Source organism: Calonectris borealis, chromosome 4 (assembly GCF_964195595.1).
Source record: "Calonectris borealis chromosome 4, bCalBor7.hap1.2, whole genome shotgun sequence".
Classification (NCBI taxonomy): domain Eukaryota; kingdom Metazoa; phylum Chordata; class Aves; order Procellariiformes; family Procellariidae; genus Calonectris; species Calonectris borealis.
Window position 1 is genome coordinate 34,594,800 of NC_134315.1, and position 143,648 is coordinate 34,738,447.

The 143,648-nt window shown below is 39.1% G+C and overlaps 4 protein-coding genes across 27 annotated transcripts; 1 reads left to right on the forward strand and 3 right to left on the reverse strand.

Annotated features, from left to right (window-relative positions):
- The first annotated feature begins 8,433 nt into the window (after positions 1–8,433).
- PCM1 (pericentriolar material 1) lies at positions 8,434–54,537 on the forward strand. 21 transcript variants are annotated; one of them, XM_075149203.1, is made up of 41 exons: positions 8,631–8,844; positions 13,021–13,139; positions 13,734–13,979; positions 15,118–15,390; positions 15,950–16,120; positions 16,295–16,411; positions 17,652–17,840; positions 19,674–19,851; positions 22,199–22,308; positions 22,735–22,951; positions 24,180–24,378; positions 24,676–24,852; positions 25,598–25,755; positions 25,968–26,182; positions 27,848–28,002; positions 28,084–28,213; positions 29,790–29,924; positions 31,498–31,688; positions 32,273–32,470; positions 33,406–33,628; positions 33,753–33,898; positions 34,855–35,048; positions 36,140–36,320; positions 37,001–37,356; positions 37,889–38,047; positions 38,837–38,893; positions 40,117–40,289; positions 40,375–40,503; positions 41,094–41,214; positions 41,535–41,672; positions 41,915–42,048; positions 43,145–43,279; positions 43,785–43,982; positions 46,297–46,356; positions 49,111–49,249; positions 49,992–50,140; positions 51,091–51,166; positions 52,187–52,437; positions 52,653–52,745; positions 52,864–52,987; positions 54,212–54,537. In XM_075149203.1, the coding sequence occupies exons 2-41, from the start codon at positions 13,044–13,046 to the stop codon at positions 54,235–54,237; spliced, it is 6,417 nt and encodes a 2,138-aa protein (XP_075005304.1). In that variant the 5' UTR covers positions 8,631–8,844; positions 13,021–13,043; the 3' UTR covers positions 54,238–54,537. The 21 variants fall into 21 exon arrangements, with proteins under 21 accessions (XP_075005286.1, XP_075005285.1, XP_075005298.1 ...); XM_075149185.1 differs by lacking the exons at positions 8,631–8,844; positions 16,295–16,411; positions 17,652–17,840; positions 54,212–54,537 and adding exons at positions 8,434–8,584; positions 53,905–54,087; XM_075149184.1 differs by lacking the exons at positions 8,631–8,844; positions 16,295–16,411; positions 17,652–17,840; positions 54,212–54,537 and adding exons at positions 8,454–8,590; positions 53,905–54,087.
- A 2,206-nt stretch (positions 54,538–56,743) lies between these two features.
- Positions 56,744–61,871, reverse strand: LOC142081882 (general transcription factor IIE subunit 1-like). Its single transcript, XM_075149205.1, has 5 exons — positions 61,795–61,871; positions 60,140–60,619; positions 58,575–58,776; positions 57,823–58,049; positions 56,744–57,418 (listed from the first exon to the last, which is right to left on the reverse strand). The coding sequence occupies exons 2-5, from the start codon at positions 60,585–60,587 to the stop codon at positions 57,024–57,026; spliced, it is 1,272 nt and encodes a 423-aa protein (XP_075005306.1). The 5' UTR covers positions 60,588–60,619; positions 61,795–61,871; the 3' UTR covers positions 56,744–57,023.
- A 14,615-nt stretch (positions 61,872–76,486) lies between these two features.
- On the reverse strand, positions 76,487–94,078 carry ASAH1 (N-acylsphingosine amidohydrolase 1). Of its 3 annotated transcripts, none has more exons than XM_075149209.1 (14): positions 94,006–94,078; positions 87,301–87,347; positions 87,020–87,110; positions 85,693–85,779; positions 84,658–84,736; positions 83,673–83,747; positions 82,813–82,858; positions 81,236–81,380; positions 79,993–80,047; positions 79,705–79,786; positions 78,953–79,084; positions 78,597–78,720; positions 77,993–78,049; positions 76,487–77,329 (listed from the first exon to the last, which is right to left on the reverse strand). In XM_075149209.1, exons 3-14 carry the CDS (start codon positions 87,038–87,040, stop codon positions 77,240–77,242), a joined length of 993 nt encoding a protein of 330 aa, XP_075005310.1. In that variant the 5' UTR covers positions 87,041–87,110; positions 87,301–87,347; positions 94,006–94,078; the 3' UTR covers positions 76,487–77,239. The 3 variants fall into 3 exon arrangements, with proteins under 3 accessions (XP_075005310.1, XP_075005308.1, XP_075005307.1); XM_075149207.1 differs by lacking the exon at positions 94,006–94,078 and adding an exon at positions 92,328–92,482; XM_075149206.1 differs by lacking the exon at positions 94,006–94,078 and adding an exon at positions 88,196–88,291.
- Positions 94,079–98,022: 3,944 nt separating this feature from the next.
- FRG1 (FSHD region gene 1) lies at positions 98,023–105,721 on the reverse strand. Of its 2 annotated transcripts, XM_075149211.1 has the most exons (10): positions 105,539–105,708; positions 105,113–105,180; positions 103,222–103,344; positions 102,210–102,267; positions 101,907–102,021; positions 101,461–101,565; positions 100,591–100,682; positions 99,447–99,557; positions 98,471–98,548; positions 98,023–98,241 (listed from the first exon to the last, which is right to left on the reverse strand). In XM_075149211.1, the coding sequence occupies exons 1-9, from the start codon at positions 105,598–105,600 to the stop codon at positions 98,512–98,514; spliced, it is 771 nt and encodes a 256-aa protein (XP_075005312.1). In that variant the 5' UTR covers positions 105,601–105,708; the 3' UTR covers positions 98,023–98,241; positions 98,471–98,511. The 2 variants fall into 2 exon arrangements, with proteins under 2 accessions (XP_075005312.1, XP_075005311.1); XM_075149210.1 differs by lacking the exon at positions 98,023–98,241 and having other exon boundaries at positions 98,425–98,548; positions 105,539–105,721.
- Between the last annotated feature and the right edge of the window lie 37,927 nt (positions 105,722–143,648).

Here is a 143,648-nt window from a genome sequence, read left to right on the forward strand (position 1 = left end):
AGGGTTTGTTCAGCCTGGAGAACAGAAGGCCCCGGGGAGACCTTATAGCAGCCTTCCAGTACTTAAAGGGGGCCTACAGGAAAGATGAGGAGGATCTCTTTGTCAGGGATTGTAGTGATAAGATGAGAAGTAATGGCTTTAAACTGAAAGAGGGTAGATTTAGATTAGTTTTTAGGAAGAAATTCTTTACTGTGAGGGTGGTGAGACACTGGAACAGGTTGCCCAGAGAAGCTGAAGATGCCCCATCCCCGGAAGTGTTCAAGGCCAGGTTGGATAGGGCTTTGAGCAACCTGGTCTAGCAGAAGGTGTCCCTGCCCACAGCAGAGGGGGGGTGGAACTAGATGATCTTTAAGGTTCCTTCCAACCCAAACCATTCTACGATTCTATGATTCTAAAATCAGCAAACACAAGATAACGTGTTCATAATATCATCCTTTTATCATTCAGACTCAAAAGAACTTGCAAACACACAAGAAGCTTTCATAGTACAAGGAACCACCGTTTTTTCCCTGATAAGCTGTAACGCAGGTGTTAAGCACCATTCATAAAAGATAAAGCTTTACTCTCTCTCATGTGTATGATTTTTATCCAGGAAAGTTTTACATCACTTCCAGCTGTCAGGTAGAAATACAGAAGGGTCAAAGATTGTACAACCACAACATGGTAACTCTGCGTTTGTCAACAAGTACTTTCATTCCATCTGTTACAAACTAATTTGTTTATGCTCTTCTCTGCATTGTTTTAGTTTGTGTAATGCTAAAGATAAAACAGAAAATATGTAATGGACTCCATTCTAGGATTGGCTGAAATCACATATTTGAAAATGTGCATTCAGCACTGTATATCCAACAAGATGGATAATTAAATGGTCTTTCAAATATGCTAAACAGTAACAATAATAAATTGAAAATACTTTTAAATGGAATATGCTGCTTGGTTTCATAACTTACACACTCGGCTTTTTTTCGGGGCAGGAACAACCAAAAAAGTTCCCCCAAACCCAACCTGACTAACTCCAGCAAAATTATGATGTCTCAGTAAATTTAACTTCGGGGTTTTTTATTTTTTAACATATAAAGTAATAGCAATGTGTTACTTCCGTAATAATATTTTGTTGCTGAAACAGAACAGAGCTGAAATTAAAGATAAGCCAAACTCAGCTTTAAGGCTAAAAATCTCTGTATGTCCATGTTTTTAAAGCTAGCCTCCTTTCCAAGTGTAAGTGTATATTTTTTTACAGACTGACTTAAGAATTGCATGGTATGTTTACAAGAAAATCAGGTTAAGTAGTTATCATAACTGACAATGTGCCAGTTACCAGAATACTATTATATCTTCCCATTGTAAGTGTATTCCACGAATAAAAGCATTGCGTAAGAGCTTCGCACGCGTAACGCTGTGGGTGTTTGCATAGCTGATTGACATGTTAAATGGCTTCCAACGTTCCAGGGCAGACTACTGACGAAAGCGAGTACAACTCTATCTGCTTGAGTGGAGTTACTTTAGATTGTTTAACAGTTCACTTTAACTATATTTACGTAAGAGGTGGCCCACATATTCAAGAGAATAAAATGATCAAAAAGCTACGCTGGATTTAGTCAACAGTTTGGACTGCTGTAAAAAATTATATCCACTAAGCTTTTGAAAGTTAAATATAGTTATTAGCTGTTAATATTTTACTTGGAGACACATATCAAAAAACAGAGTATGCCGTACTTATTTCTGCATTAATAGATTCTCAAGATTCCTTCTTACTAAAGCAATTTGGCATTTCAGGATTCCTTTGGAATAATCTATACCAGTTTAACATGAGTCCTACTTAGTCAAATGACAGCAACTCTCTTTTGCGGACTGTCTCATTTATACACAAGAAGCTTGCACCAAAGTATTAACCAAGATCAAATTAAAGTGACATGGTTTTGGCAGTACAAATCCCTAAAGTTCATAAGATGTTGATGATGGACCTCCTTGATGCAATTCTGGTTATTCACAGGGAAGCATACGAAGAAGTCCTGTTGTACCGAACACAACAGAAATCAAGACAAGGAAGCAGCATCCTTGTTCACTATTCCAATTCTCCACTTATTCAGTACTACCTTTTTCTGACGGTTACTGATTGTTTTGTCTCTCTCTAGGACATCTTGCCTTCTTCCTATATTTCAGTTTTCTGCTTCTTTCATTCCACTGATATGCATAGTTCCATGAAGTAATATCCAGTGTCACTGCAGTAGTCTTCAGGCTTCAGGCAAGCTACCTTAGTGTACATGATCCACCACAGGCTTCAGTCTTTGAAGCAGACAGTGGCCATTAATGTTTCACTTGCCTATTCCTTTAAGGAATATTGTGCACTTGCTTATGCGTGACAGTTAGCCATCTCTCTCATACAATTTATTAGTAATATTTTACTTTTTCAATGTCGGATGAGTTAAAGTACTAGAAGCCAACACTTTTCTTACTTTTGGACAAATAAGAAGCTTCAGAATATTTTAAAGCTCTTGATTCTTTTAACATGCTATCTTCAAAATGCTTGCCACAATGCCAACGAAAGCAGTGGTAGAAACAAATTATGCCAAAAATACAGAAGTCCATCTATAAACTTATGAAGATTTCACCTGCTATATAAATAGATTGCACAGAGCGACCAGGGCCTATGACTGCAACCTGAAGCATATGAATAACAGATCTCTAAAACTTGGATAATCGCATGATGAATTTGAAATGTTAGGGCAATAAATGTAATTTCCTGATAAGGCCAAGAGATAAGCAGAAAAGAACTTCCTATTTATCCTGAAATGACAGAATGAATGCACTTCATTTTTTGGTGTATGGACATAATATGCAACAATAAAATCCAGTTTTTAAATAATTCACCTCATTTTTGTGTAGTATTCTAAGAAACAGGTGCATAATTTAGTCATTTCAGTCATTTTATAATCTGCCATTTCAGATATGCGATACAGAAATCAGCAACACACCTTCATTATCATGGATGATAAGATCAGCAAATTCAACATATTTAGACATTATTTTATCACACTCCAAATATGACAACCCCCCCAATTCTTATTAGAAATATAAAAGGAGCAGTCCCTCCCATCTTTTTCAATAGACAGTAGCAAAGACAGTATTACTAGCATAGATGGAACACATCACAGAAGTTAAAGATCTAACAAATACCTAGATCTGTACACATCTCCTTTGCAGAATATAGAAAAATGGTGGATTTGGTGAAGGCCCAGAGTAATTTTTAAAAAAATTACCACAATAAGTTCCATTGCTGGTGTTTGTTTTCTATTCATTAACCCCAAGATCATAACAAATTAAGTTATGTTGTGAGGAAATGTATATGGCAGACAAGTGACTTGCTCAAGATTTTTGTGCGAGGGCCAAGAAGAGAACATGGTCCATAATCTTCTGCCTTACTCACAGGAAGAGCTTACATACCCTGCCTTCTCCTGACTGCCTCCTTTACCCATGAAGCTCCCTCCTGGCCCCAGTTTTCCTTTTGTTCTTTCCAAAGACATCCTTCTCCTATATTCAACTTTGCAAAAAGTATGTAATTTCTTTGTAAAGGTGCACCAACTAATCTCTCTTCCTCAGTATTTATCAATTTAGTGTCATTATCCATCTGTACCAACCCTAATCAATAGCATAACTGAAACCACTTAGCACCAAATCTCTACTACATCTTATCATCAGGAAAAAAAAAGGAATGCGACAGAAAGATTTAGATTACAAAGTTATTTAAAACACTTCAAAGTTACTCTAATTTAAATCCTTGCATAAATATAAATATATATATATAGTCATTGGACACGCCAGATCATCAGACTTTACTTAGTACCCCTATATTTGCAAAACCTCCTGTATCAGGAAAGCAAATATCTATTTCAAAAACATTATTGCCAGAGAATGAAATGCAGTATATCATAAAATTAATCAACGCTGTGTAGCTACAGCAGAACTCCTTATGATAACTTTTTTATAAAAAGTCAACACATACTAGATTATGAATGTAAAGCCATGTAATTATTAGGAATTTTTTATTTTTCTGGATCGGATTTTCACTATCAAACTGCATAGTGGCTATAAAATGACCTACAGCTTTGGCAGATTTTTTTCCATTTAAAGAAACATGAACACATATGAAAATAAAAATAAGGTGGCTTTGAAGAATTCACTGTAGTATTTATATGCTATTTTAATGCTGATATGTTTTCAACATAACTGAAGCCATACAGTGTAGAAAAAGCACTTAGTTGTGAATATGCAAGAATGACTGCTATCAGATACATTTTAGTTTCCAACTGCAAAAGAAAAATGTAGAAGGTATCTACAACCTTGTCCTCTTAGAATGAACTCTCCAATAGTTGTACAGTATCTGTCATTCTGTAAACTCAGAGCCAAGGAAAATAAAAAATAAAAAACTATTTATTTAATTGCAAAATGGAAAAAAAATTTGGGACTAGGCAGAGAGGCATGAGTTGGTTCCAAACTTTTCTTTATAACATGTGGTGGGATTGCTTATTTCTTTCATATTCTTGTCCTTTGATTCAATTCAGAGGGAGAAATTTATGTATTTCTAAGCTATATAATAATTTTATCTTTTTCCTGCTCACTTTCCAATTTTTTTTTGATGTACCACATATTTAGATTGTGCCTCCAGAAATCTAAATAATGTGGAAATGGCTAGACAATATAATGATATAGAACGATCATCCAAGATATTATGAATTAAAGGTTGTTTCTACTCACTTTTCTGAGGAATCTACAGATATGCCTGTTTAACTCAAACCTGTCATTTCAGAACAACCGAAGTATTTTGTTTCTTCTTGGATTGCTTTTCTTAGCCAAGGAATAAACTAAAGATGTTGTTACTGGACCAAAATAGAAAAAAATGAAATAGATGAGACTACAAAAGTAAGAGTACAGTGTATCAAATATAATGTTGAACTAAACAACAAACAAAGAGGGACATCCAGATTAAGCACTGTATTTGTAGGTTGGTTGTGAAACTGGATCTTAATTTCTTAAGAGTGAAATAGTACTTATGACCTTGCTAACTTCTATACTATACAGACCTATTTTTAAATGGTTTTCGAAATAGGCTTTAATGGAGCCTGACTTCAAAGGGGACAATGAGAAAAATGTGGTCCTAGGGCTTCTAAGCAGGGCAACAGTGGTGCTCCTGATGTGTTTTGGTTGTGTGAAATAAGCATGCTTAATAAAACAAAACTGGTTATGCCTCGTGGCTCCATCCCATCACTTTTTAGCACTAGGTTTGATACTAGTCACTCACATTTTACTAGAATGTAATACCTCAAGTGCGTATAACGGCAAATATTACAGACTGCTGAGAAGTGGTTGAGTCACCATCCCTGGAAGTATTTAAAAGACGTGTAGATGAGGCGCTTAGGGACATGGTGTAGTGGGCATGGTGGTGTTGGGTTGACTGTTGGACTCGATGATCTTAGAGGTCTCTTCCAACCTTACTGATTCTATGATTCTATGATAATAGCAGTATCAATAGGGTTACTTTCCCCACCCCTACAGACGTGGGGAAGGTTTACAACAGGGATTCTGCCCATTCTTCAGCTGAGATTCGGGCGCTCTTCTGGGGTCTAACCAGGTTAACTAATACCTATCTCCCAATTACTCTTCTTTCCTTTATTGCCTCTGATGGCTATTATGCTTGAGTGGATCATCAAAAATTTCTTTCATCTTCACTGGTAGTGAATTGGCTAATCCTTGACCAGCCTAACACCTGGCTTTGGGGTCTTAAATGCCTGTGCCTCTGCTCTACACCAGCTTAATTTATTATCAGACCCTATAGGGATAAGTGGACACTTTATCTTCCTGTATAAATCAACTCAAAACTCTTTGTTATTGCCTTAAAAGATCTTTCCAATCTAATGTTATGCAAAGAAAGAAAAACTACCTTTGATATAGTAGCCTGATAGTCACTGTGTAGCCATATTATAGTAGACTAATCATTTTTGGCCAGTTTCATTTTTGCAGCAAAACCCTCTTTGCCTCAGTAAAACTTTAAAGCTTCACTTCTTGTGAAGTCCTTACAAGTCCTTACAGTCCTTACACGCCTGTATTTTGTTTGCTTTCTCTCCTTTCACTCTGGAATAATAAAGTAAAAAAGATGCGCAAGGAAAAAATCATCACGTCCCTGACATAGCTTTCAATCCTAGTTAAATTGGGCTATCTCAAAAATAATCCATTTAGTTTTTGTGAGGGTGCATTCATTAGCATGTCTGCTGATGGAAGCACTTATAACAGAGATCTTTGTAGGAGGAATTAGTTACTGTCAATCTAGAGGCTCATTAGCGTTGGTATAGGACTTCCCCGTAAGGATTTTTTTTTTTTTAATTAACAAGACATTCTTTAAGCCATATTAGTTTTGGCTCACAGTCATTCCCAAATCCTGAGATGTTATTTTGTAACAGTAGTGGAGAACCACCTACTGAAAATAATGCTTCTTGCAGTGCAATCCATGCTTAATGCTTACTGTACCTTTTTTCAGGCCCTGTCCCCAGTGAAAAATGGCTCTAAGGAGCCGGTACTGTTTTATTTCTCTGGAGCACTTCTTTTTTTTTAAAAAAAGAAAAAGTTTGCAGCCAATTCCAGAAGAGGGAATGAAAAGAAAGATAAAATGAAAAGAAAGATAAAAATCATCCTGCAAATGTCAGAGTAATGATGCTGTAAGCTCCTATGAGAGACATACTACTAATATATGACATCCTGTGGTAAAGAAAATATGCAGCTGTGACATATGGGGGACTATAGTAAAGACATTGTTACTAAAACATACTAAAATCTCTTTAATTTTTTTTTTCCTTAACACTGTATTATATTTTTATGTAAGATTTTTTTTTTCCCTGCAGGAAATGATAGGAATGAGGGAGCTGTAGTTTAAGAGCAACAAAAATAATGATAGTCATTGTATTAAGACACTATTTTCTCTTAAATTCTGCCTCCACCTGCCGGGCAGTGGGAGATACGCCACTGTGACAATATAAAGTGTCTTGCCAACAGCAACACTACCAATATTGTGCTGAATAGCCAGACATGAGGCCAGGATAAAAGGACATTAGTTAAAAGGATAATAAAAAAAAGCTGATAACTTCTTTATTAGCTGCAGAATTGCAATACAGATGAATAATATATATTCATTACATAGAGGGCTTCCATCAAGTTGCTGTAGATTCTTTTTAAAGCAGTTCCAGTTATGGATACACAGTGATGTAGCCCATGGTAGAAATGGGAGAAAAATGCTGCTGTAGCAGGCAGTCTTATGCTAACCTCTTTCACACACTATGTATTGTCCAGAACTGTTCCTTTGGCACTGAGGCATCTGCTGGAGAAAACAACAATATTTTTACTGAAACATTCTTATTTCACAGGTTTTCCAATCATTTAGTTCCTTTTCTAAATTACAGGTAGATTAATGTGTCATTGAAAAGGATTATTTTTTGGTGGAGCAAAATACATTGGTGTAAGTATTAATATGGAAGAGATGGGGGGTTAACTACATTTCCATGTAGTACCAATAGAATGTTTCTCGCCACGATGAATTGTGAGGCCTATGTAAATATTGAATGCTTCTGCTTTAGAAAGTCAGTGTAATGGAAATGCTGAAAATGGTACTCATTTTTCCCATTCTGATGACGGACAATCCCCTCAAACGAGCGAAATATAAATGACAGCAGCTTTACTGAAACAGAATTCAAAAATCCTGAGTATATTATGTATGTCCAACCCCCTGAGAACTAACAAGAACTTCTGCTAAATACAAGTTTATCTGCCTGGAACAACCGGGTGATCGGAGTGTAACAGTAAAGCACAGCACAACTATCACCCACAACTATTTTTTTAAACACCAAATCCTTCTATTTTTTCTATAATTTTTTTTCCAAAGAAAAGTTTAAAGAACCCAGATCTGTGAACTCCAAGCCCTAAAGCAAGCAGCAGAACACGAAAAATGACATTACAGAAAAAGCAGGGAAAAAGGTAGAGCAGACTACAATGATTTCCACCTTTTCACCACTGCATTTTCAGCTGCGACTTCTTACAGGAGAGCGGACACAAGACAGAAACAGACTCTGCAAGTTGATACTGCTCCCAATGAGGACAGGATCTGATCCTCGTCCACGCTCAGGGTTTTGACGTGATTTTACTAGTCTTCCAGTCAGGTAAAGTCATTTAGAGAGTTCATCATCGTTTTCGTATTTTATTTTACGAGCAAAACGAGCCCGACGCTTCGCAGCCCGCCTCAGGCCAGCGGCGGGCATGCGCTAATCCTGTCACGGGGCTGGGCGGTGCCCTGACTGGACAACTACCGGTTCCAGGAGGCACTGCCCCGCGGCAGGAGAGGCGCGAACCCGCTCCTCGCGCAGTGCACGCTGGGATTTGGAGTTTCGGTCGCCTCCGACTGCCGCGGCGGCGCGCAAGGATCCTCTCCCCGCGGGCGCCTAGGAGCGCGGGAAGGGCCGCCCTCGCCGCCCTGCCATCACGTGGCCCGGGGCGGGCGGCGCTTGCGCAGCGCGGAAGGGCATCGCTGGGCGGAGGTTACTAGGTAACGGTGTGTATCCGTCCGCTGGGGTCCGCCTCCCGCACCCCTCGCGGATCGGCGGCCAAGATGGCGGCGGTGGTGGCCGTTGAGGCAGAGCAGTGAGGCCCTCCGCCAGCGCTGTTCCGCGGCGTTGAGCGAAGCGAGGCCGCTGCTCTTCTCCGCTGCCGGAAGGCGAAACGCTCGGCCGGGCAGCTCGCGCCCCGCGGGTAGTGAACGGCGGTGGAGGAGAAACCAGGCCTGGCTGACCTCCCCTCCGCCGCGGGGTGAGCCGCCCTCTCCTCCCCCTCGCGCGGCGGGCTGCCCCCTTCTCTCGCTGGCAGCGGGGCGTAGGGAGAAGAGAGAAGCGGGGGCCGCCGCTGGTGCGGCCTTTGCGCCCCTGCGGGCCCGCGTGGGTGGGCACCCGGCTGGCGAGGAGAGGGGATTAGGCTCGCTGCCCGGCGCGGCGGGGAGGAGGGGGCCGGGACCGGCAGGCCCGGCGGAGTTTTGTGGCGCCAGCAGGTTGGGTGGGTAGCTCCCCGCCGCCCCGGGGAAGGGTGCGTTACCCGCTCTCCAAGGAGACGCTGTTGGGGCAGTGGCAACGGCCGCGCTTTTGCCTGGGGCGCTTCGAGCAGAGCCCGCCTACCACCCCCTACACCACCCCTGCCGCGGGTGTTGGCGCCGTGAAGGAGCGGGCTTTCCGCGCGGCTCCTGACCGCCCCCGGCCCGGGGGGCGCTTCGGCTGCCTCAGGCAGCGGCTCGGCGGGCAGAGCCGCCGGGGGATCACTCGATCTGTCGACCCCGTTGGCGGCGACGAGACCCGCCGGGTCTGGGCTCGGCGCCTCGCTGTGGAAGTGGACCAAGTTGGGACGGCAGCCCGCGGGGCGCCGGGGAGAGCTGAGGTGCGCGGCTCGGCCCCGACTCTGCAGGCTGGTAGTGCTGGGCATCCCTCCTGGGCATCCCTGCCTTGGTCCGGGTGTTGGAGTTTGCAGTTCTCGTGTGAGGGCTGTCCGGTGCAACAAGAGAGGACTTGCTCCCTGGTCTGCTCCTATTTGATCATGTTGTATGGTTGGCAATACTCTGTAGGCATTTAATGAGTTAATGCTAAATTAATGCTCAGTGAGGAACGCATGTCTTAAAAAGCTAAACTTAAAGAAATGTGTGATCATTTTCAGTCTTTATGGCTCTATGATGGCTTTTTACAACTTTTTGTCTTCCATTTAATTTTTAATTTTCAAAAGTTTCTATGTGCAGGATTAAGTGGTCTTCAGAGCTCTTGCAGTTCCCATGAATGCTATAGGAAAAAAACGTCAAAACCAACTCTGCTTGTAGAAAAAAAGCCTTTTAAAATATGTATCTCTGCTTTGTTAGCATGTTTTGTAGTGATACTTCTGAGAAATTTGCATGTTGCTGTTACATGTACAAAATATGTTTTGACTATAATCCTACATGTTATCTTAAGTTATTATTTCTGCAGAAAATACACTTGAAAGTCTTTTTTTTTTTTTCAAGTACCTGATAAATGTTGGAAGGCAGCATGCACATGCTCAGATAGAGCTTTTATACAGATTTTGTAATGTGCAAGAAGCTGAGATTGGTAATGGGTTGCTGGATGCAGATATAGCATAATGGGAGGATACTAAACCTTTTATAAGAGGATTTCTTCTGGAAACAGCTGGTAAAATGAAAAGTAAGAAAAAATACAAATTAGTGAAGTGTGTGTGGGGAGGTGAAAAACACAGCTTCATACGGGAGAGTTTCATCTCTAAGGAAAAAGCTGGCTGAACCTTTTAGTGTTTTTTAACTGAGTTGGAGGGATGAAATATCAGCATAGCTCTGTGAACTCAAGCTCACTTGCATATAATTCATTTGGAAGTATCAAAGACTATAATATGAATGTTTAGAAACTTGCTTTCTGGGAAGGGAAGTGTTCTGTTAGAACACTTTAAAATCTGCTTGCTGGAAGTAATCAGGATATTGTTATTTTTCAGCTGTATTTATTAGGGTGCATTGGCATATGCCTAATGTCCTTGTTTGAGAATATTATTCAGAATATTCCATCTGTGGCAGCAAATTTACTTCAGAGGTAATCAGAGACTCCTACAGCAAAGATAGCTGAAGATAGTTTTTGTGAAAGTTTTAAATGAAATATATGTGAGTAGTTATTTGTATTATGTAAAGATGAATACTGCCACTTGTTTTTATCGTGGTAGGCAGGGAAAAACTTCTTTTGCTACGGTTTTAGTAGAATTATATAACATGATGATGAGGAAATGGCTTATTGAATTAGACTGTAAACCCAGATGGCCTCCAATCTTGTCAAGATGAACTCATTATGCTTAGTGGCATAGGTCAGGATAGAGTGCCAGTTGAAAAGTTGGGTCTTGCACATGTACAAAGCTGAACAGTTTATCTGTAACTGAAGAAAGTTTTTACAAAACATAGCTGTTTTCTAAAATAAGCTAAACTGAACTATGCATTTGTTTTGAATGCTTTTCCAGTTTACCTTGAATTGGCAGGAGAGCCTCCCTGTGAACTTTTCATAGGATGCTTGTGCTTCTACATGAAAACAAAGAAAATGTGAAAGGGCATTGTGTTCCTATTTTCTGAATAAATCTGACAGTTCACCTGGGTGAAAGTTGCACAGAAGGTGTGTTTTTACAGTTGATCTGTCTGGGTTTCGCTTCTCCTGATGACATGGCTTTTATTTGCCTTCCTTGAGCCTACAGATAGTTCTTATATAATCATAAGGTTAGCCAGATCAGGGAGCTTATCCAGTTGAGAACTCATCTGTGTTTTTTAATTTCGGTTTTGTTTGTTGGCTAGCTAGTTTATAGATGGTACCCTCTGACTGCACGGCCTAGTGGACACTTCTGTTGACACTTCTGGAAGAAGGGAGTATGAATGAATGTTTGAGGACAGTAGGACACAGATCTGCCAGTTTCCAAAGTAGCAGGCGCTTAATTATACCTGTGTTATGATTCTGATTGTGAGATGCAGAAGCTGAATTCCTCCTAACTGTGTTAGCATGACTTAGGTTGGTACACTGCCGAGTGGAGACGTGCTTATGGTTTAATGAGCATACACAGTAGATCTCATTTCTTTAATGGTATAGCAGTAGGCTGTGTTTGCATAAAAATACTGCTTTGTGCGAGGGCTACTGAGGGGGCTGTACTGTGTGATTTTGATTGAATACTACACTGAAGCAAGTTAGATGTACTAGTACAGCTTTTAAACTTAGTTCAGGATTAATCATTTTTTTTTGCTGCAAGTGATTATAAAAAAAAAAAAACCTCCTTAGATACTTCTTAATCTTGAGTTTTAGGTGATTTCTTCACTTGCACTGTGTGAAATCTTGGTATGAAAATTAATAGTAGATAGGTTGCCGTAAAATGTTTAGAAATAAATGGTCCTTTTTGATTTTTTTCAGTTAAAGTTAGGATCGTGTCCTACCATAGCAGTTATAACTAGCTGGAAAAAATAATTCTCTGCTAGGCTGGTTTTTTTCTACATCTGTAACGGAACTTCATAGCTGTTATGAGGAAGAAGTTTGTAGCTTTGTGCAGTGGAACTGTGCCAGCAGCACTTAGGCTACACAGTTTTTATTGCAGCCTGAGAGTATATACAGTTACGTATTTTTCACCTTTTTGAACAGGCTAGTCTAATTTTACTGCTATAAAGGAATACTTTGTTTCTGATCTTTCAGCTTTAACAACTCTTTTATTACTAATGTCAAAACTAGAAGTGAAATTGAAAACTTTTAACATATAGATTGCTTTATACTGCACAGAATGACACTATTAGAGAGCAGCAAAGCTCTAGGAGACCCAAATTATTTTGTCTGTTTTTGCTAGAAACTATAATGTAAGTGGCACAGCATTCACTGCTTACATAAATTAACCAGTAGTAAAGAAAGTAAAAATCCTTTTATTAATGTCTATTTTCCATGTACTGTAACAAGTAGCCTTTTCAGTGCTCTGTTGTCAACATCTTAGTATTGAAATAAATGTGAAATTTTGACATATTAGGTCTCCAAAGTCACTTATTGTATTGAATAGACATCACCCTGGACCTGAAAGTGCAGGCTTTATGAATCTCAAAGCAGTCTTTCCAAGCACTGTATAGTGTGTTTTAAAGTGAGGAAAATTGAGAGCCTCAAAAAAAAAAAAAAAAAGAATTCTTTACTTTCTCAGAGCAAGGATTGAAAAAAAAGAGGTAAAAAACAAAACCAAACCAAACCCACAACTACTTCTTGTTTAATTTTTAATGCCAGTATCTGTGTTCTTCTCACTGTTACATTTCTAGTAACACAGTTTAGTAATGAGGGGTTTTAGCTTCCTAAAACAGCCTTGTGTTTGCATTTTATAATGAATATGTAGTTGTCATCTCAGATTATGAATCTTTAAAATATTCTACATAAACTGATTTTAATACAGAACATTTCTTTCAACTATTTCTTTTAGATTCTTTTTATTGATTGCTTGTCATGGCAACAGGAGGTGGTCCCTCTGAAGAAGGCATGAATGATCAGGACTTGCCCAGCTGGAGCAACGAGAGCCTTGATGACCGGCTGAACAACACGGTATAATTAATCTTACCTTTCGGTTGTCATTTTGTGCTGTACATTAAAATTACCAGGTAGATTCTGTTAGCGGCAGGTAACAATGAAAACCCTATAGCTTTACAGGTAAATATCCACAAAACCAATAAAAATATTTCAGGTAATGTAAGCAAGCAATGAGTGTAATTCAGAGGTTGTGAAGTCTGTAGATGTATTTATGGGAAGTGTTTTGGGTAAATAAAGTAGCTAGACACAAAAGCGTTGTAGGTGTCATGAAAGTGAAAACTCTAATTTTAAAAGTTCTAAACTGCTGATGAAGAGTCTTCAGCAAAGAAGAAAAATACAATTTTAGCTTCATTTGAAATTAATTTAATGCGTTGTAGGATGAAATGGGTTTAAAATTTCCTGACAAGCTATTTTTAATTTATGCAGTGGAGAAAATTATATTTTGTAATATGCTGTTTGCTCTAGAAAACTTGGTGCATATTTTGATACCGCTTTTTATTTTTACTTCTAAAATGGAAGCAAACTGCGTTTCACTGAATTAAAACATTTACTTTTTATCTATGTGCATAACAAATACGACTTTTTTTCTTCCCTCTCCTTCCCCTTAAGGACTGGGGAAGTCAACAGAAGAAAGCAAACAGATCTTCAGAAAAAAACAAGAAAAAGCTTGGTGGGGAAGCTGAAACGAGGCTTACTAATGATATATCTCCAGAATCCTCACCTGGAATGGGACGACGGAAGACCAGAACTCCTCATAGTTTTCCTCATGCTCGATACATGACCCAGATGTCTGTTCCAGAGCAGGCTGAACTGGAAAGGCTTAAACAAAGAATAAACTTCAGTGATCTGGATCAGGTTTGTGTGAATACTAGCTCCCACTATAAACGTGACTATTTATTCAGCTATCTCTTAATAATTTGACAGATGAATAAAGAAAGCCTTCATAAGTGATTAAGGTAAAAAAAAAAAAAAGAAGCTTATAGGCACCATGGGAGCCAAATCAAAATTCTGGTTTTGAACTTGAGAAAATCATGCAAAGTTAGGACTATGGCTTTCCTATGCTTGAGAGTATGCTAGCTGTCTTCACTTTCTTCGTCTCAATCATTAACAAATTTCTATGCGCTTAAAACAGTATTTCTTACTCATTATACTTGTCTGCCGCTCAAAAATACCTGTTACCTTATTTTGAAAGTCTGTTCTTGAAGTACCAGTTTGTGATTCTGAACATTGGTATCCTTGTGGATTAAGCAGAAGAATAGCATTAAAAACTGCTCTTCAGTAGAATGTAGAGAAATGTATGGCATGAATTCTTGAGCCGTAACTGCTGCTTTGGGAATATGGCACATTCATCCTTCTGGCGTCCAAAACAATGAAAAGTATGAGGCATTAATTCTTTGGTAACAAGGCATAAATTTGTGCTAACGGTTTCAGAATAGAGGCTTGTTTATCTTTGCCAAAGTTTGTTGTTAACTTGTTCGGGTTGTGAAGATTCTTCAAATGTGATTCATTGCTTTGACTTAGAATATAAAGACTGGGCATAACTTCCTCCCCAAACGTATGTTACGGCAACAAGTTGCTATTCAGAAGCTTCTAAAGAAAAGCTGAAGTTATGAGGTGTCATATTCTGCAAGTGAATATGTTGCTCTTTTATTATTGTTATTCTCTCAAATGTACCTGGAGAAGTAGGGTGCCTTTCACTATAGTAAAAGTGGAGGTCACAGCGAGGATGACGAACTAAGCTCTGAGAAACTGCAGAACCCTTTTGCTTCTTGGCTGCTGTGCGAGGGTGGTCTTGCTTTTTGAAAACTATATGGCAAAAATCACCAGCACTGTCTTCAGCTAGTTTTTGGCTAGTCAGTGACTAATAAGGTAACTTTAAAATCAGTCTAATAATACTGCAGAATTGGTAATCCAAGCAGTGAAACTAATCAGTGTTGAGAATATATTGGATGAAAAAAATAAAGCAGTTGTTCTTTTTTTCATTTGTTTATAGAGAAGCATTGGAAGTGATTCTCAAGGCAGGGCAACGGCTGCTAACAACAAACGTCAACTTAATGAAAACAGAAAACCATTCAACTTCCTGTCACTGCAGATAAACACTAACAAAAGCAAAGATCCTGCCTCAGGTTCCCAAAAAAAGGAAAGTGGGGTATCAGTGAAATGTAAAGAGTTGTTTGGAGCTGCTCTAAGCAAGGATTTATTGCAAAATTGTCAAGTCTCTGCTCAAGAAGATGGAAGGGGAGAACCGGCTATGGATAGTAGCCAGGTATTTACATAGCCTATAAAGTCTACAGAATATTGACTCTTAGAAAGGTTTTCATTACCTTATTACTTTTCAGTGCATCTTTCTAAATTTCCGAAAAGTGTAAATGTTAAATCTTTATTGGAAATGCTTCTCTTCCCACTGTTCTAAAAGGCAACTTGAGGAAGATGTGAAACAAAACTTAATCATGTATTGTTCTTTAGAAATCTTCTTATTGGTAACAGAAGCAGTATTAATTTCCATCTTAGAGGTTGGTTCTCTTTTATACAATTCCAGAAAACATTTTCAGTTTGATATTTTCATATGTTAATGAGCTCAATTCTGTTTTAGCCTGTGTTGACAAGAAGCCCTGTACTTCAGCCTTGCAACTTCATGCATGCATAAATCTATCCTTATAAAAGCTGTTGACTTTTAACCACTTGCAGAAGTGTGCTTATAGGATTGAAAATACTAGTATGTCACCCCTTTAATTACTACTTTGCTGTTGCTATCACTGTGTCTTGTGCATTACATACATTAAAGCTGTAGCTGAATGCATTCAGTAATTTCAGTGTCTTTACAGATTGTGAGCAGACTAGTTCAAATTCGCGACTATATTGCTAAGGCCAGCTCCATGCGGGATGATCTTGTAGAGAAAAATGAGAGATCGGCCAATGTTGAGCGTTTATCACACCTTATAGATCACCTTAAAGAGCAGGAGAAATCCTATCTGAAATTTTTGCAAAAGATGCTTGTAAGTTTGAGAACATAATATATTTGTTTCTGCACTGTAAGCTTTTTTAGGAGTTGACCATTGATGTTTTGATGGTGCTACTGGGGGTGTTGGTTTTGATATGTAGTGCCTTCCATAATTCATTTTTACTGCCCCCTTATATAGCTTTTGATTTATGCCAATGAAATATTTCAGGCTAGAGAAAATGAGGAGGATGATGTTCGGACTGTAGATTCAGCTGTGGGATCTGGTTCTGTAGGTGAGAGCACATCGCTAAACATAGATGTGCAGTCTGAGGCTTCAGATACCACGGTAAGCTGCCTTTTAGTAATTAAGGGGCTAGAAATGAAAGGTTTGTTTGTTTTGTTTTTGTCATGATTGTTGTGATAGTATCATAATCTGCAGTTCAATTAAAAATAGTAAATCCCTAAACACTCTGTTCAGGAAGTGTTCATGCATGTGTGGATATTTTTTTAATTTTGGGGAGAAAAATGAATGATTCTGTCACAACAACAATGTATCTTGATTGGTTTTTTAAAATATTTAGTCTTTCTTCAAAGTAGAATGAAGGGTTAAATGTTTACTTTGGCAGAACATTGACTAGATTGATGTAGAAAGGAATAGTTTTCTATATATTTTTCATCTATAAGTTTGTTTCTGTTAGTGAGGAAAACTTCCTGGTGTTGGGTGAGGAGAGGGTTAGAAATGAGTCATTAGTGGGCCATTGTCCAAGCATCTTTCTAGTAATATGATAGAAGTATTGATCTAACACAGAAGTTTCTCTCCTTTTTTGGAGAGGTGTGCACCTTTTAAAAAATGTGTTCTGAATTTAGTTCTGAGATACACAGACAATCTTCCTTTCTATTTATAAAAGCTTTTATATTAACATGGCAAACAATTCTTGTAGTAGATACAAAAGCATTTTAATAACGACTTACGTTTTACATCTTCCAATACTACTATACTGAGGAAAAGTATTAGAGAGCTGGTACTCTTTCAGTCAGTTAGTACTCTGCATGTTCTACAGATAAGGAAAATTTATGTGCTTGGAAGTAAAACAGCACTGAAAACATAAAGAAGTTTTTGTAATGATTTTTAGCTTTGTAAGACCTCTTTCTATTCCTGTAAAGAAATAAAATGATAGACATGGAAGACGTACTTTTAACTTTAAAAAAAAAAAATTGAAAAATGCAGAAAAAGACCAGTATAGTTTTTAAGAAGTATGCATATAAACTTGCATTTTTCTTCGTCTTTGCAAAATGGGTTTTAGTTTTACGTTTGGCTGTTCATTTTGCATCTAATTTCTCTTTACATGCAGCTTGAATATATTACATGCAGAATGAATAATTCTAGTCTTACAAGGTTGATTGTTATATGGAGCTTTATTGTTACGAAAATTCTAAGAATGACTAAAAAATGTCTTTCAGTAGATTTCATTTGATATTAGTTTTCATTATTTGACAAGGTACAAGTGGGTAGTTTTGTAACTTAAAAATGCATGCTAAGTTGGAGCACATGTTCAAAATCTAACATACTAAACTATTTAATAAAGGAGGTATCTTTTAGTTTGAGCATTCGGCCCCGCATTGAGGACAAACTAGGGAATTCAGCTTCACAAGAACAGGTTACAGACATTGATGTTACAGCAAGCCCTAAAGGGAAAAGTGACAGAGCTGCTCTGAATGACAGGGAAATCTGGCCTTGTAGGATTAATAGACAAGAACATGGATTGCCCTCAAAGGTACACTTCAAAATATTATTTTAGCTTCAAATAGGGTTTATACATGCTGATCTCCTCCCCTCCCCTCCCTCCCCTGCCATTAACTGCCTTACATGTATTTGTTACTTACAGTGAATGTTCCCATTTGGCCTGCTTATCTGTATCCAGATGTCTTTTCATTGAATGAATCTTCTTTGCCTAGGTTTTTTTTTTTCTTTAAATAAAAGTTTGACAACTTTCTCTTCTGAAGTCTGAACATTGACAGAGAAAGTACTACATGTAACTCTGTACAGCAGGTGTTCTGATTTTATGTAGATGATCCTTCCAGTTTTGCTGTTCTCTTTCTGGGAAAACATATTGTAAATGTGACTTTCAGACACTTGTCATGTTTACACCAGTAGTCTGCCAATGCAAATTTAAGCTAGTATCATATAGAGAAAATAAATTAGAGAATGGTAGGCTTTACTTGTTCCACAAATGTTTTTGTATAGCTGTTTATATAAATATTTGGTTGGAAGGGAGAAGACTAAGGGACTTGGCGTCTAAAACTTCTTTTGTTGTCTGTTACCAGCTTTTCTATGGCTTTGTTTCTTACTCTGATTTTAAAAAAAAAAAAAGTCTAAGTTCGATTCCCCCTCCCCCCCCCCCATAAAATAAAAGGCTTAAATGTTTTGTCAAGCTTATTAGTCTAAATGTAGAACTAAGCTTGACAAATTTGTTATGTGATTTTAATTAACTCGAGCAAACATATAGGATGAAAACTTAACAGGAATGATCAATGCCTGTTGCAGTGCATGTTTTAGTGACGCTTCTTTGAGAAGTTTAGAATTCTGGATGTGTTCTCCTTTCTCTGCTGCAAAGTTGAGCATTCTCTGGTACCCAGAACTAGTTAATAAGATGCCTGCTTCTATTCTGACATTTGGTGCAGAATTTTTGGACTGAGAGAATTTTGTACTTCAGGAACTCAGCACTATGTGGAGAGAAGATGATGCTTTGAAGTTAATAATGTTCTTTTTAAATACTTGTCAATTCCTGACAAAAAGGAGGCAATTTTTTCTGTGGTTTCATCTGCATAGTGTGATAATTCAACTTTAAACAGGATCAGGATCTTAACTGTGCATGTCTCATTAAAATACTTAATTTGCTGGAAATCCTTGAATAAAAGTTTTGAGGCAAATATCCAGCTTTTAATTAGGATAGGATGAGGAAAATAACTTAGGTTTAATCTATTTTAACTGCCCAACATGCTTTTGTTCCTTCAGATCTATTTCCATGTATTTGAAAATATGCTATAGAGAGGGTTCTGTGCATGTTTTTGTTTTGAAATTGGTTTACCTAAATCTAGTATCTATAGCGTATATATAGCATACAAAACTAAACACATTATAGGTTAGAGAAGAATAACTGCCCAAAATATTCTGCTGAAAATTTAGAGACTTTAGACCAGTAAATCAATCTAGATCTTGTATTATGTGTAGCTCCATGATACGATGCCTTATCTTGCTTAGCTTTACCAATCTTATAGCTTAATGCCCTCTTTTATGATTTAAAAGACAGAGGGACACTTGGATTTGTCTTTGGCACACGTTAGGGTGGCTGACTGGATTTATAAAGAAAACTTAACCCCCAGGAGTGGTAAGCATGTCTTGGTGGTACAGGCTTCTCCCCATTGGATGCCTAAAATTTTTAGGCTTAAAGGGACTACTGGAAAGGTGAAGCCGTTTCATTTTCATCTTTTTACACTAACCAGGCTGCTTGATTCTATTAAAGTCCTGCTTGTTTTGACACTTCTTGTCACTAGTAGTCAACAAATAAATTGTCATGATTATGGTAATGTTCTTCCATATCTTGCAGGCCAGAGATCCCCAACAGGAAGCTAAAGAGGAGTTGGAGAACTTGAAGAAGCAGCATGATTTATTGAAAAGGATGCTACAACAGCAGGAACAATTGAAGGCTCTTCAAGGAAGACAGGCAGCTCTTCTTGCTTTGCAGCATAAAGCAGAGCAAGCAATTGCTGTCATGGATGATTCTGGTATGTGGAATGACGGTATCTTTGATAGCATGTTAACATGCTGATTGAATGATTAAAGCTGGAATTATGGAATACACATTTAAAAGTCTTTTTATAATGCACTTTTTAAAAATTTTACTGCAAGGCTTCTATTTCTGAAAAGAGTTGACAATGTAATGTTGTAAAATGATGTGTCAGTTAAAAACCACACAGCTGATTTCTATGGTTTACTTGTAAAATCCTAAAAGTGTGGGGTTTTCTCCTAAGAATTGGTCTACCACATCAAATCAGGACTCTGCCTCTCGTCTCTGTCATTGTACCAGGCCTTTGAAGGAAAGAATCGGAGTGGGGGATACAGTGTTCTCTTCCTTTCTGCATCCTTCTGGCTATAGGCAGTTGGTAGTTTGAGTTTTTGGTTGCTTTTTCATGGGATTTTTTTTTGGTGGCTGGTTGCTTGACAGTTTAATAGCCATTGGTAGGCTAATGGTTTATCCAGTAATAGAAAGGAGGAAGTTGCTAAAGCAGTTACATAAGTAAATATGAAACTAGAACTCTGAAATTCTATGGCATGTAAATTGCGGGCCTGGTTCTGACAACAGAGCACCACCATTATGTTATAAGCTTCAGTTTAAAAGCATTCTTCTAATTCGTTTTCATACATTACTAACTTTTCAAAAATTGTCTTTGGGACAGAGACTTTTTTTTGGTATCTACTTAAAGGTTGTCAGCAGTGTTGTTTTCTCAAAAGTTCAATCTTAAAAGGGTGACAGTTGTTCTTGATTTGTGCACTGTTGACATGTGAATTCTTTTGTTTGTTGGAAGCTTGTCCTGCCCCCCACCCCTCCCTAAATCCTGTTCAGTTTTCTTTGGAAATGGGGTACTGTTATGTGTGCAGTCATAGGGAATGACATTTTTGCGTAGAGCAAGTTGAGATTCAGTCTGTTACTGTTCCATGACTCTTCCCCATAAGAGTTGCCATTGCGCTTGAGGGTATATGGGATAGCATTTCTTGTTACAGTTAGGTTTTGTATTTAAAATAGCTTAATTTGTAGAAATACAAGCATTGGTTTCTACATTTTACAAAAAGTCTCTCTTTGTTCCTTGCTGTGATGAGCTCCTCTTTCTGCTTTTTCTCCTGTCCTTGATTTGATAGACTATAAGAAAGAAGGTGGAACTAGTTAAGAAAACTCTAGATTTTAGTGTAGGAATAGAAGCAGAAAAGTTGGTAGGTAGAGAGCTTTTAGAAAGTTATCACAGGAGCAAGAGAAGCAAGTCCTTCGAAAGGACTTTCCTTGTTTCTTAAATGGTTTTCAGTAATTGCTTTTCTCCTGTCTGCTCCACAGCAGAGTAGACCTGTGATGGAATCTGCTTTCTCTTCTTTCCTCAAATATACAAAACTCTGTTTTGGTGAGGAGTGGGTAGATGAAGTGGATAGAAATTGGGATTACTTACGATAAATTAGAACTTCATTTTTTTTAATTCTTTGGTGGTGTTTTTATTTGTTTCACATTTCCACTTACGTCACTCTTAGTAACAGTTTCTTACTACTGTTTGTGTTGACTTACTTAAAGATGTGGTATGTGCCAGAACTGTAAGATAGGAAATGTAAAGATTCAAATTCAACATAGGGCAAAATAAATGTTTTTAAATTTGAAAATAGTAAAACTTTATTGTGCAGGTAACAAAGTCATGATCTATGGGGAAACCAAATAATATTTGTGTGTGATATTTCTTATGAAGTGTTGTTTCATATTTGAGGAAAAAGAAAGTTATTTGGAACTCTGAACTGCCAGTTCCATATCCTGGTACTGTTTGAATCTGAGCTTTCATGGAGGGGAAGAAAGTTTTCTTTTTAATGTATTCCTCTCATAAAACTTTTTGAAGGACAGATCCCCAAGACTCTGTTTGCAGCTGTAAAGATTACAACTTATACCAAGATGAAAGCTTGGTGTCCTGTTAATTTATTATTTTAAGGAAGTAGAATAACATGTACTGTTCTTAGTTTGGCTATACTAAGTAATAAGAATTTTGTTTCTAACAAGCAAAATGTTTCGATCAACCCTAGACAACTTGGTTGTTTTCATTTTGCTCTGACCTTTTTAGCAAAACACATATAAAGACTTATAAAGTCCTTTTGTATGGTTCTTCACAAAGGAACTGTGAGTTGGCTTGTTAATATTTCTGTAATGGAAGTAATCTTTCAAGAGTAAAGTTGGTGGGAAGGACACAACATTAAAAATAATTGCAGTGTTTTAAGAGGTGCAGTATATTGATGTTCTGGTTAAACCAGACATTTTCATCAAATAGCCTTTATTTCATCGCTGTGGAAAAGTATTTACATTTTTTCCTTCTCCTTCTGCATGCCCAGTTGTAACAGAGACGACAGGTAGTGTTTCAGGAGTAAGCCTTACATCAGAACTGAATGAAGAATTGAATGACTTAATTCAGCGCTTTCACAACCAACTTCATGATTCTCAGGTCAGTCCTTGGATTGCACTGTATAAGTTTTGCCATTGTGCATTTTTTGTACTCTTTTGAACAGTGCAGTTAAATGTCTGTCTTGCTTATTTGTGTGCATTTGCTAGTGGAGTAATTAGGGTTCCCCCAAACCTTAAAGCTCAGCATCTTTGTGTTCTTAAGAGTTATTAGCTGACTGATCTATGCTTTCTGTCTCACAGTTTTCCATGAAAGTCCAGAGAAGTAGTTTCTATATTGCGGTATAATTATATATTAATTCAATATATAGTTGGGATACCATGAGTGTGTTTTCGGTATCAGTTTCCCTTTATAATGTTCTTTGTTCTGATGTTGAGGCTAGCCAGCCTATAAGAGGGCTCTTTGTTTCTTACAATTTATTTGGCTTTTTTCATTATACTCTGAATAAAATGAAATTACTCTTTTTAGACACAGTCTGTGCCAGACAATAGAAGGCAAGCAGAAAGTCTTTCACTTACCAGAGAAATTTCACAAAGCAGAAACTCTTCAATGTCTGAACACCTGTCAGATGAGAAGGCTCAGCTTTTTAACAAGATGCGAATGTTGCAGGGTAAAAAGCAAAAAATGGACAAACTGTTAGGAGAACTTCATACGCTTCGTGACCAACATCTAAATAACTCCTCCTGTAAGTAAATAGAGGCAGAATTGTATAGAATACAACTTTTTTAATGTGCATGTTTGTAACATGGTCTTTCAACTTGCAATGGGTTAATGAAATGCAGCTGATAAAGCTGTGCTGGGGCAATATTATGTAAATGTTTTTAATGCTGTATAAGTTTCTGGCTTAATGGAGAGCTCTGCAAGTGATGATGAGTGTTTTTGCTAGGAGCACTTTGGTTTATAACATCAAAGTTGGCTAATGTGAGGATGTGATAGTGGGATTTTTTTCTTCAGGGCTTGTCTGTGACACATCTGACTTGTGGAGTGTACCATATGAACTTGAACTTTCTGTACTTTTATCACAGTACATCTGTATTTATGTACTTGACACTTCAGATGTTAGTAGCGTTATGGGGTTTGCTTGTCCACTGTCAAAAGACTTTCTCATGCACTAATCGCAGCGACTTTGATCATAGGCCATATCAGAGGAACTTAACTGTCTGAATGGACTAGAGTTTTGGTCTGTTCCTTAGAGGGCTTTTTCTTCTTCTTAAAGTCTTGATGTGGGCCTACTTGCTGCTCTCACTTTTTGTTTCTAGAAATACTTTTGTACTGATGAAGTTTGTCCTATAGCTGGAAACTTCTGAGGGGTGATCACAGTGTATTCTGGTTAACATTAAAAAATGAGGCACTTGAAGCATGCTCCTGGAGAAGGGTGGACTGATTTAGGAGTTACATTACTATAACTCCATCTTTCTACATGTACTTAATGCATATAATATGAACATATTTGGATATGATTTCATGTAGCTGGAAAAAGCAAACATCAAATCTCAAATCTACATTCTACCGCATATGGACAAAAGAGCTTAGCAGAGGAAAAAAATTTATAGGATTTTTCTTTCTATCATGTTGAAATGTTAAGTTTCAAAAAAGGCAATTCATCTGTAAGTAAACCCTTAGAAAGAACTCTTTGGGCAGACTCACAGCATGAAAGCTTCCACTTCTGAAGTTCGATAAAGCTAAAAGGAACTGACTGAAGTCTTGTTTACAAAAGCTACTTACTACCCTTTGCCTATTGGCATTGCATACCACGAAACTTAAGACGAAAGCTTTTGTTCTTCTAAGAAAAGAAGGTATGAACTGCTGTTTTGTATGTTGGTAATATTTTCTGTAGTTACATTTTAATATAATTCAGTTAAGCGGATTCCTTTTTGCAAGTTGTTCTTACAAGCTGTATTTCTTTTCTGTAGTTTTTCCGGCTTCAGGTTCTCCTCAAAGGAGTATTGATCAAAGAAGTACAACTTCAGCTGCTTCTGGTCCTGTAGGCATAGTAACTGTTGTCAATGGCGAATCAAATAGCCTGACATCTGCTCCCTATCCTCCTGATTCCCAAGTTTCTCAGAATGAGAGTGAAGAGGATGACAATCTAAATCCAACAGAAAAGCTTCAGTAAAAGTTCTTTAATTTTTTTTCATAATGTGCTTTAGTGATTTTGAGTGTTACTTTTTTAATAAGTTCTGTGTTAAGAAACCATTTCATATTTTCATCTACTTAATTTAGTATTCTAGACCATTTAGTAAATAGTCCAAGACAGTTAAATGAGTTCAGAGCTTCAAGCAGAAGGTTCTTACAGCTAGGAAAATGGCAGTAAATTTTAAGAACTATAAATGATATATATACTCTTCAACTCTACATAGATTTGATTAATATGACAAAACACCTATCATATTCTTTTTTTCTCCTCAGGAAGCTAAATGAAGTTCGCAAGAGGCTAAATGAGTTACGTGAGTTAGTTCACTACTATGAGCAAACATCTGATATGATGACAGATGCTGTGAACGAAAACACTAAGGAAGAGGAAGAAACCGAAGAATCAGAAAGTGATTCTGAACATGAGGATCCACAGCCTGTTACAAATATTAGGTTTTCATATTTTTTGTCATCCTAAATCTTTGTAGTTAAGTTGTTACAGGATTCCTGAAGCAATACATTATTTCAGTCAACCAGAAGTAACTTAATTCTGTGATTACATTAACTTTCCAAAATTTTTAATTTGAAGTAGCTTTCTTATACAGATGATTAATAATAATCTTGTGCTTGGTAACTTAGTTATATAGCAAATGTAGATTAGATTGGAAATTTAGAAAATCACTATAAGAGACTTCAAAATCTGTAGTTCCTTTGGGTTTAAGCACTGAATTATGTGTATGGAATTCCACTAGAAGGATAACAGGCCTAGATTAGAGAATTGGAATAAAAACAAACTTCAGCTTAGAGAGGCATTTAGAGCTATAGTGTAACAGAGCAACTGTGTGCATCAAGGATCTTCACTGTGGAGAAATGAATACTAATTTAGCTATGAATCATAGAAAGCTTTTATAATATAGACATATACCTTGAAAGCCTCTTGTATTGTTGTAGATCTAGCAGGTGATAATTCATAGCTGCTTCTGATTGCTTAAAAAAAAAATCACTTGGAGGGATGGATATTGAGAAATTCCAAATGTCGGGACTGATTTTTATATGGGGTTGATTTTTTTTTTTTTTTTTTTTTTAAAAAAGGGGTCAGGACACATTCCCATAAAAGCCAGTTAATAAAATGGCTGAAGTAAAATTCCATCAATATCAGTTCTTAAAAAGTTAACATGAGTAATGCATTTTACCCTAGAAACCCTCAAGGAATCAGCACTTGGAGTGAAATAAATAGCAACTCAAATGTACAATGTGGAACTAATAACAGAGATGGAAGACATCTTAATACAGACTGTGAAATAAATAACCGATCTGCTGCTAATATAAGGACTCTAAAAATGTCTTCTACTCTAGGTATGTTCTAAAATCTTCTATAATTTTAAGTCTTAGTGCAAATAATTCTGATAGCCGCACAGAATTTGGGAGAACCTTGTTTAATGAGCAAAATGTTCAAGAGTCTAATCATTAAGTTGATCTTTTTCTAACGTCCAGTAATTACAGTGGTCTTAAGAAGTTCAATAATGTGTCATTGGTATTGTTTTGTTTCTTCCTCTCCCCACCTCCAGACTGTCATAATAGGGAGGATGACAAAGATACTGACCTACCCCAAGGTGAAGATGATGACGTGGAAGAAGATAGAGTTAGTGAAGATTCTATATCTAGTCACAGAAGCAGCCTGGGTGATGCTGCTGGAGATGCTGAGTTTGAGCAGAAGATCAACAGGCTTATAGCTGCAAAACAGAAACTTAGGCAGTTACAAAACCTTGCTGCTATGGTGCAGGTATTTTATGAATATAAATCTGTGCACAAAAATGTAGCACTCGTTATTTCATGTAATGTATAACTTTTAATAGGGAAAAATACTCTGCTTAGTGTAACATTTAAAATGCTCATTTTTAGGCTGGGAAAAAGAGATACTGTTTGATTTTTCTGAAGTCGAGGGTGATACTTATGAAGTTCAAATCTGGAATTTTCTTGGGGGATGCTAACCTAATGGAGGAATGGCCTTAATACTTAACCTTAGCGCTGGATTACAAAATATGAACCAAGTCGTCTGATACTTTTTATATAATAATATAAATTTATGAATTGATATATAATATAATATTGATCTATGTTTTTAAGCTTATGATGAATATTCATCAGTTTTAGTTTTTGAATCCTAGGTTTTGCAACGTCATTTAATTAGTGGGGAAAAATTACTAGTTTTCAATTAAAATCTTCGGATGTTGCAACATGTTCGAGTTGGGGTATTTTGCTTTGGGTTTGGGGGGGTGTTTTTGTGGTTTTGGTTTTTTATAATCTTGAGGGCCAGCTATGAATTGACAGTGTTTTTAATTTAGAAATCTCATGCTAATTTAGTGATGTTTATTAAAAACAAATTTTCATTAATCTAATGTCCCTACAGAATGCTCACATTTGAGCATCATCTAATGTAATGTCTGCATACAGAATACATATAAGTGTATCAGAAATGTAAAGGCTTTATGTGAGAACTCTAAAAGCAATCTCAATTAGAACATACGTTTTACAATAGTAACAGTATAAATACTATTGTGTATTGCAAGATTATACTGCTATCAGAAATTTCTCAGCAACTGGATCAGGCTTGGTTTTTATCATCACTATAGAGATATTAACTGTACAGTGGTATAAATCAGAATTAGAGATGATATAGCAGCTTCCTTAATAAATAACCTAATTAATGGCATGTCTGAAATCTTTCCTTCATATTTACAAGGCTTGTATCTGTATGTACTCAGTAATGGTACTGTAGGTCTGCGTAGCTGTGTCATATTTGGTCACTGATGATGATGTCTCTTGTTCAGCAGGTTCTGTATTAAGAACGATCATGTTATAGAACAAAAGAAGCAATGGCTACAGCTTTAATATTTTCAATTTAAGTTAAGAACTGAAAATACAAAAATTATGAAAACAACAGAAGTGGAAGAGAGAACCATGTAGAAGACTGTTTCTAAAATATTTTAGATTTAACTTTCAAGAGTAGTTTTTTTTTTATTTTAAGCTGTTAATAGTAATATTTAACTTCATGACTACAGTAATTAAGCAGTCTTGTTCACCTCAGTCTCCTTCTATTCCTCTTTTCGCCTCCCCCTTTGTTTCTTGACATTCCTGTGTGTTTCTCTCCACTCAGTCGTAGGCATAAAATATAATTCAAGTGGTTCATGCTTCCAGAATGAGACAAGTTACCTTGCATTTATAGTGGAAGTTTCAGTAGTGTGAGCTTTATAACCTTGAATTCTTTCATTAATTTATCCTAAAGTCATGATGCCATGAAGATGATGACTTCTCAATTTATGATCTGAACTAAAGATAAAGCTATTCAGACTGTTTAGTTTTGAAAAATTAGTTTGACAAACTAAACTTGCTACATTTTGTGTATCAACTTGAAAATAGTCTAACTGCCTTTCTAACATCCTTTTAGGATGATGATCCAGAACCTCAAGTAACAATTGCAAATGCATCTAATATTGGTGACTTGTTTTTGGGTGAGATGGAAGAGACAAAGCAACAACCAAACAATGTCCGAGCTAGTACTAACAAATTACAAAAAGATGTAGGACTGAATGAAAAAGCAAGGTATGCCTTTCTCAAAGGATAGTAGAATCATGCTTTAGGGAACTTCTTGCTAAGTAATATGCGGATAACTTATTTACACAGAGAGAAGTTTTATGAAGCTAAACTTCAGCAGCAGCAACGGGAGCTTAAGCAGTTACAAGAAGAAAGAAGAAAACTGATTGAAATTCAAGAAAAAATTCAAGTGTTACAGAAAGCTTGTCCTGACCTTCAAGTAGGTAGAATGTATTTCTTTGCTTTCTTAAGCAAACGAAACGTAAAATATCTTTCACACCATTTTTTCACTATAAAAATTGGAAAAAACTTAAAATTGGTAATACTTGTATACTGTAAGCAGCTGGCCTTCTAAGCCTGGAAAAGAGCTACGGTTATCTCATTCCACTGTAGGTTCTTGCTCAGTGATTGCTGTATCGAGTTCTAATTTCACTGTAGTTTGTCCTCAAAAGCCTTGATTTAAAGTCTTCAGAGATAGAGAACCTTCTGTCTTATTTCTGGCCCGAAATTTGTCTGTCCATATCTGCTAGTCACTGCATCTTCACTCCTCTTAGTAGTCATTTACAGGGTCTGGTATTTTGAAACAATATTGTGTCTTATAAGCATGAGCAACACTTTGTTGTATTTAAACTTAACTGCACAGTGCTGCACTGTTTCTCATACTCTTTGAAGATGAACTTTTTTCCTATGAAGTGAGCAGTAAATTATCAATACTGTGCATCTACAGCATTATATATGTGGTGGATTCACCTTGGCTGGACGCCAGGTGCCCACCAAAGCCGCTCTATCACTCCCCCTCCTCAGGTGGACAGGGGAGAGAAACTATAACGAAAGGCTCGTGGTTTGAGATAAGGACAGAGAGAGAAAGATCACTCACCAATCACTGTCACGGGCAAACCAGACTCGACTTGGGGAAAATTAGTTTAATTTATTACCAATCAAAATCAGAGTAGGATAACGAGAAAAAAAAACCTACATGATAAAAAACCTTCCCCCACCCCTCTCTTCTTCCCGGGCTTAACTTTACTCCTGATTTGTTTCTACGTCCTCCTCCCCAGCAGTGCAGGGGGATGGGGAATGGGAGTTGCGGTCAGTTCATCACACGTTGTCTCTGCTGCTCCTTCCTCCTTAGGGGGAGGACTCCTCACACTCTTCCCCTGTTCCAGCGTGGGGTCCCTCCCATGGGAGACAGTTCTCCACTAACTTCTCCAAAGTGAGTCCTTCCCATGGGCTGCAGTTCTCCACGAACTGCTCCAGCGTAGGTCCTTTCCATGGGGTGCAGTCCTTCATGAACTGCTCCAGCGTGGGTCCTTTCCACGGGCTGCAGTCCTTCAGGAACAAACTGCTCCAGCGTGGGTTCCCCACGGGGTCGCAAGTCCTGCCAGCAAACCTGCTCCAGGGTGGGCTCCTGTCCACAGGTCCTTCCAGGAGCCTGCTCCAGCACGGGCTTCCCAAGGTGTCACAGCCTCCTTCAGGCATCCACCTGCTCCAGCGTTGGGTCCTCCATGGGCTGCAGGTGGATATCTGCTCCACTGTGGACCTCTGCGGGCTGCAGGGGGATGGCCTGCTGCCTCACCATGGGCTGCAGGGGAATCTCTGCTCTGGTGCCTGGAGCACCTCCTCCCCCTCCTTCTTCACTGACCTTGCTGTCTGCAGAGTTGTTTCTCTCACATACTCTCACTCCTCTCTTCTGCTACAGTTGCGCAGGTTTTTTTCCCCCCTTAAATATGTTTTAACAGCAGGTAAGTTTTAGAAGGCTACTCTACTCTATTTTGCCATTTTGCTTTCTCTTTCAGTTGTCAGCTGGCCTGGGTAACTGCCCAGCAAATAGGCAGACTTCACCAGCAACCTCAACTCCGGCTATAAATGAATGTAACACAGCTGGCAAGCCTTTACTTGAATTTGATGAATCTGTACCAGTAGGCAATGAGGTATTTCATGCTTGATATTCTGTGACTTAAAAAAGGTCTAAAATGAAAAAAGTTGTAGGTAACTTGGACATATTTTTAAGTACTTGGGATGGGCAGTGGAGTAGTAGCCATTTTAACAAAGTATGTATAATTTCTTTGTTTCATTTCTGGAAAAACGTAGATGTTGACCTGAACTGGCAAGAGATCTCTCCCCAAATATAGCAGATATTGCTATATTGTTGCCAAATATTCATGTGGAAGTTGAATGAATTTTGAATTTGTACTGTGTACATTTGATAGTGTATACCACAGGCAAGTCATCCATGAAGAAAATGATGGCAGGATTTGAAACATATTTTATCTTCTATGCATCTTCCTTCCCTTTTTCCCCCAAAATTCATGTCTTAAATAATGATCTGGATATTACTTAGTCTTTCTGAAAATCATGCTAGCATTTGTAGGGATGGAGGGATATGTGATGAAAAGTGTTTCCTGGCTAGACTAGACATCAGAAACAAATATCTGAAAAATACCTTTTTTGATAGACTTTCTCTGTGAGTTGCATCAGCATTCTTGTAAATTTTCCTTTAACAGTTTACGTGAGGCTAATTGGGCAATGCCTGTACTGTTGTCATTAAAAGCCAAATTTTCCTTCTCCAAGAAGAGAATTTCAAAACTTTGGCATCTTCCAAATAAGCATTATAGGACAACTTGTCTCTTTTCACTGGTCTTATTCAAAAGGTCTGAATTCTTCCTGTGAGAAAGAAACTGTCTCTAAAATGAATGTGCTGACGCAGTTGCTAACACTGTACAAACAGGTTGGGTTAACCATCAAAATATGTATGGATTTTTTTTGTTGGAAAACTTAGCTCTAGCACCAACTAGTTCGGTCGCTTTCAGGCTTGAGTACGTTGTCAGTTGCCTGTCTTTCTTAAGTCTGCTTTTTCCAGTCTAGTTCACTTACACAATTGGTTTTTTATGTTATGCTATTATGTTACTATTATGCTGTTTACATGTTTGTAAAAGTATCCTGCCATTTATGCTTTCACTTTAATTTAAGGTAATTTAAGGTAGATAAAGGTCTCTTTCTACCTGTACCTTTCTCTTTATATGCTCTTCTTTGTAAATCATGGCTTCATTAAGTCTTGTTCATACATACACTGCAACTTGAAGTTTCTGCAGGTTGCAGAAAATCTTTTTATTGTATCCTCTACTTTATTACCAAAAAAGTACTTGGCACAATTTTCAGGTTTCTCCAGAGGGTAGTATTCTGTCATTCTACTTAAAGAGCTAACTAATAATGCATAAATTATGTGATAAAAACAGTGTTGAGTGAAACATGCGCTGTTTTTCTTAAAAAATTCTATCCTGTAGTGTTTAATTACCTTCTTAGATTTTGCAGTATTTAGGATAAATAGTAAATACGGAATGTATTTTGCAGCTTTCTGTCGTGTGGCTTCAGTTACATTATAATACCAATGCCTGAAAAAAAAGGCATCAGTGTTAGTATCAAATATTGAAATTTTGATGTGCTTTAGTTTAGATTGTATTTATTTTGTTTATATTCTAATGTCTTCTATTTTATTGCAAACAGTTATGGTCTGAGATGAGAAGACATGAGATTTTAAGAGAAGAATTGCGACAGAGAAGAAAGCAACTTGAAGCTTTAATGGCTGAACATCAGAGGAGGAGAGAGCTCGCAGAAACAATATCTACTGTTGCTGCATCTGTTAAAAGTGAAGGATCAGAAGCTCAGCGTACTCCACAGCAGAGTAGGACTGAAAAGTAAGGACACGAGTCACTCTGTGCTTAGTCAGTGGGTGCTTCTGTTGTTTAGCGAGATGTCAGTGTTGGGACAGTTTCCTGTTTTCATCTGAGCACTGAATGTGATGATATAACAGAGCAGTAAATTAATTTCTTGACTTCTAAAGTGACTGTTAGTTGGTAACTTGCCATTTAGTCTCCACTGCTCTATAAATGGTGAAAAATCACCTAAGGAGAGGAGAATGTGTGGAAAATGCCAAATGCAATGAGTAATTTTTCTTCATCTCTACACCATTTATAACAATAAAATAATAATTTTCCAAAACAGTAAGTAATTTTATTTAATTGTCCCAGTATCAGAAGAATACTAGTTTCATTTTGCATTGGTAAGATGTTTAAATTAATTTTGGTGCGGCTTGATTAATTGAAGATAGACAGACTTGTAATTGTCAACAGGTTGTTTTAATAATTTGTCACAGACTAAAAAAAGGACTCCTCCCTTCCCAAACGCCCCCCCCCGCCCTCCCTTCTGCCCCCCTCCCTTCTGCCCTCCCCCCTTCTGCCCCCCCCCCCCCCCTTCTGCCCCCTCCCCTCATGTTCACTAGGACAATGGCTACTTGGGGAGGTTCTACCCAGTGCGCACTAGATGAAGAGGATGGAGACGAAGATGGTTATCTCTCTGATGGAGTTGGTCAGGCAGAAGAAGAGGAAGAAGATGTGTCAAGTTTGAATGACAGTTTCTCTGTGTATCCCAATAACAACATACCAGAAAATGCTTATTTTGTTAAAGAAAACAAGGATAGGTTAGTGGCATTACTTGTTGATCTGATGCTTGTCAGAGTATTTTTGGAGGGGGTGGATTAAGCATTGCATTAACTAAAAGGCATCCTTTTATAGCAAAGTGAAATTTCTTTCTGCCTGCTAGGGAGCTGTGTGCAGTGGTGCTTTCTTGTCTGAGTCTCTGTAGCTGCAGTGTGTATAACTAATTTGATTATTTCTTCTGTTTTCAGTCATATTAACTGTTTGCCATTGAGCTCTCCACTTGTGTTGCAGTAGCTCCTTATGTTCCCATATCAGCTTAAAAGATAACCTATATGAAATTTTTGCTGTAATATTGATCAGTCTCTTCAAAAAAAGTAATTCAGAGAATTAAACTAACTCTGAAATTTTGGTTTCAAATTGTTGGCTTTTGCAGCTGTGAAAACTATTTCTTATTAGGTTTTTTCATTAAAATGAATATTTTTAACTCTTGCTTATCTGATTGCTTTCCTTTACAAGCTTTGTATGACTAAATGAAAATGCTATGTTAAAAGTAATGTATATCTCTTCAATTGATTTCCTCTGTTTTTGATACCAAAATAATTTTAGTAGGTAGTGGCCTTCTAGTCAGGAGCTGGGCCTGTTAATTCTTAGTGTATTATGTTGGTGGCTTCTATTTTCATCTGAGTACATATTATATATCAGAAATGGACAATACTAAAAACAAGATCCAGAAACATCGTTAGCAATTCTTTTTGGACAGTGATTGTTAGTTGGGTGGCTGGTATTTTCCATTTGTTTAGGATAATGTTCGATTGAGAAAATTGTATGGGTGATTAGCTGGCATGCTGAAATGGCCTGTGCCAGGTGAGTTGTTGAAGTACAACTGAAACATAATTTGAATAATGGGAGTATCATTTGAAGAAGTTGTTTGAAATATCAGCTTTTGTCCTCATTCTTCCTTTTTTTCCCCACCCAGGTGGAAAAATTGCCGTCCTCTTTCAGCAGATGGGAATTATCGTCCATTGTCTAAGGCCAGGCAACAGCAAAACATAAGTATGCGACGTCAGGAAAACCTTCGGTGGATGTCCGAACTTTCATATGTAGAAGAAAAGGAACAATGGCAAGAGCAAATCAATCAGTTGAAGAAACAGCATGAATTTAGTGTCAGCATTTGTCAAACTTTGATGCAGGATCAGCAGGTAGATATGAAGAGCAGTTATTTTGTTGCTCTTACTTTTTCTTTTTTTTTTTTCTCTAAATCTTTCTAGCAATAACTTCTGGTTTTGGTAATTTGGTCACTGTCGTGTATTTTTTTTTCCACAGACCCTCTCTTGTCTTCTACAGACTTTGCTTACAGGTCCTTACAGTATGATGCCCAATAATGTTGCCTCTTCGCAAGTACATCTTATTATGCATCAGCTGAACCAGTGTTACACTCAACTGACTTGGCAGCAGAATAACGTTCAAAGGTTTGTTGGCTGTATTAGTGTTTGACTGTGGAATTTGAAATGCCTCAGTAACAGAGAACATGGTTATGTGAATAAAAGATTACAAATAATGGCTAAATATGAAACTATTGAACTTCTGAGTTGATTACAAGCTTTTGAAATTATATACAGCATTTTTGGTTGGTTTTTTCACCACTGCCACCTTTGAGATGGCTCTTTTTGAGTGATCTTTAGTGAAGAGAACCAAAAGTTGGCATCTCTTCCAAAAATCTGTTGTGATAGCTTTATTTGGCTTTTTTACTTTAGACTTGCTTTCCTTGAGTATGCTTTTATGTCTGTAGTCTTTGCTAGACTACCTGGCAAGATTCTGGATTCTAATGGTTATGGAAAGATGGTGGAAAAGCTTTTTGTCCTTTCTTAGTATTGTCAGTCAGAATTTATGCTTATGCTCCATTTGGATGTACTACTTTCACCTTCTGAACAATGACCTTTTTTAGAAAAAAGATGTAGTAGTCATTTTAATTAATTGCATGAAAGTTCAAGATCTTCATCTCTGTTTTGTATTTGGTAAGTGATATATAGTTACTGGCCTCTTATATAATATTTTAAAGTAGTTTTAATGCCACTTCTGCAAATATTTTGTATCTTCGGTTGTTTCTATTTAAGTTTCCTTTTCAGCCTGCTTAGTTTTTACTATCTAGTCTTTTTTTTGTTGTTCTTGCAAGGTTGTCTAACTTCTGTAAACATGACCACTAGTACAGAGCGGTTGATTTTAAAACTGTTCCTGTCTGTCACTCAGGATTAAATACAAGTTGTGTTTTTTTTCTTGAGGTTTTTTTACTAGCTAAATGGAGCGATTCTTTACATACATTACATGAGGCAGGTGAAATAATATGGATCTCAAATTACCTGAGTATAAATTTAGCTTTCCCTTCGCATTTTTTTTCTCCAAGTGCTTATTTTTCCTTGTTTTCAAGGTTGAAACAAATGTTAAATGATCTTATGCGCCAGCAAGAAGAACAACAGTGTCAAGAGAAGCCATCAAGAAAGGAGAGTGGCAGTAGTGCACCACCACCTCCATCTCCTGTTTTCTGTCCATTCAGCTTTCCTCCACAACCTGTAAGCCTGTTTAATGTACCAGGATTTACTAATTTTTCTTCCTTTGCTCCAGGTGAGTATTACTACAGGTGTGAAAAGTAATATGAATTTCAAAGATTTCTGTTCCCTCATTTAATGGAAATCTTAATGTGAACTTGCTGAAACTCTGACTTTTCCTTTATATTGAAATGGTCTTAAACAGTACTTGAATGAGTCCATATTACCCTAGCAGAAGTTTTTTAATGTTTATTGCTGAATAATTGTATATTTTGACTTGAGTATGAAAAGCAAGACTTTCTCAATAAGTTGGTTGTAGTCGAAAATACCTAGTCTCATACCTCTAATTTTAAGGTGGCACTTGGTAATTATTTCTCGTTTTCTTAGAACTTCCAACACTCATTTTTGTTTGAAATGCTTGTAAATGGAGTGTGTTACTACTCTCTGTTCCCATCAGAGCTATAGAGTGACTGTTGACTTGGATACAGTGTTCCTAATCTCATTACCAAAGCTACTTTTACTGTTGAATTTGAAATGGAAAAAAAAATGTAGGTATTTACTGTATCATTAGAAGTTGTTAAAGCTGTCTTAAGAATGTATGTCAGCCTTTTCAGGAAACCAGGTCATAGGCATAGATCTAGATTGTAGCTTTCAGATTCTAAAGTCTGTTTTCTTTTAACGATATATTTTAAATTATACGGAACCTGCACAGAAGAATAGTTATGTTCAATTTGCCACTACTATAAATATTCTAAAGTTAAAATAAGTATTATGAATTTAAACTCCTTTGGCTCTATGAATACTTGTACTGTTGGAATTTTCTTCTCAGTTTGATGGTAGTTGTTCATGTGACAGAACTCTGCCTTTTTTGGAACCGATGTCATTTTTACCTTCACTTGTAAGGAGCTCTTTATTGGGGTTTCTTGAATTACCTTCATCTCTCCGCTGATGGGATTGTAGTGGCATGTGTAGTATCCAGTAATATTTGAAACCTGCACTTAAGATAAATTCCGATTATTACAGTGCTTGCAGGACAAAAACAGTTTTTGCTTACTTCTCCACTGTATTTTTGCTTCATAATTTTATGTTGCCATACAATATGTCTCAAATTTGACTTTTATCACATAAATGAGGTAGTATCTTCTGACTCTCTTGTTTACTTTGTAGGTATTAACTATAATCCAGTGTTCCCTTCTGGTTTTGGAGATTTTGCACACAATATTTCCCCACACAGCAGTGAGCAGCAGCAGCAACATCCTCTAGATCATAATGCTTCTGGGAAAACTGAGTATATGGCATTCCCCAAACCTTTTGAAAGCAGTTCCTCTAATGGAACAGAAAAACAAAGGTATTTAATGTCACGGTGCAACTCTCCTTTAATCATTTTTCCTCCCTCTCTTCTCCCTTTTCTGGGGCTTGTGGGAATTCATCATTCTTTTAGGGAATTTATCTTCCAGGTAAATAATAGAATTACAAGATGAGCTTTACTTTTGCAGTTTCCAATTTAATTTTTTTAAAATTTTTTTCACTAAAGTTTTCTATCTTTCTGTATATTAACTAATGTATCATTTCATGAATATTTTAGGATCAAATACAATGTTGGAGTGGTTTTGTGATACATTTTGTAAGTGGAAGAAGGTTTCATTTCCATGTTTTTTGAAACTGAGCTGTTTGAATAACTAGAGGATATAATTTCAGTGAATACTTATTTGTTGTGCTACAGTAGATTGTTGTTCTAAGAAATGTTTTGTCCTATAGTACTATTTGAGCTCAGCAATAGCTGCATAAGTATATTGATGTTGAAATCAGTGATAAATGTGAATTTTCTTCAGACATCTTCCGTTTTCTATTTGGAAGGTTCTCACTAGAATTTTTTTTTTTTCTTCCCCAATGTTCAGTTGATAACTAAGTAACTAGGGCAGATAACTTGCATTATGGATAAAGCTATTTGCCTGGTAATACATGCTGTTTCTGACTGAGAGACTAGGTTATGATATATTGTGGTGTGTGTTTGTTTCTTTCTGACAGAAGGAGTCATAGACAACCTGAAGAAGAAATGGAAAAAAAATCAACTTGGCTTAATGATAGCCAGGAAGTGAAAAAAGATGATCAGTCTCAGCTGAAAGCAGGTTTTGCAGTTTCAGTACAAAACATTGCTTCTGGTCTTAAAAATCAGTCTGATATGAGCAGGAGAAGGGAGTTTGATGAAGAGTCTTTGGAGAGTTTTAGTAGCATGCCTGATCCAGTAGACCCAACCACTGTGACAAAGACATTTAAATCTAGAAAAGCGTCAGCGCAAGCAAGCTTGGCATCAAAAGATAAAACACCCAAATCGAAGAATAAGAGAAAGAGTTCTCAGCTAAAAGGCAGAATTAAAAATATCGGTAGGTTGTAAAGCAATCTTAGATACCATCTCAAACTCAACTTGGATTATAATTATTACATTCCAGAGAATTTACTCTCCGTAAATGGCACCTATAATAATGAAAATAAGTTATTGAAATATGAATTCATTTTACGTAAGGTTTTTTAGTATTTCAGTAAATAAAAAGCATAACTGACTCGGACATCATGATTTGAATGGATAGTGGATGCAGATACCCTAAGATTTGGAATACGCCACCAGGAGAATCTTCTTCATCATCATATCTTCATGTTCAAACGGGATGACTTGCTGAAAGATGTGCTTCAGTAAAATACTGAATGAGAAGAGAGGGACAGTACTAGCATGTATAGTACTGTTGCAGTCACTGAGGATTTAGTGCTACTGTATGGCTTCAGTGTACAGAGGAAAATTTTTGGCTAGGAAACATCATTGGTGTTTTGCATCTTTGAGATTGCCCTCGAACAAATTTTTGAAAGTTATAAAACGTTTGTAAGCTATTTTTTTTCTTCTTTTTCATTCCCTCCCATAAGGTTATGAAAGTGCAAGCGCTTCTAGTGTGTGTGAACCCTGCAAGAGCAATAAAAGCAGACACTCTGAAGAAGTTGTTCATCCAAAGGTGTTCAGCAAAAGGAATCGGGAGCAATTGGAAAAAATAATTAAATACAGTAGATCTACAGAAATGTCTTCAGGTATTCTTTTCTGAATGTCAGTAATTATTTTGTGAACTCTGAGTGAAGGACCTCCATTCAACTTAGTTGCTAGTTGAAAGCAGTGTATTATGACAAGATGACAATACTGTATTTTTAGCATGTGGATTTTGCTTTTTAATTTCTAAGGATGCTGTAAACATAAAAGTGTGTAAAAAGTTGGGTATTGATTGCTTTTGGGTGTTTCCTGTAGATTATGTACTTGATTAAAGTAATTTAGAAACAAACCTGGTACTGTAAAACAAACAAACCTAGCCAACCAAAAACCTCACCCATTTGTTGGTGTTTTTATGGAAAATAACTGCACAACAGATGAAACTTTGTTTAACGTTTAAACTACATCCTGTACTGCATACATGTTTTCTTTCTAGTCATGCTTAAAGGAACGCTATCAAATACCATTCAAATTCAATCTTATCACATAAAACCTTACATTTTTGCCATCTGCACTGCTTTTCTTGCATCTAGATCATAAAAATACTCTCTTCTGTGTCTTTTTAGGTTCTGCCAGTACCTTTTGTTTTGTTTGAAAGATGCAGAAATTTTAGTCATTGTAGCACAATGTACAGCTTTGCCAATGTAGCTGTGTCCACACTAAGAGCTGTTTATTGGTATATGTAATAAACTTTTACCAGTGAAATTCTCACAATAAGCAGCTTTGATGTGGTTTCGATGACTAAGCAGTCTTCCTCCTGCTGTTTTGTATAGACCCTGTCTTTATTTCTGGTGCACATTTTTGTGTTTATCACTGTCTATCCCCACTTTCTACAGCGCATGCTAGGAGAATTCTGCAGCAGTCTAACAGAAATGCATGCATTGAAGTGCCAGGTAATGCATTCACTGCTTAGCTTCAACAATGTCCTTTCCCTACCCCCCACCCCCCACCCCCCTTAGCTTTGGTCCTGTAACTTGGACTGTTTAGCAGATGTTCAAAATTAGTACTATTGCAGCACCTTCTCTATAAACAAGGCAAGAGAAGTTACTTGTAATTTGCATGAAATGCAGTGATACAAACTACTTTGAATTATAATTGTGGAGAATGTGTTTATCATGTTCTTGGTTAATCACAATTACAAGTTGAAAATACGCAGGTAGATAGTAACAAAAAACTAATTTCAGTAAGCATTTTTAATATGTTTAAAAGCTACTGTCACGTTTTATTAATGGGGAGGGAAGCAATTTCTGGTGGCTTATTAAAGGTTGAAAAAGCTTGCCTCTATGCTTAAAAATACTGGTAAACTATTTGCAGATAATCAAATTGCACAGTAACATTTGCTGTATTGCTAATAACTTCATTAACTTGGATACTAACAAATACGCATCTGTTAAACTAAGCTGAGTTTTCCAAATCTAACTTTTTTCCCATTCAACACGTGCCAAAATACGTATGTAATAATTTAACTGTTATGATGCAAGGATAATCCTTAATTTTCAAAGGAATGGGAGACTTAGTAGGGAACACATTGTCTTCTCATATGTATGTAATAGGGCTTAAGGGTAAGAGGTTTTATGTGAGCCTCAGAAGTTATATTAGATGTGTATGAGAATGTAGGATTTATGCTTGTGTGGGAGGTGTGGGAAGGAGTGGCTTTCTTGAATTCAGTCTAGAGCTTTCTTAATGTTGTTCCTTGTGTTGCAAAAGTGTGGACTACTTGTATTATATAAACTTGAGACCTTTGGCTATCTCGTTTGAAAGATCTTAAAACTCCATTTTCAGTGTTGAATACCTATTCTGAAAGCAACATTGGTGTGTGCAATATTGTCTTTATTAAAGAATACTTTTTAAAGGTATTGTTCAGAATTGTAAAGAAAATTATTCTTATGAATGCTTTATATTTTATTTCGTATGTAAAGGATTGCATAAAGTTTTATTTCAGAAGGTTTAAATCTTTGTTGCCCTTCAGGAAATGAGTAAGCTTTAAGAAAGCAGGTATATAATGGAATCTACAATGATTGAGATATAATTTGTGTACCTATACTTTGCATACCTAATAGGCAGTTGTCTTTCTGGATGCATGTCAAGGACTTAAAGGGTTCCTTTTTTTCTACAGAAACTGGTAGTGATCTTTCTATGTTTGAAGCTTTGCGAGACACAATTTATTCTGAAGTGGCAACTCTTATTTCGCAAAATGAGTCTCGTCCCCACTTTCTTATTGAACTTTTCCATGAGCTTCAGCTGCTAAATACAGATTACCTGAGGCAAAGGGCTCTATATGCGTTACAGGTATGCACAAAATGTTTTGATCTTGTGTATGAATCAAACAAATCTTAGATCCTTTTTTACAGTATAGATTTATTATCTTTTCCAGGATATAGTGACCAGACATTTATCTGAGAACAATGAAAAAAGGAAGTGCTCAAAATCACTGAATTCTGCAACATGGATGGCATCGAATTCTGAACTCACTCCCAGTGAAAGCCTTGCTTCTACAGATGATGTGAGTTTTCAAGTTCAGAAGCTAGTTTACTGTCGCCTTTTCCTATCTTTTCAATTTACATGCATGCTTGTGTACTGAAATATTCATACTAGCAATTTAATTTTTCTAAAATTAATATCAACTTATACAGACTTTTCTAAACAAAGAAATGCAAGAGAATCTTAATGCAAAAGCGATTAAATATGGTAGGATTCTTGGTGCTGGAAATGAGTGATGTGTCAGGGAGGAATAGAACATGGAGAGGGGCATAAATCGAAAACTGATCTGCAAAAAGAGCCAAAATCCTCTTGTGAGTAAGGTCAGGGCAAGTACTGATCACAAGATTCTCAAAAAATTTTTGCTTTTTTTGTATTTAAGGAATCACTGATTCAGCCTCTGTACAGCTTCTTACGTGTTTTATAGTTGAAACAAACATGGTGGAATCACCTGATGGATTTATATCCTGAAAGTAAGGTTGTTCCCCAGTCAAGCAGCCTGGTGACAAGTCTTGATACCACAGCATGTGGCTGAAAAGAATTGCTGGCTTGTTGACACATCTGTAAGAGGATGGTGCATTCCTGCTTTGTATTCAGTTGTTTGGTGTTTTTTAGGAAACTTTTGGCAAGAACTTTTCTACAGAAGCATGTCAAGATTGTGAACAAAATGATGCGGACAATGGGAGTACTATGTCTACATCTTCAAATTTTGAACCCTTTGCCACTGATGACCTTGGTAAGAATGATGTGATTTACAATGTTGTAAGTGTTACTTCCTCCCTCCTAAAATGCCTGCAATTGTCTGTGGTTAAATAGTATACTATGCGTTGATTTTTAGTGTGTAATCACATGTTTTGTAAAACAACCCTTAGAGAAATTAGCCACTTGTGAAACACTTTGAGTTGATCAAAGTGTGTAATAAAATATTATAACTCAACTATAGTTATATGTAGATTTCAAAACTTGTGGCTTTTAATTCATTTTTATCATTGTTTATTTGTCTATCAATTGAAAACTTTTTATTTAGATTAAAAGGTGTTTTTATTCTAAATATAGGCAACACAGTGATTCACTTAGATCAAGCTTTGGCTAGGATGAGGGAATATGAGCGTATGAAAATTGAAGCTGAAAGTACCCTTGACTCTGAGGGCTGCTCTAGTAATTTTCAGGGTGCTTCTGCTGCTAAATTAGAAGGTATGCACATATATACATTTTGCTTAGTTTTAGAAAGTAATTATTCTAAATATCAAGAATCATTTAATTGGCTGACTTGTTTTCTTCTTCATTTATACTGAAAACTTAGCAAAGTTTCAAAGAATCTTTACATACTTTAGTAAATATGACTTATTTTAAAAAAAGGAAAATACATCGTTTTGAAACTGGTTTTTCTTTAACAGTAATGTTGAATGACTTAAATGTTTATTTTTTTTAACGAGGTCCAAGTACTAGTGAATGTCTTCCTGTGCCACAGTCAAGTGAAGTTTCTGCTGTTCCATGTCCTCGTATAGATACTCAGCAGCTTGACCGGCAGATTAAAGCAATTATGAAAGAGGTCATTCCTTTTCTGAAGGTAAGAACTTTTCAATAATGTGTGAAGTAGGAGAATAGGAAAAGGACCAGCATAATTGCATAGAAGAACATTATTTAAAATGGATAACTTGCATTTTAGCAACAGCTACCAATAAATATGTGTTAAGTTGCAGACCTTGCTGAGGATGAAGTAAGGATTAAATACTCTAACAGAAAGATTCTGTGGAGTTTTTAATAGGAGAAAGAAATGGTAAGGTTTTTAGATTGCATAGGGCTGGTGGTCTTGACATCAAGAACAACAGAGATTTCTTTCTTTGGAGCTGACCAAATCTAATAAAAATGTTTGAGAATGTACTTCTGAAATATTTGCTGCCTTTCAGCAAAGAGAACTGAGATAATTTTGATTAAAACTGTTACATACGATTAACTTGAGATATTTTTGAAGAATAGCTGTGAGTTGTTGATTTTTAGCATTATTTTCTCCTGTTTACAAGTATCTTTAAAGTTGTTGAGAGCTTGTAAACTTCTGTGAATACAGAAGAGAAATGTGCTACTTGAAAGAAGGAGAAATAGTCACAGTTCATTCTTTGCAAAGTTAAAGAGCAGAGATTGAGTTGTAAGATGCTTAAAGTCATCTCCCTGTTCCCTTTTATAGTATGCCCAGTATATAAGCTTAGGTTTGTTTAATAAGGTACTTAACCGTTGATATTAGTTTTAAAAACTGTGTATATCGTTGACATGCCACAGTCTCAGTGCCTGAAGACCTCTGTTTTGTTTGCAATTTTAAGGAAGCTTACAACAGTAGATATCTTAACATACACTTTAATACACTTGAGTACACAATCACTATATATGAAGATTCTTAGTTTGTCCAAATGCTAAAAGATGACATGTACTAATGTATTGGAAAAGTGAGATAATGCTTTGTCAATCAGTCATTAATGAAGCATGGTATCTGCCAAAACTGTGTTCCAGTTAGTTTGTTTTGTGAGATGGGTTAGGACCTGTTCATGGAGTGCTGTTCCTTCAGTGGACAGGTGATTTTTTTAGAAATGAATTTCAGTATTTGAGTTGATGGCTAATTTTTTTTTTTTTTTTAATGTGGTAACTAAACTTATTCTGTGATACTTGTTTAGGAGCACATGGATGAAGTATGCTCTTCTCAATTACTGACATCAGTAAGACGTATGGTCTTGACTCTTACACAACAAAATGATGAAAGTAAAGAATTTGTGAAGTTCTTTCATAAGCAGCTTGGCAGTATACTTCAGGTTAGTAGTTTTTCAGTGTTGTTTTGAGTTATATTTTACTTCAATAGCATAGCTGCAGTTCTCTTTCAGCTTTGATACAGCAATGAGATATTACCTTGTTCCCTAAAATAAAAGCTTTACCATGCACAGAACTTAGTTTCCATCACTGCCAGATAGTGCAATGTGTATCTCCTGCCTGTGACTGTCTTGAAGGAGAGCTCTGGTGGTGCTCTTTCTGGACATTTTGTGTAAATTCCTGAAAATCAATAGGCTGCTCTTTTCTTTCTTTTTTTTTTTTTTTTTTTTTCCCTACAAGCATAGAGTTTAAATCAGTAACTTGACAAGTTCTCTGTTACACAACTGGAGATTCTATTTAAAATCTGTTTAAGATACTAACCCATATTTAAAAAAAAGTACAAGCTATTATAAACCTAACTAATTTTGAGTTATTAGGAATATGACAAATACTTAGTCTTTGAAGTTTGAAAGCCTGTTTCAAAAACTGAAGAATTATTTCTCTTCACAGGATTCACTGGCGAAATTTGCTGGTAGAAAATTAAAAGATTGTGGGGAGGATCTTCTTGTGGAGATCTCTGAAGTGTTATTTAATGAATTAGCCTTTTTTAAACTCATGCAAGACTTGGACAACAACAGTATGTCTGTAAAGCAGAGATGTAAAAGAAAAATAGAAACTACTGAAGTGATACAGTCTTATGCTAAAGAGGTTTGTTTTATTATATTTTTGAAAAATTTAGCTTTTCTGAGTTTCCTAAATATCTGCATTTCCTAAACTACTTTGATTACCTTAGCTCATGTATTGTATATATTGTTTTTTTAGAAGTTAGTGCTGTGTTGTCACAGTACTGTTTGTGTAGAAGCATGAACTAGCTTTCCTCAGTAAGGGAGATGTCCTGTATTACAGAGGAGTGTCTGTCGCAGATATCTAATGTGTAGACTTTGTTGTTGGTAATTCAGAGGAAATGTGTTTTAATGATTATATGTGCACATAGGAAGGAATAGTCAAGTGTTGAAATAGTATTAACATCTGGGGCCATTGAGTAGTTGTTGTGGTTTAACCCCAGCCAGCAGCTAAGCACCACACAGCCACTTGTTCACTCCCCTCGGTGGGATGGGGGAGAGAGTTAGAAGGTTAAAAGTGAGAAAACTTGTGGATTGAGATAAAGAAGTTTAACAGGTAAAGCAAAAGCCGTGTGTACAAGCAAAGCAAAACAAGGAATTCACTCACTACTTCCCATCGGCAGGCAGGTGTTCAGCCGTCTCCAGGAAAGCAGGGCTCCATCACGCGTAACCGTTACTTGGGAAGACAAACACCATCACTCTGAACGTCCCCCGTTCCTCCTTCTTTCCCCAGCTTTATATGCTGAGCATGACATCATATGGTATGGCGTATCCCTTTGGTCAGTTGGGGTCAGCTGTCCCAACTGTGTCCCCTCCCAACTTCTTGTGCACCCCCAGCCGACTCACTGGTGGGGTGGGGTGAGGAGCAGAAAAGGCCTTGACTCTGTGTAAGCACTGCTCAGCAATAGCGAAAACATCTCTGTGTATCAACACTGTTTCCAGCACAAATCCAAAACATAGCCCCATACTAGCTACTGTGAAAAAATTTAACTCTATCCCATCTAAATATTTTGGCATATGGGGGTCCCAGTTCATCTCTCCAGTTATGCCTACAGCTTTGCTTGCAGTAGCTTAGTTAGGCACCATCTTTGCCTAACTTGAGTAAGTCCTATGAAGTCATCAGAAAGTTGGCTTGTTGGCATATGTACAAAGTATCATCTAGGTTAGGAGTGTGAAATATATATATACATTTCAGAAATATTTGAGACTGTAGTACATATTCTGCTCTAACAAAGCAAGTTTTGTTTGGTTTTCACACCATTTACATTAAAGACGTTGCATCACCATTTTTAATTTTACTATTGCACTTTTTAGGAACATAGTTTTTTTTTTTTTTAGTTATATGAACTGTTTACAAAACAAACACTAAAACAGATCATTTTCATATACTTAAATCGGTCAAGTATCTACCTCAGTGTTTCTTCTTGTATAGTATAGTTACGACTTCAGTGTCCTTTCAGCTTTCTTTTAGAAACACAAATACCAAAGCAAACCCTTAACTCATTCTTACTTTAAAATGTCAATGGAAGATATTTTTGTGAATCTGTCACAGACTATAAAGTCCTATAAGTAGTTTTAAGCATATCATCAGCTATGTTTCAAGGTAGTTCAACTTATATATACCAGTAATATGACTAGTGTGAGAGGGACTGTGGGAGTGCCTTAAAAAGAGGCCAAAGAAACACTCTGAATCTGGAAGGATTTGGACATGACTTCCTATTTTATCTGAAGTTGCTCATTGGGTCTTTGTTACGTAAAGGATTTGGTTTATGAGAATGCATAGAGCCAACTTAAATCTGGCACTTCTTTTCCTCTCCTGGAAGACAGAATTAGGGTTAAGGTTAATGTTTGCCTTGTTACTATGGCAGCAGTTCAGATTCAACAGAGCCAGAGATAAGCCAGAACTGGTAGGTCCTGGTTACTTTGTACAGATCCGCACAATTATCTCTATATAGTTCTCTCACAGCTTTCAGATCTGGGATCCTGATGCAGGCACATGTGATCTTGCTCGATTTTGTGGCTGCCTTGTGTCCAGTAAGCTAAATGGTTTTAGATTCCACGCTGAAAAACACAGCACTCTGTCTTGACCGGAGCTTGTTTATCTAATTCTATATGTCAAATATGATTCAACCACAGACTGGAGAATTAGCCCATGTAAACATAATTTACCCCTTAAATAAAAAGGGCTAGCACTGTTTTTTGTAATGTTTTGCAACTCTAAAATTTTGAAGACATCTGTGTAAACATCTCTTGTAGTATAGAAGTCCCTGTGGCTTACTGCCGTTTTGAGATAGCAATTCTTGGTAAGATTGGCATTTCAGTCAGGCTTTCGTGAAGCCCTAGTTTGGTTCAGTCTTTCATTTCAGTTTAGAATTGAAGACAGTTTGTGTTTCTTCTAGGCAAAAAAAGGTCTCCAGCTGGATGTTTGTTCATCTGCTGAAGATGTCGATGAGGACAAAGTATGTTTATGCTTCTCAACTATCTTTATTCCTCAGATAATTTCACAGATCACTTAGTCTTACTGTTTTCTGTCATATAAATCCAGTATCTGTAAGCAGCCCATTTCCTAATGTTTATAAATTTATTAAACATCATGGGTTTTATTTCCTTTCTGTTATTTTCAGTGATTTACTTTATCAAAGTAACGAAGTAAATTATAATTTCCCTTTTTTATTTTGAGTTGATGGTCTGGGAAATGACTACCAAAAAATCTGCTTTCATCAATAAGTCTTTTTTATTATATGCTTTCAGTAAACGTGACTTGGATATCAGTTCCTTGGTTGCTCTTGTTTTTATTCCTGTTTCTACTGCAGAGCGATTACGAGCATAAAGACTGTTTGATGCATTTCTTATAAAACATTTTCTTGTTACCTTTCAAGAAGTGCATTCAGACCAACAAAGATAGTATTAAAGATGCTTTTCTACTTATTCTTGGTGACCTTTATGTAAAATGAGCTTTGCTTTAGGACTGACAATCTGGAAGTCTAAAAAGAGCAAAATTTATGTTGAACGCTACACAACTGAAATGGAATAATTTGTGATACTTGCTGAGCAGCTTTAGGGTAGGCTCTTGCTTTTCCTTTTAGTATTCATATTCTGTATTTTAAAGAAAAAAGAAAAGGCCTGTTCTGAAGGTGTTTATTGTGGGATTTGGTCTGGGGCTGTTGCCTGTATTCTCAGCTCAGAGCATTGAGAATGTAGTCATTCGTTGAAGAATTAAATAACAAGGACAGTAAATAGGGATGGTGCTTAACTATTTTTAGCAATTAACATTTTCTTTTTTAATGGTATGGAATAAGTTGTTTTACTTTTCATCTTAAGGAGAAGGCAGATGTTCTGAGTTGGGGCACATGATATTTGAGGTCCTCAGTCAAAGTCTGAGTATTAAACATTAGTGCCCAAAATTTCTCCCTTTTCCCTTTAAGTTTGTTTTGAAAACCACTAAAATCATTGTGTTTGGGGAGAGGGGTTGTATATGAAGTTTTGTATTTTCTCTTGGAATGTTCAGCTTTTTCCAAGCAAGGGAAAGATATAGGTAATGTACTAAGTAGAATGTTGAATGCTTTCCTAAATGGGCATAAGCACCTGTGTAGGCGTATATGGGCATAGAGTCAGTGCTTTCTTCTAGGGCTTAGAGCTTCTGTCACACTGCTTTGGAAGTAAAAGTGGGAAGCTGTATGTCACTTATGGTTGCTGTAGTGTAGGAGAGTCCTTTCAAGATTTGGAGCCAAACTCAGGGCTTTACTTAGGGTTCATACAGACTGAGCAGAATTTTCTCACTCAAGGTATTTAGCAAATCATTCAGCAGAGAAACTGCTGAGTAACTATTGCTGAAGAAATTAGAAGCTGCAGTTAGGAATATTCCTAATTTTTACTAGAGATCATTTAGGAGAAGCAGGGAAGTTGCTAGAAGGTAATAATGCAGGTGTGTCTTTCTTCCTCTTGAGAATGAGAAATCTAATTTAAAGAAATTTTTTTAAAGCTAGCATGCTTTTCAATATCTTTATCAACGATCTGGACGAGGGGATCGAGTGCTCCCTCAGTAAGTTTGCAGATGACACCAAGTTGGGCGGGAGTGTTGATCTGCTCGAGGGTAGGAAGGCTCTGCAGAGGGACCTGGACAGGCTGGATCGACGGGCCGAGGCCAACTGTATGAGGTTCAACAAGGCCAAGTGCTGGGTCCTGCACTTCGGCCACAACAACCCCAGGCAACGCTACAGGCTTGGGGAAGAGTGGCTGGAAAGCTGCCCAGAGGAGAAGGACCTGGGGGTGCTGATTGACAGGCGGCTGAACATGAGCCGATAGTGTGCCCAGGTGGCCAAGAAGGCCAACGGCATCCTGGCCTGTATCAGAAATAGTGTGGCCAGCAGGAGTAGGGAGGTGATCGTGCCCCTGTACTCGGCACTGGTGAGGCCGCACCTCGAATACTGTGTTCAGTTTTGGGCCCCTCACTACAAGAAGGACATGGAGGTGCTGGAGCGTGTTCAGAGGAGGGCAACGAAGCTGGTGAAGGGCCTGGAGCACAAGGCTTATGAGGAGCGGCTGAGGGAATTGGGGTTGTTTAGCCTGGAGAAGAGGAGGCTGAGGGGAGACCTCATCGCGCTCTACAACTACCTGAAAGGAGGTTGTAGCGAGGTGGGTGTTGGTCTCTTCTGCCAAGTAACTAGTGATAGGACAAGAGGAAATGGCCTCAAGTTGCACCAAGGGAGGTTTAGATTGGACATTAGGAGAAATTTCTTTACTGAAAGAGTGGTCAGGCCTTGGAACAGGCTGCCCAGGGAAGGGGTGGAGTCACCATCCCTGGAGGTATTTAAAAGACGTGTAGACGAGGCCCTTAGGGACATGGTGTAGTGGGCATGGTGTGTTGGGTTGAGGTTGGACACGATGATCTCAGAGGTCTTTTCCAACCTGTATGATTCTATGATTCTATGCTGATCAGTGTGAACCTTTTCAGGTAATGAAATGCTCAGTTACGATGTCCTTGATAGCTGTGTCTGAACAGTGCATGATCTCTTCTAGTCGGTTCTGATGCTCTGTTTCAGGAGTATCTTTGCAGTATTCATTTCAAGGCCTTAAGGACTACTTAAACATTAATTTTTAGTCTGTAGAATTTTTATTTTTTGAGAAACAAAGGTGACTCCTTGATGCAGAAACCATAACTTAATCTTTAGATAAACAAACATGAAATTGCACAGTATTCCTTGTTTTCCTAGGACAAGGATGAGACTGAAACTGTTAAACAAGTACAGGACTCAGAAATGTATGATGGTAATGGAGTTCCTGAAAGTATTAGGTCTGATGCATCTGATCAAGAGGAAGATGAGGAAAGTGAAAGCGGTCCAGTGGCAATAAGTAAGTGATTTTTATATAGCTCATTATTCAATGCTTTCACTGTAGTTTTGACCAACTAATTTTACAACAGGATTTGCATGAAGTATTGCTGTCCAACACCTTCTCTCACAGATTTTCTAGTCAGGTCTCTTCCAGTGAAAGTTTTCCAGTACTGTATTTGCTAGTATTGTGTCAAAGGTTAAACATTCAATTAGAGGAGCTTTTTCTCTTTGTAATCAGTAGATCTGTAAAAACACATGTTACAGTCAGATTCATTGTTTTAAGTTGCCTATGCTGTCTCAGCTAAATGTGAAGTTTCTCAACCTGTAACCTGAATGATGTGAAAGCTGCTGAAATTTTATGCAGTTTTTCATTTAAATGATGATTTTTTTTTAATATGCTTCTACTTAAGCTTGCTTATTTTTTAATAATTTTTTTTTGTCCTGTTTGTCATCTTACACCAACTACTCATGGCTTGGTTTCCCTTATATTTACGTTCTTCATACCAGCTTGTTTAATAACTTAGATATTTCACACAGTGGTGTTTGTTCGTAATATAGCTTATATAGAGCATATGGGTTTTTGAAAGTTAGGTCATCACTGTATCTTAATTTCAAAGAATGTTTTGAAGTAAGAGTTAAAACTGATCATTGCAGTAAATTCCCAAAAGGGATTTGGATTTTGCAGCCTTACTTATACTCTGTCAGGCTCTGTCAATATCTAAATCCAGTATGAAGGTGGTTTTATATTGATTTGCCTTCAGGTTTATCAAAAGCAGAAACCCAAGCTCTGACTAACTATGGCAGTGGAGAAGATGAGAATGAAGATGAAGAAATAGAATTTGAGGAAGGACCTGTTGATGTGCAGACATCACTACAAGCCAGCAGTGAAACAACAACTGAAAATGAACAGGTATCACCAAAGTTGTAAATGCAGAACAAACCTAAAACAGTGCACAGGTTTTCAGTACATATTTTTATGTACCTCAGTTTTTCTTGTTGCACTGTTTTCATACTGATGGAAGTAGAAGAATGATACAAGAAATTAAATGAAAGCAATAGCTCCTACATACAAAATGTAGCATTCCCCACCTGAACTTATTATTGGTATAGCTGATGCCAAAATGGATGGACAGACACAGACAAAACTAATGTTTAAATCTGCTATCAGAGAGAGAAAATGTTAAGCTGCAGTAGAAAAGATAAACTTTCAAAAAAGCATCATGTTTTAAACTGTTAACTGGTTCTTCCTCTGTGTTAGCTGACATCAAGTTCTAATTGGACTTTCCTTTGCAGAAGCCATTGACTCTTGTATTCTAGCATGTCTTTGATTTGTTTTTCCTCTTTATCATGTAATAATTTTTTTCTAGAACAACGGTGAAATGTTATTGGCTGGTATTGTCATTTCACTGTTCGTTTCCTTAAAAACATTTGGATGTGTGTGACCTGGTTCTGGAGACTTGTCAATTACTTACATTTCAGTAAATAAGATTGACTTCTGAATCTTTTGAAACTTTGGTTTACTCAATAGCTATTAACATTAGGCAAGGATGTAAATGGAACATTTAACTTTAAAGGCTAAAACAATAGATCTTTTCAGTGGAACCAAAAATGTTTACCTGGGAACTACTATAGTGAAAAGAAAATGAAATGTTCAGATAGAACACACATTCTTGAAGTGTTGTTGACTAGCTGATGAATAGAGAGTAAAACTTGCTGTCTTTATTTCAAACTAGTGAAAAGACAAAAACATGGAGCAAGTGTACAGTGTGTTTCTAATTAGCAAGGAAGAGTAAATTAGCCAATAAGCTATGAAGCTGATTAGTAGAATTTGTTCTAACTCGTTTTCACCTTCCCTAATAGACTTCAAACCAAGAATTGAGTAAGACAAAAAGCAGTGAGATTTTGTCATCAGAACAAGAATCTGTTAATGTTAAAGGTAAGCCCCATTATGCAGTAACTGAGAGATTAATGCTTCTATGTGAATTTGCATATTGTGAGAATTACTCGGACACTGCCTGTGATATATGGAATTAAGAGGAAGATGATCGAATTTGCAACAGTTTACTGGGCTGTTTTTTTCATGGAACCACATCAGTTGACTAGATATATCTGTGTTGATATAGACACAACAAACCCTTTAAAGAGGAAACCTGGAACAATCTTACCTAGGTAGATGTGGTTTTGATGCTTGACAATAGTATGAATTTCAGTTGATTTTTGCAGCCTTTGGCACACAGCTGTAGCAGAGTTAGTTTGTCTGTTAAAGTACTTTGATGTTTAGATTTGTCTAGTACTTGCTTTTTCTGCTACTACCATTTGCTAGCAATTGAAATCTCTTTATATTTTAAAAATTTATTTCTGTGAGTAATGCTGTGTTGTAACTGATTAAGAACTGAGAAATCATTTTCTGTCAAAAGACAGAAACACTACCGGGTGGTATGAATGTAACTTCTAATCTAACTGTTGTTACCACCTTCTTTCCCTGTGTTTTTCTGTTGCAAATACTGGTTTTGTCCTTGGTCTTTTTTTGTAGACTGAAACCAGTATTTGAGTAGATCCTGTGTTGTCACAAGAATGTGGCAAAATGTTAAGGAATTTATTGTTCTGTATTATATTGCCTTACACCTAGAATGAATATTTTACAGTAGGTCATATAGTTCTGGAAGTTTTGGTTTGTTTTTTTTAAGAAAAAAGCTGTATAACGTCAGAAATTTTCAAGTCATGTACTGTCTTGTGATAATTGCTGATACTTAAGTGTATGAGATGCTGATACACATGACAAATAATGATGTTTCATTTCAGTCAGCTTTGTGTTGATCTCAGAGACTATAATTCACTTTCATTGCTCATTTGTAGCTTTGGATCATAATTTGTAAATAATAATAATCTGGGATTTTTGTAATCTCAGAATCTTTTACTATCTCTACCTAGTTAAAATGTAGTTTTGTGGTTTTAGGTGAACAAGATGTGGCTACAATTTTGCCTCATTATCTGAATGTCATGGAGGATACACCACCTCTAACAGTCAATACCACGGAATCCTTTATAACAGCCAGTATGAAAACAGAAGAATCAAGCTCATCTTTACCAGTAAATGAAGCTCAAACACTAGATACAACATGTGTAGGAAACAAATCTGCTGCAAGTTCTGAAAGCTCCATGGCTGGCAGCCCTGATACGGAGTCACCTGTGTTAGTGAATGAATATGTGCGTATATTTCAGCTAAGATAAATCCAAGAGAAATGAGAAGCTTTTTTTCTATTTCAGTGTTATTTCTAGTTTCCAGTCTTGTTCAGTTTTCATCTGCAAATTTGATATGGGTATTGTTTTTTGATGTACTTTATTATAATAGTCAAAAATCTAGTTTTGGAGTGAAAATAAAGTAGGACTATTCTCTTAAATGTCACTATTTTTATTAACAGGAAGCTGGTTCTGGAAATGTAAGTCAAAAATCTGATGAAGATGACTTTGTGAAAGTTGAAGACTTGCCCCTTAAACTTGCAGTATATTCAGAGGTATTTTGCTATTGTTTGTGGGGTTATTGCTTAAAAGTGCACACCCTAAATGTCTTAATTATCCAGACAGCAATAAGAATTATCCAGAATTTTGAGTTTTACTTTTTCTGTTATAAAGGCAGATTTAATGAAGAAAATGGCAACGGAGGCCCAAACCAACAGTTTGTCTGATGAATTACTGGATGGAGGTGGAGCTCAAGATCAAGAATTAGTAGGAGATGCCCAAACTTTGAAAGAACCTGGTAAAGATTATTTTCTAAATTCTCTACACCTATTGGGAAAACACTCTGATATGGCCTAGAATTTAAATATCCTATTATCACTGATTGAAGTAAGCAGTTATCGTGGTGCTGAAAGAATATCCTCTTTTGTTATCATGCATTTGAAAATGATGTACTGATATGAAGGCATTTTGCCTTCCATGTCCCTTCTATATATTTCTGTTAGATTCTGTGGCTAATAAAGTCATAAAAATTAACATATGTAAAATGCATGATATAACTTAATGGTTTGAAACTTATTGAAATTGAATAGTATTTTTGTTTCTTGTTACACAAGCATGGGTTAGTAATACTGTAAATTCCAGTAGCTATTATCTGATTCAATAATGCTCAATATAATTTGCTGACAAACTGCTCTGTTTTTGTAATAGAAAAGTTCAAGAGACTTTTCAGAATAGTAAAATATCTCTTCAGGGAAAAGAAAATTATTTTTCATATGAAGCATACCATGAGGTAGAAAAACTTTCAGTGTGTATGACAGCAATAAAGATTTGTCACTTTCATGAAACAGTATTTATGCAGCTACAAAAACTTAATGGTAATGCAGGTCAAAGAAACTTTTATTTTTTTAACATAATGTCGATATTGTGACACAAGTTATAGTATTAGAGGCTTCTGTTCTGTTGTTAGGCTTGAGGTCCTCCAGTGGAGAGTATAGTAATAGCGAATATAAATGCATGAACTCTGGGTATTCTGATGGTAGTCGTTTTCTGCTAGTGTAGCTAGTTCCAATTCCTCAAACAGTATAAGCTGATGAAAATGCTTTTTTTTTAATGCAGCTGTAGTGACAGCATAGGATTTTCCAGAATAGAGTGTGAAGGAAGGTGCATCTTTCCTTCCATTTCATTCACTGCCCATCACCATTCTGCTTGTCACAGCTATGCTAGCAGAAGCCTGTCGTGTCAGTCTGGTGAATGCTGATGCATATGCCTGGTATGGGAACAGTGGCTAAGAATGCCATGCCACACAAAACTAGCAACTAAGCCATTCTTCGTCTGCATATGGGGGATGGCTGTAGCTGTTGAAGTAAGCCATGGCTCAAAATACTTGTGGAAAAAAAGGTGAGGATGAAATATTTCATCAAGGTGCTTTAACAGATGCTTACAAGGAGTTGAAATGTGGTCAAGAGCTGTGTTCGATGCCTTGTAGCTGCTAGACAATAATGAGTATACTCTTATTTTACAGAAACTTTTGGAGCTCAAAGTGCATGAGAATAACCTGAAGATACCTGCATTTATAAAATCCATGTATACAAATGCATATGAAAGATCAGCACTAATTTACCAGAACTCTGGAAATGTATAAAAATGTAAAATTTTTGACACACTGCCTCTTAGGATAGGTATGCTAACTTCTGCCTGTGGCAGTTTGAACAGCTGGAACTGAATCCTCTTCTATTCAGTTTTGCTGCACTGTTCTTCTTCTGTCTTAATCTTTTGTTATTTTTTATTGTGACTTGTTTAGTAATTTCAAAATTGTAGTTTTAAATAAAGTTTGGAATTGTCTGTAAAGTTGTCTTCTGAAAAATTTTCCTCTGGCTTACAAAATGGTATGCAGAGTGTTGTTGGAAGTTAACGGACTTTAAGTGTAGGAATGCTTGTAGCAGTTTGTTCCTCCTCTTCGGAGAAACACTGCTAACTTTCCTGGGACAAGAGACTCTTGTCCCACTAAGTTTCTCCATCTTTTACAAATATGAGGTGTAGGCACAGTACATACCTACATGTTGCCTTTATAGCTATGTATAGCTGGTCTGTGGAAAAAAAAGTGTGTGTTCATGGCCTGTTTAACTAGTTTCTATCAGCACATTTATCTGAAGTGAAGTAGTTAACTGCAGAAACCATCTGTATCTTTGTGCATTTTCTGTTTTGCACTTTTAATGTGCAAAGGGATAAACCTGTCTGAAAATGTTAGTATTCTTTTATGTGTAACACTTAAAATTGCTGCAGTTGAAAGCCTGTAGAATCTGTTCCTAAAGTATTTGACTTTGTGAAGAGTTTTCATGAAGAAAGGAAGAAATTTAGGAAATTGAAGTTAATGTTTAAAAAAAACCAGTTAAAGTCAGCACCTAATGAAGTCTTATGGCAAAGGCAGAATTAGGATTGTAGAGAAGTAGATTAGAAAACTTGAACCAGAACAAAAATTTTCTTCACTTTTTCAGATCAGAGTTACTAATAACAGTAAGTCATAAAATTGAGCTAGAAAAGCTTATTCGGCGTATCTGCTGTATTATAGAGGTCCTGCTTACCTTAAAGACAAGGCAATGGTCATCTTAAATTCAGGATTGCCTTCTGTTTGGGGTTAGTTTAATAATATGGCTATATGCTGTGGGAGACAGTCTAGTGACAGTGAAGCCTTAAATATGCCTGAAGTTTGAATAAAATGTGTGATCCTACTGTGATTTCTTTTTTTTCAGTTTGTTTTGAGTCTCCAGGTTTTATGAATGAATTTTGAAATGGCAGATTAGAGATGAGAGATATGATTGTAAAGGCGAAAGTATATTAAAAGTTACTGTGCAGGCTTTAAACTCATGGTGATAACTGCATGCAGAAAAAACTTTACAATTTTGAGAACAGAGGAAATAGATTGTCACAGAGGCAAACCTGTGAAAATGAAACAAAATGAAAGCTTTTAATCACTAACTTGACACAAGAATCATTCAATAGACCTAAAAGAGGACACTTTCATAAACTGGAACGAGAAGATTTGTGCATATTTGAGACAAATCTAGTTTATATAGTAAATCATTGAACTCTAAGCTCAAGAAATAGCATGAGCCACACCATTCCTGAATTCTTGCCCTGGAATGGTATGAACAATGCATTGAAAGGGTATTTCTTTGGTCATATTTTCTCTCTACCCTTTCTTCAGAGAATCACAGAATAGTTGAGGTTGGAAGGGACTGCTGGAGGTTGTCTTGTCCAAACCCTCTGCTCAAGCAGGAGCATGCAGAGCTGGTTGCCTAGGAGGCTTTTGATAATTTCCAACATGGGGGACTCTGCAACCTGTCTGGATAACCCGTGCCAGTGCTCAGTCACCCTCACAGTAAAAAGGTGTTTCCTAACATTGAGAGGGAACCTCCTGTGTTTCAGTTTGTGCCCTTGCAGTCTACTTTCATTATCCATTGCTCAACTAGTAGAATTGCTGAAGATGTTATGCTATATCTTGTATTCTCATGCTAGTCCTTCTACTGATATATAGTTCAGTTCAAGTACACTGTGTTTTTCAATAGTAGTAAAGATCTTGCTTAAAATTATTACAGGAGAGCATGTGAATGAGAAGCAAGAAGCAGAGTCTTCTGCTTGACACATTGCTTGCTTTCTTATCAATTTGGACCAAAATGAATGTTACATTTTATGTCCGTTATCCATTGCACAGTTCATCACTTCAGAGACAGTTCTGTAGAGCACTGAGTACAAAGTTAAGAGGTCATAGCTGGTTCTCCTCTGTCACTAACAATTTAGTAACAGCTCTTCCCTTAGAGGGAGGTTGCTGTACAAGACCTGTCTGTTATTGTTGTGTAGTGAATGACCTAAGAAAACAGCAGAACAGAGTGGTATGGAGTGAAACCAAATCACATTGGAGTTTGACTTAATTTCACTACTGGAAATATCTGCTGCTTCTGGGAGGAAGGTGGAATAGTTGATTTCTTACAAGAGATTGCAACATTGCTTTTGAAACTTTATTTTACTCAGATCATTATATCCCACTGTAACTTGAAGTCATTCGTGCTACAAAACTAATCACAGCATTCACAAAGTCCAACCATTAATACAATAGAAAACCCAGAGTAATTTTGGGTTGCTTGTGCTGCAATGCTAGTATTTTGAACTGTAGTTACCTACTACAGGATTGCTATCTTGCATAACAGCAAGGAGTTCAAAGAAAACTTAGCCCTTCAGTGGTAAACTTTGAATAACAAGTTAAACTAATAAACTCTCTTATTTCAGAAGAAGCCTTCACTCATTCTATACAAGTTTGCATATTCATACAGTAGTATTTATTCAAAGACAGACTGGAACATTTCTTGTCCTACTTTTATATAAGCTTCTCTCTCTTCATTTGTCATGAGAGACACAAGCTCTGGATTTTCACCAACTTCTCCATATGAATGAGGCTGACCAGCTACCATTAAAATAGGACCTTGTGTTTCCTGTTCCTCCTCTTGTTCAAAGTTGCTGCCCGCTACTTTAATTCCTGCTCTTCTTGAGTGCGTGGCATCTTCTTCAGACTCGCTAGTATCGCTGCCTGATTCAGGTAGTTTGCTTTTGACACCAGGAGCCTGGTCTGTGCTAGACAATGACTTGGATTCATGGATCAGAAGGGTCTTGATGATTTCATTATCAGTGACAGTTCCTTTAACACTTTCTTCAGTTTCTTCAGAAGCATTTACTCCTAATACACAATACTAAGTGTTAGAGTTACCAATAGTTTACAGTTACTACAGGCATCCTACATAAATGATTGTTTCTACTCTGGATCTTTTTTGCCCAAACTTCAGAATTCTCTCGAAAGTGCAGGCATTTCCAAGAACTTTCCACTTTAAAGATGACCACTACTGTTACTGCATGGTTAGAGACAAAAATTTCAGGACCTGGTACCTGACCGCTGGCTTTAGGAACACTACCTAAGGCAGTCTAAAGACTAGTTTTTAGAAACTAAGATCTGATAGCCACTGGTGCAGAATTGAAGCATTACTCTATATTCTGAGCCAAGCTCACTACATTTTCAATAGGAAAGCTATCTTTAAGTGCAGTAAGGCTGCTGAATTTAAGTATTTGCCAAGGTTTAAAACTTACCAACGCTATTGTTGGTGGCTGTTGTTGCTCCTTCCACGGTGCTCTGTGACATCCAGATAGGTTGCTCTTTAGTTGCTTTTTCTCTTGTTTTCTTCTTGGGCTCAGAGTCTTGGACATCAATAACTAAGTTTTGGGTGTACATATTGCCAAAAGAGGAACTTCTGTTGGCCCATTTTTCAGGTCGGCTGCAGGATTCCAGCACACTTGAACCCACCTTCTGATCAAAGCTGAATGAAATGTCACCCATTTTGGACAGGTTAAATTCCAGCAAGAACACCCCAGTTCCCATTCAAAAAAAGACAAGAAAAGCATGTTTTTTCAGCAGACTAGCTTTAACAAGTGCTCTACATTAAAACAATTTGCACTCCCCCTTACCTCACCTCAGAGGCAAGTGATTTTGAACCATTGATTTTTGCATGGTCTCTTCAGTAGTGCATCTCTGGATGGAGCACACTGACAGAGAAACATTACTTTCTCACAGAAAGGGCTATGAACATTAGCTGAAGGAGAAGTCTAGCAAATTAATTACTTCTTAAAAGAAAAAAGGTAGCAAAAATAAAACTATAAATGCATAACAATAACGTGGAATGCCTTAGATATTACAGGCTTCTTCATTAAGCTGCTGACAGTACCGAACAAAGCAGAATGGAGTAGAAAGTAGGCTGCAAGTTCAGCAATTTAAAAATTTTTTACAACTGGGAAGTTGTCAGGGGGGGTTGTGTTGATCAGAAGTTCTAGGGTTATGTTTATACCTTTCTGATAATTCTGGTATTTCTGTTGGCTGAGGCTCCAGCAAGTCATATGGCAGAATAATATCTTCAGTCTCACGCAGTAGCACAAAGATAGGTTCAATCTGCTCATTGAATTTTGCTAGCAAGGTTCGAGCGTCGCGCTTAGGAAGTGCTGAGGCATCTTCCTCTACTTCAGTGTTGCAATAAGTGCAGCGGAAAGTCTCTGCAACATTATCCAAATTGGAAATTCTCATGTTCATAGGATGCAAAAGATCAGCAGTACCTTGTTAAGAAATCCACAGCCTGTACAATTACCAAAGTGCTCTGACTTCATTAGACTTTATCCATTTGTTCACATTAACTAGGGGAACTCAAGTTACAAAGGCAAGCCAATTTTTTTTTTTTTTGGAGAAGGACTGATATTCACACACTTGCTCTGCAAGAGAGAAATGTCAGTATTGAGGGAAAAAGTTAAGATGGGTAGACATGGAATATCAGATAGTAGGGTTTGTCTTTTTCTTTTCTCATCTCATCTTTTTCTTAGTTCATAATATAAGGAAAAAAGACATTGGCAAGCCTAAATAGCATCTGGGTTTAGTTGTTCAGAGTTCTAAATTTCAAAAAGACTCATTTGGAGTCAAAGCATATGCTAAAGACCTATATTTATGTCTTAAGCAAAAAAAAAAAAAAAAAAATTAAAGCACATTCTATCAAAATAAATCACCAGCCTCAATGTTTGCATTTCAGTAACTTGACAGAGTCCCTCCATTTAGAACAAAGAGGTGATTTTTGCTAACTGATAGTGCACTTACTTCACCTTTGGCATTTCGAGTTAGTCCCATAGAGTTAAGTTCATATTTGCATCAAGGTGCAGATACCACGACCCAGATGTAAACACGGTAGCTGCACTTAGAGTAATGTATTGCAATATGATGCCATTTTAACTCATTTTGAAAGAGTACTCTCTATTTAGTTATTTTGATTTTAGAGAACGGAAACCCACAAGCTCTGATGCCACTTCTGCTACGGATGTGTCGCGTTGCCCTGGGAGGAGCCTGAACTTCCCTGTTTCCAGCACAGGAGCGACAGAACACCTCTCCTCTGCTGCCGAGCTGCAATACGCTGATTACAGCAGGTGGCTGCAGACAGCTTTATCCATCTTGTCCAACTCTTCCATCAGAAGAATTGAACACACAAATGGTAATCCACTAACAAATTCAAAACAGAGTAAAAGGAGTGCTGTATTCTGATTTCCACATGAGGAAGTGGGACTCACAAGACTTGGATGAGTATCTTAAACCAGGTTAAGCGTCTTGTTCCTAGCAAAACTGAGGCCTGAATCTGATTCCCAACCCCAGCTCTTATATTGAAGATTATTCTTCCTCTTGCTTGGCCTGTTCTACAGAGACAGCTTTTTCTCTTACCTTCACCTCCCAGCTTCTCCTGTCCCACGCCCTTGTCCACCAGCAGACAAGAAGTATATCCTAACAAACATGCTTTTATTGCAAAGTTCACACAGGAGCCATTTTTGTGCTATCAGAGTTATTCTTTAAGATAAGAGCAAATAAGTAATATAAGCAACATACCTGTAAATACATCAAAGAGCTGATTGACTTCCAGGTCCGTGTAAGTGCTGGAGCAAGATGGACATTTAAAAGAGGACCTGGTAGTTGAATCCCGCTCATCCGCTTCTATTTTCCGGCGTATGTGATCCAGTTTGTATTTTATCACATCCACCAGCACCTTGTAATTGATGTAATAGTAATTGTGCCTTGTGCTCTTCCCATTAGGCCCTGTTTCAACTCGCATACGCAGCTTCACAAACTTGTCTGCCTTGAGCGTGTTGAGGATGGTACGCAGTTGTTTGCGTTCATACTTGAGCAACTGTAACAAGTCATCCTCTTTCACGCAGGGGTAGCGGATCAGCGTATCGAGGGCCAGGGAGTACTCTACTCCATAGAAACCACGCACTATATATTTGGCCAGGCGCTTCAGGGGTGCCGGGACCTCTGTGATCGCATTTTGCTCTTCCATCAGGAGCTGAACCACTGTCAGAAATAAAAGTGCTGTACAACAAACAGAAGGGAGGTGAGTTGCAGTGAACCTTTCTTAGAGCTCACAGGCAGGTGTAAAGTAGGTCATTTGCTATGCTGCACTTCTGCAAGAGTCTTCACTGAATAGATTAATGTAAAATCCTTAACCTGCACCTGGGGACGAGGAAGGTATCGATAGATATCAAAGATTACCTAATCTTCAGGCACAATGATTACACCTGAAATATTCATGTCCTCTTGTGTACAAATCCACAGAAGTTATCTAGGAAAATGGGTTATAGAAAGTTCATCATAATTCTCTTTACAGAAGACAGCACAGTTAACTTGCGTGCCTACATCTGCCTGAAGTATCTGTTTTCATTCACAGCCAGCCAAGTGAGATCTGGAATAAACACTATATGCCTTCAAAAGTAAAGCTCAGGACACAAGCTGGGCAGGAAATCTTTAGTTTAATTCATAACGGTGCGTGAAATAGATGAGACTGTATCTCCCTTCGTGGCAAAGCCACAAGAGGTGTTTGAACACCTTTTAGTTTGCTCTTTGTGATTTTTCTGCTGGCTGTTGTAATCAAACAAAGGCTCAGCAAAGCCGGGTCACAGGATGCTCCATCTGGTCTGGTACTGTCCTCACTCAGCACAGGGTGTTTGGGGCTGTGCCTGCTTGTTCCACCACACTAAATCACCAGCGAACGTTCATAGCAGAACATTTTCCTCCTTAGTACTGTTCTCCCCTGTAGAAATAGGGCTTCTGGCAACAGCCAATTCCTAATTACTACAATGTAACTAATTTTAATCAGTCCAACTGTCCTAACTGTTTCTTATTTGTAAGAAGTGGAGGGAGAAGAAAAAGATCGAGGTACGTTTCAATAAACATCCTGGTTCCTTTCTTTGAGGCATAGAATCATAGAATCATACAGGTTGGAAAAGACCTCTAAGATCGTGTCCAACCGTCAACCCAACACACCATGTCCACTACACCATGTCCCTAAGGGCCTCATCTACACGTCTTTTAAATACTTCCAGGGATGGTGACTCCACCACTTCCCCGGGCAGCCTGTTCCAAGGCCTGACCACTCTTTCAGTAAAGAAATTTCTCCTAATGTCCAATCTAAACCTCCCTTGGTGCAACTTGAGGCCATTTCCTCTTGTCCTATCGCTAGTTACTTGGCAGAAGAGACCAACACCCACCTCGCTACAACCTCCTTTCAGGTAGTTGTAGAGCGCGATGAGGTCTCCCCTCAGCCTCCTCTTCTCCAGGCTAAACAACCCCAGTTCCCTCAGCCGCTCCTCATAAGACTTGTGCTCCAGGCCCTTCACCAGCTTCGTTGCCCTCCTCTGGACACGCTCCAGCACCTCCATGTCCTTCTTGTAGTGAGGGGCCCAAAACTGAACACAGGATTCGAGGTGCGGCCTCACCAGTGCCGAGTACAGGGGCACGATCACCTCCCTACTCCTGCTGGCCACACTATTCCTAATACAGATCAGGATGCCATTGGCCTTCTTGGCCACCTGGGCACACTGCAGGCTCATGTTCAGCCGGCTGTCAATCAGCACCCCCAGGTCCTTCTCCTCTGGGCAGCTTTCCAGCCACTCTTGCCCAAGCCTGTAACGTTGCCTGGGGTTGATGTGGCCGAAGTGCTGGACCCAGCACTTGGCCTTGTTGAACCTCATACAGTTGGCCTCGGCCCATCGATCCAGCCTGTCCAGGTCCCTCTGCAGAGCCTCTCTACCCTCCAGTAGATCAACACTCCCGCCCAACTTGGTGTCGTCTGCAAACTTACTGAGGGAGCACTCAACCCCCTCGTCCAGATCATTGATGAAGATATTGAACAGGACCGGCCCCAGTACTGAGCCCTGGGGAACAACGCTCGTGACCGGCCGCCAACTGGATTTAACTCCATTCACCACAACTCTCTGGGCTCGGCCATCCAGCCAGTTTTTCACCCAGCGAAGAGTGTACCTGTCTAGGCTGTGAGCCGCCAGCTTCTCTAGGAGAATGCTGTGGGAAACAGTGTCAAAGGCTTTACTGAAGTCCAGGTAGACCACATCCACAGCCTTTCCCTCACCCACTAGGCGGGTCACCTGGTCATAGGAGGAGATCAGGTTAGTCAAGCAGGACCTGCCTTCCATGAACCCCTGCTGGCTGGGCCTGATCCCCTGGTTGTCCCGGACATGGCTCGTGAGCACCCTCAAAACCAACCGCTCCATGATCTTCCCCGGCACCGAGGTCAGGCTGACCGGCCCGTAGTTCCCCGGATCCTCCTTCCGGCCCTTCTTATAGATCGGTGTCACATTGGCAAGCCTCCAGTCATCCGGGACCTCCCCAGTTAACCAGGACTGCTGGTAAATGATGGAGAGTGGCTCGGCAAGCTCCTCCGCCAGCTCCCTCAGTACCCTCGGGTGGATCCCATCTGGCCCCATAGACTTGTGAGCGTCCAGGTGGCATAGCAGGTCATTAACTTCTTCCTCTTGGATTATGGGGGGTTTATCCTGCTCGTCGTCCTTGTCTTCCAGCTCAGGGGGCTGAGTACCCTGAGGATAACCACTCTGACTACTAAAGACTGAGGCAAAGAAGGCGTTGAGTACCTCAGCCTTCTCCTCATCCTTGGTGGCAATGTACCCCCCCGCATCCAATAGAGGGTGGAGATTCTCCTTGGCTCTCCTTTTGTCATTAACATACTTAAAAAAGCATTTTTTGTTGTCTCTCACGACAGTGGCCAGGTTGAGTTCTAGCCGGGGTTTTGCCTTTCTAATTTCCTCTCTGCACGACCTAACGAGATCCCTGTACTCTTCTTGAGTTGCCTGCCCCTTCTTCCAAAGGTGATAAACTCTCCTTTTTTCCCTGAGTCCCAGCCAGAGCTCCCCGTTCAGCCAGGCCGGTCGCCTTCCCCGCCCGTTCTTCTTTCGACACATGGGGACAGCCCACTCCTGCGCCTTTAAGACTTCCTTCTTGAAGAACGTCCAGCCTTTTTGGATCCCTTTGCCCTTCAGGACTGTCTCCCAAGGCACCCCCTCGACCAGTGTCCTGAGCAGGCCAAAGTCTGCCCACCGGAAGTCCATGGTAGCGGTTTTGCTGGCCCCCCTCCTTACTTCACCAAGTATCGAGAATTCTACCATTTCATGGTCGGTAAGTCCAAGCCGGCCTCCGACCACCACATCTCCCACCAGTCCTTCTCTGTTCGTGAACAGCAGGTCAAGCGAGGCACCTCCCCTGGTGGGCTCGCTTACCAGCTGCGTCAGGAAGTTCTCTTCCACACACTCCAGGAATCTCCTCGACTGTTTCCTCTCTGCCGTGTGGTATTTCCAGCAGACGTCCGGAAAGTTGAAGTCCCCCACGAGAACAAGGGCTAGCGACTGGGAGACTTCTGCCAGCCTCTGGTAGAATATTTCATCTGCCTCCTCGTCCTGGTTAGGTGGTCTATAACAGACTCCCAGCAGGATATCTGCCTTGTTGGCCTTCCCCCTCATCCTTACTCACAAGCACTCGACCTCGTCATCACTACCATCGAGCTCTAGACAGATAAAGCACTCCCTAACATACAGGGCTACCCCACCGCCTCTCCTTCCTCGCCTGTCCCTTCTGAAGAGCTTATAGCCATCCATTGCAGCACTCCAATCGTGAGACTCATCCCACCATGTTTCCGTGATGGCGACTAAGTCATAGCTACCCCGCTGCACAATGGCTTCCAGCTCCTCCTGTTTGCCGCCCATGCTGCGTGCATTGGTATAGATGCACTTGAGCTGGGCTGCCGATTTCTCCCCCGACATTGGCGTGCCACCCCTAGGCTCTTCTCTAGAGAGCCTGGTTTTATCCCCTTCCCCCTTCGAATCTAGTTTAAAGCCCTCTCGATGAGCCCTGCCAACTCATACGCGAGAATCCTTTTCCCCCTGTGAGACAGCTGAACTCCGTCCGTCGCCAGCAGGCCTGGTGCCGTGTAAACCTCCCCGTGGTCAAAGAAGCCAAAATTCTGCCGATGGCACCAGCCCCTGAGCCACGTGTTGATCCGATGAGTTTTCCTGTTCCTTTCAGTGTTCCACCCTGCCACTAAAAGGATCGAGGAAAACACTACCTGTGCTCCCGATCCTCCCACCAGTCGCCCCAGCGCCCTGAAGTCCCTTTTGATCCCTTCGGGACTTCTCTCTGCAACCTCCCCACTGCCAGCCTGTATAACCAGTAGCGGGTAGTAATCGGAGGCCTGTGCCAGACTGGGGAGCTTCCTAGTAATGTCCTTCACCCGGGCCCCAGGGAGGCAGCAGACTTCCCTGTGGGATGGGTCTGGCCGGCAAATTGGGCCCTCGGTCCCCCTCAGAAGGGAATCACCTATGACAATTACCCTCCTTTTTGTCTTAGCGGAGGCAGTCGTAATGCGTGGGGCTGACTGCCTCGCCTCGGGCAACCCCCTGGATGGGCCTTCATCTGCGTCCTCGTTCGTCTGGCCCTCAAGTTCCAGAGCCCTGTATCTGTTCTGTAGGGGCAACTGGGAAGGTTGAGGTGAGGGAGGCCGGGCGGGGGTTCGCCTGGCGCCCCGAGCAGGGACCTGCGTCCATTCCCCTCCATCACCTGGGTCCCCTCCTTCTGCCTGGTGGCAAGAGGGCAGGGGTTCCTCCGCTTCTTGCGGAGCCTCCGTGTGCTGCCCTTGCCTCAGGGATGGCAGGGTGCGGCTCCACCAATCTATCTCCCTCTCGCACTCCCTGATGCTCCTTAGCCTCTCCACTTCCTCCTTCAGCTCTGCCACCAGGCTGAGCAGATCCACCTGGTCACAGCGCACACAGGCATCGTCTCTGCTGCCCTCCTGTGCAAGGGGCAGCCTCAGGCACTCCCTGCAGCCGGAGGCCTGGACAGATTTATGTTAAAATCCTACAGTAATATTTGATACTATAGTTTTATTCTTCTCCTTTGCCCTCATCCTCAAAAGAGGCTTAACTAAACAGTGCTCCTGACTGTCACGTGTTAGCAGGGCAGCGTAGCTCATCGCATAACTAGACAGACAATATTCACTTCCCCAGGCAGGAAAGCACAGGACCTTGAGCTTGTGTTCAACCACGTCTCCCAGAAGCTAAACCCTGTTCTTGCTGCTAGCCAAGCCCTAGGAGGGTATGACAGCCTGTGTACACGCGTGCGGATGTGTCTGTGGTGGGACAGGCACATACTCTAGTCAAGAGTCAGGAACTCCATCTGCTGAAAAGAGAATAGAAGTTTAATAAAATCTTTTTGACTGCAATCCCATCTCCACCGCTTTCCTTCATGGATGAGCTACCTCAAGTTACCAGTGCATTTTCTGCCAGATAAAACCATACGCAAGCCTGTTGGATAACACGTTAGTGAGCACGGTGGCTATCCTTTATCCACTTGACCATGTTCGTGCCCCAGCTGCGCTCAGCAAGCAATTTTCCTTTCCCCATCTGCAGCAAGGGCTCTTTGCTCTCAGAGCCAAGTAGGCTTTCCTTCGAAGTCAGGACAAGGGTATGCAGAGGAGATGATTTATATATTGCGAATAGCCAAGAAGCTTCAGACAGCAGAGAAGCTACCAGTGTGCAGGACAGCTTAGATTTACTGCTCTTGACCCAGGGCTACAGGCTGGATTCCCACATCTACTCTCCAGTGTTTTAACCCCAGGGGCACTTGAGCATAAAACATGATTTCTGGAGCACAACCATCAGATTTCTTCCACAGAAAAATACACGAACTTATGCTAAAAACTCATCTTTCTTCCTCTTTTCTGGCCTCACAGATTTGGAATTTGTTTCTGTGCCGTGGCTTATACTCAGGAAGGATGGACAGTGTCCTCAGCCAGCCCCAGCTCCAGAGATCAAGAGCGTGGCTTTGAGTCTCCTCAGGCTCTGGAGAGCACTAAGCCTTGTCCTTCTGCACTGTGGGGAAGTAGCCCACAGAACAGAGGCACTGTAGCCTCCAGTACAGGCCGAAAGGAAAGCAGCCACCTCGTATTTCCATAATGGGGTCCAGCCCCACTGAGGAGTGCTAAGTGCAGCCCCGGAATCCATATGGGATACGGTACCAGTCACGTGCATTAGTCTGGGCTAGCATCTCAGAAAGGGCTGAGGTGCCCTCTGTGTGGATTAGTTTTATATGAACGCCAGTTGGATTGTGGCACTATTAAAAAAAAAGAACAAAAACACCTCTGCATCTAGTCCTTGGCTAACGGGGGCAGAACCCTGACACTTAAAGGACTTGTATTAGGAGCAGGTCTCATGACTGTTTTTTCTTACCGTAAGTCAAATAGAGAATGAAATTATTTCAAAGAGAGTGTGATAAGTAGATAACATCATTAATGAAGAAGTAGGACCTGAACTGTAAGCTTGAGATTTGCTGACCTATCAGTTCTGTGGATGACTCCTTATCTCAGACTTGCGTTGCGAACTTGCATCTCTAAAGCAAGCAGTACTCTGAAGGGCTAGGAAGTCTGGACTGTGCTGAAGTGCTTCTGAGCGCCTTGATGTTAAAAGCTCTTCAGGTCCAGAGTCTTACCACCGTGTAAACTATTCAGTGAAAGAAAAAACACACCCAAACCAAAAACCCACAACCAAAAACCACCCACAAAAACTCTACCACACCCACACAACAGAACCCCCCATACATACACACATAGTGTAAATATCATTAATATATACTGGGAGAAGAGTGAAAAGCCTTTTTTGACAACAAATCCATAGAACCCACCGTCCGCTTGCAGTGGAAATTTACATATGCAAACCTTTGATTCAATGTAAAGGAAAATGGCTTTCTTTTACAAAAATGGCTGAATTTGCCTTGAATAAAGAACATTCATGGAAAATACAAACCCCTCGAGAAGTGTTCCTTTAAGCTACAAAAGAACTAAAACTGTATGTATTTTATAGTAAAAACTACATAAGATCAAAATTGCGGGGAAGCTTTCTCTACAGAGCTTTGGCATATTTAAGGTTGTATTTCTCCAGTCCATTTTGAAAAACCTCTCCGTCTTATAATCGCCAAATCTGAAGTTCTTGCAATTCAGGAAAACTGCTGATTTTTAAAACCCGTTACATAGTTTTCAGTTCACAGACAGCAGTTCTCCTTTAAGAGGAGCTTGAGACCACCCTTATCAAGGAAATAAGGAGGAAGAGGAGCAGCTCCCTGCAGAGAGAGAAGGGCTTTAAACAGGAATCTGCTCTGCAGCTGAGCTACAGTCTTTGTTAAGGAGACAAGTATTTTGCTACTCATGTAGATTTTTTTTTTTCTCTTTTTTTTTTAGCTGATAACATCTATGGACAAGATACCTTACAAGTCACAGTCTAGCTTCTTACCTTTAGCTGCTTTTAAAGTACTTACTTTTATAAGGGTGGGAGCTACCTTCTTATTACATTGATTATTTTTAAGATTATTTAAAAGCTTAGATGCCTGAGAGGCCCTTCTGCTAACAGTTAATATGGAGCCATTGTAACTTTCATCAAGGAGAGAGGAATGCAACGCTTTGTTTTCCCCATAAGCAGGAACTGCCTTTAGAACCTCTTTTTGCTTTAGGAAACCTACACAGAGTTGCTTGTTGTGTTGGCAGGCAACTATCAAAAGCAGAATTTCAAGTTAACAGGCATCACAGAGAGCAAGTTCTGCAAGGTTTCTCTGAAGCCAGTTGCTTAATTAACATTTTACTTGAGCTGCCTGAGAAGGCCAACTACCCATCTCACACTTTAAAAGACACTAAACCAGAAAGATTTATTAAAGTAGTCTTTTGTCAGACTTCATATAACTGTATCATTTGCAAATAAGTTAAAAACCTTATCATTACCTCTCTTGGATAGGCAGAAAACTGCAGTCTGATACTGTAGAAGAATCACTCCTTTCCCGAGAGCTCAAAGTAACTGCAAAACAAGCTTAAGTATTTCCCAGCCTTTTCCTAGACCTATCTGTGCTAAGCCCTAATTATCACCCAGCTGGAGCAAGAGAGTCCCCAAATCTCATTTCATTAGCAACTGAATGAATTCAGCCTCATATACATTGCATCATGATAAAGTTATAAATCTTATTGCTCAATGAAATCCACCTACAACAAGCAAGGACTGAAAACGTAAGTGACTGCAATCTTTGATTAGTGTTTCCATTAGCATAACTTTAGAAGGCTAAAAGTAACAGAATAATTAAGTCTTTTTTTGTTGTTGCAAACCAAATATTTAGTATAGGTAATTTACATAATTTGTGTTTAGAAGCTTTCATAACCAAACCAACCTGGAAACTTGAGTATCTTGCAAAGAAAAAAGCTGGAATTAATATGTTTAGTAGTTTTTGCATTTTTACTTATTTATCTTTTTAGGTGGTTTATGTCTTCAAAAGGAAAAAAAAGCAATTTTTCACTGTATTTCTCTGGAAGATAAAGTTATGAATGCTATTATTTCCTTTTATGGGTTACACATCTGTGTTTAAAAACAATGTTGAAATCAGTTTGTCAGACACTGTACAGTCCAGGGTTAAAATGCTGAATTCTATTAGGATTGCGATCATCGTATTCCATGTCAAATCCACTGTCTTTCATGTGTTTTTTTATATATGTACAGTGGAGGCTGGTGTTTTGTAGTGATGTGACTTAGGTCTTCTTGGTACGTGTTGCAGCATGCATTGTGCTTTCGTTACTGCTGTTTGTTGCTGGAACTCTGACTCTCCAACTTACCAGGCATGTGGGTCCATGGAGAGCCCCAGGGGCGCGGGAGCTTCTCTGCATAGGGCAGGCTGTGGGATTCGCATCTGTAAATGCCACTACAGAAGATAGTGCCTCTGACAAATACTCAACACCAGAAAAGAAACCTCATATTTTAGTAGCTGTAGCAAGAATTTAGATTTCAAAATACTTCAAAGGTTTGAGACTGCAGTTTAGAAACTGCAAGAACAGGTGACTATAAAAAAATCCCTGAGATTAGCTCTGCTCTTGCTTGTGATTTATAGTAGCAGGCATCGGTTTCATGCCGTATGCTGGGAAAAAGCCTGCTACTGCTCTTTTTTTTTTTTTCATTAAACAAGAAACTATTTGGCGGATACCCACAGCTGAGAAGTATAATTGGCATAAACCTTCCACTGCAAATTTAAAATGTTCACACAGATAAAATTAAGCAGATATACCTCATTCCATATAGTGGTTCTTGAGTATGCTCCTTTGTTGTCATGTTACACTAGAAAATGCAAAGGAGCAAGGCTACTTGCTGGTACCTGTTGGGTTTAGTCTGTGGGAAATGTTTACAATGGATAATACCTGTGGGTTTCCTTGCCGAGTGTTTTGAACAGGGAAAGTGTCGTGTAACCTGAGCGCTGTTATTCATGTGACAGTCCTCAGCCTGCGTGTGGAGGTGTGGAACCAGATCACAAGAAAACACAAACCAGCTTTCTAAATTAAGGAGAGTGATGGTCTGGTTGGTGTCACCGCTTTCAGAAACAGGAAATCACAAGCACCTGTGCAAGCTGCAGCTGACAACGCCAGGGTGGTTTGGTAAGGACAGTTAACCTCCGCGTAGCAGAGGTAAATCTCCATGTAGCAAAGGTACTGCTCAGCCAGGTGTCTGCCTGTTTGGTGACTGGGAGGCAATTCTGTACGGGCTCATGCTGTGCTGCCTTTGTCCTGCACGCTCAGAGCAGGAGTGAAAATCAAAAGTCCAAAAAAAAAAAAAAAAAGTGTGGTTTGAGCAGGTATTTCTGACTGCGGGCAGCCCTGGCACCGAGGGCCGTGGGAAGCAGGATTCGTGCCGGTATGTTGTTGCGACGTTGTGTAACAAGACGTTATTGAAAGCGGGAGCTTGAGATGGGGATAGGCAAAGTCACCTGGCTTCGTTTCAAACCCATTTGGGTGGCTGGGACGTTTATCTCTAATGGTATGGGCATGCACTGCACTCGCAGGCTACTTGATGAAAAGGAGGCAGATCACCAACTGAGCAGTCTCAGGTGGGAGAAATAAGTATTAGAGTCTGATCAGAGGTTGAAGGAGAAAATTAGTGAGTTGCTGCTTTGGGGGGCAAAGGTATAATCAAGATCCTCACAGAGCAAATGCAGTATGTTTTACCTGTTGGCAGAGCAGAGGTTGGTGTAGGTGGCCTGGTGGGAGGTTGCGATGTGCACCTTGGGCAAATGGGAGCTCTTCTAAGTTGCTTTATTGTCCTCTCCAGGCCCAACAGCTGCTGTTTGCCTTTCCCTGGACAGGCACATGGAAGCTATGTTCTGCTGCATCTTATATTCTCCACACCAACTGATACCCAGCCCTCAGTTTGAAAAATAAAATCTCTAGCTGTCTAGCTCGTACAGTCAAGCACTGCAAAACAAGAAAACTCCAGGATCACAGTAAGTGCCGGTACGTAACCAGCTCCCCTGTACGCACAGGGCTCTTATCGCACAATCACATCTCTCTTCTTTTTCCCCAGGCTGACCCTTTCACAAAGTCTCTACCTTAGGCAACACACGGGGTGTCAATGTTCAGCACTCAGTGGTGGCCCTCAGCCCTGCTTATTTTGTGAACCATCTAAACCTTGCATTGAGATGATTTGTTTTCTTATCAGTTTTCCTATGGTGCTCTCCCTGTATTACCTAATTCCACGATTCTTGAAGGCATGGTGGTATCGAACTAAATCAGCTTTGTTTGAGGCCTTTAGACCTCTTTTTGGATTAGTTTATGTTGTAATCTTCCCAATATCTAGAAAGATAGAGGATATGGTGCCTGTGTTGCATATGGAGCTTTGAGGTACAGAATTTGAAATGAAGATTGCCAGGTAATTTTGAGAACCTGAACGGAGGTGTAAAAAAATAGGATATGTTTTACGGTACTTTATGTGATTGCAGCACAGCTCTCTCTGTCTTGATTGCAGTTGTGATTAGGACTTCCAAAATACAACCATTGGTATCACAGATAGGGTACTTGCCAAACACCACAACCTGCTGGGTTGCCTGTGCAGCATCTAGCAAAAGTGGGGAGAGAATTCAGTTGCCCCTGTAGGTACTTAGAGCTGCCTGGTCTGTGACACCATCCTTTCTCTTGCAAGGCATTATCTTATTTACTGTCTTGAAAGCTGGAACAAAGCAGAAGCCTTTCTCCTTTATTATGCCATCCTCATTCATCACAAGAACACAGCCTGTCCTGTGCAGTGAGTGAAGCAAGGGATCTCTGTAAAATAAGTTTTGGAATCATACAAAGAGACTGTATTCCATCCAAAAAGGAAGGGGAACGAGTGGCTGCTACGCTTGTTGGCTTCTGGACGCTTCACAGCCTTAGTATACTTTTAATGTAACTTATCTTGCTTTTAAATCTAAAGAATGGTTGCTTGGGATAGTATGTATTTTTAATTTCAATGTTTTTTTCTTGGAGGATCAGTTTAGATCTACTGTCTCTCTGCCTAATTTGAAAAAATGTGGTAACAGCAGTTACTAACCACATAGACTGCTGCGGGTGGGGAGGCACATTTTGGTTGGGGTTTCAGATGACAGCAAAGGAATGCTTAATTTAGGGAGTAAGGGGTCAATAGAGGACTGTACTGCAGCTGCTAGGTGTTCATAGCCTGCCGTTCTTGGCTGTCTTCCTATTCTGTTTTACTTCTCTCTCCTCTGACATCTGCTGACACTCTGGCTCCTGCTTCTCTCTTTCTTTTTTTTTCCCATTTCCTCCTCTCCATCCCAGTCACTTCTACTTCTTTCTCCCACCTGGTTCACGCAGAAGGCATACCTTCTGCAGCTGGACGTGGCTATCTTAACAGAACTGTTACCAGCTCTCAGGGGATGGCGCATGTACACCTCTTGCAGGAATGCAGATGTAGCATTTTGGGAACTAAGTTGATGCAAATTACATGTAACTGCTCAAAGGTTTAAATACTGGTGTAATTCAGATGGTGGGTGTAGCCTGAGAAAAAGCTATGTCTAATCCAAACACCTCCAGGTACCTGAATTAAAGTTCTGCTTTAAAAACAAGATGGTACTTCAGCACTTTGCTACAACTCAATGCTTGTGATCTTTTTTTTTTACTATAGACAAAAAATATTTTTGGTGTTTCTCGTTTTCAAAGAGATGAATCATTGTCATTGAAATATAAAGAGGGAGCAGTCTAGGGATGTATTTTTTTCTACATTGGGTATATCTGCCTAATAGAGAAAGCTTAGCAAGATTAAAAGAAAGACAAGACTAATAAGTGGAAAACCTTAAGCAAGCCTTACGATGAGTGGAGCTACCTCAACTACAGAGTACCTAAAAGAGGCAGCCTCACTACTGGGATTCTTCTATTGCTCATGCATAACCCTTCAGCTAGGAGAACAAACTTTGCAAAACAAATTAGACTGAGAGAGGTAGTCCCATATACAATTAATATAATTCAGAGCTGATTCACTGTAGATCAGAAAGTGTCCCGAGCACAGTGCTTCTCAGTATGTAAACAGACTAACTCCTTTGTAATTATTGTCCTCTCTTCTAAGTAACTGAGTGTGGGAGCAGACTGAGCTACAAAAGACCATTAAAATCTTTGATACCACAAGTTATGATGCTCTGAAAAATTGGTAGGGAACAACTGCATGGTCTGCTTGCTTCTTGATTTGGCCAATTAGTCTGTTGTGTTTCCAGACTCTTTTAACAGTCAAAAGCAACTTCCTATAAAATGCATAAATATCTGGAGATTTCTTCCCAAGGCAAATTGTGGTTTCTGTCACCGCTTTGATTGAGCATTATTCTTTCTGGCTCATCTTGTTCTTCTGGTGCAAAGGATGAGAGGTTTTGCTGCTCGGAGAGCTTGGGTGTGCCTTTATCGCCAACACTTCTGGTCCTCCAAAAGCAGAAGAGAGTGCATCTGACGATCCGTGGCATAACCAGGTCATTTGCCTGCTGCTGCCACTAAGGTGAAATCCAAGCTTTCGAGCTTTTTGTTTGCATTTCTTTCTTTCTCCTTCCACCTGTAGCCCAAAGAGCTGGCTGTGTGAGGGTGGGACAGGTGCTTGTGCTGGGAGGGAGGAGTATTTTGTCGTGAGTTGTGGTGCCTGCCCAAAGCTCTCAGCTGCTCCCTGTCAGTCCACAGTCCGTCGTGCCTGCTCGCACCACCTCAAGTCTTCTATTTACTCTTGCTGCTTTCCTTGCAGATACTTTCCAGGACATCTGTGGGCGCTGCCCTGGAGTTTTGCTTCTAAGCAAAGCCTTAACTTGTAACTGACTCTAATGCAAACTGACTTGCATGTGTGTCCCAGAACTTGATTTTGATAGAATCAAATTCCTTTCCTGGATTCTCCTGTCCTCACTAGCTGCCAACATTTTGCTTTTTGACATGGGAGATGCCATTCTTCCTTCCTCTGAAATGGTACGGGGCTTCACTGCATGGGTTTCTTAAGTTGTAGAGGTGTAAACTTTTCTTGGCAAGCTGGCACTTTCTGCATTTAAATGCCAGTGCCCAAACAAATGCTTTGTCTTTCCTGTAATGCCTCATTTCATCAAGTTCAGAATAAACTGGATTAACTCTTTGTATTTACATTAACAGTAAAAATCTGCTGGAAGCTAAAATACTGAGGCTGTTCTTCATAGAACTAGACTATGCAGTAATAATGAAAAAGTATGTTTGTCTTGTTGCTTACTTTTTTTTGCAACCATTTGATGATTTTTCACAACAGAACTAGGAAAGCTGTGTAAAGCTCTTTTACTTAAACTTAAGGTTGCTTACTCGACCTGGGGAAAAAACAAACCTAAAAAAAAGAAATCGGACCACCCTCTCAGTGTTTGTGAGGTACCTCAACTATGTGTACAGCAAATGAATGTGGAGAAACATACCCATTTTCGGTCTTTGTGTCTTTCTGTTTTTTTTTAAAAAAAAGTGCCGAAATACCACAGTTGTAAGCAGTTGTATGCATTTCTTCAGTGAAATGGTCTTAGCTTCCATTACAATGCCTAGGGCAGCAGAAGCAGGGGGGAGGCAGTAAACTGATGTTAAAAATAGATGTCTCTGTAACAAGAGCAAATTAAACTTTTTGTCTGGCTTGAGAAAACCTTCAGAACAAGAGCTTTCAGAGTTGACAGATGAAGGTTAAATCAAAAAGCAATTAATTACATTCATCGCTTTTTCTATATTAAGGCAGACACAGTAAGACATAGTTGTTGGGGTTTTTGTTTTTAAATAACTTTGTTTATTTTAGTCAATAGCAGGCACAGGCATTCAGGCTCTGGAGAGACATCCATGGGATTTAGCTGTGCTTTTGCAATTGTAAAGCAATTTCCAGTGTGGAAATGTGGATTGTCTTGCACAAGGGACATACCGAAAGCTCATTAGTTAATGACTGTAAATAGTCTACACTGCCTTGCTCCACACATGCTGAAGTGGGACAGGACTAATTAAGCAAGTAAACTTACTACCTATTTTTAAATGACAAAGTAATTTGATTATGGCTGTTATGCAACTAATTCCAAATAAATCTGAACAACCCCCTACCAGATTAAGGTGCAAACTCAGCAGTATATGATGTGCCCTTCACGGTACAGACTGTAACATTTGACTTGGTTATTTCACACTATACATGCATTTTTCCCTAATCTAAATCACGCTGCTATGTTGATATTGATACAGGTTCTAGTCATAATTGAGATTAAAAATGGACTCTAGTAGTGCTATCATGCTAACATGCTTCTGCTTGCATACTTCAATTAAAAAATAAATTAGATGTAGAACTAGACTAGCCCTTTTTTTTAACATCAGTTTAAATAGTGGGATGCTGATTTCTGTGTGCTCTCAGTGCGTCAGTGCTTTACACCTCTTTGAACTGCTTCTTGCTGTGCTACTACAGGCATTGTTCTAAGGCCTAGAATATAATTTTATTCAACCAGAAGCCATGTTTCTTTATCAGCTGCTAAAGTTGTTTGGCAAATAGCATTCCTTTTGTCCCTGCTTCTTCCAGTGTTGATGGAGGGAGAGCTGTTACAGTTTGCTGTAAGCTGGTAACCTAGTTACTGAAGCAAGGGATGATTAAAGGTTATCTTTTAATATTTCTTTTAGAAAAGGAAGCAATACTAAATAAAACTTAGCCAGTCATACTTGGATGAAAGTTAGCTTTGCGTCTCAGATTTATGGGCAATAACTTGTTTCCCCTTCTGTAGGCTTCTTAGTGTTAAATTTGCCATTACTAAAAAAAAAAAAAAAAATCTTATAGTAGCCTTTACTGTTTGGAACAGAAAAGTGTCATATCCTCCGTTCTGAACTTCTGCACTACACTAATACTGCTCTGCATGTCCTGGCTACCAGGCATCCCATTGTGACTGGATGTCACGAACTTGCAGGTTTTAGTTAGAACGCCTTATGCAATACTGTCTCTGCAGACACCGAAGAAGCAGCAAACGCTTTCCTTACACCAGTGGCAACTTTAAATTCATGGCTCAATGGGAATATGAGTAGCACCTCTTTCCTAGGGTGGAAAAGATTCTTAAGAAAAGATTACAAGGGAACCACCATATATATCAGCCCCTAAGCTTACTCTCCAGTGTCTTCTCTGTGCGTGTTATAAAACACAAGAGTTGGCACTAGAAGCTAGTCCCAGCAATGCAGCCAGTGACACAGATAAAACTACTGCCTTCTACATTATCTGCTTCCTAGGATATTAGGGTGCCTGTACTTCCCTCTCTTTCTAAAGGACCTTTACTTTCTTAATTTGAATTCTGGCCAATGGTGTAGTCTGACGTGGCTTCCCTCCCCCACTTTCCAAAAACCAAAATCCCCCCAAACAACCCAACCACTATTAGTAGTTGGCTACTTCCCATTACGGTAAGAGCTTTAACTGTCAGTTTAAGAAAGCAAGCTGTTTTTCAGACACTGTTAAAATCAGTCTATTTGGAAGTGAATGCCTTTTCTGCCATGTGATATGTCACATGCATGGGGACTTCCACTGAGTTATGAAATCAGTGCATGTGTACTTTGGTCAAAGAAAGTAGTTCTTAAGAATATTTATTGTATTAGTGTTTATTTTTTTTGAGACAACAGAAAAATCTGTATTAAAAAAAAATTGTTAATAGGCCAAGAAAGAGCTCCAGCAAAAGGTCTATAAATCAGTGAAAAGACATTTTTTGGCTCAGATCTCATTTTTGGTATTTCCCCAAGACCTTGTTTCTGTGACTAGATATGACATTTGGTAGGTTATTTTACAACAGGGCATCTTAGATATATCCTCATATTGGACCAGAACACTAGCAATTCATCTTAAGTGCTTAGGAAAGAATAACAGAACTGTACTGTCCCAAGTGGCCTTCTAATACCCAATTCTTTTTCATGCTTGGTAGGTGCCATTTTAACTCATGTGTGCTTTAGAAGTATTTTAATCTAAAAAAAACCCCAACCAAACAACAAAAAATAACAAACCCAGAAACCAACAACCAACCAAACCAAGAATACTGTCAAGACTGAAGAGATCTAGAGCTAACTGCTGAATTCATTTGGTAGAAAGGGCTGAAATCAAACCAGACATACGTTAGTATAAATTTCTCGTCAGCAGAACTGCTGATCAGAAAGCAAGAAAGTCCAATGTGCAATAGGGTCCTCCATTGTTAGAAGCTCATTGACATTTCTATATAGCCATTAGATTTCTGAAGAAAGGAGTTAGGCTGAGGAATCTTCTTCCAGCAGTATTTTTTCTTGGAGGACCTCCAATTCAGACAAGCAGCTTCCAACATAGGAAAAGTACAGGACTACCAAGGACTACAGGGATCTGGGCATTCCCGCAGGTAAGTCTCTGTATGACCATTATACACCTCCATCAGCGTTGTGCACACAGTCAGCTAACAGGCAGGTGGGAGGAAGAAGAAGAAAAAAAAAAAAAGCAAGCCTCGTTACAGTGAAAAACTGTCTCTGATACTAGCTGAACAGTTCAACTAAAATGAGCATTTATCTTATTTAGTCAACAACATGCAAGTATGAATAGCTTGTGTCCTCAGCAAAGAATGCTGCCTCTACTGAATATAGTACCTAAACTTCTCATCCGAAAACTCTTCTCACCCCTTTAGATTTCCTGGATTTTTTTAAACACCAAAACCTCAAGTTCAGAGTAAAGCATCTTCTGCTGCAAGAAGAATGTCACTGTAGTATGTGTAAACCATGAGGTATATTAACTTGTTTCATGCTACTTATAAGGGCGTGTATCACAGGTTAACTCAGGTTAGAAGGGTCCTTAAGATGTCTGTAGTGCGAATGCTGCCTCAAACCAGAGCCAGCTTTGAGGAAAGTGCTCAGGCTACTCGGAGCTTTAAAGCTGCAGGGCCTTTGGAAAACAGCTATTCCAGCAATTACATTTTGCTTTTACAAAGTAATGTGGAATTTGTTTTTAGGTGCATGTTTTCACCTAAAAAACCCCTGAATGTACCACTGTGACCTCCTCCTTAGACGTACAGTAGTTAGTGGTCCACCCCCCCACTCTAAACTTTCTGCAAAAATAGAAGCATTACCTTATTGAGGACAGGCTTTGTGGAGAGAACGTCATAAATTGCTGGTAAGGAGATGTTCTGAAAGAAAATAATACATTGATGTTAATGGACATTAACCTGTTAGTGTAAATGCTGAGAACTGTAACTTTTTACTGCTCAATTAGATAATAAGATAACGCTTTAAGAGTACATCTTGAGATCAGAAGAACACGGGTTGCAAAAACTTGAGCAGACCAGATCTCAGTACAGCATGGGACACTTGAGTGTCAGTGTTTGCTGCCTGAAGTGTGTGTTTGAATTTCACTGATGATAAAACAGCTCAGGAAACAATGAAACTTTCTCTCAAAGTATCTCCAGGTTTATCCCCCTGCATACGCAGCTGCAGAAAACGCTTGCAGGAAACCCACCTAGATGAAGAGAAAGCCTAAAACTAAGAAACATTCGTGTAAAGAACCACCTGGTACTTTCTTACCCAAAAGCACAGACAAATCGTCACAAAACCGCTAGCCACTTCTGTCGTTACAGCTGTGCTTGCAAACACCCTTAATGCTCCTGGCTGTGTCAGACCAGCACTGTAACTTGGGAGTTTCAAACCAGCAAGATGAGGTATTCAGAGGATGTTTACCTCTTGCATTGTCTGGTTCAGGCATTTCATTGCAGGTGTTCTACGATTATCCAAGATTAGTGGAGGCTTCCAGCGATCGTAGTTTGTTTCTAACACGTACCACGTGCCTTTCTTGATATCAAGGCTGGAAAAGAGGTATATGTTTGTGTTTTGCTTCTCTAAGTATATAGCAAGTACATAAATAGTACATACTATACACCGCCAGATTTTTTTTAGGCTTGCTGTGGTATTTTTCGATGATGCTAAAGAAGTGAGTTCTTGCACAACAGAAGTCACAAGAAACATAGGACACAATTGTTGGTGGAACCTGTCCTCTTCTGGAAGGCTGAGTCAAGTGTCAGGTCAAGCATACTCACTCCCAGATATCCAGAGCAGCTGTCCTGGAACGAGTTATCACACACCCTTCTCCAGAATTTTTTCCACCCAGTATAAAGTAAGCTGGAGCCAGCAGTCTTGTTTTTGCCAGTTTGTCTTTTGCATCCTGGTAACTGCAGATAACAAAGTAGTGTTGGACTATTAAACGCTATAAATGGTTCAAGTACTGAAGAAAGAGTTTCGCAGACCCAGGAAAAGTTTCGGTAGTTACACCTTTCTTCCCCTTTCATGCACATATGAGGAGATTGTATCACAATGAAGGAACACATTTAAGCAAAGCTCCTTCACTCACTTTGTACTTAAAGTATGGTTGTTGAGAGATGCTCTTTGCCCTTTTTCTACATTTAGAAGAGGAACAAAATGATGACATGCTGTGTCATATTCCATCTACTTCATTTACCGCATGAGCGCTTTGTTTCTGTTTACTTCCTATAATACACCACTACCTGTTGGATGTGTTTTGATTCAGAATGCTGTTACGCATTCAGATACCACTACGTTCATTAGAAAAAAAAAATATCTGAGAAAACAATTTGAGGAGTTTTAAGGGATCATGTGTGATGCCTCCCCCGCCACCAGAGTACCAGCAAACCCAGAACTATTTAATGTTAAGGCTTCTAGGAAGATATCTGTATCATTAGATATAGCATACATCTACAGTATTCATGCCAGTTGAAAGCAAAGCAGATTAAAGCAGTAGAATATTTGGGGGAGAGGGGGTGGGGCGGAGTACCTTGTAGCATTCTCTAATACTGTTCTTGTAAGAAAGCCCATCCACATACCATCTCTTCTACCAAGAAACCATTCGAAGATTCCTGCAAAATACCACTGGTTACAATAATTTGTTTTCAGAAGGTCTACTCATGCTGTTCTAACTTTCACAGCCTTTAAAATGAACTGTGTTTTATCTTACTCATCTGGAATCTTTTCACCATTTGTATGCCTGTTTATTAAGGTAGCTGGTATGCCCAAGGTCTGGAAAACTTGTACAGAAATAATGAAAGAAATCAACATTACTCACCAACATAACCACCATCAAGACTGAAACGCTCATTCATTGTCAGAGTGAACAAGTCCTGAAAAGCATTAAACAAGTCAACCTTCATCCACTGCTAGCCCATTAATACCAGTAATAAACAAGAGGCAGCATTACAATTTACATGCCAATTGAGCTTCTTGTTTGTTAGACTCTTCCCCTTTGAGTAATGGGCTCTCCATGCAGAGAAAAAACTGATTTATCACTGCTTGAGTGGATAGATAATTCATAGTTTTCTGACGTGGCATAGCAATCCAGCAAACCATGCTTTTATGCTAAGCAAGTCAAGCCTGTGGCCATTTTTCTCTTGGTCCTTGTTGCATCACTGAATTACCAGTTTTCCTTTCCCTGCTGTACGTGACCTTCTTCTCAGACCTCTGAATACTATTCTAGTTTGAAGGCAGATTTTTAAGTACACCCTGATATGTTATTGCTGTTCACATGGGCATGCAGCTGTACACAATTCAATCCGTGCTACTTGCAACATGCAATTCAAACTCAAATCCCAGTCTTCTCCAACTAGCGTTTCTTTCAGAGGAAAGTGAAGTTCAGCCACCCCGGATCATTTTTAGAATGGACTCTTCCCAATTTATTTGACCAGAAGACAAAAATAAATGCATACAATGCAGGGATTTATGCCAGAAACACTCTGCTATGAAAAGGGCCACCTATAATAGAGCATAAAGGCAGAGCATGTAGAAAAGGAAGAGTTGTGGTAAGCTGGAGACTCTGGTATAGTTCTGTGCTGCTGGTTTTTAAGATGTAGATAAAACACAGATTTCGGGTGCCTGTTAAAAAAAAAAAAAAAAAACACTTGCAATGTAGGACTCCTTTTCCAAGAAGGATTGGAGAAAGAATTAAAATAGCACAAGTATGCCGTTTCACCTCTGGGATCACAGCAATATTTATTTGTTAGCAAAAAACTCCAACCATTTGAGCACTTTATATTCACTCCTGTTCGTATTCAGAATTCAACATTGTTTTTAAGAATTGTCCAAACATAAATATTTAATTTAGGCAATCTCCTTTTACAAGAAGGAGTGCAGCATTGTTTTATTTTACCTTTTTTCAAATAGCTATACTGTGTACCAGAACAATTAAGAGATCATTTATTAAAAAACATCCCAAGGCAGAGGATGAAAGCAGGAAAATTAAAAAAAAAAAAAAATCCTAAAGGAAAATCTGAAGCATTATTAACAAATTGACAAGCCCCCCTCCCCATACTTACTGGTTTGACTCCAGACACCATGCCTATGTATCCTGCAAAATTTGTAGACCTGAATACTGTTTTGTTGTTTCTCTGGAAGTCCAAGTTTACCACTATAGGCTTCAGCTCCCGAGTTAAAGTCCAGGAATTATTTTTAACATCCCACCTGCAGAAGACAGTACAGCATTTGAAACTTCCCTCCCTCGGTAGCTTTTAAAACTTCCCTTCACAGCACGCAGAGTTCCTGTGTGTGATGCCTGTCCTCTGATCTTACTCATGTCAGCCAACACCACTGCTCAGTAGTTACCTGAGCAGCACCAGCAAGGGACAACTAGGAAGTCTAAACGCATAGGCAGTCAGTGAAAAGAACCAAGTTTTGTTCGAACCAAGAGCATATACGCTACTCAGCATTTAACAGCACCGCCATTATGGCTGGTTTGTTTGGAACACACGTAACTTTGTTCTATTCCTGCTGGCAAAGGGAGGCTGCTACAGGTACTGCCTGTGACACCAAACCTACTGTATTCTGAAAGCATGTGTAGCTTGTTCTGCAGCAGAACGAGCCGGTTCCCTCAAATTCTTACTTTTCAAAGGGAGAAAACAAACCACATACTACTGGCTTTACACGAAGGGAAGTTCCAATTCTAGTTTGTAAGGTAAGAACAGTTTGTAGGCAAGAGGGTACTAAAGAACACTTAGCAGACCATTAAATTCTCTGGAAACAATCCGGGTTCTGGGAACAGCTTTGAAAGTTGCCTTAATTTTCAGGGACCATGTTCCCAGTATTTCTGGCAAGTGAGAGAAGTTCAACACAAGCCAAACCAAGGGACAGGAGGAGTCACAGTTGACAACATTTGAGTTTTTGATAGGTAGGTAAGAATTTTAATGAAGATGGACATTTAAATTCCATCTGGGCATTGAGAGTCATCTGGATGAATGATGTTACAAAATATAATAAAAGCAAACACTGAACTACATGATCGCGAGGTATGAAATGAGAACTGAAAGAGAATCCAGTGCTGGGCAACAAACTACTGAGTTTGTATCCAAATGAATGATAAGGTTAGATCAGCGGAATACAAATCACTGGCTTCTGAGTAGAAATGATGAATGATGGGAGGTCCCAGTAGAGCACAGTACAGTAAAGTACAGTAACTAGGCGGACAATTGGGAAAAAAACCACCATAAAAACAAGCCCAAATCCAATCCACATTTCACTGCATACACTAAAATTGATGCTTCTGCCTCATCACGTAAAGAACAAGATATACCGCGCCTCAGAGACAAGGTTACATGGACTGTTCTTTGGTTCGAGACAGTTTTAACTGAAGCTGAAAAAACAGTAAGTAACACTGAGCACAACTGTTTTACAAAGTCATTCCCAACAAGCTCAGAGTAGTTTGACCTAAGATCAGCAGAACAATCCTTTTGTTCATTTTAGCCTTTTTTCATAACATACAATGCAGAATTACTTGTCACAGTCTTAACAACATCCAATTCATCATTTAGACTCAAAGAATGCATGTAGAAATTTCAAGTTCAGCTAGCTTTTTCTTTGGGTTTAAAAAAAAAAAAAAGGCACAAGTTTAGGTACTTACCCAAGAAAGAGTCCAAAATCCAAGTTTCTGGCATGGTACAGCTTCCCTACATAACAATAAATAAATCAATCAATACAATTTTCTAAAGAAAGAGACATAAATTTCAGCTTAGAAAACCAGGAAATGAGTAAGCAGGAAAAATACCTGGGAAAGTAAGCAGGGAAAATACCACTGTCTAGTTGCTCTTTTCATAAGCACAGAAAAACGGTAGAGTTTTCTGGATCAGAGAAGTGTTTTGCCATAATTGAAATCAAGTAATCTTGTAAACTGCTGTCCATCTCACTCTCAGATGCTTTCCACATTATCTTAATGCAATGGTAATACCTTGAGCTACCTCTAAAAGTGAGACGTTTGTAAGCCCTCTGAGAATCCCTCAGAAATTTCCTAAGCTGGAACAGGTGCAGACAAGGGCTGCAGAACTCAGTACGAGAATGAGTGAGTCTCTTTTCTTAAAACAGACTATCCATTTTCTCTAGCACCATACATATGTGATAGCTAGAAACTAGATGCAAAATGGATTGCGCTAGAATCCGTCATGGCACTGAGAAAGTATCAGGTGTCTGGCTCGTGTTTCTTTCCCCTAGGAAAATAAATGTCACCTATTAAAAAAACCAAAAAACCCACAAAAAAACCCCAACAAAACCAAAACCAAAGCATCTTTGAAAGTACTTTTTCCTTTTTTTTAACCTAAGACACCACTGATTTCTTATTCTCTTCTCAAGGAATATCTTTTTATTATCGTCATCTAGTCTCTTGTACTAGACCTTCTTGCCTGCAGTTTAGAAGGACTATGTTTGTATAATTAAGGTGGACCCTCTCCTATATAAGAGAAAACTTGACACTATTCTGGGTTGCATTACCTGTTTTATCTTCCGCCACTATTGATGTACATACAGTAAAAATTTCATAAAAGATGTTAAAAATAACAATTTCCCCTGGAACAAAAAGAAACAAAGTTCAATAGTTTGAAACTTTTGACACGAACAGAAAAAAATGGTTAGAAGAAAGCATACTGCAAAGTTCAGCATTCTATATTATTTCTCTTAAGAATTTCTGTTTAAATCTCATTTGACCTTTGAAATGACCGCTTCAGCAAAATCAAGAGCGTTCTGAAAGGCAAACAGAAGGATCAGAATCCCTTGGCCTTCTGCCTTACCATACAGAAAGCTGACAGTCATTGCTACTTCCTCCTCTGGAAACCTCAAAACAAGCGATAAAATTCACTTTAAAGAATAAAGCTGCTATGTGTACCACTATTCACATATAAGAGCTGCTGACTAGCACCAGGTGTACTGCTCCTGTATGAGGGAAGCAGTGGAAGCAGGTCTATGGACCTTCTCTGTCTCAATTCTGGAAGAATTCAGTGTCTATTTCTCACCTGGAATTGCATTCTTTTGCAGGAGGTGCGGAAGGAGAGCAGGAGGGTGTGGCAAGGATCACAAGGGAAAGCAAGCACAGCATGAAACTGAGCCTTGCCTTCTTGGTATGTCAACAGCAGACAAACAGCTGAATGGGAAGCCAATGAGAATCAAAGATGGCCCCAAATTTTGGCGCACGGGAGCTGAGACTCACTCCAGTTCCCAAAACTCAGGAGCGAGAAGCTACAGCTCTACCGAGAAGTCCCAGCCTGATGAAAGGCTTATGTGATTTATTGCCATTCTCCTCTAAAATACTGTTTTCATTTAGTGTGAGATGCAATTTATTGCTGTATCTACTTAATTAATGATTTATTTGTTAAATTCACAGATGACTACAACTATACTGCAGATTGGTACACATACTAGTTTTAAACAAGTCTGGATTCCTAGTTTTCCACTACATTAATAAAGTGTTGGAAGCTATTACCCAAAGGAATCCCAGATGAATTTGCAATCCCTTGGAGTTCTTCATTGAAAGGATAAGGAAGCGTGGCGGTCAGATGAACCTGAAAGGAAAAGTTTTATATGTTGTTTGTGAAAACTAATGCTATTTTGTTAGTTAAAACAAACTTCTCCCCAAGAAGTACATCCTTCTCACAATTGAGTATTTAATTCTTCTGCAGCCTGTAGAACTTGAGGATGTTTGTAGAGCACTTGGAAGACAAGTACATACTTAGAGAAAGTAAAAACTATTACTTATCAAAATACTGACATGTGACAACGGAGATTAGCACAGTATCTTAATTATTGTTAGCAGCAATAGACAGAACAGAGTGAAGTAGGACTCTTATATGTTAAGAGCTCAACTGGAACTGAGCTTGACGTCAGTATTTAAGGGAATCCCTAATTTTCACACATTGATATGACTATCTGTACATGCTACCTTCATGCCAACTCCACTCAGGCATACAGGGATACAAATGAACTGTGGCCAGCATGACCTGTTTACAGGCTGCTGTAAATAAAGATGGGGGACAGATTTGACCTTATGCTGTCTCTAGCACTACATTGTTTTCCTCTGATTCAATGCCTATTTTAATCAGAACCAAATTATTTTTTAAGATGAGGCCTGGCCAAAGTTGCCCCTGTAATCAGACATTTATTACAGCTTTCAAAACCTGATTTTATTCTGCTGTTTAAAAGGAGTTGAACATGGCAAAGAGAATTTCAGTGAAGTGTTTTGCTACAGTGTCAGCAGCATGTATGTCTGGCATGACTAATCCAAACTTGAAAAGATCTTAGAAAAAATTAGAGGAGGAAGAGACAGATGCTGTTTAGGTTTGATGGTTTCAGAGTAACTCAGAGTAGGCAAGAAGGCAAAATTTCAGACTAACTCTTCAAAACAGCATTTTTGTTCTGGAAGTGGAAGAATTATCACTTGTAAAGTTCTTAATTGCCACATTTAGTAGCATTCTAAAGTCAGATCGTACAGTAATAAAATAATTAAGCTGAAAATACTTACTATTTTCTTATCCACTATGTCAACAACTTTGCCGCTGGGGAAGAAGGTATTTGCTATATCTTTAATATTCTGGACCACAGTCTTCAGCTAAAAAGAACAAGGGCTTTTATTGAATAGAAGACCTTGAGCATAAGAATTGCTAAAATACTAACAGAACTCCTTCACATACTTTTCAAAAAAAGATCTTATTGAAAAAATACGTATTTAAAGAAAGTGCTAAATGTGGTGTTCTTGGTGAGAAAAACACGCCCAACTCCCCATTAAAGAGACACTCTTCAAGCTTTATTCAAAAAACTTTCTAGATTAGCTCTGACATGTCCCTCTACCAGAGAAAACGAATTACAGGAAAAAGCCACCCTCGTTTTCTGTTCCTTTGATCACATTTTAATACTCTGCACTCTTCTGTCTTTAAAAATGTTAATTAAAAGCTTTTTGCTTAAGCACTGATGTTTTTGAAGCCAAAAAGACTCAATGAATTTCTTGTAAAAGTATGTGCTTTCCATTTGTGACATGTGAATGGCCACAAATAGAGTTCTACGTGATCTAACTCCAAAGTACATGAGAGATAAAACTTTTCAGAATTTAAGGTGCAACCTGAAGCTTCCAACGCCCATTGGCTTAAATGAAACTTAAAATAAATACTGCGGTGTAAGTAGAATTTGTTTGGCTTTCAGAGTTGAAAGGTCAAAGTCAGCGGGGATATAGCAAAAAACCCTGGCCTTTTTTGAGAAATTAAGCATTACTGAATTGAATTTTCAGCAACCTTCAGAAGAACAGCTGTTATAAGTAGTTTGAAATAGGCTTGAGTATTTTTAAAATTATTTCTGCTGTGTAAACACCTGTGCTGCAACCAGCATCCCTGAAAAGGGCAGGAAGTTCTTCATTTGCCCCTTGCCATTTCATCACCTCATGCAGCGTATTGAGAGAAGCAGGGATGTGTAGAGAAGAAGGGATGCTGCCTCAGTTTCACTTCAGTTTACTGAGGCTGTCCCTTTGGTGTACTCCTCCCCCTTCATTCTGTATTACTTCATGACTAAAGAGCTTTGATAAATGAAAGCCACCTTTATGCCGCACCGTTTTTGATTCCTCTACATCCCAAACATCAGTGCTCCTATACTTGATGCTGTTAGCTCAAGCGTTGAACAGAAAAAAGTTTTACTCAAGCAAGTATTTTAGTCTAGAATCATATTTAAAAAGTCAACCAGAAATATTATCCCTTTCAGAGAATTTTAACACAGGTATTCCTTTCCAAACCTTTTTTCAAAATAAAAGGCCATGTGCTAGTTTTATACCTGCTAAGCTTCAAAGCAAACTCTACATTTCATACCTCTGTCTTTTTGTCGTGCATCAAGTTATCCCATCTTTTGCTGGGAGGTAAATCAAGATTTATGACATATGTGGGTACATTCCCTTTGAACCTGAAACATAAGTACCAGAATTCAAATTTAAAGAAGGCTTTGAAAAAACTTTTGACAAAATAGGTGCTTCCCACCTGTAACTGGCATTTTCTAGATCTGCAACAGGTAAAAGTTACAAAATAAACCTGTTCAGACTTGCAAATCACTACTTTTCTGTAATTTGTTAGACAAGTTGAATCAGATTACTTACGTTGGTCCTGAAGGAGGGTAGGTTTTACTCCTGCACTCTTCTCCATACTGTAGAGACAGTGAAACATTACTATTTAGCTTCTTTGTTAAAACACTTTATTATTCTAGCAGACCTAGTTTTGAATTAAACCTTTAGGACTAGTCAGCTAATTCAATTCATGATGATTTGATAATAAAGGGAGAGAAAGTCTTGGGACTTTGGGAAGGTTGCAGAGGAGAATACAAGAGGTAGGGGGCAAACAGCAACTTCCCCAGGCTGTCTGACCTTCAGAAAACTTGCTTAATGTAGTCAAGGCAAGCACAAGTTTATGATAAATATACTAACCCATTTTTACTCAGTGTGATTCAATGAAGAGCACTTCAAAAGTATATTCTTTAGACAAGTTCAGAAACCTTAAATCTCAGAATGGACCAATTTGTTCTGTTCGTTCAATTCATAATCTCATTTTATAGCATCATTCATAATTATGCTTAGTGTTAAGCTTCATCATGTAGCTGGGGCAGAGAAAGCACACTGAACTTTGGGCAAATTACTCAGCCGGAGGAATGAGCTATACGGCATGACCTTTTATTTAGTGTGGAGAAGTGCTTCTGAACCACTGCTAAATATTATGAGAGGCGCATTTCAGGAATATAACTAAAAACTAGTCACCTTCATTCCTGTAAGCACGGCTAGTTACAAATGAAAGTTTGAGAACTATATTTAGGCATACTCAAAGTGAATACAAGGGCGTTTTCCCATCAATTACATAAAGCATGCATATACATACATAAACATATGCATATACATGCCACAATTATAATTGCATGTTTTACCCAGTGAAATACAAGCAAATGCCTACTAGCTGCACTTGTGCTTCGAGCTGAGAGCAGACCAGATTTGGTCCCCGAGTTACCTGAGCAATCAGTAAGCTTCTAACAGGCCAGTATGTCCCACTAGGAACAAGGAAAGGTACACATGCTATTTGGGAGTCCATAAAAAGGCTCCCAAAGCACAAGAGTTTGGGAGACAGAAGAGAAACAAAAATATGTAGGGATCCTTCCACCACTTCCCCCCGCTTCCCACCCTCGATTTCCAGTATTTATTTGGCTGTACTTTACTAGTGTGTCTTTATAATGCATTCTGGCTGCAGTAAAAACTGAGACAAGATCTCTAGCAGCTACGTATCTGCGACAAACAAGCTAACTAATGTCCACGTTCTCTTTGGGCTAATCATATTATCTGTTTTTAATGCATTAATCTGAAAACACAATGTCTTACACAATGCCACGGACTTTAAACACTGGCATAATTTGTTACGACTGGAAACAGGAATTTTAAAGTGGGATTGGTTTCTGTGTGTTATCACGTGTTTTCTTTTTATATTGTTTCCAGTAGCTGGGAGAAAGCATGAGATGAATTTTGGTTTTCCTACACAGGAGACGAAGGTATAGGACCAGCAGCTATGTGTTTCCTAGATTTCACTGCGGTGCAGTTACAACCTTTGCATAGCTGGAACAAAAGGTCAAACACAAGAGGCCATTTAATTTTCAAAATGAGGATGTTTCAAAACAGGGAGGGTAGGGGAGGATATCAGATGACTAATTAGGCAACAAAAGTCAGAGGCTTCGTGCAAAGCCAAGTAAATACTTAACAGTATGAATGCAATTGTCTTGTGAAATTTTCCATCCTGCAGTACTAAAATCAATCAGAAAAAGTGACATTACATATACATCCTACTGCAATGGATGCACAGATTTGGACCTTTGGGAAATATCCGCTGTCAAAATACGCTCCTTGACAGATAAAGCCTCTAACAAAAAATTACCCAAAATGGATGAAAGTTCAGTTGATCTGTCAGTACAGCCCATGCGTACACAGAGGAAACAGTGGTGACCATGCAAACTGATTTCAGAGGATTTTAAATGATGTTCCGGGTGCTAAATGTTATGTCACTCCTGATACTCTCTCCTGAGATTTTAATCTTGTATTTGAAGCTATTTTTATCTTCCCAGCCCTTTGCAACCTAAGCCACAAAAGAGGTGGGGAAAGCGACAGTTAAAGGAAGAGTTAAGGGAGAGATACAGAGAAAATGCTCCCTCCTTACATGTCAGCAATTTTAGACTTCTCACCTGTCTACGTATAAAGCAAGCTAAAGAAACCAAAAATCCCCAAAAAACCCTGTATAACTGCTAGCATTGATTGAGATATCTGAAGAAAGCCAAGATTATTAACAATTTCTTTAGGTAAACTATTATATGCTAGCACATAAGCAGTAATTTAAAAAGATGTCAAGACAACCAGAAAACTAGAAATGTTTTGGGTTTTTTTTTTTTACACAAAGTTCTAACAAGGAACAAAAAAATTGTTACCTTTTGCAATCAGCTAAAGATTAACGGCAAACTCTTCTGACAAGGTAAAAAGAAAAAAAGACACCTAAAATTTTCTTACAGCAACAGAGAAACCACCAAGCACTTTCTATCACCGCACTGAAATAAGCAGCTATGAAGTTACTGCTGTGATCAGCGAGATCCTCCCTTCTGCAGAGGCTTGACACTGAACAGGAGCAATAAATAATGTCCGACAGACGCAGGAGCAGCCTTCCAGCACGAAACGATTGCCTTGAGTTTCCAATGTGACAAGCCAGAGGTGGTCTCCTAGAAAGAGCCAGCAGAAGCTGGCTCCAAACAGGAGGTCATCACTATAAACTGGCTTTTCAAACATGCATTGAACCCCCTAGGAGGAATACAGCTATTCTTGAACAGTGATTAAATGCGCTCTTCTTTTTTTTTTTTTAAATCGCCTGTTACTAGTAGGTTGCATATTTTGATTATCTGATGTACTGCTGACTTTCGAACTTGCATGTACTTAATGATACAAAAATGGATGCGTGGCAGCATAGGATCAAAATACTAAAAGAAAGAGAACACAGTGGAGGAGAAAGAGAACATGGTATGGGGAAAGATGGAAATAATAAGAAAAAATGGAAGTATTTATATTATGACCGATCGTATGAAAAAAAAGTAGAGTAGAACAGGAACCAAACAGCTAGCAAACTGTCAAGATGAATTGCTACCTGGAAAAAAATATCAAGTAATACAGTTATTTTTCACTGCAGTAGAGAAAATTCATGCCGAGTTAATGACTGCTGAGTAAACATTTTAAAACCAAACCTGATTTCATTAATATGCAATAGGCTGAATGTAGCTTGTCTAGGCTAAAGAATGCCAGCACTTTCTTTATTACCCTCAAAAATATTTTTGAGGTGGACCACCTCTGGCATCCTTCCTTAATATTCAGTGTTTCTCATCTTCATATTTAAAAATAAATATAAAATGACCTTTTTGAGCTATGAAATACAATTCCATAGTTTAAGGACATGGCATTCAATCTCTTTCAGACAAAGTAATCTGTTATATTCAGCATCTTTTGGTCTATGAACTCTGTGGTCTAGCACACTTTTCTCTCTGCTCCTCTTCCCTACAGCATGATGCCAATGCAGCACTCCGTCGTGCTGCAGCAGTCCCAACGCTGTTCACCTTCCTGACCATAGAAGTTAAGGGTACTTTTGCAGTGCTGAAGAAATGGGGACCAAGCCAATTTGAATTGCAGCTTGGACAAAAGTTCAGTATGGTTGAGGGGGCCTAACTGAAAGCTAAAGGCACTGACACTCTGCACCACTGAAATGTAATTCATGGCATTTAGCTTCCACGTTCTTTGTTAACGAAAAGAAAAGAACCCAAGCAGCTGTACGTAGGAAGACAACAATCGTCATTCATTCTTCGGCAAACGATGCACCCCAGCATCTCAACCGAAAATAAAATATCCAACCCTGGTATCTGCCTGCAGAGCAGCACAACCTGCAACCTGGACACCCAGTGGATATTGTGCAAGTGCGAAGATGTACCAAGTGCAACCAAATGCAAAATCAAGCTCTAATGATAGACTTTGCTGGTAACTGGCACTTTCTCCCCCACTCCACACCCCAGGAAGCTTTTGGCTAAAATTCTGAAGCTGTTTTAAGCTGGAGTTGGCTTACAGTATTGGGAAGCTGCTCTTGGGGGCAAGAATGGGATTGAGTGCACAGAAGAGAAAAGGGCCTAATTCTGTGTAGTCAGGACGCTAAGGGAACACGGGTCATCCAGATGTCCGCAGTCCTCCAAAGCCTTTCCTGCAGTTCTCCCCTCTCCCAAAACATATACTCATTTTCCTGAAATCAATATAATTTGCTAGGAAAAGTCTTAAAGCAAACACAAAATAATATAGGAAGTAGTATGTTCCTAAAATATTGAAAAATGTATTGCAAAAGAATATTTTGAAATCCAGAGATATTTAAAAACCTGTCCTCTGCACAGAGGATGAGGAGATCCAGAAACTGAAGAGATGAAAGGCTGCTTTGCTGCTGCATGAACAAAAAATGCATCAGGAAGCAAGAACAGCTGTTTACATGCCCAGGAGATGAAAGGCAGCCTGTTCCAAATAACCTCCCCCGCCGCCCCGACTTCACAATTCCAGCAAAAGTTAAATATTTCACCTATTCAGTTAAAACAAAGAAACAAACAAAGACACGCCAAGCCCACCTGCTCTACACCTCTCCCCTCGGGTGAAGCTACAGCAAACACACTAAGCAGATTCAAAAGCATATGTACTTTTAGCAAGCTTTTGAGAATAATTGCTTTGGTGTAACATTACGGTATTTATGTTATAGATCTGTATGAAACTGAACGCAGGAATGAGCAAGAACTGTAGAACACACAAGATAAACACCAAGCCTTGTAACCGCAGCCACGGCCGCGCCGGTTGCCAGAGGAGCCATTTAAAAGTCACGAAGTCCGTGAGGGCAGCGAGACGCTACCTTAAATTCACACGCGTCAATTTAAAGGCACGCTTGCCCTCCTGCGTGGGGAAGAGCGGCAGCGGCCAGCTCCCCTCACACCCCCCGGCCCCTCGGGCGGGGCCGGCCGCATCCCACCCCGCCACCTCCCCCAGAGAGGGCTGGGGGCGATCCGATCCGCGCCGTCCCCTTCCCCTCACGTCGCCAGGCTCACCGGGTCGGGCGCCCAGACGAGCTGCGCCACGACGAGCAGCGCGGCGGGCGACAGCAGCGCCCGGCCCCAGCTCGCCATCCTCCTTCCCCGCTCGGCAAGGCGCTTCCCGGTGTGGCGGCCCACATGACACCGCCCCGCCCCGCCTGTCGGAGGAGGGAGGCGGCGGCAGCGGCGGCAGGGCCCTGCCGCCGCCGCCCCGGCCCTGCCGCCGCCGCCCCGGCCCTGCCGCCGCCGCCCCGGCCCTGCCGCCGCCGCCCCGGCCCTGCCGCCGCCGCCCCGGCTCTGCCGCCGCCGCCCAGGCCCTACCGCCGTCGCCCCGGCCCTCCTTTTTATTTTTAATAAAGCAGAGGCATTGACTTTCAGTCATCCTTCCAAAAGAGGGAAGTTCCGCACAGGAAAATCGGAAAGAAAAGCGCCTCTCTTAGGCAGCACTAAGAGCAAACCCGTGGCACCAGTTTTCACTTCGTAAGTAGTGTGATTTTTAATTACTGTGTCCCTGGGAGATTTTAGGCAGGCTTTATGATAATGAGAGAGGCAAGGTAGGCGCCTTCTTGAGGAAGAAGGCGTTTTCTCCACCTTGCCCGCTTAAGAGTGCAGGAAACGGGCAGCTGGAGGGAGTCTCATGGGCAATACCGGGTATGAGCTCCACCAGTCCAAGCACGTTGCCTATTATTTATTCACTGCTATACGTAAATGGTGTATTTGTTGTGATACCAAGTACAAGCCAGCAGAGGAAGAAGGTGCATACTCCAAATAGATTACAATAAAAAGGTATAATTTTAGTGCGAGCAAATGAACGTGTAATGAGTGCATACATTAGCAACAGTTGTTGGAAGCACCACAAATAAATATTAAGAACCTTAAAGGATACCTGTGTTTTTACTTGTATCTTGTGCTTTATGCAGTGCCTGAGACATGTCACATGTTTTTAGACACATAGAAAAGAAGCAATACAGTCTTTAATATCATGACTTAATTGGCTGTGCAATTAACTCTCTTATAAAACAAACTGGGGGTGGCAAGAAAAAGGAGGGAAGTCCTTGGCAGATGGTTGATTGGAAAGCTGTATGGCATTGCAGAAATTAAGAAACAGGAAAGGATAAAAGAAATGCATTGTAAGGTGTGAAAGCCTTGGGCAAAGGGAGGGCGTGCAGCAGCGTGTGGGAAGGAATCAGCTCACAACGTAAGCTTGGAATTGCTCAGAGCTGTAGAGACCAAGGCAGAAAAGCGTTAAGCACTGGTGGAAGAAGATACAGAACCAAACAGGGGATTTAAGCAATGAGGAAAATCACAGCATAATGGGAGACACTTCCGATTTTCATGGGAGTGTCTTTCACAAATAGGAAATCGGGCAGTTTCTATAGGGCCCAGCCATTTTTTTTTTGGTTGAAAACGAATACCTGTAAGACAGTAACTCTGTATTTACTTGCAGGTACCTGAATATCCTATTATGGTCTACGGAAGAAATAGCCAGATTAAGTTGGTCCTGTTATTTTCTAAACACCTGGAGCCCCTTTTGCTCAGATTTAGTTTCTGGAGCAGACAGTTTTTAGGTGCTTTACTATCTTTAGGACATCTTTAACAGCAGAAAACAAACAACTTTGGAAAATGAAAAACTCTTTCTGAATGCTCTGATATCAAAATTATGCCATGGTCACATTACACATTCACAACTTACTTTTTTGAAGTCTCTTCGTACTTTTGGTTTAGTTCTTTCACCAGTAAAGAAATTCTAAGTTTAAGGAATAGTCAATATTCTTCAGTCCGTGTGTTTCTCTGACTATGGTTATTCTGCTGTGTTCCTATCAGAACGCCTCGTCTCCAGGGTCCACACCAGTACTTTAGGTCCTCCATTTTGTTGTCTAGGTTTCTTCTATCAGTTTTCAAAAATCTAAGTCAGAAAAAAAAAGCTTCTTAAGATGTGCAGTTTACTCGTTAACTGCACTACCTGACAGCTGGTGTCACTGATACCTAGTACTTCATGTCCACCCTTCTGCTTTCTCACACTCATCTATCCAGTACTGTATTACCACTCCCCAGACCCGTTCCTTCCTCCAGAAGTAGAGGCTGCACAAATTACTTCCCCTTTTCTCTGTTTCAGTTAAAGGAAAGCTCTTTGTCCTAACGCTACTGCCAGGACATAGTAACACCAAGAAGACTCCATGAATACTTCCAGTGGGAAAATATCCAATGGACTCATAGCAACAGTTTAATACACATACTGATCTTCACTGTTTTGTCATACCTTTGATTTCCTTTCCTGTGACTAAAATTCCAGTGAATTCCCCAGGCCTTTGCTTCTGTGTTATCTCAGGACACATTTTTTAGCAAGAATCTATGTATCGTTAGTCCCAAAACAGAAGGCAGCCCCATTGCTACTACGATACCCCTATTCCCTGCGAGGCTGCCGCAGTCCTTTGCCAAATCCAGCACTTCCTCTTCTGCTTGGGACAGTCTCATTTCATTTGCTCTGACATTTCTTTTAGTTTTACTTCTTCCTAGCTCTGTAACAAACATGCCTCTCGGTTCCATTTTTCCTTTACTATTACTTACAGCTATTTACAGCGCCTACACCTTGCATTCTCCTATTTACACTGATAAATATGAAATGGAAAATTCCTTTCCACAGCTAATTCTCAGGCTCTTCTTCAGATTCTGAGTACTCCTTTCAGCACCCTTTCCACCAGCATAACAGATTTCTGCTTCCAGCTGCATCCGTGTTTGAGTAATCATTTTTATGAGTTCTACCAGACAGGATTTTATTTAAACAATGTATTCTTGAAAGGAAAAACCGATGCTGTAATATCAGCCTACTTCAACCATCAGCATTCACTTTAGATGCGTTTAAGATTCACAGTGATTGTGGATCAATGACGCCTGCAATGAACTGCCCGATAAATAATTACTCTGGGGCACAGCCGGCTCCTTGTGGTGCTGCCTCTTTCCCAGTGTTTCTGGGAGTAGTTTTGGCAGTAGGCCACTTCCAGGTCCATGATGTTGCAACAGTTGTACATCAGGTTACTTACATTTTTGGGGAAGGACAGGTAGCATGGTACCTACAACCAGAACTACTTAATGAGCCCTAATCCCCAGTCATAGACCAAACAGAGGAGCTCTGGGGAAAAATGAATTACATTTTTTTTCTGTGGTGGCACAACCCACAGCTATGCTGCATTTTCATCCAAGAATTCCTGAGACTCTGGCCAGGAGCATTTGCCAACAGTCATCCACTTATTTCTAGCTTTTGGCCTTCTCCCTGCAAATTCAGGGCTCAAACTTCTGTCAGACCTCCTGAGCACGTGCAATGCATCTTTTCCAACAATACAGAAACTCAAAATACGGCCTTCACTCACCATGGAAAAGGCAGCATAGCCCTCTCCTTTACAAAAATGGAGTCACAGAGCACATGGACAGACACTGCGATTCAAAAGCCTCTAAGCTACATACACAATCAGTTTCATCTGCTTGACCGTTTGTGCTATTGGTAAAAAGCTAAGCCACACATTATGCCTATGTGGCTCTCTCTGATTGAGAGGGTGTTTATTTTTATTTGAGAGCAATCAAGTTATACACAGAGTTCCCTAGAAAAGCCAACTATTCTCTCTCAAGACCACTAAACGCCAGGAAACTTTCTCTCTGGACTACGTCACTGTACAGTCCGTCTCCCAGGGCTTAAGCTATATGGTAAATAGCCTACCATTGGTACTTGGTACTTTATATGTTTAATTTTTCTCAGAGCCAATCCCTTAATACAAGCCAAATATTCACATGTTAAGATTTTATAACTGGGTCATTGATGTCTGAGGGATTTTTAATGCAATTCTGGAGTGAGTTACAACATTAGAATAAAAAAAAATCAGTTCTGCTAATTATAGTTTCTTTTTGAAAATGTTTTAATGCAGACTGTCACTACAAACACATTGATATTCCCAGGAACTTCTTGCTTTGAAAGAATGCGTAGTCAATAGAAACTGATAGGAAACAAAGATAACTTTCAGTCATTCCTGCTATATGGTAAGCTTAAAGAGTAAACTCAAAGTTTTGTACTAGAAATAATATCTGTGAAAACTTTAAAATGAAGCTATTGAACTTGATACTGGTAAAAAGGTCAAGCATTTGATGAGTTTATGTGACTATCTGATACTATTACAATTTGGTTAACAGTATTTCCCGAAATACAATAATCAGATAAATATAGAGGAAAAGACAATTCTCTAGAAAATCATCTAAGTTCAAAAGAACAGCTACAGAGGGATCTTTTGTACCTCTGAAAACTGAGGGGAAAATAAATTCTCGTCTGATAATTTCATTTTACTCTTTTTTTTTTTTCATTCAGTGTAGACCTTGCTTTTATTTAATTTCTCAGCATTCTGTTATAACTTCTATCAGCATTAAAATACAAAACCTTATTGAGCAGCTGGAATGATAGGAAGGTCTCCAAGGATTTGTCCATACAAGAAAGTTACATGCACAACTGTCCCAACATAGTTGCACAAACCAGCTCCCCAGAGAGGGCATTTTGATTTCTCACATAGTATCTTCCTCAACAGAAAAAGCTAAAGTGGGAAGAAAAGGCACTCATTCCAAAATAGATATTCATACAAGGAACTAGTGAGTGTGCCTATTCTTGTAAAATAGGTATTAAATGAACAGTAGGTTTAACAGGTATAAAACAAATAAATTCTACCACCTTAGAGGGAAAAGCCCTGTGGCAAAAATCTCTGTACTCAGTGGGATAGAGCTGTGTATGGAAAGCTTAAAAATGCCATCAGAGAAAGGTTTGGATTTTTGTTTGTTTTTCTAGAAACAAATGAGTTTCTAAGAATCTCTCCGTTACATCATGCATGTGCCCAGCCCATGGAGATTTTCTTCTTTTGGTTCTGTAAAATCTGTATGGGCTATAGCCATATTTTTCTGAATTCTTTGAAAAATAAATGCTTTTATTGCTAACCTCAGCTATAATTTGTTTTCATGCTGAAAAGGCAGTAGAGTTTTAAACAATTATGACATACTTAAATTCTTCATGCTTCTTCGTCAAGACCAACTGCCTATGAAATTAATTAGACTGATATAAATGGCTGTTACTGACTAGATCTGTTCTTCTGCTCTTTTTAGACACATCATTATCTTACATGAGCTTACAGTTTTGTACTATGTGTGCAGTTCAAATTGACAGGTAGGAGAAGCTCCACAGAGACAGTTCAAATTATTACCATAAAAATCCTCAACATTGTTACCAAGTATTCTTTATGACGCAGATTACAGAAGCTGTGGAGAGAGTAAGCAATTGTTCTGACTGCGATAGTTCCTATGGAGATGTTACTGAAAAGCTTCTTGGTAATCAGACCAGACACAGGTAACCATATTTTACATGAGATAATAGAAATGCATATTATACTATGACCTTAAGAAAAGTCCCTGCTGTTTTATTAAACAAACTGAAGTCCATGCTGTAGAGAAACCAGCAAGTTTGCAAAATCAGTTTTTCCCCTCTTGTAAAAGAAGTGGCCTGCTAACGCAAAAGAGTCATCCTCTTTTCTTATGAAGCACCTGCATTTTCGTTTGTAATAGGGTTCTTGTGTGTGACTTGTCAACACTCATTCCAGCATATGGATTATGCCATTTATCAACCTGAACAGTGGGTCTGTTTTGAACATTGTTTTTTGATGCCTGAATATTCTGGCCCAGTCCTCACCTGATGCAGTGTAGAACGGCTCCACAGATGTCCTACTCAGGATCTGGTATGGTGTCTTCTAAGACATGCATTTTCAATTATTTCTTCTTGTTCAATACAGTTACATATTTCTTAATGGTTTAATGTATTAAACATATTTTACTTTTGAACTTCATCGTCGTTCTCTTCTGCCCTTAATGTCTTCTGCCCTGTCTCTAAGTTCAAGTTCCTTTCATCAACCTGGGAAGATTCAGTGGGTCAATTTCTTTTCCATTAAAATATTATCTCACTATTTCAAGAGCACATAGTTTTAGAGTAAACTTAATAGTATCCATTACTGAAAGATGACATTAGTTTGATGCTTAATTATAGCTCTCAGGCGATCCTTTAAAAATAACGTAATAAAAACATCAGCAAAACACCTTCAATAAAAATAATTATAAAACATTTTACTCATTTTCAATCTGACCCTATCATCAAAGATGCAGAAGAAAATGGACCAGCTGGTTGTCATTTGCAGTATCTATCCGCTTTCACTTTTGCTCTCCTATATGGAAAGAGTAACAAAACAAGATTTAGACCAAATAGGATTATATCTGTGTGTTTATCTGCCTCAAAGTGTTAAGGAAGCATTGAAAGCAACTTCTCTTAAACTTTGCTTCAAAGCACATATAAAAGCCTAACAACACTTTGGATTTGTTAGTTAACTTTGTTTTATTAAGGAGCTAGAACTGCAATGTCTAAAGTTAACCTTGTCTTTCCCTTCAAATCACCATGAATTGTGTTTTGTCCAGTCTGAAGCATGTAATTCAGATTCAGGGTGATTTGAAACTGATACTCAACCTATGATGGCCCAGGAGTGCTCCTGCATCACTTGCAATTACCATAAATAGTCTTCTGCATTCCACCCACTGAATTAATGCCAATATTTATACTGTATCCTGATATAAAATGTTTTAAAAATTCAAGAGTTTCTATAGCCTTAGCTCAGGAGGGGAAAAAAAAAAAAATTATTCCCACTAGGTAACATGAAGAGTGTTTCTAATAAATGCCATTTCACTTTAAAATGCAGCTTTCCCCTCTCCAAAATGTTCTGGTGCCATAGGTATTGAATATGTTAAAAATTAGCTTAATTTTTGTGATTAAAAAGATTCATCCCTCAACTCCTCTGTACTAAACAAACTGAACAACCTAGTTAAAGATTTCCAAAAGTATTAATCTCTGGGAAAATCCAAACCCACAAACTTCAGCTAAAGAAGTGAAAATTCAGAACCAAAAAAAAAAAAAAAGCCAACCCCAGAACTGAGGCAGAACACTGACCAGAGAGAAAATGCTCAATATCCCACCCCCTTGAAAGCTAGCTCTCTTTTGTACCCCAGGTTTACTGCAATTCCATCTCCCAGTAGTTTCTAAATCAGTACGTTATTTCTTGTACTTTGAAGTACCTGTCAAGCAGCATTTCATGAAAAGTGCCTTCTTTCCTGGCTTTTCTGAGGGCTTTTGTATCTTCTTTGCTTATTTTAAGCTTTTTGTCTTGAAAACTTTGGAATTTCTTTCTGTAAGGGGGAGAAAAAAATGTAAAAAGTGTAACTTGTTTAAAGTTTTGTATTTCAATAAAAAACCACCGGTGGTAAGAATCTTAACTTCTATTATGCAGTAGACAACTGGCCTAATAAAATCCAGCAAGCCGTCACAGTATCAAATATTGCACTAAGACTTCTGTAGGTGAAAACTATTCAGGTTTTTTTTTTGGTAGTCTAAGTGGGAACGAGCCCCTACATGATTAGCACAATGTCATTACAAGTTCTAGAGAACCCCTTCTTCAGCTACTAGCATGACAAGTCAGGGAGCGAAAGTGTACTGGGTGTAGGTGGCAAAGTGCTGGTAGTGGGGGAGCTGCAGGGGTGGCCTCTATGAGAAGAGGCCAGGTGCTCCCCAAGCTGGACACAGCTGGCTCCACAACAGACCCACTGCAGGACACAGCCGAGTCCATCAGCAAAGCTGGTGGCCTTTAAGAAAGGGCAAAATGCCACACAGGCAGAGGAGAAGAGAGAAAAAAAAAAGTGCAAAATGGCAGTGTGAACATTAAGGACAGAGAAGGAAAGGGAGGAGGCACTTCAGGCGCTGGAGCATATTCCCCTCTAGCTTGTGGAGAGGACCGTGCCAGAGCAGGGGAAAAGTGGGAGAGGAAAGGAATGGCAGAGAGAAACCATGATGTATTAACCCATACCCCCATCCTGTTTTGGGGGAGCTGGTAGAGGAGTCTGGAGTGAAGTTGAGCTTGGGAGATGGGGGAAGGAAAGGTGTTTTTAATTTTTGTCTTTGTTTCTCACTACCCAGATCTACTTTAATGGGCAATAAATTTAATTTTCCACAAGTTGAGTCTGTTTTGCCTGTGACTGTAACTGGTACGCATCTCCCCATGTCTTTATCTCGACCCATGAGCTTTCTCATCCTCTTTCCTTCCCTTGTCCTGCTGAGGGAAAAGCAAGTGAAAGGCTGGGTGGGAGTTTGGCTCTCCCACCAAAGGCGGCCCCAAAGAGAAGTGAAAAAGATACTTGAGCGTGTTAACAGCTCTGAACTACGTACACATAATTGATTTCACACTGTTTAACATTTCCTTTGTCTTCTTGCGGAACATCATCTTTCTTCTTAGTTTCCCTTTCAGCACAAGTACGAATCTAGTCATTGAGAGGAAAAAAAAAACCAAAACAGAAAATACCTATTTGTTTTTTTTTTAAAACCAGAAGTTACAGGTTAAAGACAACAATATATCCTTCATAACAGAGTGAGAGTCACAGTGACTTTTTAAGTTCACAGCTTTCAAATTGGTTCATTTGCAACTGGAGACAACTGCAATAAAAGCAAGAGCTACCTGAAGCATGGGAAATATTAAGTGTAATCCTTGATACTACTGTAGGACATAATCGCCTTCATCTCAAAGAAGCACCATTACAGTTCTTGGTTTTAGCAGGGGTAAAATGCCTTTTTCAGAGACTGACTTAAAAATATTATTGCTCTGACTACTAGACACCTATCTCTATTTGGAGGCACACATATATTTTCCATGTCCAGATGAAGTCAAGATAGTCTTTTTACATTCTCCTCCCTAAAAGATCTCCCCTTCTGCATCATTCCAGTAAACCCTTCTCTGTTCCTGCTTCAGTCATAATTCACATCTCCCGTACCGAGCTGTTCAGAACTATCTGGAATATCACATAGACTGTCTTGCCTCCAAAACGTCTTGCCCTTCTGTAGTGGTAAAATAGCTTCCTATCTCTACTGGAAGTATCTCAGTTTATGCAGCCCTGGAGCTCATTTGCCTTTCTTGCGGCCAAATCACTTGACAGCTTATAGAAAACGATTATAACTGTATTAACAGTAAATTGTAGCACACAGACACCTGGTTGTTTGAATATCTGTGCCAATCCTGTATTAATTGTAGAAGTTATAGATTACCTTTATCATTTCTTCTTCCCCTGCAGTTTTGCTTTTGGCTTCTATGTCTCCCTCTTCATTACATCTAATGAAACGGCTATTTGCTGCTAGTAATGCCATTTTCTTCTGCAGAAATAATATCACATATTGTTAGTATAAGGATTATATACAAACTCTTTGATTCACAATATTTATCCTCTACAATACACCAGAAAGCTCTGTAAATGTGTTTTATTCTTTTATATATTTACACTTCAATAGCTATCCAGCAGACTTGCTGGCTCCTTCATTCTTAAGATGCTTATAGCTGCCAAAATGCAGCAGTTGGGAAAATGGAAGGTTAAAAGTTACAACATGGAAGAGATTGCAAAAGGCTTTTACTGCACAGACAAAGAACATCAATATAGATTAACTCAAAATACAGTCAAATACTAGGAACAGCAAATGAATTATTCCAAGCAGCTTACGTCTTGGAAGACAGGTTCCCACTGCTCTCTTGATCCTATTGCATCTGAACGTCCAACAACAAGTCCATCTGAATTTATACCAAGGTATTTGCCATAACCAGACTTCAGAGCAATCCTCAAAGAGAAGATGAAGGAAAACAATAAAGAATGTTTTTAATCCAAGCAATTCACAAGCAATATCCAACACATCACAAACACATTATTAGCAGGCCATGTATTTCAAGAAAATATTAAAACATGTATTCACACCAGAAACAAAGATAACAAATATCAAAACTTGTAACATTTTGTTACAGTAATTACCTTGTATCGGACAACTTTACTGCTGTAAACTGTTCAGGAGGACTAGGGCCTTCATCATCTGAGGAATGAATTTTCCATTAGTTAGGTATGAATTATTAAACATACAATATTTTAACCTGTTAATACTGCAGTTTCAAAAAGAATGAAACAACAGCCATTGCAAAATACTATGGAAAGTTGCAATACTTTTATTTCTTTAAAAATTCCTTTTTTGAATATTCACTTTTAAAAAAAGCAATGCAGGTGCTTATTTATGTTCATGTATTTAGACTGCTTAAAACAAGACACAAAATAAAGACAATCCTTGTGTAAAGAAATTTACAGTTGAGGATGTTTTGTAATTTTCCAGGTGGCTCTGAAAACCTTAATCTCCTTGTAATATTATTTTTTCCATAACCGATGTATTACGCTTCAGCTATGGTAACACAGCTCAGTATCCTAAAAGCTACTAGCCCCTCCATCCCTCAAAGCCAACATGAGCTAATATTGCCATTGTTGCTTTCATCTCAACCTGGAAGTGAAACACACTGCCAGGGTTCTGGAACAGTCCTTGTCTGACTGATGGCTCTCAAATTCAAAGTAAGGACTAGCTAATGACCCCACCATGTTAGTAGCCCACTTGTGCAGCAACAAAACAAGTATATTAAGATGAGGATGCAGCAATAAGCCTTGAAACTCATCTGCCTTGAGTTTCACTCTTCAAATGACACCATAAAGTTTTTATAGGATTTAATGTAAGTTATGCTGCTTTTTATCCTGTAAGTGGTATGGCCTTTAACAGGTGATCATCTCCAAGGCAGTTCAATTTATTGTACACATAAAACAGCAAGAAACTAGGTAAGTGAAACTGATCAGTAGTCATGAGGTTTAAGTCATCTGCATGCTACAGGTACGATTATTGCATTATTTGTAATAAACTGCTTTTAGCTGTAAAACTGCTTGCCTTTAAGTGATGCTACTTTTATGTCTTTCATTACTAAAACTGCTTATTTCCAAATTTCCTGAAACAAACCTTTATGTGGTGCTCCAAGCGTAAACAAGCCGTTGTCAAGGGCATGGATGTAAGCTCCTTTATCCATTTCTATAGCTATAGTTCCTGTAATTTCACCGAAATTACTGATAGCCCACCAGTTTCCTATAATACAAAACCATGACAGTTAGTAACTACAATTTGTGACTACAGTAGTTCAAGAGATGATATTTCTGTGTCTTCTCCGAGAGTTGAAATTCTGAAGATACAATTGCTATTGCTATCTCAAGATCTTTGTGCATTATTTTATACTACAGAGCCAATTTAACGGTGTTGCTGCTGAAATGAAATCCTGCTGTTCTACCCACCCTGCCATCCCTAGTTCCAGGCTCCTGCGCTTCATCCCTTCTTTGTGTTAGTCCATAAAGCAAGTTGATCCGTTCAGCTGATCCAGCAAAGATACACCTTACAAGGAAGGTATCTTTTTTTCCTCTGGACCAGCCTCCTGCAGTTTTGGGGTCATATCCAATTATTAGATTCTCCAATACAACAGAAACAGATAAACTATCTCATCTTGCTGTTAAATTACTTCATGTGAGCTGTAATCCTTAGACTTCAGTTGTTCAAGCCAATCTGTGTTTGAACATTTGAGCCCCACAGAATGCTACCAAAGTTAAAGGTAGCCCTACCCACATGCATGAATTAGAATTATGACGTTTATATTTTTTAAACAGTAAAATTTCTCCTGATATACTGTCTTACAAATATTTTCTACCTGATTAAGATAGTAACTATTTTTAATTAACCTGAATATGATGTCTTTTTTCTATTTGGTAAATTTGGCAAGTCAATCTGCCTTCAGCAGAAATAATCTTCCCCTACCTTTATACAATATATGGAGCTAATTGTCTTGTGCTATACAGTCAGGGCTCACAGATCAATGTACGAATTTTCCAAATCTCTCCCACTTTTTTGAAATCTGGCTAAACTAAAGAATGCAAAACATCTTCTAGTGTAAGACACAACAGCCCATTTTCTCATATATCGTATTTATTTTAACACAGGGACAAGGATGACTTCCCCTTGCACTGCTTTAGCTTATGCCTATATACACGTAATAAAAAATGACATTTATCCTGTAATGTGCGCTGTGCTACAGTATACATCCGCATCTCTCATGAATTTGTGATTCTTTTTTAGCTGTTTTTGTTTGTGAAGTGAACTGTGATCAATCAAGGACATGACAGCACCGAAGGGCAATAGTCTGTCAAGTTACTGCTCATGACCCTACATACTTTGATCCTTCTGTTTTATGAAAAAGGAACAAGTGAAGTTGTATTTTGTTAATGGGTAATATTTGTGTCTTCAGTTTCAATTAACAGTAGCAAATTTATAACACATCACAGCAGTCAAGAAAGTATGTCAAATTAAAAACAAATAAACAAACTAACTAAGACTTTTCCTTTTGGAAGTATTGAAGATTTGAGTGATTTAAAGAACACAGAAAGTAACTAGTGGCAGAGTAAGAACAGGTGATCCAACCACTAATTTTCAAAGTAATAGTAACCAAAGAGGCAAGTCATTTACACGGAAATGCACACATTAAATAACAGCATTACAGTGCTAAAAAGTCTCTCCTCATGAAACAAATACCATTGCGGGGGGGGGGGGGGGGTAGGAGAGATCCAAGCTGATAAGTAGCTTGAGGTTATATAAGAACATACTTTAGCTAAAAAGACAAGCGGAAAATCTATCCCATTGATGTCAGAAGTTCCATTTGGAATCTAGGAAGATCCCAACATACAAATAACACGTTGCGACAAACAGTGTACAGGGACTACGCTTAGTTTACAAAGTGCTATAACAACTTCTTCAGCTTCTGCTATCCCCTACAGTTTCCACATTGTCACGCAATTCCTGGAAAGCAGCTCACCAACAATATCGAGTTGCTCCGCCGCATCCTCTTCCCTTTTCCTTTTCTTCTCCTTGTGCTTTTTCTTGCTGCAAAGGGAGATGCAAATAAATAAGAACGCGCCTCCGACCCGGCCCTGCCACAGCCAGCTCTCCCACGCGGCCCCGCTCCCAGACCCCGCAGGAGCGGGTCACTGACAGCAGCCGGGAGCACGGGCCTGGCAACCCCAAAACCCCTGCCCCGGCCGGCGTGCCCAGGGACACCCGCAGCCGGAGGAACGGGACGGCCTGGCCTGGCCCGACCCGACCCCAGCCCAGCCCAGCCCAGCCTCCGACGCCACCCCGACGCAGCGGGGGGAGCCCGGCCGGGGTTCCCGGCCCCAGGCACGGCCGAGCTGGCAGCACGACGGCCGCCGGGGCGGGTGGCGGCGGGCAGCCCGCTCCTCACCTTTTCTCTTTCGCCCCTTTGAGGACGAGCTTGGTGGACTTAACGCAGGAATACTCCGCCATGTCGGGCTACGGCAAGCACGGAAGGACACAGCCCGCTACGCCCCTCCGCAGGAACGGAAGCCCCGGAGCGACAACCTTCCCTCCCGCCCTCGCTCCGCTATTTCTTGAGCATGCGCCCACTGCCCGCGGGTGGGGCGCGTAGGCGCTGCGCGAGCGCATGCGCTGCGGGCAGGGTCCAGCGCGACAGCGTCTGCCCCGCCTTCCCTCGTCACACGTAGCGGGCCCAGGATACAGAAATTGAGGGGAAAAATAAAACAAGAAAAGTTTAAAATTACGTTTAAGAACGTGTCCCCCTGCACCTCCCCCTTCTAAGTCTGGCTTGGCTCCACCTGCTGCTGTAGTGCTTTGCAGGACTGCAGGCCCCTAGCGCTGAGGAATGAAGAGCCTACAGCTTCCTCTCCGCCATGCGGTACCAACCTGTTCACGTGTGTCTTTAAAAGCATATCTGACGGACACGCAGCAAGCCCTGGGGCCTGTGCCCTCTGCCAAGGGCTGCAGGCCTTGCCTGAGTGGCTAAGTGGTACTGGTGATGGCGAGGGCGGCGTTGCACGAGGGTTGGGCCGTGCTGATGTAGGAACAAAAGCTTCAAGGGAAGCCCATGAAGGCAAATTGGAGAAATGAAGCTCGTAAGTCAACCAAGAGCATGAAAATAGGGGCAAAATGAGGTTTATGACAGTTTTTCCCATCCTGTTAGCTACTTGGTATTCCACAGAGTAAAAGCTACCTCAGGCTTTCCCCTAGGGGTATAACCACCTTTTTCTCACACGGTTAACTTACCACCTTCTCAACAGGTACCACTACTCTTTTCTTTTTTGGGGAATGGCCTCACTAGCACATGTGTGATTAGACTCCCAATGAGAGCAGAAATTTGTAATTTGTGTTTAGTCTTCTAGTCTGTTGTTTCTACTTCACAATAATGGAAGGGATTTTGTGCCTAAAAGGTTGTCTGGTGATTATATTAGCTTGTCAAATGAAAGATACCATCTCTATCAAATCTTGTCTTACATGTACATATACAGGGATGCTTGCATTGGATTGCTTCCTTTTGGTTTCTGATTTCATCACTTATCTATGCTTGCAAGTTCTCAGCACCTCAAAGGTATCTTCAACACGTAAGAAATGGGAGGCTTATACATGGTTACGTCAAGGCCTTTAAAATCACTGAAATCATGGCCAGGTGATAAAACTCTGCATGTGCAATGTCCCAGTGAATGACCCTGGAGTTTGTGGATGACTGCAGGTGTCTTCCACGGATACTTTGATTGGATCCAGCACCCTGCCACTTCTCACGAAAATGCTTTCAATTTCTATCTACATACCTAACGTGAATAACCCCATATTTTTATCTGTGAGGTTGGAGTGGTTACACCTGCCATGTAAAATGAAAGCAACAGTAATGGACTTTCAGGAGTTTTTGGCAAGTCCCCCATTTCGGAGCTTTGGGGAGAAGGCGGCTAGGAGGAGGCATGCGCTTGTCAGCAAAAGCAATACTTGAATCAAGCTGCTGGTGTGTGTAAATTCAGAATACTTTTTTTTTGTCTCTGTCATGCTACTTTCCTGCTGGTGTCTTCATCTGTTGCAGTTTGTCAGTGAAAGACAGTCCTCTCCTTGATCAGTGTTTGGGAAGCGGGTAACATGAAGCAGTGTGTTGCTGTAGTAGACAGTATGTGACTTTATTGATTTGTTGACTTACCAGTCCCAGGAACTTGCATCTTGCAATTAGTTCTTCCAGTAAAAGCTGAAAAAATAGGCAGTAGAGAAAGCTGCAGGTGATGATGGACATCTTGCTGATCACTTCTGATCTCTGCATGCAGCTGCAATCAGGGAAGTATTGTGTTAGCAGTGTCTTGTATGCAGTCAGGTTGTGAGGGTCCTGCACATCTTACTGTATGTGAAGGACCAGAGAAGATCCAGATTTCCAAATACAAGATCAAGACACCTAGCCAGACTACTAGCAATCCATCCGTTGATTTCAACCTCACCCTTAAGTACATTCTGTTTTCTGTTCTCACATTTCTAGAGATTATTGCCTAACTTCTTCTAGAAACCTTTTGATACTGTCTTAGAATTTTACAACCTTTAATAGAATGGTTGTTCCTTAGCTTGCTTTCTTGTTTTTGGTGGTAGATACAATGGCTTGTTCACTGTTAAAACATTTTAGTCAATATATTAATATTTTGTTCTGCATTCTCATGTCTCCAGCCCTTTGGAAATTAATTCAAGCTAACCTCAGCATCGAGCAATTTTAGCAAATATATTTATAATTGTATTTGACTCTCATTTTATCATTAAATACTTCTTTGCTGGTTCTAAACAGATATGCCTATAAGGCAGAAATTTTAGTAAAATTAAAAATGAGAGAACAATTACATAGGAATTAGAAGAAAGCACAGAGGAAATGAGTGAAGCAAAAAGAATGCCTGTCAGCATGCTGATCACTCAGCCACCTTTGCATGCTAATTTGCCCTTCAGTGTTTTGGTTATTTTGGGATTTTATTTTGAATTCTTTTTAGGCTTTGATTCTGTGGAGAGCAAATCTGCAGGGGTTCTTCATTGTTTTCTTAACTCTACTTTAACTTTACAACTTGATTTGTGATAGATCTTATTTTTTGACTGCTTAACTGTGCAACCTTAGCATTTGTGGGGTATTTGTATACTCTTGTCAAAGTGGGCCAGTATACATTGATACACCATGACCCGCACTTCAATGTATGCAAGCACTTGCCTGAGAGGTAAGATGGGAGAGGGAAAGATAGTATTTTAGTATGTTATGAAACAAAGATGCCTTGACCACTTTTCGTTAAGAATATAAAGCATTTTATAAGAGATGTAATAACTTTAAAGTTAGTAAGAATTATCTAAGTTAAATCGTTGTTTTTTCTTGTAAACTTCTAAAAAACAGGAGCAAGTAAGAACAGCTTGTATTTTAAAATACATATATTTATATCATATGGTGGAAGTGCACGGGCTTTATATTTTGCTGTTTGTCCACCAGATGTTGCTATAGCCACAAAAATAAATGTAGATTAAGAAATTTGAAAAAATTGAGTAGTTTTATTTTCATTACAGATCACCCTTACATATCCTAATCCTGGAAAGAATTACACACATGCTTACATTTTTGCGTTGGGAGTAGTCCCAGTGAATTCAATTAAGCAACTCATTCTGCGTAAAGTTAAGCATGTTTATAAGCTTTCTTAGGATGGAGCTATATCAATTATGTTTGCTATTTTCTTTATTTGCTGTTCTGTTTTCCCCATTTTGAAGAGAAAGAGGGAAAGACAGAAGGACAGAGACCATAAATTTCTAATTTTAAAAGAAATGTAGATTTTTTTCAGGCTCCCATAATGTAAAATATATCTTCTTGTTAATGTATATAATTCTATTTAAAATTCACATAGTTTAGGTTTCTTTTTTAATTTAGTGACTCCAGCAACAAACAGGCATCACTACAGTATACACAAAGACAGGAAAACCTTTTCCCGCAGGGCAAAGCGATGCCATCAATCAGAAAACTGTATCTAAAATGGTACCACTTTAGAAAAGCTATTTAAACTGTAATTTGCTAGTTAGTATTTTTGAAATTAAAACATTTCCAAAATGTGCTGGCTATGATTGTTTAAAAAAAAATAACAGTTCATTTTCTTTATGCCAATGGAAATAAATGGAGCCTTTGTGTTTGCAAATGTAGAAAACAAATCACTTTTTTAATGACTGGATTTTCCTGCCAGCTTGGAATTTGCCGCATGTGCATTTTATTTTGAATGCCTAAAGAGTGAAATCATTTGCTGTCTCTCATGCAGATGGGGCAAATTGGCTGAGGTGTCATTTGCAAAATGTGCACTTTCATAATTTGAGTTTGAAGGAGATCATTACAAACAATGTTTTCCTATAGACACTCAGGATTGATGAAAGTGGAGGGCTGAGCGTCCATGGTTATAGCCTAGTGTCATAAGAGCCTGGACTTGGGTGCTTTGGAGTTTTCTTCTGTCTTGTTTATTTATGTTAGGAAATATAAAAATACCTCCCCAAACCAGAGAAACTTGAATTAGCTCTCTTGATAGCAGAGTTGACAGATAGTTTATATGCTTTTTTTCGCTTTCATTTATAAGTATGGGGCCCTTGTGAAATATATAAGCTGCTGACTGATGTAACAGCCAAGATTGATATAGTTTTGTTTACTCATTTACAGAAGGAGTGAAATCTGATGTGAGTTAGAACCAGAGCAACTATATTTTAATTTTTCCCCAGTGGGACAAAGTACATACACTGGAATGTTGTGGTGGTTTCTCATAATGTTCAGCAGCAGTTGTGTGAGAGTGTTGAAGCATCCCCAGGACATGATGGTGCATACCACAGTGACATGACAGATGTAAATAAAAGGCTAATTTGATTCTTGGCATTTTTAATACTGCATGCTGAAAATGCTTTTATTCTAACTTCTAAATTTTAAATGTGACCTGAAATTACCTTTTTTAAAACCTAAAATGTTACTGTTAGATTTTTAGCACAAGTAAGTAAATATTCTCAAAATGGCATTTCTACTACTCAGCTTATGGTGTAGTAGTTAGAGTATTTGGAAAATAGGAAGGGTTTCTCAGCCTGTCAGGGGCAGGATAGAGCCCCAGCTCAGACCTCCCCAGCCCTCAGCATCCCTGATTCAGAGATGCTGTGTTGGTTGTGGCTTCTCAGCTTCTGCCTTGCCTGATCACTCCCTCACTTTCTTCTGCTGTCGCTCTGTAAAGTTATTGTGGCTAAGTTTTTGTAGCTGGCCAGACCTTCTCAATATCTGCTTCTCCAGACATGGAGACTCTGCTCTACAGTTTGGCAGTGGGGGATACAGCACTCACCAAAATCTCCTTCTGCTGGACACTGAGGGAATGCAAAAGGGAAACAAAAAGGCAACCATGATTGTACAGTGGTCTCATGCAGATGCCAACTCTGTATGGTGTTTACTTGGGCTCAGGCCTTCTGGTTTCTGCGTGTCATCCCAAATGCCCTATCGTGTACTACTTCAAATTCTGTTATTCTTTTCCACTAATTGCTCTGATTTTTATCCTGATGTACTAAGGAAATTTTTTGTGTGTGTGTGAACACGTTTGTCTCTTTGCCTATTAGACTATGTTTCTTTTATCAATTTTTTTTAACTGGCCAATTTTGTTCCAATTTAACAGATAGGTGGAGGTCACAACAATAATTGAACTCTGGTGAATTTTTAGGTAAGTAGGAAAAAGACCTATAACTTCCCTGAGGGAGAGAAGGGTTGCAATATGAACTCCGATCTTAGAGATGGGAGAGAACCCTCAAGCAGAAAGGAGTCTGTGAGGAAAAACTCCTAGTAAATCATAGGACACTAATGAGTGAAAAATCGAACTGCATTACTTCCAGTGCTTAAGAAGCAACTTATTGCTATATACTGTAATTTCAGTTTTTATGGGGTGGAAATTTGATTCTGTAAGTTGGGTGTATTTGATGTTTCTTGACGTTTCCTGACAAATAGCTAGCATGTTTGATGCAAATGTAGTTGAAAACCCCTTCCCTTATTCACTGGTACTGTATGGCAAATGCGGACTCAACTATAAATTAAACACAGGATTTTTGTGGCAAGTTACCTGCTTTGTGCTATGTGTTCATATGCAGACTTTTCCTTCTCTGGGACACATTTTTCTTGTGTCCAGTGAGCCTTGTTTCCCTTGTTATATGTGGTTGAGTTTGTTTATCTCATTAGGAAAGCCACAGGATCCATGGGGAAAGATCTGGCATTTCATGTATATGTGGCACTATTCTTTGTTAGCCTATAACCAAGTTTAATTTAAATACAGTTTCTAACTAGTGCTTTTTTTTAATTGAGTGTTTCAAAAAAGGTTTCTTCCTTTTTGTATTTCTTTTGTGACTTAGTAAGAAAGAAATGGGTGGTTTTGCATGGTCTAGGAAGGGTGTACTCACCTTCACAGCATTCCTTCTGGGAAGTGGCTTACTGAGGGTAAGCCCCCTCACTCCCCCGCAAAAGTATATGACTTCCCTTTGGGCTATATATTTTTCTTACTCCATGTCCTCTGAGACTACATAGGTGTTCTTTATAATTTCAATGGAGGTATGAATTGGCAGGACTTAAAAGGAGAATGAATCTGTGGCAGGGTGTTCATTTTCAGTGCTGCTGTCCTCCTGGCCATAAAACTGTACACTTTTTCTTTGTAAATTATGTTTCGTCTCCCCATGATTGCCATAATTTCTTTCTGCATTTTTTGTTTCTAACACGACTGGAGCATTTACCCGCTATGATTGTTTTCATTGCCCATTTGAATTTGAAGAGCTATTGTAAGTGATTTTCCTCTCTTATCCTCCATAGCTCCTGATTCTGTGTAATTTGTCCTAAATGCAGATGCTCTTCCACAAAAAGGCAATTTTTACTAATGCAGTGGCAGCGAATGTCTTGTAAAAAATGCTTTTGTATGGACTTAGCAACTGTGGAGGTGGAAGGGAGACCTGTAGACTATTGCATATAGAATAGGTATAGTCTAGGCAAAGATAGAAAAAGTTTTTTGCTCTAGAGGGAATTCTGGGCTGTTCATTGTCCCTGTCCACTCACTTCCTTGTAAACGTGTAAAATGTAAGTGACGGTGGTTCCACTTGTGGGTTTTTTTTCCCCTTCTTGGGCCAAATATAAAAAAGAAATAAATACACTGAACTCCTGCTCATTTGTGAGGGCCTGTCTTACTGTCCGACTTGTTTTTTCATCCAGAGAGCCTCCAAATGATGACAATATTTATTAGATTTTGAAGCAGTTAAAGAGATAAAAGGCAAATGTAGAACTTCCTGATCTTCGCCTGATCAGGACTATCATCAGTATCTTGTGGTATTTTTGTTTTTAATTTTGCCCATCACCTATCTAGTAAGTCTGGTTTGCCCAGCTTTTTGTGTTATGCTTTCTAAAAGCAGCACAAGCAGAACAAAACAGGTTCTGAGTTTACAGTCATCCCTTCCTTCATGACATTTGGAAATAAAGTTTCTAACCCATAGCACAGTATATGGAAACTGTTTTGAAATATGGCAGCCAGAGATGGCAGCATTCACCATCCTAATGCAGCTTGACTTTTTTTTTTAAAAGCTTCAGTAACTTGAATGAATGAATGCTGTCAGATTTTTAGCTTCCACTGAAAAAATACAGTGCAATCCAGAATTGCTGTCCCTCATGGTTATGAAGAAGAGACATAAAACCTGATTGTAAGGGTTTAAAAATTTGAAAGGCAGAACAAAAGAAGACCATATCTATTGTTTTTTAAAATACTGCTTTTAAAGCCAATGTTGTGAGTTTCTTAGCCTGACTAATGATTGTTGAGTGCTTTGAGTTGGCTTGCTTCTGTCCTGTCACAGCAGGTGAGTGAGCGGGAATTGAAACTGCTGATCTTCCCATATTCTGATCCTGAGAGAAAAGGAGAGGAACATTTCAGTATGCATCACCTGCTTTCAGGCTGTTTTCCCCACAACATACCCTCAGTGTACGTCAGTGCTTTTCTTACAGTCTAGGTGCAGCACGAAATACTTTTTCCCAATTAAACTTTATTTTGCTGAAGGGGTCTCTCCTGCTCCTGAAAATCCCAAATCTAATTTGCCAAAGATAAAAACAGCCTTTTTGGTGTCACAGCTTCATAAAACTATGTTGTTTCATGAAGGCATGATCTAGTTTAGATCTTAAAAGGTGAAGTCTGTGAGACTGGCTAAGGTGTTTCAGTGCATCCCAGAGTACTGGCTGGTTGGAGTGGAGTCCTAGGGAATAATCCAAGCAGAGTTTCTGGCATGTGCAATAGATGGGGTGTAATTTATACAATTAACTTCTTACGGAGCACTGAGCCATATCTGTACTGTTCTTTGGCCTGTTTGGGGGTGGAGTCCCTAGGGGTGTGTGTGAGGATCTGCTGTAACAAGTCCAGAGCACTAGACCTGAAATTCTGCCAGACCTGCTTCAGCTGTTTAGTCCTGTGGTGGGTAGGGATCAGTCTTGGATCTGGTTACATTGGGCTCCAGGGGAATAATTCAGCATTGGTATAAGGTCCATTGTTGCCGTTGGCTTGGATGACCAAGATCCAGCTCAGGTTTCATCACTGCCTGAGGTGTCCAGAATTGCCATATCCAAGAGGTACAAAATGTCTCTAGCTCTGCTAGATCCATGAATGGGACATGCATTTTTCTCCGGTATCTAGTGGAAAGCCACAAGTAGTCTAGTTAAAAGAAATACCATATTGCCCAGGGCCTCAGCAGTAGCAACGGGCAATCTACAAATCTATGGTTGGATATGTAGGCTATGCACACCATAGCCATGCATCTTGTTTTCCCCTGGAGACAGGGAGATTCCCTCTGTTCTGAGCAAGGCAAACAGTCTGTCCCAGCAAGTGCAGAGGCCCCCTCACCCAGGAACAGGATGCGACAGGATGGCAATTGCAGCTGCCTGAAATTAGAGTGAAAAAAGAAAAGAACAATGGTTCTTTTTTTTTTTCCCCCAAATGGCCTGAAATTCAAGGAACACAGTCATGTTGTTTAAGTAGAGCAGGTTTTTTAGTGTGAAAATAATGTTGATACTCTTGTGGCGTGAGGCAAGAAGTGAGCCCTGCAAGCCAGGCCACTCTTAATAGTCCTTCAGTGCTCCTCTGCTGCGCTGGGACATTCAAAAGAAGAGAGGATGTTTATGCATAGATCAGGCTTCTTCTCGGGGGCTGACGGAGTGTGTAAAGGACAGCCCTTCTTGGTAGCAGTGTCAAGGTTAACAACCACATAATATTTTCAAATATTGTTTGAAACACTATTTACGGTAGTTTACTGCAGCAGTCTGGAAAGCTTCAGCATCAGTTCAGACTTACTGTACTTCTATGTCATGCTTGGGTTATGGCCTGGGACAGATTACTCACAGGAAGACAACAAACATAAACAATGACCACATTGTGACCTGACTGTTAAAGGCAATGAGAAAAAAAGTGCCCGGTTTCCTCAATTGTGTGCCAGTTTTTGGAGACTATGGTGTGACCATCTGGCTCAGAGACAGATCCCTAGTGCTGGGATCATGCAGTGCCTCAGGCTATTGTCTCATAACTGTTAAATGGTATTGTGAGTTTCTTTTTGAGAGGTTGTGTACTTTGCATGTACCATAGGATGTGATGGACAGGCAGGGATGGAAGCAGGGTGTCAAAGTGAATCCATACCCAGCTCCACCTTGTGGGGAAGTTACTGGCAGACTTTAAACGCTGAAGTGGGTGAGCAGGTGGAAAACGTAGTCATGAGAATATGAATGAAGGTGCATTTATGGGACTGTTTAGGTTCCAGTGAAATACTAGTAATTTAACTAGAACATTACGTGGAGAGGATTCAGCCCTTTAGTCGTACCAGTGAAAATGACATGGATCTTGAGGCAAAACCTTTCAATCTAAATAGAAACAAGGAAAGTATGTGATTGGGTTAGTATTGCTCATATTTATGAGTTGCAGCTAGCAGCAGAGAAGTCCTCATGTAGATTCATATTTAAAGAGAAGTTGTAAAGGCAAAGAAGTGTTTTCTGAAATGTTTTGAAAATTCATGCAGAAGACTTGTTCGCCTAGTGTGTAGCTAACTTTCTAGCTCTGTAATTTTGTGCATCACATCATGATTAAACAGGATAATGCAGACCTATGGATCAGCCCTATTTGTCTTTTCCTTTATTTCATTGGCTGCACAGAGGAGGTATGTATTCTGGAAGGTTCAGATCGAAAACCTATTCTGTAGCCTGGCTGGAACCCAGCCCTCTGGTAAGCACTCAGTATTTTGCCACAGATGGTGCATGCAGCGGATAGCGGGCTGATTGGTTTGTAGTTCCTTGCATCTTCCATTACTTCCCTTAGAAGACCAATAATGGCATTACTCTGTTTTTCCAGTGTTATGCAAAGCAAAACAATGAATGTTGAATCAATAAAATAATCCATGGTTTAACTGCTCTAAGGCAAAAAAAAGCAATTTAAAACTATAAATTATTTATTTTTCTTAAAGCATTTTAGTGGAATCATCATTTTGTGTTTTACTTGAAATATCAGTTGGATCCCCTTTATGTGAAATGCTTTATTTGAAGCTTTTTTCAGACTGTTAAATTAATAGATTAGTTTTAGTAGTAAGCCAGTTGGAGTTAATCAATTGAGAACAACGGTACAGAGGTTCTGTAAGCTAGGCTGGATTTGAAGGGTTTAATTTTGATCATAGTCTGAGAGTTACAGCTGCTTCATGTTTGTTTAGTAATAGAGTTGATGAGCAGCTAATTTGAAAGGAAAGCTCAGGCACAGGTGTGAAATTCCTCACGAGTATAAGAGAACTGGCCCTGAATGTAGGAAGATGGTGCTGAACATATTACTCTACAGTAAGCCAAGGAGGTTTTTTTAAATATTTCTAAACTAGCACACTTGACATAAATCCCTTCACCCAAACGTCCTTCACCTTTTTATCATACCACTTAAGTGATCATCCAGTATGTCAGAGACCAGGATTTGATACCCTGCTCTCTCTGGTTTTGAATCTGTATCTCCTGGTTCTGGGATTTGAGGCCTAGTGATAACAGTGCTCTGAGTAGGGCTCTCATTTTTTCCATGTGATGCTATTACAGTTTGCCTAGAAAAACTAGTATTAATTTGATTTGAGGAGCACCAGTTACTACTGTCCATTCTATATACATATAGAGGATGCAGAGGTGTGAATTTTCACCAGGGCTAGTTGCCTCCATGGACCTCGAGGGAGGGAGGATGTAACTTCTGATGAAAGGCAGAATTGAAAATACCTTCTCTGGCATTTCCTACTCACCAAGTTATAAGCTCTATGGGCAGTGTGTTTAGTCCTAGTAAATACTACTCTTAGGTTAGTAAAGGTTCTGATTTGTGATCCCTGCCATACTTGCTATGATTACCCTAGTGCTCCTCTAGCAGTTACTGTGAATCCTAGCTCACAGACGAGAGCACTGACTTTAACAACCATCTCCTTAATATTACGTGAGCATAGTGGCTACTGAGTTGTGGAAGCCGAGGAGATAACACATGATTTGCTCTGGGCCCTATGCTACAAGATTGGTAAGCTCTGATAAAGGCAGCTGTGGCAGATGAAGGGGCTGCCCCTCACAGATATTGCTGTCAGTGTTGACCCCTTCTGCAGTTAGGCCTCAGCTGCTTTCCATAGGGCAGGATTCCCTATGGGGGCAGGATTCCCTTGAAGGCAGGATGCGTGAGACAGGTGTTGTAATGCAATTGCTATTGTAATGTGGGAGTTCTTTTGTGCAGCCAGTCCCAAAGCTCCAATTTACAGCAGGCTAACATGGAGGAAAGAGCTAGATGAGATTCAAGAAAACGTCAGGAGAAGTTTAAAATAGTCCTAGCAGATTTTGACCAGAGTATATATATAAAAAACAGAGCTGGTTCTCTAGTTCTGAAGCCTAGGGACAAACTCTTGTAGGTAAAGTATTCTCCAATCCACGCAGAAAGCAGGAAAGTATCTTACAACTTTAGTTGTTTTAATGACTTCTTCATTTTCTTGATAAGATCATAAGCAGAAATACTGTGCATTGCTATTCTAGTAAGAATTTCTATGGGCTCCAAAAGGGTGGGCCCAGTCTTGGAGGTTCAAAGCAATCACCAGACTGTGTGGATAATAAATCAGTTCTCTGACTTCTTTGAATTATTAAAAAATGAAGTTCTTAAAATAGTTTATTATTAGAGAGGAATGTTACTGGCATTTTTGTTAGGTAATTAGATGTTAGTATCCATCTTATTACAGATGGTATGCAAGGTGAATGTATACAGAGATGTATGGATATTTTGAGACTATGCAAGTCAGTGACAAGGTGAGGAAGTGATGCAAAAAATCTTGATTTTAGTCTTCTGTTGAAATAATCAGATTCACTGTATTTCCCAGTGCAAAGTCATGCAAATCCTTTTGGAGTTCACTGGACATTAGTATTAATTGTATTTGAGATGAAGATGAATGAAGAGAGAGAGATACTTTTTCAATTATAGGAACCTGAATTGCTGCTGCTGCTAATTGATTCGGTTAAAAAATACTTGCCTGCTCTGTAAGAGCAGCTTCTGTGATTTGTTTAGATACTTTTCTAGCTGTGGGTTAATAAGGTGAATCATGGATTGGGTGAATCCACAGTGCCTTCACATTGTCCAACACTGATAGAAGAGGGAAAAAATAATCATTTTTTTCCAGCTGTCTTGATATTTCTGGTTGTTATGGTTATTGTGCTGGCACAGAATTGATTTCATTTCACAGAATTTCCTTCATCTTACAGAAATGGAGAAACTGATTTTGCTGACATTTTAGTTTCACAATGCCTGCCTTTCTTACAGAAAACCACTGTGTTGTGAAAAGCATTGGATGCAGTAGTAAGAAAAACATCCTGTGCCTGGAAGGCATTGTGAGCCACCGGAATCAATCCAAGAACCTTATCAAGTACAAGTAAACAATAAAATGAAACCCATTTATCTGAACCGGCAGTACAAATGTGCGATATGAAGAGCGCTCACTTAACCCTGTCAAAGCCAGCACAGCAGCAAGGGAAAGTTTTGGGTTTCTTCCCTCCCAGTTACTCTTGTATTCTGTATGATGCTATGCTTACAGGGGGGGAAGAAGTGTGCGCATGTGTGTATCTCTATGCACAGACACACATGTAGGTGAACGTACAAACCATCTTCTGTTTCAAATAGAAAAATCCAAACTTTGTTTTTAATTAAGGTTTAGAGAACTAATGCACCAACATGAAAAAAAAAGATTGTTTTTCACGTGGTTTCTGACTACTAGTATAAAAATCAAAAAACAATCTTTGATGCTGTCTTAAATAACCCTGTCTATATGACTTGCTTTACAGTAAGAAAGACTAGATGGAGCCTGTGTATTTTTGAAAGAATATCTAAAAAGCAGCTATGGCTTCAAATGTGATGCTAGATTGAGAAGCAGTCATCCATTTGATGAGTTCTGCTCTCTCCAGCAGATAGATACATATTAAGATAGACACATATCGAATTTACATTGTGTTGATCCTGGGTTTGTCTGTATCAGACTTACTGCCATGAATACAACTTCTAACAGGTTGACTGCCTGAGTATTTACCTGCATTTGCACCTTACTCTGCTCTCCTCTGTTGCTGAACTTGAGAGTAAATTAAGTTTAAGTTAGTTTGGATGTGACTTGCAGTGACTGTGCTTTTGCAAAGCCCCAAACATACTGACAGGTTTTTAGATGCAGCGCAGATGCTTTTCACTATGCTGTTGATAGAGTAGCTGTTTGGCTAGAGACTCCAGGGTCTGGAAATTGTTTTAGCTATAACTAATACTAGTAAATAACATTAATGAAAGTGAGTTTTATGGTATCTTCTAGTAGTACTTGCATTTCAGGATGTTTTTGCTGCCTGATGGCACTGAAACAATAAGACTTATTGTTACTTTAACTTATTTTCATTGAGTAAGAGGGCATTGTGGTCCTGGGCAACCTGCTCCAGCTGGCCCTGCTTGAGCACGGGGGTTGGACTCAAGGGGCTGGATCTCAAGAGATCCCTTCTGACCTAAACGATTCTGTGACTATAAAACAGGTAGTCGGAGAAAGTAACTATTGATTAAGTGATCATTAGTAAATTTAGTTTAAATTCAATGGAAGAATAATAGTGTTTTTTTCAATTTCAAACAGAAAATACATAGTACATTCAGCTATAGAATCATAGAATCATTTAGGTTGGAAAAGACCTTTAAGATCATCGAGTCCAACCGTAAGGCTAACACTGCCAAGTCCACCACTAAACCATGTCCCTAAGCACCATGTCTACACGTCTTTTAAGTACCTCCAGGGATGGTGACTCAACCACTTCCCTGGTCAGCCTATTCCAATGCTTGACAACCCTTTCAGTGAAGAAATTTTTCCTAATATCCAATCTAAACCTCCCCTGGCGCAACTTGAGGCCGTTTCCTCTCATCCTATCGCTGGTTACTTGGGAGAAGAGACCGACACCCACCTCCCTACAACCTCCTTTCAGGTAGCTGTAGAGAGTGATAAGGTTTCCCCCGAGCCTCCTTTTCTCCACACTAAACAACCCCAGAGCTCAGGAATTTGAATACGGAGAACGCTTGTAAATTGCTAAATATATTGGAAAAATTTATCCCAACTAAGAGGAAAAAACTTAGACATTTAGCTGGATGAATAAGCACCTTGGAGAGAATTAAGAAATTAAGGGGAAGAAGATGAAGACATAGGGGTGAAGCTAAAGGATACTGTAGGTTTAGCACCCCAGAACTAACTGCATGTTTTCTCAATAAAAATAGTGACATTGAGGTGAAAGGGATAATGGAAGGAGAGCATGTAAATTGCAGTGCCTGTAAACGGGCTAGAAAATCAAGTTGTTAGTACGCTCAAGTGGGATTGATGAGATAATTTCCATCTCAGAATTCTCAGAACTGTTGTAGCTTCAGTAGCAAATATTTTAAACAAAGCAAAGAGGTGTTCCAGAGGCCAGCAGAGTTAAAAATGAAAAAGTATTTGAGAAGCTGGCAAAAGTCATCATGAAAACTGCAGGTCAATAAAACTGTCCACAATTGCCTTCGAGCCTACAGACAGAAATGCAATTTAAAGACGTGGATTAAAATGGAATTAAAATACTGCAGTGGTTTTTTGAAAGGTAGATTGCACAAAATTAATGTTACTACTTTCTTTGATTTGGTACTAGATTTTCTAAATGAAAGTGATGTATCAGATCTCATCTATTTGGATTTCATTACAGAATTTGATATAACACCTAATAAATGATGGCTTAAAGTAGAGAAGGAAGTGGTTAACTTGAAAAGTGTTGCTAATGTAAAAAAAGAAAGGGGAAAAAAAAAGATAAATTCCCAGTTAATCAATCAAAATATATCCAGGAAAGATAGGAAAGAATCAATATCACTGTGAGGTTCCTGAAGAGGCCTTACCTGAAACACTGTGTGCGGTTCTAGTCACTCGTATTCAATAAAGAAAAAGTGAAAATTGAACAAGTGCAAAGAATTGCTATTAGAATAATGAGGAAAATGGAGGACATATAAGAAGAAAGTGAAAGGACTTGGCTTGTTTAGCTTAGCAAAATGAAGGCTGAATGGGAGATTTTATAGTTTTCTATTAATATATCAGGTGGTAAGCAGAAAAGAAGAATTATATAAGGTAAAGTTATGGTGAGAGTAGGTGGTGAACAGTAATAAATGCAAGTGGAAATTAGAAGAATAACTAGCTTCTTTTAGGACGGAGTTTGGCAAGTTTCTAAACGGCATTCCTGGGTGGGTATCAAGGCAATGAACTTAATGACCCTGGGTAAGTCTTTCCCCATTTGTGTCCACATATATGATTCTGATCAGAATTTTGACAGAGAAATATCTCATTTTGTTTTCCAAATTGGTACCAGAAGGCAGGTAGGCTGTTGAGCATTACAGGTTTGTTCTATCGTTTTCACAGTTTAGTCAGCAATATCATTTTCATCTGGTAACATTACATGTATGATTTTGAATATGTTATAACATTTGACTTCTTCAGAAAGCAAAATAGTATAGCAGAAATTTAATTGTCCCAGCTCTAGTAGTTATTATTTAAAATGACATATCTTACTGTGTAATAACTTTTGAATAGACAGTGGGAAGATGAGGAGAGATTTTCTGGTTTTGTTTCTTGGTTATAACCAACTCATAAACACTTGGAATGGGGATTTGGTACAAATAAAACACCTTCTAAAATTTTTGATGCAGATGAGAAAAATAGTATATATCTATAGATCATCTGTATCCAGTTACAGAAATTACTTAAAGATTTGGATGAAATTTCAGATACTCACTATTTTGAGCCCTCAAAGTAAGCAGTAAATGTAACAAACATGTTCGATGATGATGCAGCTGTGTGTAGCATATGTATAATTATAGCTAAAGCTATATGGGAAAAAAGGTTTGTCAAATGATGTAAATCAAGGTAAATGCTGAATATGTTCCAAATAGAAGTATCTAATGAATGGAAGAATATGGTGTGTCTAAGGACTATGCAGTAAGTGCCGTTTTGGGGGTTAATGTCTACTGCTAATAGGAAAGAAGGATCCATGATGGTGAAGTGTCCCAAGAAACCCAGTCTGTAAAAGTACTTAAGGACCTGTGGCAGGTTGACCTTGGGTGGCTGCCAGATGCCCACTGAGCTGCTCTTTCACTCCACCTTCTCAACAGGACAGGGGAAGAAAATAAGATGGAAAAGCTTGTGGGTTGAGATAAAGACAGGGAGATTACTTATCTGTTACTATGACGGGCAAAACAGACTTTACTTGGAGAAAGTTAATTTAATTTATTGCCAATTAAAAATAGAGTGGGATGGTGAGAAACAAAGACAAAACTAAAAACACCTTCCCCCAGCCCCCTCTCCTTGCCAGGCTCAACTTCACTCCTTCATTCCTGACTTTTCTACCTCCTCCCCACCCCCAGCGATGCAGAGGGATGGGGAATTGGGGGGTTGCGGTCAGTCCAACATAGTTTGTCTCTGCCACTCCTTCCTCCTCACACCTTTCCTTCCCATGGGCTACAGTCCTTCAGGAAGAGGTTGCTCTAGCCTGAGTCCCTCACGGGCCGCAGTTCCTGCCAGGAGCCTGCTCCAGCATGGGTTCTCAGTGAGCTGCAGCTTAGTTCAGGGCACATCCACCTGCTGCAGTGTGGGGTCCTCCACAGGCTATGGTGTGGTCCTTCATGGGCTGCAGGGGCTCCCTGCTTCACTGTAGCGCTCTTCATGGGCTGCAGGGAATTTCTGCTTCATGGTGGTCTTCTGCAGGGGCTGCTGGGATATCTCTGCTCCGGCACCTGGAGCACCTTCTCTCCCCTTCTCCACTGACCTTGCTGTCTGTGGGATTTTTTCTCACTCCTCTGTCTCACAACTACTGTGCAACGTTTTTTATTCTTTCTTAAATATGTTATTGCAGAGGTGCCCCCAGCTTGACTGATGTCCTCAGCTGTGTCCTGCAGTGGGTCCGGTTTGGAGCTGGCTCTGTCCACAACAGGGGCAGCCCCTGGTTTCTGCTCACAGAGGCCACCCTTTGCCACGTAAAACCAATACAGGAACACCTCCTCCAGCCTCTGACACCTGAAATAAAACCAAAGCAACTTGGAATATGTCATGGTTTAACCCTAGCCAGCAACTAAACACCACACAGGTGCTCGCTCACTATCCCCCCCTGGTGGGATGGGGGAGAGAATCAGGAAGGCACAAGTAGGAAAACTCGCGGGTTGAGATAAAAACAGTTTAATAATTGAAATAGAACAAAGTAGAACAGAAATAATAACAATAATAACAACAACAATAACGGAATATACAAAGCAGGGGATGCACAATGCAACTGCTCGCTGACCAATGCCCAGCCTGTCCCGAGCTGCGAGAGCCCCCCCCTTCCTGGACCACGCCTCCTAATTATATACTGGGCATGACGTCACATGGTATGGTATACCCCATTGGCCAGCTAGGTCAGCCGCCCTGGCTGTGCTCCCCCGCCCCCCCAGCCTCTCATGCATCTGGCAGAGCATGGGAAGCCGAAAAGTCCCCGGTGCAAGCAGCGCCACTCAGCAACAACCAAAACATCAATGGGCCATCAACGTTCCTCTCATACCAAACCCAAAAACACAGCACCCCCCAGCTACTGGGAAGAAAGTTAACTCTGCCCCAGCCAGAACCAGGACAGAATAATAGCCTGAAAACCACACCAAACAAAAAAGACAACTGAAGTATGTAAGTGTCCTCTCTAGAGCTCCCTGAGTTTTGTTGATGTTACCAATGTTAAAACCAAGAATTAAAATAATTAAGCTGTTAATACGGTGCTCTGTCTTAAACTCTGCCACCCATTCCTAGTTTCAATACTGGCAATGAAGCTACGATACCTGCACTTGGGAATGTTATGGTAGAAAAGAATCTGGCATAAATTGAAGTAGTCCCATTAACATCAAAGAAAACATGCTGCATTAAAGTAACTCTAGAAAAAGGTGTTAAAAAGGCAATACACTGGATTACTGAATGTTATTAGAGAAGTAAGAAAATTAAATACTTTCCCTGGTCCTTATTTCTATGAACAATTTTTGACATTAATTGGTCTCCATTCTTTTCTTTCCTGGCAAAAATTATAGGTGATTTTTGTTTGTTTGTTTGTACACAGGAGTAGTTGTGATGAGCTATTTTATGTAACACTGTCAGAAATTGCTTCACAATTTGTAGTCTCTTCAAGTCTTGGATCTTTTCTCTCTATGGTGCTATTAGAGTGTATGGCACTTAAATATATAGCAATAGTAATAAGATGAAGGACTTGAGTTCTCTTTATTTGAAAGCTATTACTTTGCAAATGAAGTTCCATTCCCCTCCTGGTAACTTGTTTTGTAGATAGGGAACAGCTGAGATCACTGCAAGTATGCACACAAATACAGTATGTAATCGGTATTTTCCCAAACATATTGCAGATTGAAAGAAATTTTATTTTCGTCCTTTTGGTAATACCTGTTTTGAAGACAGTTGGTATTAGAAGGCACTTAAAACTAATACAGGCAAACAGTGAGGATTTCACACTGTCATTTGGATAAGCTCTGTTTGGTAAGTCAGTTATCATACTTACGAGTCTAACTGTTTGAAACACATGGCTTTGGTCTCTTATCTACTTTAAGTAAACTCTAGTTTAAAAATTGCTTTGCATGCAGCAGTACTAAGTATACAAATTCTGAGTTAAAGGAAATTGTTGGTATTCTCAAGAGGACTACCCCCAAAAGCTCTTCAGGCTCTCTGCTATCTTATGACACATCTGTTTGTTCAGTTGTGGGAATAAACTGAAATGTTTGGGCAACAGTTTATTTTTCAGAATGATTTGTGAACCTGAACTATAGAGTTCAAGTATCATTTTTATCTTTCAGGCTTTTCTTGTGCTTAGGTACCAAACCAACAAAAATCACTGGTTACTTTTCTCTCTGACCTTTAGGTGAAGTAACTAAGACGTACATAGATATATTAAGAGGCTTTTAACAGATGTTTTAAAGCATTATTTTGAAGATTTTTTTCCCCTAACAAGTCAATTTTCCTCAAGTTGAATGGTTGAGGCAGAGGTATTTCCTTTGCTCTTTTATCAAGGTAGGTGGAAGTGATTAGAGCAAATTCTGTCATCAGTTCCTAATATTCTACTTTTATCTTCAGTCCCTAATAGGTTCGTCGTGTCAGCACACACTCTAGGTCAGTCCTTGATCTCTTCAGGCAGCCGTAGGCCACCCGTGTGCTTAGAGAGATGAGGTGAGGTAGAAGGGTTTTTTGAGATTGACACAGGATTTCTAAGTTTTACCATGTCTGGTAGTCTTTCTAAATTTCCAGCTTTAGGAGTCATTACAATCTGAGCTTTAATTTTAAGTGAAACTTCTAGTCCCAGGAAGGAAAATGAGTATTAGCTTTTTTTTTTTTAATAAATTTAATTGTGTTTTCTGGAAGCTGATCCCAAGTTGAGGCTACTGCTGACCATACTGGAGGACTACAGTCCTCTCTGATGGCTGGGACACACCTTTTCAAAGGTAGAGAATTTGCCATGTCTTCTGTCTAAAACTGTAGCTCTCTAGAGAAGAAAGGGTTTCTGTAATACTCCAGAGGATTCCTGCAAAGGGGAAAAAAAAAAAATTTAAAAAAATATATACCCTCTTTTCTTGGAATTTCTTTATTAGCTTGAAATAACTTACTTACCAGGCTGCTCATTTGGGATCATATTCTGAGACATCTTAACATTCTCCTTGTGTTGTATGGGCAACCTAGCAAACAACCAATGAAGAAATTTATTTATGTAACTCCCAGATAAATCAAGGGAAGACAGGCACTCCTTTAGTTCAGATTTCTGTGTGGGGGATGCAGTGGCAAATACTGCTGCACTGAAGTTCCTTTCTGATATCACTCTTTTAGGAAGCCAGTTTAATAGGGGCTTTATCATTAGCTTGTCATCTACTTGACACATTATTGCTATATTTTTGTGTTGAAAATGAAATTGCAAATTTTGAGGCTACCCTGAAACACAGCTTAGACATTTGCTGATAGTGAAGATTTTGTTAGGGGGGAAAGGGTTTTTGTCATGGAATTAAGACACCCAGGTGAAATAGCTGCAAAATATAATGAGCATAGTGCAGTGCATAGTGACAGAAATAAGAAAGTGTTTTCAACAGATGATTATAAAAGGTGCGCTATGTACTAATTACTGCATACAGTTGTTTCATACTTCTTTAAACATATTCAAAAAATGATTGCAGGGAATTAGAAATGTCTGAAAAATACTAGTTTTAGAACTCTGATTTCAGTATGGAAAACTTAGAGCATCTGGGCACAGATTAGGCACTGACTTACATTGATGACTGTAGAATGCACATCACTGTTGCAGCTAAAATGTGCAACAAGTGGAGTTCACATGTCGACATTGGGGTTAGCAAAGGCATGGATCTGTGTGAATAATGAGTTACAAAGGAACCTTATATTTGTTTGCTCCTTTTTGGTGCAAAGTTTGCAGTTTTGCCTAAAAGTTGTGGAAATACTTGTTGTGAGATATATTGTAGAAATAATCTAAAATCTGGTAAGATTAAAAAGGAGGTTTCACAGTTTGGAATAGTTCTTTTATCATTTTAGATCCCAGTTATACATAGCCATGTGTGCATGCAGATGCACACACAAATTTCTACCATTTCAGGAAAATGAAAATGATACTGATGATGCTAATGCCATCAGACGTTACAGGTGCCCTCAGACAGGATAGCTCATAACATATATGCATGTTCCTTTTTGGCAAATATTTCTGCAGTTGTCATTACCAGGCTGATGTACCTGATGATTATTAGAAAAAGAGGTGAAATACTGTTTACCTTAATCTATATGTATTTATAATTTATTCCATGTTATTTTACCTTCTTCAGTTTAGTGTTCTCCAAATGTAGTGTGATTGCATTTGTGAAGAGAAATGCATGTGAATTACTTAGTGAGCTAACTTTGGAAATATATCTGATGCCTGCACTGGAGATTCAAAGTAAACAAGCATTATAGCTTTTTGGAGCATGTTAGGAGTAAGCCAGAATTAAAATAGTTGATTAAAATAGTTATGCAGAAAGGGTAGAAATAGTAAGGAGGCCAAGAGAGAAGAATCATAATTTGTTCAATTGCTTTAAAAATTCAGTGTGTGTACTATAAAAAGAATATTTGTGAATTCTTGGGCAATTCTCAACGAATCTATATGGTTTTATAGTTGACTTGCCAGCAGAGATCTCTCGCAGCTACTCAGCACTATACTAGTGGGTTTTGTCACTCCAAGGAAAGGGCTCGGCAACTCAAGTTGCGCCAAGGGAGGTTTAGACTGGACATGAGGAGAAATTTCTTTTCTGAAAGAGTGGTCAGGCCTTGGAACAGGCTGCTCAGGGAAGTGGTTGAGTCACCATCCCTGGAAGTATTTAAAAGACGTGTAGATGAGCTGCTTAGGAACATGGTTTAGTGGGCATGGTGGTGTTGGGTTGATGGTTGGACTCGATGATCTTAGGGGTCTTTTCCAACCTTAATGATTCTATGATTTTGTGATTCTAATCAAAGCACTGCATTTCATTTAGCCTGAAACAATTATCTTTCAGATTTTCTGTTGAATAAATTTTTGTGTTTTTAAAAAATTCCATTCAGATTCAGGAGCAATGATAAAGCTGACATTCTCAAAACCTTGAGAGAATGGGAAAGCCATTTCACACTGTGTCTCTAGTAACTGAATAGTTGTTTTCACTTTTAAGAAGAGAAAATACAGCTCTTCTAGTGTTGCTGGCAAAGACTTCAAGCTCTTGGGAAAGTCACGTCTCGTCTTGTATTAGGAGGCACCTTGTGGAACTTAACAGAAAAGTGATGAGGGTTTGGCTCCTGCTTACAGTAGGAGGGAGGAAGGCTTCAACAAAGCTTGTAATTTCAGAACAGATGTTCCTTGGAGGTAAGAAGATAAATTAATGAAAGTTTGGATAGAATAACTGAGAGTAGTTCATGAGAAATAGGATGCTATACACCCCATAGAGAAACATGTAGACACAAGAACAGTTAAAGATAGGGATTATTGTTATGAATAGATTGACCAGGACATTAAAGTTGGAAAGAAATGTAGCTAGAAATGAATTTGGAAAATGAAGCTACTGCAGCTGAGAAGTATAAAAACAGACTATGATTTGTGAAGATCTGGTGCTTTGGTCCCATGCAAGATGAACTAGAAATACAGATGTGCCTTACAGCTGTACATACTGTCACATGAAGATTTCTGAGCAAGAGTCCTGGACTAGACAAGGTGCATTATTTGCATTTATTGCAGGTTTTTTCTTCAGTGGGCACTAAATCCTGAATATAAATCGAAAAAAATTCATTATATTGGAATATTGCTGAAAGCAATTAAAGACAAGAAAAGAAAATGTTAGAAAAGGATGGAAAGGGAGCTTGTGCAAAAGACTTGTCTTTGAAATTGCATTTACAGTAAAAATCCTACAGCTCAGTATTCTGCAGCTGACTACTCCAATTTTACTTTTCTATTAACCTACGGGTAACTTCTGTCAGAACATTAAATGGGGAAGAATGAGCGTTTAGAAATAAATCAATTTTAAAGATTGAATGTTTGTACTCATCAGAAGTTAAGTAAATTGACCATCCATTTCCAAGTCAGTCTTTTGGGGACTTGCATTTAGGTAAACATTAGTTACAGGTTATTGTTATTAATAGTTGAAAACCAACACGCTGTACAAAGTGCTTTAACAAAAAGGACAAAAAAGTTTTTTGAAATGCTTACTGTGTAGTTAGACAGTATAGAGTGAGAGGATGAATGAGTTACATTGAGAAGCATTGTAAATGAAATTGACTGGAGATTGCTTTAGAATTTTATGATTTACTTTAGATTTTTATCTCTTTTGTAGTGTTGGTGGCTTTCATTTATCTGCTGGTTCAGTCTTAACTTTCTTCTGCTCTGGAGTGCTATGAGATGCAGAAAAGAGGGCAGGTGTTTATGTGAGCTTGTGAAAGATAAATACAAAGGAAGAGGTTTTATTTTTCGGGGTTATTGTTCATAACTTTCATCTAGTTGCAGCCTACTTTGTCAAATATACATAAATTTGCTACACTTCAGCATTCCTGGACCAATTTCAGCAAATCTGTATAGGAGGCGATTTAAACAAATGGAGACAAGCAAGCCACAGTACACGATATAGATTCAGCTTCTCTTCTGAGTTCCTGATTTACAGCCAGCACCAGCAGATACTTAGATGATAAAGTGAGGAAGGTTCAGCCTTTAATAAAAGTGATCCAGGACTCTGTATGGAAGGAGATTTCCTTTAAAGACTAAATATTTCAGTTCCGAGCTAATTCTTGCAATGAATCTGAGAAATTGTCTCTTGCTGATTTCTGTTTGATAAGGGTTTCTCTTTTGGCAATGAATCATCCTCAGAACAACCTTCTTCTAGTGCTGTAGCTATCCTTGGGAGTACAGTTAGAGCTTCTAAAATAAACAAATGTAGAATTTCTACATCTTTGGTTATTTAAACACTGGCACTTTATTTTCTGCCAGGGATTTGGACAGTCCCATAGCATATGTAACAGAGCATTCCTGTCAGAGTTAAACATTGCCAACATTTGCTTACGCTGGCAACCCCAGCTGTGTGCTTTCAAAATGGAGCACACTGTAGGCCAAATCCTGCTCGCTTTGTTTGATGATCAGCTCTGGGCCAACAGACAGGAATTGATAAAAGGCTTTTCAGAGTTAAACACATGATCTGCTGCATCTTGATCACAAAGCTACAATTCTGCTACTGGGGCCTGTATCAACTCATCTTTGGATGTGACTGATGTGAATCAGGCACAAAAGGGCCTGGAAAATACTCTCAGCACTCATTCAGTAACACGTATTCTAAACTGTTTGAGTAATACAAACAGGATTTTGTCCATTGTTTACTTTTGTAGAACAATTTGAGTTAATTGATGTTAAAATCTCCCAAGGGTACATAATTAAGCCATTTGAGGAAGCTGTGTAGGCGATGCAATAGGCCACAGGAGGGCTGTGGGCTCTGTGCTTCCACAGCTGAGTGTCTCTGAAAACAAACAAGAAAAGGGGCAATATTTTGTAAGTGAAGGCACACAAACTGTTATGATTGTAGCTTGAAGCTTTCAGGGATGTAGTTGAGTCACCATCCCTGGAAGTATTTAAAAGACGTGTAGAGGAGGTGCTTAGGGACATGGTGTAGTGGGTATGGTGGTGTTGGGTTGATGGTTGGACTCGATGATCTTAGAGGTCTTTTCCAACCTTAATGATTCTGTGATTCCACGATTCTATGGTTGTGTAAGGCAACTTTATTTTGTCACTAGGAGATCAGCTGTATAGCATGGATCTTGGGGTACGACTGTGTTCATAATGGACAGATACTGCGTAGCTGCTGTTGCCCACTTTAAGTTTGCACACCAATTTATCCTGTGGTATTTAGAGAATGACCAGTACCTATATAAAAGGTAATAGTATGGATCACAGCCTGATATCAACTAGCTCTGTGAAGGCCTTCTCCCCTTTATCCCAAGTGCTCCACACCTCCTTTTGGTACATCAAAGAATTTCTGCTACTTAAAGCTTTGTGCAAAGTAGACTGAGCTTCATCCCCTGTGATCAGAGAAAGGCTATTCAGCCTATCCAAATCTTTCAAAGATCGCTTAAAAAGCAGCACTTGAAAAACCGAGCTAAAGCAATGATTGCTTCCGATTTATTCATTTTCACAGCAGGTTACTGCTACGCCCTGTTATTTTTTTCTTAGGCATAATGTGCTACTTCATTCAGCAAACAAAAGACAAGTTTTCTCATTTAGCTTGAGGCACTGCTTTTAGATGTATAGTACAGCAATGTGCATGTGCCTGTAAGTGCACGCATACATCCACATCCTGTAAGTATGTACAGGGGATGGTTTGATACAAACTCTTTATCAGTTTAAGATTGCACACGAGAAACAGGGAGGGGGAGACAGATCTATTTATTTATTTATTTATTTATTTATTTGACCAGAGCAAAAAGGTCCTTTTCTTTGCCTAGTGTAACTCCTTTCCAAACTGTGCTTGACTTAAAGAAGAAAAAGCTGCAGAGCTAACTAAACGGAAAAGGGGAAGAAGCAGGATAAGATCTGCTCTTTGAATTATGACTAGAATAGAATAGTTCAGTTGGAAGGGACCTATAATGATCATCTAGTTCAACTGCCTGACCGCTTCAGGGCTGACCAAAAGTTAAAGCATATTATTAAAGGCTTGGTCCAAATGCATCTTAAACACTGACAGGCATGGGGCGTCAGTCACGTCTCTAAGAAGCCTGTTCCTGTGTTTGACTACCCTCTCGGTAAAGAAATGTTTCCTAACATATGAAGATGTTCCTTCCTAACACATGAAGATGTGTTTCCAGTATGACGATATAGGGAGAAAATGACTGGATACCCAGTGCTTCCACTGGGTGTTTTTATAGAAGTGGAAATTGTTAGGGAAGCTGGCGTGACTGCTGCTTCCAAGTGGAGCCCTTATTATTCTGTGAACACATGAATAATAGCTATAGTTGAAATAAGCATAAACTAGCGCGTGGAGAGGAGGTGAAGCAATCAGTATAATGGTATTTATCGCACTGAAAACATGTCCGAGTACTTTTGCAAGAAATAAGAAATATTAAGAACACTCTGCAACACCAAAATCCTGCACTTGTGTTCACCTAAACAACTTCGGTTTTATTTTTTGTCCTGTGAAATTTTGGTTCAAACAAATTCTCAGTTTAAAAAAAGATTGGAAAGGAGATCTGTTCATATAATCCCCAAGCATCTTTGCTGGGAGGCTTCTGGGGGAAAGTGTATTGAGATTAGTATTGAAATAGGAGCGGATAGATGGCTCTAGTGGTCCCACTGTAAAAAAGCAAGATGGAGAAAGTTCTGAGTAATAGTGTGTGTGTGAGTATTACACATACCATATATGCACATACAATTGCACTTAATAATTACAGAAATATTTTTCTATTAAAACACTTGTTAAAAAATTACTGTGCTATAGGGATATTTGTACTTGTATCATAGCATGTATCAACATTCACATGTATAGAAACTAGTTGTATATATATGACTGTCTGTTCAGATGTGGTTTATATACTTGTGAGGCACTGTTGCATTCCCAAGTATGAGTACACTCTTCTAGGGATAAGAGCTTTCTCAGCCATGCATGTTCTATTTTAGCAGGGTGGTGATGTGTGTGAAATAGGCCATGCCATGGCAATGAAGCTTGTTTCCTTAATTTGTACAAGTCCTTAAGAGTTCAACCCTGCTTGTGCTAGCTATATTACATTCTTTTACATTTCTGCTGGATTAGGAGTGTTTTGAAAGTTAATGAATTCTTTCAAATTTTAGAAATGCTATATACAAAATCCTCAAAACATTTTGGTTTTGGTGGGTTCATGTATCCTTTTTTCATATTGATGAATATTTAGACTTTTTTTTTTGGTGTCAAATCCAACATCACCATTGATATTAGATTTTCTGAATCTACATCAATACCTGAGGCTTGAAAACTGAAAGCACTGGGAATGAAGATCACCTATTTATGTACAGGTTCCATGCGAGGGAAAGCTGCTTAAATGTCACAGTGGCCTTGTAACTTGGACCATAACTTAAAGCTTCATCCTTTTTAATGTTGAGAAAACTGTTCAGTTCCAAAGGGGCCTCCTGTTTAGCTGTGCTGTAGAGAAACTGACTTACGTAATTGTTTTTGAGATACTTTTTTTCCTGTAAAGTGATAATAGATAATGAAATCTATTTTAGTTTGCTCTATAGATGGCACATATCAGAAGGATAATGGGAATCTACTCGGTGAGCAATGTGTGTTAAAAGTAGAGAAATCTGGTGGTAAAAGTGCAGTGATGTAGTAGATGATAAAAAAGTAACACAGGATCTACTTTCAATAGAGGGTAGTGGGATATTGTAGAAGAAAAAATCCAAGAACTTCTATTTCCTGGTGTCGTGGTTTAACCCCAGCCAGCAAAAATAAACCCCACACAGCCGCTTGATCGCTGCCCCCCTCCGGTGGGATGGGGGAGAGAATCGGGAGGGCACAAGTAGGAAAGCTCCCGGGTTGAGATAAAAACAGTTTAATAATTGAAATAAAACGAAGTAGAACAGTAATAATAACAATGAGAACGACAACAATAACAGAATACACAAAGCAGGCGATGCGCAATGCAACTGCTCACCGACCTTCGACCGCGTGTCACAAACGGGGGGCGAGCCCCCCCTCCCCACCTGGTTTTTATACTGATCATGATGTCACACGGTATAGAATACCCCATTGCCCAGCTGGGTCCACCACCCGGGCTGTGCTCCCCCTCCCGGTGCAAGCATCACCCAGCAACAGCCAAAGCATCAATGGGCCATCAACGCTCCTTTCACACTAAACCCAAAACACAGCACACCCCCAAGCTACTGGGAAGAAAGTGAACTCTGTCCCGGCCGGAACCAGGACACCTGGTAGCATTCCTAGTTTTCAAACCAATTTTTACCCTTGGTTTCTTAGCTTCTCCCTGGCTGATTTGTATTGTGTCCCATATTTCGTTACTCTTCTCACCTGTTTCCCACTACTTTATGGGTGCATAAGGATTGACAACACACGAGAGGGTGAGTAACAGTACCAATGCAGCAGCAGCCTGTAGGAAAAAAAAAAATCAGATATGAATTATGAGCAAGCTCAGCTTTTTATCATTCACTTCCCTGTTCTGAGTCTTCAGCCCATCTAAACAGGGACAGAGGCAGTATCTTTATTTTTGCTTTATAGTCAGTTTTCGTATGTGGTGAATATGCCAACAATCACATAGCTTCACAAGCCCTCTGTCTTTAAAAGTGGCAGAGTAATGCCACTAGGAATCAAAGCAATCTGTCTTTAAACTGCAGTTTAGTTTTATATGTCAGGGACGCTTAAACACTTCTCTTTACTGCTTTTTCTTCCTCAGAACAATGCAAACATCTAGATTTCTCATCTGTGGTACTTCAAACAAGTCCAAAGCTGTTATCTGACAACCCTTGTTGACAAGACCAATTGTTCCCACAGTTATAATCTCTCCTTGTTTTCCTTTGGCAAAAGATAATTTCAGCAGGGAAAGGCATTTATTCACTTTTCCTATTTTCTCTTCTCTTCTCTTCTCTTCTCTTCTCTTCTCTTCTCTTCTCTTCTCTTCTCTTCTCTTCTCTTCTCTCCCTTTCCCTTTTGCAGCACTTTTCCTTACTGTCTGCTTTTCTCTTCTGTTTGTCTCAAACCACAGGTAGGTCTGGGAGTAGTAGTAGAATGGAATGTTTTCATTTCTGTTGAAGATTAAGGCTTGGATTTGGATGGGAGCTGATAGAAATGGGGTCAATGCAATTTTTTGGTAACAAGCTAAGAAGCCGATGTGCAGAGATTATGCTACACCTGTGCCAGATGGGCTACAGCTTTCTCTACAACGATGCTAATTTGTCGGGCACTGGGGACAAATCTATTTATGAAATCATCCGTATGGGTAAGATGCAAATGCCAAAATAGATTCTAAGACTGAAATAGAGATAGTGAAGAAAGTTTCATATTTAGGATAATCTTCCATTCTGTGTATTTATGTGCATGCTTATATGTACAAGATTCTTGTCATTGTACTTTTGATAACAGTGGTTAATCTTATTTCCTCAGCAAGTATTTTGAAGTAGTTACCAGCAGCTATAAGTGCCTGCTTGCTGTCTTCCCTGACAAATATCAGACCAACATAAACCAGAAAGCAGTAGCTGCTTTTGGTGTTAGATTTGTATTGTAGGCAGCTCATCCAGTAATGCCAGGAAATGATTTAAGGAGGATGTTCAGGAGCTTGGTATCTAATTTCACTCTGAGTGCTCCCATATCAACACTATACCAGTGTAGATCCATAAGCAGAGGCAGAGATGACAAACAGATGTTTGGTGAGGAAAATAACAGCTCAACCAGATGAAATAAAACCACAGAAGCATAAGTAGCGTAGTGTCACTGTGAAGCTACTGCACCATCTTTTCACCTTTGCACTGGATCAGTGTGAGTTTGGTTCCAGCTAGCATGTTGCTCAGCATGGTTGGGTGTTTTGGCTCGGTGCTAGATGGCGAGGCTATCAAAGGTCTGGCTGTCTATTCCCACTGTGTCAGTAGCATTCTTTTGTAGTTTGCCCAGCATCCGTTGTCTGCACTATACCTGATTGCAGGTGCTCCTGCTTCTTTCTCCTCCTTCTCCCATGAATAAATACTGATGCCTGGTATTGTAATGTTCTCAGGGAGACAGAGAAAAGCTTTTCTCATACAGAAATAAGCTGGCTCCACTAGCATTTCTTTGCTGTCTTACAGTCTTAATTGCATTCGCAGTAAGAAGTTATGTGTCATCTTGGAGCTCAGAATCTCTAAACACCTTGCCATTAAGAGACAGCAATTTGAAATGAGAGAATACATGTCTACCTTCTCAGTTATGATGAAAATAACTTTACAATATTAATTGAACCGGCAAATATTTTATATACAGGATGCAGAAAATAATAAGATATATGCAGAAAGTTGCAGGAAAGACATTAGTTTCTCTGGGTTAGGTGTTATGATGTCTGCACTCTAAACTGATCTCTGAAATGGGTTTTCAAATGCTTTGTTTTTTTTCTTTAAGGCAGATGACAATGTTCTTTTCCATGGCAGAGACAACTTCATTGTGCTTCTTTTTTCTGTTCTTCTGCAGTGATGGGCCCACACAAATCTGTACTTTTGGCCTTTTGTCCTCTACATAATGAAAGATAGATTTTTTTTTATATATATATATACACACACACACACATATATAAAACATAATATAACAAATAATAGATTTATTAGGTAGCTTTCTACAACAATGTCTTTTAAATTTCCAAACAAAGGAAATAGTAGAATGATGTAGAAACATTCAGTTCCCTTCACCTACAACAAGTTTTGTCCTCCACAGGATGCTAGGAGGAGCTTTGAAGTCCTGGGAAAGATTATCATGCCAACAGCAGAAAGAGAATGGTATTAACCTCCCGCAGAGATGTAATTCTTTAAGTACTAATGAACTGCTTTCATATTATAATGCAAGTAATATATAGAAGGTCTGTGCTTTTGTAAGAGCTATTTTAAGGTTTTCAACTATTACAGTCAGATAAAACCTATTATAAACAATCTTATGTATGTATTGAAAAATAAGTCTCTCTCTACAGAAACTATTTATTAATAAACGCATGCTATGTAGCCCTCTTTCCTATATTTTGTGAAATTTTGAAACGCTAGGGGCTGATGGAGTAGAGTGGAGGGTGTAGTGCCCATAGTGGAAACAACAGATGAAAGAAGAACTTGCTTTTTTGAGCAAGAGGCAATTGGAGATTCCATGTACATTCATTTTGGACTTGGCCTGACAAGCCATGCTGTAACTGTGGAGTGATGTCTTAGTGAGTCTACTTGGTAATTCACTGACCCATATCCTGTTCATCAGACATGATGCTTAAATAATTCTCTAGATGAGGATTGTTAATGAGCTCCCGGGAGCTTGGCATTATTAACAAAAGAAGACTAAGTACTGCTGATTGTTGACATGGTTGTAGTTGTAATATCTAATTAATATTCAAAAAATGCTATGGTCTTGGATTTACTTCATGCCAAAAAATAGTTAGCCAGGGAAAGTACTGTTTATGTCCGATATCTAGCACAAAAAAAGCAGAAAGGCCAGACTGATGCTGTCTGAATCTTCCAATAGTTGATATGCAATTTAATAGTTGCAAGGTTTCTTCAGTAAACAAAAATGCTAAGACAAGTAAAATGCAGTAACATTTAAATACAACAAGAGCTAAAAATGTGTGGAAATGGGTATCAAAACACTGTTCACATACATAATACTCTCCAGCAACATGCACATGGGGAGTCACTGATACAAGGAGAGGGACGTGATTCAAGGGTCTCAGTAGAAGCTTAGGACAAAGGATTTTCTGAGAATTAATGTGTATTCTGAAATTGAACCGCTTTGTCCTGCGGCAAAAGTAGTGATTTTTCTATCATAAAACTCTCCAGAATACAAACCTTACTGAACAGATTCATGGAAGCAGATTCAGTACTTTATACAATGTCTTGAACAGAAATTTTTGATAGGAATCATAAGAATGGATACTTCTTCGATGATCTTTTTGCCCCTTCTGCTTTTGTCTCTTTGTTTTTTACATTTTTTTTTTCCCCTGTATGGGTATCCCCCATACCTTTTTTCTTCATTCCTTCTTTGTAATTCCACCATCTTTCATCTCGGTTGTCATTTTCCAGGGGAGGGTCTATTTCTATCCATTCCTCTGCCTTTTACCGTTCTTAATAATAATACTACAGAGGGTTTTGGCAGATATACGTTGGAACTAGTAGTGTATAAAGTAGTAAGCTCACACCTTGCTCCCTTTACCACCTTAGGTAGATTGTGCTGTACGTACAATATCTCTGTAATATGTCTAGAGAGAATACAATGGCAGATGACTGGGATGTATTCTTAACTATCTACTCAGTTTTTTATTAGGTATGTGTTTACAAACATTGGGTAGTAGAAACTGTGAGAGAAATCTTTGCTCCCCTCAATACTGAGAGACAACGACCAGCAGAGAATTAATTAAATCTGGCTAAGGCTGCGTTAATTACCACTGACTCTTCTAAAAAGAATAACTAAAATCTTCATGCTCACATTGCTAGGAATTGGATTCTTTGTTCCATTCTTATCAATACTATTATTATGGTCTGTTGTGTTGCTGTGAGTTTTATCTCAAACACCACCAAGGATGTGCTAAGTAAAGAAATAAACTAAATTAGCAAATATGAATTTGGATGATTTAAGAGAATTGCTAATGCTCCATAAAGCTTGTAGTAATGCAGTATATTTGTACAAAATTTGGGGGTGCGTAAGATTTGGCAGATCTTTTCCTGCTTTTGAGGAACATGTTCAGATACCACAGCGGTGATATACATTAGTATATAATGTAGACAAAAAAAATCATTAGTTAAATTTTAAAAGATGTACTTTTAAAGACAAGAAAGATCTGTTGCACTCACTCACTAGAAATGAATGATCTTCATCACTGATACTGAAAGAATGAAGTGTTTGTGGTGATTGTTTCTCTTTCTCCTGTGGTGGTTTGCAGTGGGTCTGTAAAAGTGCTTCTCTCTCGAAAAAGAGTGATTAAGGTTGTAAACTAACCTGTGAGAGAAGCTGAAAAACATAATTTTTCCATGATTTCCATGTTGTGAATGCTTCTAATCTCAACTTTCATGGACACTTCTCAGTTTACATCTGGACCTGCACATCTGTATAAATGAGTCTAACATGCTTTAATTGAGCTATGTATGCTAACAGGGCTTTCCACCAGCATCATATATACCTCTGTACAGTATGTTATTGTCACAGATGTACTAAAAGTGACAGGACCCTGATGGAGTCGCATCAATCAAATCTGATATTAATATTCTCTATTTTTAGAAGTACATAAGACTATGATTTTGCAAACTAGCATGTTCATTCCTGTGTTAACCTAACCAGTACTGCCATAGGAATATTATCATGATTTAATGCCAGTATATGTGACCCTGTGCTAAGCCAGAGGGACATACATACACCCAACGCCCACTGGTAGTTGCTGTGCTCTGTAATTCAACTCTGTAATTCAGTAACGTTTAAAAACCAACTAAATAGTTACCACATGGTGGAAAATTAGCAATAGGGGACTCAAATATTTGGGCAGTATTAAATCTGCACATGGAAAAAGTTAAATATCATCCTCAATGCTATCCATGTGTTTAGTCACATTGAATGAAATCCTTATAAAGCATGACATTATTTAATTTTTATAAGGTTTCCCACATCCAGTAAAATTTATTGCAGTTGCTTTGAAAAGCTTTGTGCAGGTGCCTTTTGAGCTGAGCTCACTCAAGTCAGAACATCACACGCACTATGTGCAGTTAGTCACTGGATACATAATATGGTATTTAAGTAATCCCATAGTAAATTGATTTTTAGTAATCCAATAGTTTGGTGGGATTGTATGTATATAATTCACATGCAGAAATATTGAAATACAATCTTCAAAAAAGTGTGACATGAGAATTTGCCATGCTGAAGAGTCTTTTGACATTGTGCAAGGGGGTCTGTGGTTCTCTGTAAGACTGGTCCCATTTCCTTATTTCTTTTCTCATCTCATAGTCCAGGGAAATAACTTCAGGAACACCAACATCTGCACAGGAAGAGTACTAGACATTTGCTGATCTGGTTCAGCCCTATACGGATATCTCAGGGATATTCATATTGGGAATCAAGAGGGAATCACTTTTTCTCTGTTGGTTTTGAGAATGTAGTTGAACTTTCCTTTTCTTTCAATTAAAACTATTTGGTAAATTGAAGTAGCATAGTAATCTGCTGAGTGTCCAGGGCTGGGATGGCATATTAATCTGAATCTTAAAATCTGTTTATCATTCCTTGCACATGATTTACATGACTTCCTTGAGTTAGAATTAAAGTAAGATTCCAGATTTTTCCTGTCACTGATGTGATTCATCATCACATAAAATACAACTATCATCTCTTGTGTGGGTATTCCTGGTACATAGGTGATATTTGGGAACTTCTTCCTGATTTTCAGGGATTGAGAGTGGGACTGTATGCCTATATGACAGTGTAGTTTAAGTTATTTTGTTCACAAGCAATTTGGGATTTATTCCCAAACATTAAGTGAGGGGTGTTTCTGGAGCCTCAGTTCCACTGGGACTCATATCTGTGACACTCTTTATCTCCCTCTGAATAAAAATAACTAACGGTACCTGCTAAAGGAAATTCTGAAGGTTATTTACCTCTCTACAACTGAATCCATGGCAGAACACCATGCAAAACTGTCCATAAGGAGGAAAGTGAGGTTCTTCTCCAGCCCCTGGCTAACCAAACTTCCCTGCCTGCTGAGTAGTGCATACTCAGTATTCCAAGCTAGGATTTCAGTGAGGAAGGGGGAAAAAGGCAGTTTCAGATATCAATGCGAAGGCAAGTGAGCGTCAGAACTGACTATGTAAAAAAATCTTAGGCTACTCTCAGTCAATATATTTTGCCCCTAACTACTGTAATGGTGGTTATCGTGTGAACATCTAGTCTGGTTAAGTCAGAAGTCCCATGGCAGCTATCGACATCTTGTTAGAATTCTCTGCCTTGCTTGTGACAGTGAGGACAAACAATATGTGGAAAGGAACGGTGTGGCTATTTAAATAGGTTAATATATGGTAGACTAGGTGTGAGTTTGCAGCATATCTTTTGTATCATGGCGAGTGTCTATATGCCTTTCTTAGACACCTGAAGTGAATGTAAGTAAATTGCTCATCATTGGAGCACAGGCAAGTTATTTTACATTTGCTATAGGTAGAAAATACTTTCCACTGGGGCAATTACAGCAGAATAGCTGATGAGATCCCAATTCATGCTCTAGCTGACATTTCAGTAATTTATTTCTTCTATCCATCCCCTGAACCCCAACCCATCCACTAGTCTCATCTTTGCCCACAGACATTAGAGCTTGATCAATCTTTCTATTGACACCAGTGTGCTTTGGATCAGGATTTTACCCTTTTATCTGTGTTAGTTTGAGCCCTTGTTGCTCTGGAAATTAAGTCTGATGATCACTTTCCATCAAGTTTTAGTAGCTCTATATCTTTGTAGATATTCAGCTGCTTGTAGTAACCGGTTTAATTTTTTTTCTAATGATTTCTCTAGTATTTACTTGTAATCCTTTTTTTCTTACTGCACATCCAAATGTTGGAAATCCTAGTAAAAAAAAAAACCTCTAAGTTGGCTAAAAGTCATTAAAAACAATGAGAACAGATTTTTATGGTTGTCTGTGTATTGAGGAGGAAAATCTGAAGTCTCAGAGGTACAGTTCAATGTACTGCATTATGATCAATCCCCCTTGCTACTCTTGTAGTGATACTATCTTCTTCCCAGGAACTGCTTTTGGCTGGGAATGTTTAACCATATATCACCTTCAGGCAGGTGGCAGGTGATCAAAGTCTTGAAAAGCTGCTAAATGTAACTACCTAGGTGTCAGTGGTTTGGATTTTTTTTTTTCCCACCCACAGCACTTTTTTTATTCTGAGTTTCTTTAATGTAAAAATAGAGCCAGAGCAGGAATTGTCAGAAAGGTGTACAGTGCAGTGACTGCACTTTTGAAGCTGGTTCTAACATTTTTGTAATGCTTCTTGAAAGTCAAGCAACCAGACATGACTTCACAAGCTAGGCAATGACAGCTGTTCTTCACAAGTAGTGTTTCTGCAGTGTGCTGACCTTTTCACTCATTGTAGGCACACATAAATGAGGAGGTTATATGCAGGAGAGTCTGAAAAGACAAGTGGAAGTTTAGTGACAATATTTTTTAGACACTAGAGCACTTTTTCAGTACTCGTTTTTTGCTTATTGTGAAAGACTTCCCAGCTTAGAATTTCCCATCTGAAAAAAATATGAAGGTTAGATGTAAAAACTGTATAAAAAAGAACACAGTAGGATATGCAAACTATCCTGCCCACCCACAACCCTTTACTGAAAATAATAGAAATCACAGACTGTCTTTTTTTTTACATCAAGAGGTCCTTCATGCCCTGGCAGAACAGGAAAAGGTGAGCTTAGGAAATTGATACACACAATGCAGGTAGAGGGAGAGATGACAGTATTTGTTAACTGAAGTTCTTGTTGTTACAGCAATAAGTTTACTTGTACTGTGCATCCTCATTACGAAAGTAATTGAATTCAAATAACTTTTAAAGTTCATCTCAGGGGCCAAAGCATTAAAGAAAATTAAAGACTTATGAAGTACACAGTATTTGTTTTACAATTACAAAACAAAGGTTATTTAAAGGACTTGCAAAAATTGTAGCATTTGAATTCTCCTAAAAATCTTGTGAAGAAAACATAGAGGCAGAGATAATCCAATTTCTCGGCGAGTATTCTGTTGGACTGGTTGCCACCATACTCACATTATTCATACTGTTACAGTTTGGATTTAAGCCCTGAAGCATATGAATTCTTTTAAAGAGACAGCCTTGTCATACTGGATTTTTTGATCAGAATTCCACTAATGCGACCTTTGATTGAAACAAATGAAAATGAAAGAACTTGTACGGCAGACTGAACGCTTTCATGCCTCAGTTTTGTGCTGGGAGGTTTCTTTGAGAGCCCCAAGACCAGCATTGTTTTTAGTTGAACACTCCTTTCCCAGTAGAGTACTGGCTCAGAGTAATTCTCCCATTCCTAGCATATGGTAGAAGAGGAGTGCCTGAGGTCCACAGAGAGAGCATTGACTGCAGGAGGAGGAGGAGGCAGGAACAGGTCTGCTGATCTTTTCCACACCGCTGTGCTTATTAATGTCTCTGAACTGCATACGCTGTGGAGGTTCACTGAATATCTATTTCCTTTCTTCCTTTGCCCTCACACCCCCGTGGGTACTTGACTGAATAATGATTATGTTCTTGATGCAAGAATTTGGCTGAAAAGTTCCATGGCAAGTGTTATGGAGGAAGGTGGATAGGCTGGAGCTTTATAAACTCCATGTGAAACTTTGTCTTCACTGAAATCAATGGACAAAATGATCATGTAGTGGGATTGGTGTTTCAACTTGTGCATCTGAGCTCTTTGGATTTTAATTTTCATCCTCTTAATATGTGGAAAAAAATGTTCTGTGAACCACCAGACAGATCTTCCTTTGTGGTTGAGCACGTAAGTAAAAACTTGACCCTCCCACCTCTACAACTGTTTTTAATTGAGAGAAAAAAAAATAGATATTATTTCAAGTGTTTTGTGATCATAACGCCCTATTTCTTTAAGCGATATCTGCGAGGGGACTATGTTTTGTAAGTGTGGCTCTTCACTGACGTACAACGTACCCAGATAATACATGGGGAAAGAGTTTTTTTTAGGAAGTTGCCAGTAACACTGAAAAAGCAACACAAGCTGTGCCAAAACTGTGTCTATACTGCCTAATGTAGTTGTTCTAAAGTGAAGTAGTTGTCTTGTCTCTATGGTTCATCCTCTCTCAGCACCTGTAGGAATATTTTACAATGAGACTCCTGTTCTGTATAAAAGTCATGCAAAATTGATAACATTTCATGGCACTTGTGCCCACTGAAATCTCCATTGAGGTCCAGAGGGATTCCACTCCTTTTAACGGCTGCTTGGAGCTATAAAGCCGTATGCCTTTAGTATTGCATGACTGGCTTCTTTGAACAGAATCTGGTACTATAAAAAAATTAAAGCGATCATTTAGACAAGACATAATTAGGTGAACAGAACTAATGAAACACTGCAGGAGTACCATCAAATATGAAATTCCAAATGCCCCCCAATGGGCACTTGCTCAATGAATGACTACCTGAAAGCACTCGCCCCATCTTTTGAGAACATGTATTAATTTGTTTTATACTTCTTTGGATAACGGGTCATCCATGATACCTTTACATATTTCATTAGCATACATTTCAAGCTCAGAGTTGTTCACTAAGGAATCAAAAGTGGAGTCATTTTAGTACAGATGTGATTTGTTCAGTAACTGAAAATCTGCTCTACTATTAAAGGCTATTGTAAAAGCTTTATTTCTGTGTATGTAGCTGAGCTCCTTTTGTTCATGTCATTCTACAGGACAAAATTACTGTCATGCACTGTTAGTAGCTAACTAATCCTCACCTTCTGGAAAAGGACTACTTGAAAGTACTTACCTCACCTATCCTTCTTGTGGAAATTAGTCTTTACTGGTATGCTATGGCTCTGTTTCTGAGGAGACCTGGGAATAAATAACGTTTAGATGATTCTGGGCTTTGCTCCACTTACATGAACTGTACCATGTCACAGTCAAGGTCTGTTGAGTTACATTAGAATAACTATGGCCCAGCATTGGAGTGAAGCTGGGGAATAAATTTTTCAACATTATTGTGATGGCTAAGTTTTCTAGGGGGTTTTGCTTAGAGG

Bases quoted from the DNA above. Each gene is read 5' to 3' on its own strand.
- PCM1 (XM_075149203.1), top strand. From the start codon at position 13,044: ATGGCAACAGGAGGTGGTCCCTCTGAAGAAGGCATGAATGATCAGGAC. The intron at 31,689-32,272 runs GTAAGGACACGA...CATGTTCACTAG, and splicing joins CAGCAGAGTAGGACTGAAAA to GACAATGGCTACTTGGGGAG. The intron at 38,894-40,116 runs GTAATGCATTCA...TTTTTTCTACAG, and splicing joins TGCATGCATTGAAGTGCCAG to AAACTGGTAGTGATCTTTCT.
- LOC142081882 (XM_075149205.1), bottom strand. From the start codon at position 60,587: ATGGAAGAGCAAAATGCGATCACAGAGGTCCCGGCACCCCTGAAGCGC. The intron at 58,050-58,574 runs GTATAAACATAA...CATTTCATTCAG, and splicing joins ATACCAGAATTATCAGAAAG to CTTTGATCAGAAGGTGGGTT. The intron at 57,419-57,822 runs GTAAGTTTTAAA...ATTGTGTATTAG, and splicing joins AGCCACCAACAATAGCGTTG to GAGTAAATGCTTCTGAAGAA.
- ASAH1 (XM_075149206.1), bottom strand. From the start codon at position 88,276: ATGGACTCCCAAATAGCATGTGTACCTTTCCTTGTTCCTAGTGGGACA. The intron at 83,748-84,657 runs GTAATAGCTTCC...TTTTTGTTCCAG, and splicing joins TTCATCTGGGATTCCTTTGG to GGGAAATTGTTATTTTTAAC. The intron at 79,085-79,704 runs GTACTCCGCCCC...TGTTATCTGCAG, and splicing joins GTATTAGAGAATGCTACAAG to TTACCAGGATGCAAAAGACA.
- FRG1 (XM_075149211.1), bottom strand. From the start codon at position 105,600: ATGGCGGAGTATTCCTGCGTTAAGTCCACCAAGCTCGTCCTCAAAGGG. The intron at 102,268-103,221 runs GTTTGTTTCAGG...TTCATTCCTCAG, and splicing joins GCTTGGAGCACCACATAAAG to ATGATGAAGGCCCTAGTCCT. The intron at 101,566-101,906 runs GTAAGCTGCTTG...TTATTTCTGCAG, and splicing joins GGGAACCTGTCTTCCAAGAC to AAGAAAATGGCATTACTAGC.